Here is a 144,179-nt window from a genome sequence, read left to right on the forward strand (position 1 = left end):
TGATTTAATGGTGGAGGAATTAATTAATAATGGCTGATAATTATTTATTTGTGAAATAAATAATTAATTGGCAAATTTAATAATTGATTAAATGAGATTTAATTGATTATAAATTAATTAAGAAAAGTTCTTAATATTATTAATTAAAGGATTTAATTTTTGGAAATTAAATCAAGAGAGAGAATTATTTCTAAAGTGTTTAGAAAAAGGATTAATGATTAAAAGGTGTTTTAATTATTAATGACAATAATAAATGGGATACTAATAATAATATTTATGGGAAAATTTCAGCTGAAAATTTTGCCTATAAATACAATATTATAGACCCTAATTTTATTCTAACCTTGGAACCCGAAAACCCAAAAAGTTTGGAAAACCCAATTCTCTCCACCTCCTTCCTCCTCCTTAACATCGTTTTCTTGGTGGATACCGGTGGAGTGCTTCACACTTGAGGAGCAACTGCTAAGGATCTCTGATCGTTGTCTCCGAATTATTTTTAAAGGTTAGATTCGATCTCTCGAATTTGTATTCATGATTTATATGCTTTTATTTGGATTTTGTATGTGTAAAAGTGTTTTTCCATGACCCCGCTGCGTTAAAAATCCAACAATGGTATCAGAGCATAGGTTGTATGCATATAGATCTGTGGTAAAAATTTCAGAATTTTATGTGCTTGTATGAATTAATTATGATTTTTACAAGTTATATCATGGATTAATTTTGTCTGATGAGAAATCATTTCTCATAATAATTTTGGATGTTGATCTGGGTTCTACAAGTGTTGTAGATCGTGTGGGTATTTTTTTCATAATTTTAGGATGTATAGATTTTTTATTATGAATTTTTGAAGTTGTTTCAATTAAAATTCGTAATAAATAATTATATATATATATATGAATTGTATGTATGTATATATCTGTATATGTTGTCATCTGCTGTGTTTGTACTGTGCTGTTGTCTGCTGTTATACGGCTATCAGTAAAGCAAGGTACAGGTCTGACATGCACGGCAACCGAGGAGAGAAAAGAGTGGCTGCTCCGAAAATGAAAAAAAAAATAGGAGTGTAACGCATTCCGGGAATGTGTTACACACCTGTGGCGCATTCACGGAATGCGTTACACCCTTTAATGGCTTAAAAGGGGTGTAACGCATCACCGGAATGCGTTACAGGGCTAGTAACGCGTTCCTGTAATGCGTTACAGCCCGACTGTCCATATTAAAATTGATTTTCTGGGAGTTTCGTAACTCTGTTTTGGGCGTGCAATATACCGTTGGATTCGTTTTTCCGAGACGGATCTAATGGAGTGATCAATTTGAGTTTATATAAAAGTTTTGAACTGTTTATATTTCCATGAAGTGTTTTAAAGCTGTTTTTGACTGTTTTTATTTGCTTTTAAATGCTTCATGTGATACATAGAGATGTATAATGCTTAGACTAATGTGCTAGATGATGTAACATGCCTACCTTGATGTTTATTCATGTTGATATATGTGATATATGCTTAGTTTATCATGCGATGATAGATTTAGGTGAACTTAAATGAACATAAGGCGTTTGTTAGACAACCTAGTATAGTGAAATTGTTTCATAACCTTAAGAATAATATTATGAATACAATCATGAGATTCTTGTGTTTGTGAAACACGTAATTGAATATGAATTTTCGATATGAGAGAAAGGATGATTCTGTCAACAACAGATTTCTATCTGTAAGAAAGGGTTATTAAGTGACGCCTCTTGACAATGCTCCACCCGATCTGGGAATCATCTGATTATTGATTATTGATTTGAAATATTTAATTTAAAAGGAAGAATCTCTTTATAATATGATTATGATTGTAACGTAATATAATCCCTCTAAAATTAAATAATATCAAGTAGTAATTGGCCAATGATACAACGGGCTTGTGTCGGTCATAGCCTTCCAACATGATAGAAAAGTAGTTCTTATTTTTGAATCATTGTCGTTTCGTGCCACAGCCGAGGGATTTGATTTCGAAATAAGAAATACTTGTCTATTACATAGAGATGTGTACATTGAATAAGAATCTAAAGGTCGGTACGTGCTACAGCCGTGGGCCTTTGCGGACTGATTCAACTGTACAGAATGTTGGGTTAGACTTGACTTAGAATATTGAGTTTGTCGTGCTACAGTCGAGACTCAATTATTCAAGAGGCTAAAGTTTGATTAGGGAATAACATGAGATGTAATTGACAAGAGTTGTCTGCCTATTGAACATTACATGGCGGTTCGTGCTACAGCCGGGGTCGTGTAATCGAATGTAGGATCCCTATTCCCACTAGCATTATGAATGCTTAATTTTTCACGTAGGGGGTTGAATAAATTAGGAAAACTAGTGGGAGCCACTTATGAATAAAGACCCGATTCATATAGTATTTTGAAATGAAATCGAATGTTTGCTAAGTGTTGTTATGTGTTCATCATTTACAGATTTACAATATACATTATGTCTTCTGCACTATCACTCAGGAGCATACTAGATGCTCACAAATTGACTGGTCCTAATTATGCTGACTGGCTTCGAAACTTGAGAATTGTTCTCAGGATTGAGAAGCTGGAATACGTGATTGACTCACCTAAGCCTACTGAACCTGCTAGTGATGCACATAATGATGAACACGTTGTGTATCGTAAGTGGATAGATGATGCAAATGTTGCTTAATGCATCATGCTAGCTTCCATGAATATTGAGCTACAGAAGCAACATGAGCATATGGATGCTCACACTATCCTCATGCATCTACAAGAGTTGTATGATGTGGCGGGGAGGACAGCTCGATATGAGATATCGAAGGAGCTGTTCGGGTGTAGGATGTCTGAGGGATCATCTGTGAATGACCATGTACTTAAGATGATCAATTTGATTGAACGTCTTGGACAACTTGGTTTTTCCATGGATGGGGAGCTGAGCCAAGACTTGGTCTTGCAATCGCTTCCGAGTTCGTTCTCGCAGTTTGTTGTGAACTTTCACATGAATAAGTTGGATGTCAGCCATCCTGAACTCCACAACATGTTGAAGACTGCGGAATCGAATTTTCCCCCTAAGAAGAGTTCTGTTCTTCTAATTGGTGAAGGTTCCAATCCTAAGAAAAGGAAGAGGAACTCTTCCAAGAAGAAGAAAGTATGTGAGAAAACGCCGGTTCCACCAAAAGCTGAAGACCCCAAGAGCAAAGTTGTTTGCTTTCACTGTAACAAGGTGGGGCACTGGAAGAGGAACTGCAAGGTTTACCTTGCAGAATTGAAGAAGAAGAAGGGTAGTGAGACTACCGCTTCTGATTCAGGTATGTTCATGATAGAAGTGAATATGTCATTTCTACTTGGGTATTAGATACCGCCTGTGGTTCTCATATCTACAATTTGTTACAGGGACCAAGGAGAAGTAGGACTCTTGAGGAAGAAGAGGTGATTCTACTGAGGGAAATGGAGCAAGAGTTGCTGCTGAAGATGTAGAATCATTTCATTTACATAAGCCTACGGGCAAGACTATTGTTTTAAATAATTGTTATTTTGTTCCCTCGATTGTGAGGAATATTATTTCCAAGTTAGACTTGGCTGGATTTTTATTTATTATTGAGAATAATGAATGTTCTATTCTTAGAGATAATATTCTTTATGGACGTGGTACTTTAAATAATGGTCTGTATAAGTGTGACATAATTTACTTCAGATTGAACAAACTAATAAAAGAAAATGGATGATGAAAATCTCACTTTATAGTGGCACTGCAGTCTCCATTTAATAGACATGGAGAGAGGACTGCAAATTTGCTAGGAATGGTACACACAGATGTATGTGGACCAATGTCTAAGCAAGCCATGTGTGGATTTTCATACTTCATTACTTTCATAGATGATAGATCTAGATTCGGATATGTGTTTGATGAAACACAAGTCTGAGGCCTTTGAAAAGTTCAAAGAGTATAAGTATGAAGTGGAGAAACAAACCAAATATAGTATTATAATTCTTCGATTAGATCGAGGTGGTGAATACTTTAATGGAGTGTTTCTAGATCATCTCAAAGTAAATGGTATAGTCTCCCAGTGGACTCCTCCAGATTGGTATCTGAAAGGAGAAATCGAACTTTGTTAGACATAGTTCGGTCCAAGATGAGCTATGCAAATCTTCCAGTATTCCTATGGGGTTATGCATTGGAAACCTCAGCATATTTACTGAATAAGGTGCCTTCCAAATCTGTTCCTCAAACTCCGTATGAGATATGGAAAGTAAGGAAACCGAGTCTTAAACACGTTAAGATTTGGGGATGTCTAGCTTATGTCAAGAAAGTTGACCCAGATAAGCTAGAATATCGATCCGTAAAATGTAGTTTTGTGGGATATCCTAAAGAGACTTTAGGGTATTACTTTTACACCGATCATCGGGTGTTTATCTCCAGACATGCTACCTTCTTGGAAAAGGAGTTAATCCTTGAAGGAAACAGTGGGAGCAAAATTGAACTTGATGAAGTTCAAGAAGCACAAACTACTACGGATCAAGTGGAAACACATGTTCTGACTGAACAACCTTTTGTGGAACAGCCCATTTATAGATCAGGGAGAGTGTCTCGCCAACCTGAGAGGTATTATGGCCTTGTCATTGAGAATGACAATGAGTTGTCGATCATTGATGATGACGACCCTGTGACCTATAATGAGGCTATGAGTAGTATTGACTCAGAGAAATGGCATAGTGCCATGAAATCCGGAATGGAATCTATGTATACGGTATACAAAAGATAGATTATAGCAGATGGTCAGGTGGAGACCTATAAGGCCAGGCTTTTGGAAAAATGATTCAAACAAAGGCAATGGATTGACTTTGATGAAACTTTTTGCCTGTAGCCCTGTTAAAATCAGTTCGGATTTTGCTTGCGATTGCTGCTTACTACGACTATGTGATCTGGCATATAGCCAGATGGTTTAATTTCCAAGAGAAATGAAAACCTAGTGTGTAAGCTGCTGCGAACCAAATGTGGTTTAAAGCAAACTTCTCGTAGATGGAACATTCGTTTTGATGAGACAATCAAAGAGTTTGATTTTATCAAAAACGTAGATGAACCATGCGTCTATAAAAGGGTTAGTGGGAGCGCGGTAACATTTCTTGTATTGTATTGAAATAGAGTTGACACACATAACAACATAGCAGACCCACTCACAAAGCTACTTTATGAAAGTCACTTTGATCGTCATAATGACAGGATATGTATTAGATACCAGAGTGATTGGCTTTAGTACAAGTGGGAGATTGAAAGGAATATGTCCTAAGTCCAATCATGTATGAGGATTTAGGAATAACTTTTATGTAATCTGTTTTAATTTCATTGATATTAATAAAAGACTTGTTTTGTTTTTATTACGGGCTTTATCTATTTAAGTGTTTAAATAAGATATACCATAGTTTAGAGTAAAGCTTTTTATGGATTATGATGAGATCATATTAGTGAGACCTAAAAAGATGATAACTCTAAATTTAAATAGTTCCTGGTCGTAGGATTACTAACTGGTAATTAATAATCCGCAAAGATCGGTACATACTATGCTTGCTTCATTATGAAGGATGTCTGTTCTCATAGACATTTGTGTGGTGACACTATAGCTAGTATGTAGGTGCTTATTATAGAATAAGTTCACTGAACATGACTCGCCCAGCTGAACAACTGATGGAGTTCACTCACGTGTCAGCAGTTGTTCGCTTAGTGATAGTTGTACAAGTATCCTTAGACTTGAGGTCATCATAGTCATCTTGTGTACACTGAATTATGCTTTGGTTTAGTTCTTAGTCTCCAGGGACAATTATTAGGGCTCTTTTGGGTATAGGAATTTGTACACGAAGATAGTGTATGATCAATAAAAGATCTACCCCTTCCAGTGAAGGAAGCGAATGTTCAAGGCTGATCCATTTATGCTAGTTCAGGAATCTCTGGCCAGAGTGAATGAAATTAGAAAGGAGTTTCTAATTTGCATAGAACTACGCATAGTAAATGGTAAGCAAGTGATTGAATTAGATAGGCTTGACATGAGATCCATGCCTTGTATTTAATCGGAACATTGTAGGGTAGAAGGAGTTTATTGTATGGTAACTATTCACTGACAGGTTCTTGGTATTCTAAGCAGTGAATTCATATTATCCGGATAGTCGCGATATGTTGAGAAGCATCACTCACGATGTAGAATAAATGTGATTAATTAATCATATTTAATAAATTAGAGAATTTATATAAATAATGATAAAATAGTTGAGAAGCATCACTCACGATGTAGAATAAATGTGATTAATTAATCATATTTAATAAATTAGAGAATTTATATAAATAATGATAAAATAGTTTTATTATTATTTATTTCTACTACCGGCTTAATATTGAACCTACAGGGTCACACCATAAAAAGAGAATGATTTAATGGTGGAGGAATTAATTAATAATGGCTGATAATTATTTATTTGTGAAATAAATAATTAATTGGAAAATTTAATAATTGATTAAATGAGATTTAATTGATTATAAATTAATTAAGAAAAGTTCTTAATATTATTAATTAAAGGATTTAATTTTTGGAAATTAAATCAAGAGAGAGAATTATTTCTAAAGTGTTTAGAAAAAGGATTAATGATTAAAAGGTGTTTTAATTATTAATGAGAATAATAAATGGGATACTAATACTAATATTTATGGGAAAATTTCAGCTAAAAATTTTGCCTATAAATACAATATTATAGACCCTAATTTTATTCTAACCTTGGAACCCGAAAACCCAAAAAGTTTGGAAAACCCAATTCTCTCCACCTCCTTCCTCCTCCTTAACATCGTTTTCTTGGTGGATACCGGTGGAGTGCTTCACACTTGAGGAGCAACTGCTAAGGATCTCTGATCGTTGTCTCCGAATTATTTTTAAAGGTTAGATTCGATCCCTCGAATTTTTATTCACGATTTATATGCTTTTATTTAGATTTTGTATGTGTAAAAGTGTTTTGCCATGACCCCGCTGCGTTAAAAATCCAACAGTTTGAAGTCAGGAAATGTCGTGAAATGTTTGCCAATCCAGAAATCTGCTCAACTAGTAGATCATCTACAGATGTGGGTTGAGAGCCAGATTCATGTAGCCAGTGAGAGAGAATGTGTGGTTGTTGGAGTTGTGAAGTTGAGGATTTAGAAACACCTGTGACTGAAATCACAGTTTTACTCACAGATTGCTATGTGGTTATGGCTAATTATTGTTCCACACTAGTTGTGGGAACCTCCAATTGAATTGAAGGGGATTTGACTGGGTTACTACCATGTGCACCAGTCTCAAACCCTTGTGTGTCTTGCACCACACTGTCACCTGAATGTGCTATTCTTGCCTCCCCTAAGACAGGATCATTGGCAATTGTACTCCTAGCATCAACTGTCAAAGTAATTTCTGCTAGGGTTTTGAGAGGAGTTGTTCCTACATGAGGAACCTCCAATTGAATTGGAGAGGATTTATATAGCTCCCCCTAAGGAGTACTACCCTAAAACCTTACAGTCTGTGAAGACTGATTTGTACATGAAGGTGCATTTGATACATCCATGGGGTCTTCAGTGAAAACTGATGAATCCCCCATATTTTTTATGGTGTCATCAGGGTCTATCCCAGCTAGTAGCCTCTCACCATCTAAATGAAGTGTCTGGGTGGTGAGCAAGGTTTCTTGAACCAAGTCATTTGATTTAGCTTGCACTTGAGAATCAGATTCAAGTGCAGTTGGTAGAGAAGAAATTTGAGATATGAGAGATTGTTTCTCAGATGTGAGTGTTGGAAGCTCCCCCTGAATGGATGAGGGAGCTTCAAAAGATGTGCCCTCACTGTGTGTGCCATACTTATTCCTCCTACCATACACTTGAATTGCTTCAGGTGCAGGCTGTGCAGACTCAGTACAAGGTGCATTGGGGTGAATACTCTTTTTAATAGATACACCCTGTTGAGAGGATATATTTAGATTCTGTTTAGTCCCCATTTTTACAACTGCATCCTGTTGGGAGGATACAGAGGTGGCTTGAGTGGTCAGCTCAGTTTGCTTACTCTTCTTTGATTGACCAAAGGTGACTCAGTTTCATGTTGATCCTCACCACTCTTAGTTATAACAGTTAAAGTGACCCCATTTCTTTTCTTTTTACTCACCTCATCCTTTTGAGAAGATGAGATGGTTGGTTTCCTAGCTTATACAGGTTTTGAAGGAATATGCTCAACATGGGTAGGTTCCTGTGGGTGTGCCTGTGTTTGTGCTACCACAGGCTAAAGAACCATTGTTGCACTAGGTTGATTTGCATCACTTCTCATGTCTGGCATAGAATAAGGGTAAGAGGTGTTAACTTAAGAGGTGTCCTAATAAAATTTTGGATACTTGCTTACAATTGCCAATTAGTGTCCTGTTTATACCTTCTAGCATATGTATGTCTTTAACTTTATAATTTAAAGTTGACATAATAAATCTAGGCATAAAGATCTCCTTACCTCTTGACTCCAATGGCATTGCGAGTCTGATGCTCAGCTCCTCCAATATGTAGTGCCCTACATTTATGTGTTTGTTGAGGGCCATTGAGTCGACCAGCTTTTGGATAACATTTGAAATGTTGTCAAATCATGACTTTCTGCAAGTGAATGCACTTATCACAGAATTAAACAGGAATGAACATTCCCTCCTCAGATACTTCTTGTTCATGATGTCCAGAATGATCCTCTCAGAGTAATTGATGAAGTCCATGAATTCATACAGCTCATCCTGAGTTGGAGCCTCCACCAGCTTGTCAGTAGGAATGCCCAAAGCTTTATTAACATCATCCTCAAGAATCTTCACATGTTGTCCCTTAATTGTGCAGTTTATCACTATGGTTGCAGCTTGATTCTCATGCACAACTGTCCTTGTTGTTGTTGTGTTCCAGAAATCCCCTAACACATCCAAATACAATACATGATTAGCAGTAAGAGCACCTACAAAGTAGGTCTCAGAAAGGAACTTGACAAAACACTAAAAAGTTTCAGGTGCTTGGTTTACTTAAAGAAATGCAAGAAAGTTGGTCTCCTTGGGGATGAAGGGTGCAATATTATTGGTTGTCATTGATATAAGTATGAATTTTAGTGGGTAAAAGACACTATGCCATAGATTCGATTCTGCAACCCCCATAAACCGTTACTAAAGGCCAAAAAAACATTGCTAAAGGCAAAAAAAGGCTATTACGACTCTTTTCGGGATTACAATTTTAGGCGTTGCAATAGAGTTTTTTGCAACCCCGGGGACACCCTATTGCAACCCTTGGTAATCTGTTATAGAAATATGCTATTGCAACACCAATGTGGTTGCAGTAGGACTTGAAAAGTGTTACAACAGGGTTTGGGCTATCAGTACAATATTTATGAGCCCCGCATAGGAGCCCACATGTTTACATCAACGCCTTTTAGTGTTTTTTGCAACATTTTTTTAGTGTTTTTGTAACATTTTACACTGATTATTAGCAACACTATAAAGACCTATTGCAACGCTTTTACAAAAAAAATGCTAGAAACTGTTTGTAAATTAGCATGCCCATAAATAAGACCATTGTCTTAAAACCAACACAATCCACAAACCATAACATCAGTTACCCCATACTACCACTACCTTCACCATCACCGTACTACCATCCTTATACCACTAATTGTCTACCAACCATAAAAAAGGGGAAGTTTTAACAAGTTAAAGTTACAGTTCGAAATCAAAAATAGTAGTACTGAGAAAAACAAAGTAGAACGAGAATGCTGCTAGAACGCTTCTGACTAGGTAGATACAACTCCAGTAATAGGAGTGACCATCGTAACAAGGGTGCCATCATCATGGTCACTTGAAAATGTGGTGCATAGCTCTGCCATACCATCCACAACTATTCTTCTACTTCATGTTCTGCTCTTTAGTCATAATTAGGAGTTGTTCCAGGCTTGCTTTGCTCGAAAAGATAAATGACTTTCTTGCCTGCTTTTTTTGTCATGCAGTCTCTAAAATCAATATTAGATATATATATAACTTAAAAGAAAAATATGCAAAGAATCAAAATTTTATATAATGGCGGCGGAGTTTAAAAAATAGCAGTAGTAGACTGAAAAAATAGCAGCAACAACAGAATGCAATATGTACTATAAAATAGAGGAAGCTTATATGACCTGCAAAGAACAGTTTGGCCTTCCACCTTCTTAGCTACACCTTCCAGGTTGGCAGCTTTAGGAATCATAATCATTGATTTATTTGAACCTGTAGGAAATAACATATTAATACAGCCATTCTAAAGCAGAGATTGTAAATATAAAATAAATTGATCTAACAATAGGGTTTAGCAATTAAATCACAGTACTGCATGAAGGATTAACTAAACATGTGCCATGCTTGTTCTTATGAAGGTACTCAACTGAAGTCAAGTGAGTTATAAGTATTTGTGAAGATAAAATTACAGAAAACAGTAGTATGCTAAAGTAAACATATCAAGGAAAAATTCATACCAATGCCATAAATATATCATATTAAGTTAGTTACGGATCTAACAACATAAATATAATAACCTGGGATTTTCTTATCCTAAGGCCCTGCTCATTACATGCCCATGTAAACCTGTACAGCAGTCACACATAAGATAACAAACACATTAATAACATAAAGGATGTAAATGCTTATACTGCAATTAGTCAAAGAAGACAAGCTTACAGCAGGTAGTAGTGTTTCTGCCTGATCAGAATTATAGAATAGAGTACTTATATCAAGATTTTCATCGTCATACCCTATTTGTTTATCTTCCAATATTATCTCGGTTTATGTACCAGGCTAAACTTCCGATACTATCACAGTTCATGTACCAGAAGGGTGCAATTACAGAAAACAAACACTTAAGTTCATGTTTCCCTTGCACTCCTTTTAGCAGCTTCTCTGGACTTTGCTTTATTCTTTTCTCTAAGATGGAGAACTTGATCAGAGAAGTTGTAGATGATCAGAAGTAAGAGTGTCAACCCAACCTATATCGATCGATAACAGGATTAATTAAAGCATTCCACCTAAAACTTAAACTGAACTTTCTTTGAACAATAAACTTACAGAAACCAAGATGCCATAAGCTGTAGTATACTGATTCTCGGTTTGTGCATCACAGGTGGCCATCTTGAAACAACCTGAAAATTCATCCGTACGTAGTCAATTATTTCTTCAACCTTAATTTGAGTACAAATACTCGATAGCTGAGGCGAAAGATGATAAAGTTAAGGAGCTTTGGGAAAAATTTACATGTTCGACCTCCGCAAGGCACAGAAGTGCATAAATCAAGTATGATTGTTGACAGTCAAGGACCCTAGTCTGCATTTTTTAGGCTCATAAAATTTGATCTTCAATAATTGTTTTAGTACAAATTCTAAATGTAATCAAGGAAAGAGTAAATTTCATGCATGACCTCTGTTGCATACAAAACATATTTCCAGAAGCAAAAGGTGACATAGCAGAATGACATGCTAGCTCGGTTCATATGTATTATCAGGTGGCCTAATTGTCATTTTCCTAAATTCACCTTTTCTGTGAAACACATTTCTGATCAAAAGATGAACAAGAAATAAATTTTTTCATGGACAAAAGAAGACTCATACTTTATTGTTTTGTAGATCCAGTCCTGCAGTAATGTCTGCGTTGTAATAAACACACATCATTAAACTGTTAAGCATATCATATTACGTGATTAAAAAATGGATAACAAAAAACTGAGCTATATCACTATCAAGAAGAGAAAAAAATTAAGTTAGAGATTAGAATGAGTACCCCTTGGTGCAAGTAGTTTTCTTTGTAGGAGTTTGACAATAATATCCTGCAGAACAAAATATCTCTTTGGTAGACATAACATCTCCCCACATGTCTGCTGCTCCACACTTATGGCCTTCATCCCCAGAAGGAGGTTGATAGGTATAGATGGAGATTTTGTTTTGTGCACTTGTGTAAGAAGAAGCACATTTAATGAGATTAAAAAGAAAAAAAGTTAAAGGATGAATTTCAACTGATCCATACACCAGTAGTTTTGTTGAGTTCTGCAACTGGACAATAAGCACCTAGAGGGCAAGCTACAGATACAATAAATTCAATAACACAAATATATTAGAACAGTGAGATTTCTATTTCAAACATACACAGTATACATTATGGTCACTGCATTTGTAAGTTATGATGTCTTTCAAAATATATATACTTACGCATCATGCAGGTAAGCCCGTGTGGGCAAAAAAAAGCTTTCACAACAAGGTAGACAGTCAAGAGTTCGAGAAGGCATTTCCTTTTTATTCTTCATATCGACGTCCTTGCCTTTTCCATCACTACAAGCCCTTCCAGGCTCACATCCAGAAAACCACGAAGTTAGATTACAGTTTTTGTTAGGTTTTACATAGTTATCAGCAGAAAACATACACCTAAGAAAGAACAAGAACTGCTATTATGTGTGAAGTTGCCAACATGAAAGAAAAGATATTTACTAAGAAGTAACATACCTGAATGCAAGAACTTCCGATGCACTACAAGGAGAGTTGGATCATGTACTTCTGATAAGTGTAGATGTTCTAACATAGTGGTTGTCGATGCATCTGCTGAGAAACCACAATCAACCATTTTGTCTACCAGAATGCTTTTGTTTTATTTGGTTTGGGATGAGGTCTTAGTCTGAGTTTTAGGACAACAAGCAGAACATTAGTTTATAAAAATAAGGCAAAAAAAATATCATAAATTTGAGAACCATTAGAGCAAGCTGCTAAGTTCAAGAGATATCACAGATATATCAATGTTATTAATCAAGCAAGCCATCTAGCAATCTCAGAATTAACCATCACGGAATTGTATTGTAAAATTGTATTGTAATGCATAATTTATCAATTTACAAACCCTTTAAATATCACTTAGCAAGGATAATGTAGTGCTTGCACACTATAATCAGACAAGTAGACAAAGTTATTGCCACTAGAATTAATCAACATACTCAATGCATATAATTCTACGCTAATTGAGCACTAATCAAGACATCAACAATATATACATAGCACCCAATCTAAAAAATAACTCGAATAATACACAGACATCGATTTACTTAGAAAAATACAAGGGTTTTGAGAAATTTTCACCTGAGCCATGGCCTTAAGTCTCATGGAACTACCTATATCTATACCTCAAAGTACAGATTATCCAGCAATTGCAGTGAAATTGACTGTAGAAGCCTGACTAGGTTCAAGCCCTTGAGTTGACTCACCGAGTTTCATAATCGAGTTGTCGAGTTTTGATGCGGCCACCATTGATTTGAGCTTGATCTTCGTGAGGAGGGCAATGAATCGTCTTTACTAGCCTGGAATCGTCACCGAGATGTGGAATCGCCATTGATGAACTGAAGAGCTTCGAAATAATGATCGAATAATCAATTTGAAGTTCGAACGAGTGAAATAAGTGTTTTAACATCGTGTTTAACATCATATCACTGAGAAGATACAGAGATTTGACTGAATAATGGGAGAGAGAGAGCATCTACGAAGAACAAATTAGGGTTTGAGAAATTGAGTGATTCAGGATTAGAATTATTGACTTTTGTATATGAATCGAGAGAGAAAAGCAAGGAGAATAAGAATTCATGATCAATTTGTATGAGCAAACAAGGTTTTGGCCTGAATATTGATTAAAAATTAGAGTTTCAGTCGGGTGGAAAATAGGGAAATCAATACCAGTATTATTCTTCTTAAAATCTTTTTTGCGTATAAGTGACAACATCAATTTTTTTTTAAGTAACAACGCGGCAATTTCGCCGCCCCTCTAAAACTTTTTTGGATTTTTTATTTTTTTATAAATATATATTTTGATATTAAAATTATTAATTATTTTTATAAATTTTATCATTTAAAATTTAAATTTTAAATTGTAAAATGCTTTATAAATACTATCATAAATTACTCATTTAACGAATAGTTAAACTTTAGAAATCAAAATTAATTAATTATTTTATATAAATATATATATATATATTAATATTTTAATCCTTTTCAAATAATTAAAAATTTCTCGTGTTATAAAAATATCATAAATATTTGTAATAACACCCTATTAAATCTGTGTTAGACCAGTGTTCGCAATTTAAATCATTAATTTCTCTTTTTTAAATAATATTATTTTTAACATTTAATAATGAGAAATAAATAAATTAAAAAATATATAAATATCGTAAAATGATCAATATATCAACTAATTAATGGCTTGTTGTGTTTTATAAAGCGTTCAATTTATCAATACAATATTGTAAATCACTACACTAATATTATTAACTTCTAAAAATAAATAAAATATATATTTCAATTATTATTTCATTTATATGTAAATAATTATTAATTAGTTAAAATAAAAAATCATCTTTAATCATCTATGTCATTTTGGTAACACATTTTGACTATACCGCAACATCAAAAAATAGGGGTTGCGATGGACATGGGTTTAGAAGGCTATTATTACACTTTTGTTTGCAATGCCAGTGTGAACGGTTGCAGAATCCGATCTATGGCGTAGTGAGAGATTTGTAAGAAAGAAGGAAAAATGAGAGAAAAATCGGTTTTGGATTGAAAGCTAGGTCACTTGAGATCTCGAAAGTTGTAAGTATGTATATGTATCGAGATGTCTGGGTATTTATAGTAAAAACAAATGACTTGTCGAGAACTCAAAAATAGATGTTTGAAATTAGCCTATCGAGAAGTCATTTTAAGAGATGAAAAACATATCGAGAAGTCATTTTAAATTACTGTTATAGAGAACTAAGAAATGACTTATCGAGATGTCAAATAAATACCCAGTTTGTCCAAAAATGGACTGAATGAATTCCAACTTTTATTTGAATAAATTCAAAATAAAATTAGAATAAATTTTCAAAAAGTATTTTACCAAAATAATTTATTAAATTTAATTATTTCAGTTCTAAGTTATTGATAAGTTTAAAAATTGTACTTGTAGAGAACTCTGTGAAATAACACCACTAGAGTACTTAACAAGGACTTATCGATAAGTCATATTTAAGCTTAACGAGAAGTCACTCTAGAAGTCAGTAAATTGACTTATCGAGAACTCACTCGAGAAATCTTAAAATGACTTGTCGAGAAGTCAATTAGACTTATCGAGAACTCAGTTCTCTATATACCTTTGGATCAATATAGTTCTGCTGTAACACCCCCAGATCCGGGGTCGGGGATCCGGGTTGTCACGAGTTCCATTTCCCTTAACAACACCCAATCTTAATAAATAATCAACTACTCTGTACTGTGACCCCACAATAAACACACACACCACAAGTTATAGTCTCAGAGATGAATATCCAAAAATAATCACAAGTCGTTTTATTCCACAACTATATGCCCATACACCTTAAACAGGTTTCTGAATAAATTTACATTTCTTTGCCATTATTACAATTCATAAATATACATAATCTGATACATCAAAAGTTGAAAGCCTAGCCTATTGGTAGTTCCTACCTCAGCTATGGCGGCATCAGTGCTTCTAGAAAACTGCGGAACGTCTCCTAACCTCTTGCGAATCGGTAGCTTGGTCCGGTTCATCTTGTCTATCTGATGTTGTGTGATGAAAGAAGAAAGCAAGGGTGAGCAGCAAGCCCACCAAAATAATATGTATAATGATTAACAATATATGAGCCTTCTCTTAGTACTCATGAAAGTCTTGGTCAAAAGAAATGAACCAAGTTGATATCTTAATGCGATGAAGTCGCAAAATATTCAGTATATATATATATACATATATACTTTTCAAAATATTGGAATTCCTCTTCCATGCATAATATACACAAAGTCCCAGTGTATAACTGTATAAAAAAAATATCGTTGCAAGGTGATCTCATATATCTAACCTTGTCTCAACGTTTTTCTGAAAATCTTTGTCATTCATAAGACAATTATTAATTAGATATAAGTTTAAAAGATGAAGTTACAAGATACCCCAATATACTTATATCTTTCCCAAATACTACTTGAACTACCACCGTTCAAGTTATAATTAGCTTCAAAAGTTCATCACATAGATGAGACTATAAGGCAAGATTTGAATAGATTAAATCTTTAAAATATTATCAAAATAAAATGAAGTTACGAGATACTTCATTTGATGTAAACATCATTTTGAAAACTTGACCCTGCCAACACTCAACAATCGCCCAACCGTAGCCTTTCTATCGAAGTGCTCTGGGTAGTGTTGCAGAAATTATCCAATTGGATGATGAACTCATTACGGGAGTTTGTCGCGCCAGGAAGACCACTTACGATGATCAGTCGTAGTAGTACAACCCCACCATTTTCTACATGTAGAGGAGAACCTGTCGGATTTACTTGTCAACCGAACACTGAACTCCTAAGGAATGGACCGCCTTAGCGGAACTTCCAGGCCATTTGGGCCAATATAATAAGGCTGGGCCGGCGCTACTCGGCCACTTACGCCACTCCTAGTTCAGATGAAATCCATGACTCTGAAACGTAAAGCTCGTCCCCACTTTCCCCAAGTAGAAACTTGTTGATACGGCTCCACCAAGAAGTCGTATCTATTTGGAAAGGAGAACTCACCGATATTTCCCAGGCGATGCCTGTTAATGGATTAACTTGTTCCAAGAATTTTACTTCCCGAGTGTTGGGTAAGTAATCAATTCATTTACCAAAACTGCAACCTTGTTGCGAATATAAAATACACCACAGAGCCGGAACCCTCAGGTTTTGAGCGAGTATTTAAATCCCCTTAAAAAGGAAGATCTTAAATATAAAAATGAGTTTTGGGATCCGCTCTAACTTTTAAAAATCATTTTGAAGACTCGAAAACACTTTAAAGAGTGTTTGGAGTAAAACTGATTTAATGAAGTAAATCAGTCCCCAGTATATTTAGAAAATGTCTGAATATTATTATTTAAATAATATTCCCACAAAGAATAATCTTTATAAAAATAATTGAAGTAGAAGTATTAAAACTTATACTTGAAACGAGTATTAAATAATCAAAGATATACTTATATGAAAGTATTATCTTTATTTGAATAATCGAAAATAAGTTTGATTATTGGCACCTTATTCTTTAATAAAATAAAGAATATACCTCAGCAAATAATCGGAGTCATAGATCCTCAAATGAATATTCAAATAATATTCAGTAAATAATATAAACTGAGTCATAAGCCTTCGAATGAATATTCAAATAATATTCAATAAATAATATAAAAGAGTCATAAGCCCTCGAATGAATATTCAAATAATATTCAATAAATAAATAAAAGGAGTCATACGCCTTCGATAATATTCGAAATAATATTCAATAATAAAATAAAGTTAAAGTTATCGAATAAACCTTATTCGATTAATAGTTTGGAAAACTATAACCATATATATATAAATATATATATATATATATATCCATATCCATATATACAAAATCTACTCGGGATCCTCGAGTCCCGGTTTTAGAAAATATTTTCACCTTTGGGTCCCTATACTAAGGGTATATGCAAGCTACCGCTATTCTCTAGCATAGGTATTATCAACTGAACCAACAGATATATATTTCAAGAATATGAAACAGGCATGCATATATACCATATCACATGCTACAATATATCGCAAGAATTTGCTAAATAACCAATATGCATTTATTGCAAGATCATGCATATACAAATGTATACATCACAACAACAGTATATCGGATAGAATACTTGTCTGAGCGACTTGGGGTGATAAAAGGCTCGGGACGAGTCTGGTAACCTATAAACAACAAGTAAGTTGGAATTAAACCAAAATCACTTGTAAATCTATACTTTAACTAACTTAGACTCTAACGCTTGTTTTGCGCTCACTGATTTGCTTAAGTCACTCGGGTACCCTCGGCTCCACCATTTTTAATAATTTAACCTTTACGAGTTTAAAGCGATTCCTTCGCGAGTCTCTTACCAACTGCCTAACACACTTACCATAAATGTTTCATACATTAATTAACCCTTTTTGGTCTTTAACCTATGTTTCAAAGTAAGGCGAGGGAAAAAGTTTCGTTCGCGAAACGCCGTTACTTGAAACGGTCGTTTCTCCTAAACCGTGCATCGGAATCGAACGAACTACATATCAAAACGAAGCTCGTAACATGAGCTATCTAATCATGGCAGTGGTCATAATCTAGCAGGGGGTTCTCGGGTCCTAATGCTATGCACAAAAACAGTCCAAAGAAAATCGGACGTTACGACGGCTATGTTTACGCGATTTCCCAATTTTAAACCATTCAAAACCAACCACAAACCAACCTCAAATCCAACATACAACCAACATCCATCCTTATCACATCATAACAACCCCAACCAATTCAATTTAATCATTCATACTTATGCCTAAGCTTAACTTTAATCATACTTAAGTTCTTTTAATCAAAACCACAACATTTACCATTCCATTTCGCTACCATTTCAAATCCCAAACTCTAATCACAACAACAAGCTACCATAGCACCCTACTAATCAAAATCATCTTATAATATATAGGAATCTAGGGTTTGGAGATGGTATACCTTCCTTGAAGTGGTGGGAGGAGCTAGGAAGCCTTAAGAAGCTTTGAGAAGTCTTAGGAAAGCTTGGATCTTCAAGAAAAACAAGAAAACTTCAAGTAAAAAAACTTGAAAACACTATTCATAGTCTTCTTCTTTGATTAAATGAAGAATATTGAGAAGGAATTAATGGCTTAAACTCATGATATAGTCCTAACTAAGCATGAAGATGATTAGGGAATTATCTTACCAATTTAGGAGGCTTGGATCTTGAGTTTTGAAATTCTTTGCCTTTAAAATGCTGAAAAGCCGAGAGCTCTTCAAGAACAAGCCTTGGTTGCTTTTTGATTTTTGATGAAAATGATTTTACTTGGCTTGGTTGATTTGTTTTTGTGTTTGCTTTAGTCAATTACCTTCTTGCCCTTGAATTTGTGTGGTTCTCATTCAACCACACCTCCTTCCTTCCCATGTTATGCTTGTGTCATCCTCATGATGTCATCCTCCCTTCCTTGTCCTCTTTCTATTGGTTGGATGACATCATTCCCACTAATCCCTTTGATTAACTTCCTAATCGTTTGCCTAATGACCGCTGATCTGTTATACGGTTCGCTTAACTTCGTTCTCGTTTATCGTTTGAAGGATCATACCCGGGATCTTATTACTTAGGTTCCCTTAACCTTTCTCAATACATTATATTCCTTTTTATGATCCTCTATTATAATCCTTTTTATCCTGTTACCTTATACTCAATTCTCTCCGTATCTTGTGGATTTCCGGGAAAAACCAAAGTGTTCGGAATTGGATTCTGACGATCTTTACATACACTTATATACTTCATAGAGTACTAATAATATCCCAGAATATCCATAACAGAACCCCTACATAGTGTGGCGTGAAAAGTTTCTTCATTCAGCTAAAACACTATTCACAAGGGTTACAAAAAGTTGAAAATTTTGGGGTTATTACATCTGCTTTGTGTTAATTTTACATATTAAAGATGTAAATTAACAACTGGGCAGTTTACTTAGAATTTGAAAAATTCTAAGCTAAATTTTGAGTTTTTGAAAAATAAATATGCAGAAATTTATGAAATATTTATAATTCATATTTCAGTTAATTTCTAATTTAAATCAAATTAATTTTGATTTACTAGAGATTAATCTGCTGCAAAACATTAGCTGAGTTCTTGCCTTAGGATGAAGAATTAAGCATTTCAATTTCACCTACAAGTCTAGTGAAAGTTGCTGCATCCAAAGGTTTAGTAAAAATGTCAGCTAATTGTTTTTCTATTGGAATAAAAATGAGCTCAATGGTACCATTTGTAGTATGCTCTCTAATAAAATGGTACCTTACATCAATGTGCTTTGTTCTAGAATGATTAACTGGATTAGCCACTATATGAAAGAGATATGTCCTAAGTCCAATCATGTATGAGGATTTAGGAATAACTTTTATGTAATCTGTTTTGATTTCATTGATATTAATAAAAGGCTTATTTTGTTTTTATTGCGGACTCTATCTATTTAAATGTTTAAATAAGATATACCACAGTTTAGAGTAAAGTTTTTTATGGATTGTGATGAGATCATAATAATGAGACCTAAAAGATGATAAGTCTAAACTTAAATAGTTCCTGGTCGTAGGATTACTAACTGGTAATTAATAATCCGCAAAGATCGGCACATACTATGTTTGCTTCATTATGAAGGATGTCTGTTCTCATAGACATTTGTGTGGTGACACTATAGCTAGTATGTAGGTGTTTATTATAGAATAAGTTCACTGAACATGACTCACACAGCTGAACAACTGATGGAGTTCACTCACGTGTCAGCAGTTGTTCACATAGTGATAATTGTACAAGTATCCTTAGACTTGAGGTCATCATAGTCATCTTGTGTACACTGAACTATCCTTTGATTTAGTTCTTAGTCTCAAGGGACAATTATAAGGGCTCTACTGAGTATAGAAATTTGTACACGAAAATAGTGTATGATCAATAAAGGATCTACCCCTTCCAGTGTAGGAAGAGAATGTTCAATGCTGATCCACTTATGTTAGTTCAGGAATCTCTGGCCAGAGTGAATGAAATTAGAAAGGAGTTTCTAATTTACATTAAATAGAACTAAACATAGTGAATGGGAAAGCAAGTGATTAAATAAGATAGGCTTGACACAAGTTCCATGCCTTATATTTAATCGTGACATTGCAGGATATAAGAAATTAATTGTATGGTAACTACTCACTGAATAGGTTCTTGGTATTCTAAGCAATGAATTCGTATTATCCGGATAGTCGCGATATGCTGAGAAGTATCCCTCACGATGTAGAATAAATATGATTAATTAATTAATCATATTTAATGAATTAGAGAATTTATATAAATAATGATAAAATAGTTTTATTATTATATATTTCTACTACCGGCTTAATATTGAACCTACAGGGTCACACCATAAAAGAGAATGATTTAATGGTGGAGGAAATAATTAATAATGGCTGATAATTATTTATTTATGAAATAAATAATTAATTGGCAAATTTAATAATTGATTAAATGAGATTTAATTGATTATAAATTAATTAAGAAAAGGTTCTTAATATTATTAATTAAGAATTTAATTTTTGGAAATTAAATCAAGTGAGAGAATTATTTCTAAAGAGTTTAGAAAAAGGATTAATAATTAAAAGATATTTTAATTATTAGTGAGAATAATAAAGGGTTAATAATAATAATATTTTATGGGAAAATTTTCAGCTGAAAATTTTGCCTATAAATATACTATTATAAACCCTATTTTCGCCTCAACCAAAAAGATTTACAAAACCCTAATTCTCTCCATCTCCTCCTCCTTCATTACATCATTTTCTTGGTGGATACCGGTTGAGTGCTTCACACTTGAGGAGCAGCTGCTAAGGATCTCCGTTCATCGTTCTTGGATCGCTATTAAAGACCTCCATCTTTCCATTAATATAAAGCTTCTTAAGGTAAATATACTGAACTACGAATTAAATATTATTTTTCGCATGGATCATGCGGAGGGTTTCGGTTTTTTTTAAGATTAAATTTACGTTTTCGCTGCGTTTATGTGCTAAAAAACCCTTCAATGACATCGGAGCTACTAGCGAAAAGTTTTTAATTTGTTTATGTGTTTAACTGTTTTCGATATATGAGCATGTACGTGATTCTCCGTGATTTGATGTTGATATAATATGCATATATATGTATGGTTTTGAATATATGATATTCATGTGAGTTGTATAATCATAAGATGATTATGTAATCTGTATATATACTTATATATACATGATTTATATTTGTTATAATTATGAGAATCATATTAGATACGGATTCTGAATTGGCTGTTGCAGATTTGCTGAAATCTGGGTCTGATGTCCGATTTACGCAAACGAATACCCTATTCCATAGGTAAACGAGCGTCTGAACAAAACTGATAGCTAAAGCTATCAACGACGCGTCTGTAAGGCGTTTGACGTTGTTTACTGCCCGTAAACAGTGATTCTTGTTTTTCCGATTTGATTGTGATTTTTCTGATTTTTGTCATATTTTCTTTTTATGATTAAATCATGGATAATATGATATGTTAAGATCAGATTATGTGTTTTAACATGCTTTTATGTGTTGTATGAGCATGGTGGATGGTTATGGTCTTTCGACCTTAGTGTAATGGTTTTGGTTTTGGTTTTGGTTTTAAATACGACTTGCATGTCGTCAATCTTTGTAATCATAAATCTCGAATGTAACTCGAGTTATTCTTGTAAGTTCATTAGATTAGTTTTACTTTCAATCATATAATGTAATTGAAAACTCAAGAAGGCTGTCCAATGGAGGTGATACAAAGAAGAAGACGAGGCATACAAGAAGTCTAAACAAAGAAGAAGACTTATGTAATAAGTAGTTGTATTTATTTTCATCACCATATTAGATTGACCTTGATCTTTATCATGAGCTTGATAAAGATCACATAGGATGGGGTCATAACCAAACACATTTACTTTATTGCACTTTATATTTACTTGTTTATTTAATTTTATATATGAGATATATGCCTATGTTTACTATGCGATGATAGATTTAGGTGAACTTAAATCAATATAAGGCGTGCTTTAGAAAATCTAGAATATGAATCGTTTCTTGCCTTAACAATAAATATTATGAATACGATCATGAGATTCTTGTGTTTATGAAACACGTAATTGAATATGAATTTTCAATATTGAGAGAAAGGATGATTCTGTCAACAACAGATTTCTATATGTAAGAAAGGGTTATTAAGTGACACCTCTTGACAATGCTCCACCCGATCTGGGAATCATCTGATTATCGATTATTGATTTGAAATATTTAATTTAAAAGGAAGAATCTCTTTATAATATGATTATGATTGTAGCGTAATATAATCCCTCTAAAATTAAATAATATCAAGTAGTTATTGGCCAATGACACAATGGACTTGTGTCGGTCATAGCCTTCCAACATGGTAGAAAGTGGTTCTTATTTTTAAATCATTGTCGTTTCGTGCTTCAGTCGAGGGCTTTGATTTTGAAATAAGAAATACTTGTCTATTACATAGAGATGTGTACATTGAATTAGAATCTAAAGGTCGGTACGTGCTACAGCCGTGGGCCGTTGTGATTCAATTATACGAAATGTTGGGTTAGACTTGACTTAGAATATTAAGTTTGTCGTGCCACAACTGTGACTCAATTATTCAAGAGGCTAAACTTATATTAGGGAATAATATAAGATGTAATTGACAAGAGTTGTCTGCCTATTGAACATCACATGATGTTTCGTGCCATAGCCGAGGTTGTGTGATGGAATGTAGGATCCCTATTCCCACTAGCATTATGAATGCTTAATTTTCACTTAGGGGTTGAAAAAAAATTAGATAAACTAGTGGGAGACACTTATGAATAAAGACCCGATTCATATAGTGTTTTGAAATGAAATTGAATATTTGCTAAGTGTTGTTATGTGTTTATCATTTACAGATTTACTATATTCGTCATGTCTTCTGCACTATCACTCCGGAGCATACTAGATGCTCACAAGTTGACTGGTCCTAATTTAGCTGCTTGTTTTCACTATAACAAGTTGGGGCACTGGAAGAGGAACTGCAAGTTCTACCTTACAGAATTGAAGAAGAAGAAGGGTAGTAAGACTACCGCTTCTGATTCAGGCATGTTCATGATCGAAGTTAATATGTCACTAGGTCAAATTTCTACTTGGGTACTAGATACCGCCTGTGGTTCTCATATTTGCAATTCGTTACAAGGACTAAAGGGAAGTAGGACTCTTGAAAAAGATGAGGTGATTCTACGTATGGGCAATGGAGCAAGGGTTGCGGCCATATCTGTAGGATCATTTAGTTTACATATGCCTACAGGCAAGACTATTATTTTGAATAATTGTTATTACATTCCCTCTATTGTGAGGAATATTGTTTCTATTCCTATGTTGGATGTGGATGGTTTTTCATTTATTATTAAGAATAATGAATGTTCTATCCTTAGAGAGAATGTTCTTTTTTGGACGTGGCATTTTAAATAATGGTCTATATGTATGTGACGTAGAGCATGATTTACTTCAGATTGAACAAACTAATAAAAGAAAACGGGATGATGAAAATCTGACCTATTTATGGCACTGTAGGCTAGGTCATATTAGTGAAAATAGACTGCGGACATTGTATAAGGAAGGGTTACTTGACCCCTTTGATTTTTAATCATATCCTACATTCGAGTCTTGTCTATTTGGTAAAATGGCCAAATCTCCATTTAGTGGACATGGAGAGAGGGCTGCAGATTTGCTAGGATTGGTACACACAGATGTATGTGGACCAATGTCTACGCAATCCATGGGTGGATTTTCATAATTCATTGCTTTCATAGATGATCGATCTAGATTCAGATATGTGTATTTGATGAAACACAAGTCTGAAGCCTTTGAAAAGTTCAAAGAATATAAGTATGAAGTGGAGAAACAAACCAAACATAGTATTATAACTCTTCGATCAGATCGAGGTGGTGAATACTTGAATGGAGAGTTTCTATCTTATCTCAAAGAAAATGGTATAGTCTCCCAGTGGACTCCTCCATATACTCCACAGTTGAATGGGGTATCTGAAAGGAGAAATCGAACTTTGTTAGACATGGTTCGGTCCATGATGAGCTATGCAAATCTTCCAGTATTCCTATGGGATTATGCATTGGAAACCTCAGCATATTTACTGAATAAGGTGCCTTCCAAATATGTTCCTCAAACACCATATGAGATATGGAAAGAAAAGAAACCGAGTCTTAAACACGTTAAGATTTGGGGATGTCCATCTTATGTCAAGAAAGTTGACCCAGATAAGCTGGAATCTCGATCAGTAAAATGTAATTTTGTGGGATATCTTAAAGAGACTTTGGGGTATTACTTTTACACCGATCATCGGGTGTTTGTCTCCAAACATGCTACCTTCTTGGAAAAGGAGTTTATCCTTGTAGGAAATAGTGGGAGCAAAATTGAACTTGATGAAGTTCAAGAAGCACAAACTACTACGGATCAAGTGGAAACACCTGTTCAGACTGAACAACCTTCTGTGGAACAGCCCATTCGTAGGACAGGGAGAGTGTCTCGCCAACCTGAGAGGTATTATGGCCTTGTCATTGAGAATGACAATGAGTTTTCAGTCATTGATGATCACAACCCTGTGACCTATAATGAGGCTATGAGTAGTGTTAACTCAGAGAAATGGCATAGTGCCATGAAATCCGAAATGGAATCTATGTATATCAACCAAGTATGGACTCTGGTTGAGGCGCCTGAAGGTGTTAAGCCTATTGGGTACAAGTGGGTATACAAAAGAAAGATTGGAACATATGGCCAGGTGGAGACCTATAAGGCCAGGCTCGTGGCAAAATGATTCAAACAAAGGAAAGGGATTGACTTTGATGAAACTTTTTCGCCTGTAGCCCTGTTAAAATCAATTCGGATTTTCCTTGCGATTGCTGGTTACTACGACTATGAGATCTGGCAAATGGACGTGAAACCGGCCTTCCTCAATGGGGAACTTGAAGAGGAAGTGTATATGACACAGCCAGAGGGTTTTCTTTCCAAGGGAAATGAACACCTAGTGTGTAAGCTGCTGTGAACCATATATGGTTTAAGGCAAGCTTCTCGTAGATGGAACATCCGTTTTGATGAGACAATCAAAGAGTTTGGTTTTATCAAAAACATAGATGAACCATGTGTCTACAAGAAGGTTAGTGGGAGCGCGATAACATTTCTTGTATTGTATGTGGATGATATACTTCTTATAGGAAATGATATATCGATGCTACAATCAGTCAAAGTATGGCTATCAAAGAACTTCACCATGAAGGACTTGGGAGAAGCATCCTACATTCTCGATATGAAGATCTATAGAGATAGATCTAGAAGAATGATAGGTCTTACCCAGGGTACATACATCCTGAAAGTGCTTAAAAGGTTTAGCATGGAAAACTCCAAAAGAGGACTCATACCGATGAGCCATGGAGTGTCCCTTTCCGAAAAAATGTCTCCTAAGACACCTGAGGAAAGAGAGTATAACACCCTCCAAATCCGGGGTATAGATTTGGGGCATTATTAATAACAATTACCAACTATACCTGCACAAGCGGAATATTAATATAATAATTACCCCGAACTATCACTACTCAGGATCTTTTAAGGGTTGAGGTTGGAAACAAGAATCATGCACTACACTTTATTACAAACCCAACTAAATAAAACCTGTTTCAAGAACTCTCTTTATTACAAAACTTTATTCTATCTACAGTTTCACTACGCGATCTTTTATTCAACTACACAAAACTCTTATTCAACCCAACATCACTACTTATCCTGCTACACCTGATCTGGCAATTCAAAGCTCTCTTCGGGAATAGGAAGGAACACTCTTGGTATAAGAGGGTCCCGCTGCTTGATTCGCTTCTTGACTATGCGGGTCCTGATGGGTTTCATTCTCTACCTTAACTGTAAAACAATAGGAGTGACAATAAAAGAAATGAGCCAAAATTGCTCAACAAGCCTGCAACAATTTATATATATATATATATTATAAAGAAAGAGAAATAAAGAGAAATAAATAAACCAATAAGCTGCTGGTTTGAACAACCATCAGTATCTGTATATGATAATAATTTGCCAATGATGGCGAGTGCCAAATGAACAAGACTGGAAACAAGAACCAATATATGCACTATAATCTGCTGATCAGTCAGAATATAGTACGGATCTATACCCAACTGCATAGACCCAACCAACATAAGGAGTACTCAGGCAACTATGGCCTATTAATTAATGGTCTGGGAAAAACCCAACCTTTATAGTAACCATCCAGTCCAAGGCTGAGCATCCGGAACAATCGGTATGCTATTGATATATCCCAACACCAGGATATACCAGAATATATGTAACAAGGGTAAAGGAATTGAAATATGAACAGGGAATTCAATAAATTGGGTAAATCAAGAATTGAAATGAAATGGAACAAGTGATAATAAATGGGTAACAGTGTATATGAATAATAATTATCAAAGAGAATTGATACGATAGAAAGGAAATATAAATCACTATTCTGAATTTAGAATAGGGGAAAAACTTGCCTTGCGCGTACTTAACCTGGTTTAACTTACTGCCTTCTGACCCTAGCTTGCTCTGCCTTGCTAACACTGAACAAATCATGGAAAGATAGGTGTTTAGATAATTTACTATATACGTGTATCTTGAATTGATATCACACAACCTTATCAGTCTACCCATGCGTTTCTATCTGACTCGCATATATATACATATATTTACACAACATATTTATGCACATAATCACATATAACACGTAACACATAAAGCACATAATTAATTTCTATATTTATAATTATTTTTAGAATCAATTCCGGGCTTATACCTGCATTACTAGTCGTATCTGATTTTATTATAATTTTTCGGGATTTATTCGGCTCAATTATATCCCTACTAGGACCTACGAACTATCAATTATCACCAAACCACTCTTTTTCAGAAGAAATTATAACTTACAACCATTTTTATTGGATTTGTCTCATTTTTCTGAGTCTAGGGGTCTTCGTTTCACTTAAATCGGACTAACGGTTGAATTGTTATGAATTAAACAAGATTTAATTAATTAGTAATTAATTATAAATAATTAATTATAATTAAACAATCCTTAATTATATTTTTAAATAATTATTTAAGAAAAATCAAAGTCAAAAATAATTTTTTTATAATTTTTGGAGTTAAAATGAAGAAGTTACGATTTATTGAAAATTATGTGATTAATTATTGAAATAATTAATCACTTAATAAATAAATAACTAATAAATAATTAATAGATAATTATTTACTAATTTAAAATAATTAATCTCTAATTATTAGGATTAATCACAATTTATTATAATATTTATAACTTATCGATATTTATTCGATTAGATCGATTATTTACAAATAATCAATCGATTTTATTAACGGATACGCTATTTATCGAATATCTACTATGTGCTCGAATTATAATCTAACTCAACGATTAATTACTCGTATAAATACGAGCTACTCGCAATCCTCATATAATTATCGAACTTATTACATTATTACTGAAACTTATACGATTCGTTAATCCATTAATTATCGGTATTTAATTATACGATACAAATAATCACTACAATATTATTCGAATAACTATCGCTCGAATAATAATTCTCATTATCGAATCATTACTCATAATAATAACTAATTATCGAATTATTAATCATATTATTTAATTATTTTTAATCCTTATTATTATTAATTACCTAATTATTAATTAATTACCTAATTATTAATTAATTACCTAATTATTAATTAATTAGATAACTAATAAATAATTAGATAAATAATTAAATAATTAATTAAATAATTAAATTTGAATTTATAAATCAATAAAATAATTTAGAAATTAATAATACTATTTTTCAGAATATAAAATTAATTTTTAATTAATTATTAGAATTTTTAAAATGATTTTCTGATTTATAAAATATAAATTAAATAATAGAAAATCCAGAAACAAAAATCTGGAAATGGTTTCAGGGTTGAGGGGATCAAACCCGGGTCGAAACCGGGTTGCAACCTGGTCGTCCCCAACCCAAACGGGTCGGGAAGAACACCGGCCAAGAACCCAGAACCCGACGCCGGTGTTTGATTCCGGCGGCCTTGAATCGAACAAACGAACCATGAAGGGACCTCGTTTCCTTGCGTTTTCGACCAAGAACAACACCAAAGCAACGTACCGTCCTTCCTCCTTCTCCCTTCATCGTTCTACAGCCGGAAACACAAAGAAGACCGCCGCGGCGGCGGTTCTCCGGCGACGTCAAAGACAACACCAAATCGCATGAAACCTGTGCCGTTCGACTCCCTATCCGACGATCTAAACGTCTATTGTAATAACCCCAATTTTTGGAAATTTTTGAAACCCTTATGAATAGTGTTTTTGCTGAATGAGAAAACTGTTCATGCCACACTATGTAGGGGTTCTGATATGGATATTCTGAGATTTTATTAGTACTTTATATGGGATATAAGTGTATGTAAAGATCGTCAGAATCCAAATCCGAACACTTTGATTTTTCCCGGAAATACACTAGATACGGAAAGATTTGAGAAAAAGGTAACAGGATAAAAAGGATTTAAATAAAAGGATTATAGGAGAGGATCATAAAAGGAATATAATATATTGAGAAAGGTTAAGGGAACCTAAGTAATTAGATCCCGGGTATGATCCCTCAAACGATAAATGAAAACGAAAGTTAAGCGAACCGTATAACAGATCAGCGGTCATTAGGCAAACGATTAGGAAGTTAATCAAAGGGATTAGTGGGAATGATGTCATCCAACCAATAGAAAGAGGACAAGGAAGGGAGGATGACATCATGAGGATGACATAGGCATGACAAGAAAGGAAGGAGATGTGGTGACTTTTTAACCACACAAAACCAAGGGCAACTAGGTAATTCACTAAAGCAAACAACAAAAATCAACCAACCAAAAGCAAATCAAGCCAAAACACAAAAATCTCTCTTCTTCTTCTTCATGCTCTCGGGTTTTTTCTTAAGAAATGGGAAGTCCAAGCTCCTCCACTTACTATTTAGCAAGGTAATTATCTAAGCTTCCCCATGGATAGTTACATACTTCCTATAAGTTTAAGCTTCTAATTCCAAGCCAATCTTTTTCTATAAATCATGAAAGAAGATGGTGAATAGTGTTTTCAAGAACTAAAATTTGTGTTCTTGAAGTTTTGTTTAGATTAAGCTTGGATAAGGGCTTTAAAGGTGATTCCAAGCCATTCTCTTGATTCTCCACTCTCCAAGGAAGGTATAAACTACAAACCCTAGCTTTAGTTTTGAGTAATTAGGATTGAATGTGTTTGATATAGCATATGTGAAGCATGATGCTTGATTGGTTGAGGTTTGGTTGAGTTTGTAGAGATTAGTTGGTTTTATTGCATTGTTGGAGTTGTAAATCTTGGTAATTAGTTAAAGAACCTAAGTAAAGCCTTTAGTTCATGTGAGGAATAAGTATAAATGGTTAATGTGGATTTGTTGGGGCTGTTATGATGTGGTTTGGAGGGATATTGGTTGTATGATTGATTTGGGGTTGATTTGTGGTTGGTATTGAATGGTTTAAAGTTTGGGAAATCGCGTAAACATAGCCGTCGTAACGTCCGATTTCCTGTAGACTGTTTTTGTGCATAACATTAGGACCCGAGAACCCCCTGCTAGATTATGACCACTGCCATGTTTAGATAGCTCATGTTACGAGCTTCGTTTTGATATGTAGTTCGTTCGATTCCGATGCACGGTTTAGGAGAAACGACCGTTTCAAGTAACGGTGTTTCGCGAACGAAACTTTTCCCCTCGCCTTACTTTGAAACATAGATTATAGACCAAAAAGGGTTAATTAATGTATGAAACATTTATGGTAAGTGTGTTAGGCAGTTGGTAAGACACTCGCGAAGGAATCGCTTTAAAACTCGTAAAGGTTAAATTATTAAAAATGGTGGAGCCGAGGGTACCCGAGTGGCTTAAGCGAATCAGTGAGCGCAAAACAAGCGTTAGAGTCTAAGTTAGTTAAAGTATAGATTTACAAGTGACTTTGGTTTAATTCCAACTTACTTGTTGTTTATAGGTTACCAGACTCGTCCCGAGCCATTCGTAACCCCAGTCGCTCAGGCAAGTTTTCTACCCGTTATACTGTTGTTGTGATGTAAATATATGTATATGCATTATCTTGTGATATTGCATGATTGTTATTAGCAAATTTTGCGATATATTGGAGCATGCTAATATGGTATATATGCATGTCTGTTTCGTAATCTGGTTATCTATCTGTTGATTTCAATGCTTATAGTTGCATAATACCTATGCTAGAAATAAGCAAGTAGTTGCGTATACCCTTAGTATAGGGGATAAAAGGTGAACATATTTCTAAACCGGGAGTCGATGTTCCCGAGTATATATATATATATTTATTTATTTATTTATTTATATATATATATGGATATAGTTTTTAAAACTATTAATCGAATAAGGTTTATTCGATAACTTTAACTTTATTTTATTATTGAATATTATTTCGAATATTATTCGAAGGCGTATGACTCCTTTACATTATTTATTGAATATTATTTGAATATTCATTTGAGGATGTATGACTCCTTTATTTTATTTAATGAATATTATTTATAATATTCATTCGAGGTATTATGACTCAGCTTATTTTATTTATTGAATATTATTTGAATATTCATTTGAGGATCTATGACTCCGATTATTTGCTGAGATATATTCTTTATTTTATTAAAGAATAAGGTGTCGATAATCAAACTTATTTTTGATTATTCAAATAAAGATATTACTTTCGTATAAGTATATCTTTGATTATTTGCTATTCATTTCAAGTATAAGTTTTAATACTTCTACTTCAATTATTTTATAAAGATTATTTTTTTATGGGAATATTATTTAAATAATAATATTCAGACATTTTCTAAATATTCTGGGGACTGATTTACTTCATTAAATCAGTTTTACTCCAAACACTCTTTAAAGTGTTTTCGAGTCTTTAAAATGATTTTCAAAAGTTAGAGCGGATCCCAAAACTATTTTTATATTTAAGATCTTCCTTTTAAAAAGGGGATTTAAATACTCGCTCAAAACCTGGGGGATCCGGCTCGGTGGTGTGTTTTATATTCGCAACAAGGTTGCTGTCTTGGTAAAAGAGTTTTTGATTACTTACCCAATATTCGGGAAGTAAAATTCTTGGAACAAGTTAATCCATTAACAGGCATCGCCTGGGAAATATCGGTGAGTTTTCCTTTCCAACTAGGTACGACTTCTTGGTGGAGCCGTATCAACAAGTTTCTACTTGGGGAAAGGGGGAAACGAGCTCTACGTTTCAGAGTCATGGATTTCATCTGAACTAGGAGTGGCGTAAGTGGTCGAGTAGCGCCGGCCCAGCCTTATTATATTGGCCCAAATGGCCTGGAAGTTCCGCTAAGGCGGTCCATTCCTTAGGAGTTCAGTGTTCGGTTGACAAGTAAATCCGACAGGTTCTCCTCTACATGTAGAAAATGGTGGGGTTGTACTACTACGACTGATCATCGTAAGTGGTCTTCCTGGCGCGGCAAACTCCCGTAATGAGTTCATCATCCAATTGGATAATTTCTGCAACACTACCCAGAGCACTTCGATAGAAAGGCTACGGTTGGGCGATTGTTGAGTGTTGGCATGGTCAAGTTTTCAAAATGATGTTTACATCAAATGAAGTATCTCATAACTTCATTTTATTTTGATTATATTTTAAAGGTTGAATCTATTCAAGTATTATCTTGTAGTCTCATCTATGTGATGAACTTTTGAACTAATTATAACTTGAACGATGGTAGTTCAAGTAGTATTTGGAAAAGATATAAGTATATTGGAGTATCTGGTAACTTCATCTTTTAAACTTATATCTAGTAAATGATTATCTTATGCATGATAAAGATTTTCAGAATAATGTTGAGACAAGGTTAGATATATGAGATCACCTTGCAACGATATTTTTATACAGTTATACACTGGAACTCTGTGTGTATTATGCATGTAAGAGGACTTCCAATATTTTGAAAAGTATATATGAATATATATATATACACTGAATATTTTGCGACTTCATCGCATTAAGATATCAACTTGGTTCATTTCTTTTGACCAAGACTTTCATGAGTACTATGAGAAGACCCATATATTGTTAATCATTATACATATTATTTTGGTGGGCTTGCTGCTCACCCTTGCTTTATTTCTTCATCACACAACAACAGTTAGGAAAGATGGCCAGACTCCAGCAGACCCAGCGCAAGCGCGTGGGAAGCGTCCTGCGTCTTCCCGTTGATGTTGTAGCTGCTATAGCTGCAGAGGTAGATCTATTGTAGATCAGACCATCTACTTTCGAGAATCAATTATGTATAATTATAACTTGTGGCAGATAATGGCAATTAACTGTAAATTTATCAAGTAATCATTTTGGGTTGTAATAACTTTTAAATTGTGGATTCAAAGACTTGTACTTATTGAAATTTCATCTCTGAGACTATAACGGGTTGTGGTGTGTGTTAGTGTGGGGTCACAGCATAAGGTTATTTATTAATTAAGTGAAGTGATATTGTGGAAAGAAAGACCGTGACGACCCGGATCCCCGACCCCGGATCTGGGGGTGTTACAGAAATGGTATCAGAGCTAAGCGTTATAAACCTCAGAGATGATGGGACGTTAAGATAATAAGATTCACTAAGATAATAAGAACTCTTGCCGAGTTCATAGTCGGGCTACCTAACGTAGTACTGACGGTTAAAACCCTTATGGGAACCCTTATAAATATCGTGATAGGAGCGTAGTTCGTTATCGTATATGGTAGCGGGACTCCGAACCCTGAAGTTGAGGAACATCAACGCGATGATGTTTTATTAGTTATTGGAGATCATATTGTGGATCCGATAGAGTGTCCTAATACAGGACCGGATGATGTTGATATTAAGGATGTTGTCCTAGTAGGGATAGTTGTTGAGAAGGACCCCATGGAGGATCCTGACAGGATTGGATAAAGGACCACTGATGAATTGATGATCATGGTTTGGTCGACTACCAGAGGTAGGATTGGCCGGTCACTACCGGAGGTTCGTTCAAGTTGTAAAGATAGTAGCCCCTTTAACGCGGCTTACTCGTAAGACTGAGAAGTTCGAATGGACAGAGAAATGCGAGAACAGCTTTCAAGAACTGAAGCAGAGGTTGGTGATGGCCCCTATGCTGGCATTGCCGGATGGAAAAAGGAGATTTTATGATTTGTAAGTGACGCTTCGCATAAGGAATTAGGGTGCTTCTTAGCACAGCAAGATAATCGCGTCTGCGTCAAGACAATTAAGGTAATATGAAATTTGATATCACCGCCCATGAGCTTAGGCTCGTGGCAATAGTTTTACCCTAAAGATTGGAGGCACTACTTGTATGGAGAGAAGTGCGAGAATTACCTAAGCCATAAGTGCTCTAGTACATTCTTACGTAGAAAGAGCTCAACATACGCCAGAGGAGGCGGTTAGAGCTAATCAAGAATTATGATTGGCAGATTCTTTATCATTCGGGGAAAGCCAATGTGGTGGCTGATGCCCTTAGTAAAAAAAAAGGAGAGACTCAAGATGATAATGTCTTTGGGAGAGTTTATAAGAGATTTTGGAAATAGTAGTGAAGGTAACCGGAGCCGGTACCGAAAAGCTGTTTGAGATTGCAATACAGCCCGAATTATTGGAAAAGATCATATTGTGCCAGAAAAAGTTATGAATAAAGGCAGAGAGCCAACAATTAGATAAAAGATTAATATCGAGAAAGATGATAAGGGAATAATGAGGTATTCCTATAGAATTTGGGTTCCGAAAGTTCAAGAGCGTAAGGATGAGAACTTAGATGAGAGCCATGGTTTGAGGAATAAGATTTAGAGCAAACCCTGAACGTGATAATCAGGGAGGTCGCCATCAAGATAGAAGGAACCCATGACATAATGGAGTGGAAAATGAGGATTTTAAATTAAAAGATGACCCCAATTATGGGGAGTAGGATGAAACATTTCATACTAAGGAAACAGAAAGTCGAGTAAGGAAAGGGGACCCGAGACGGTACTCCTATACGGCAATTCATGGACCTGTATAAAAAGAACTTAGACTATTATCCCCAACCACCACCCTGAGGAGACAGTGCGGTGAGAAATTCTTTCATGACCTTTAAGTCGCTAAGCTCTCAGAGTTCCAAGGAACAAGCTGACCCAGTCGAGGCAAGAGCCTGGCTAAAGGAAATAGATGAATCATTTGAGATTCTAAATGATTGACGAACCACAAAAGACTGTTTTGTCACTTACCCTCCTAAGAGAGAGACCACCCGCTGGTGAAAGGCCAAGGAAGGCACGGAGCAAGAGATTATAATAAACTGATTTAAGTTCAGTCAATTGTTTTCAGGAAAGTACTTCCCAAGGTTATGGAGATAGTGTAAAAGCTTAAGAGCCAGAACAAAGGCAGACGAGTATGATGAATTATGAATCTAAGTTGTAAAAGTTATCAAGATTCGTTCTGAAGACACGAATCCAGAATGACGGGATGTTTGAAATCAATGCTTATGTTGTGTTGGTTCATGAAATAACGATAAGAGAAAGGAATATAAAGGCAAGAGAGTTGAGGAATGATAAGGGAGTTGGGTATGAGGAAACCCTAAAGACTCGTAGAAATAGAAATAGAAAAGTATGTAATCGTCCGGATGAGAGTGATTCACCATGAGTTAAATTGATGGTTGAAGGTATAAGAGATACATATATTTTATCCCCTGTAAGTTGGGAAGATTCGAGGAAACCTTGAGATAATTCGAAGGATAAATAATGAGACGCAGATAGACTGAGGAGACAAGGAAGTAAGAAATTAGGAAAATTGGATGAAGGAAGTGACCTTCAAGAATGTGAAGTGTAAGACCGGTGGCTCGATACCCAGAAAGGGAGACGCCAGGTATGAGAGATATCTCAACATTGAGATGACTGTTGAGATAAACAGCAAAAGTAAATAAGGAATTATTAAAAAGAAGTTCACGTTGAACATGACCAATATCTTCCAGAACATCCATGTTATCATTACCAAATCAGGAAAGAAAAGCAGATGACCATTGTTATCTTTTGGAGGCCATATGGATTGACCTCAATTTGAATAAGGATGCTATTATGAAGTTAGGTATAGACTATCGAGGTGGGAATGATGAATAAGATAATCTATCAAGGATATATGACTTGATTTATCCATGGAAGGATGCAGGTACCTTTTAAAGGTGGAATTAAGGATAGAACATTGGTAACTTAAAATGAATCCTAGGGGAATGCATACAGGTTGGCATTTCACCCTTAATAGGGATAGTATGAGTTTTGACAGTATGAATTGGAAAATATTAAGGTAATGATGACCTTTAAGGATCAGTGGAGAAATTTTTCAGAAGTATATAGACAATGGTTCTAGTAATAGTGAATGGTATTTTGATATGCCCTGTATCTAGGGAATACAGGAGGAACGATTCAAGGATAACCTTAGAGGTTTTGCAATGAGAAAGGTAATATTCAAAATTCTCAAGAATGGAAATGTTGATAAAGGAAATATGACGTAATTATAATGATGCCAAGTGAGGCACGTGTTAAACCACGAGAAGGTATGGATCGAACCAATAATGGTCGAAATTGTTCAGGGCAATTAGGACTTAAGATAAAAGATGTTCTAATTATGATTGAGAGTCAGTCATGACAGTGATTAACCTCTAAAGACTGAGGAAATAACTTATGGAAAAATGGTGATTTTTTTTTTACTCATCAGATTTTAAGGAAAACATCTTCACATAAGCTGTGATTGAAATAAGGTGGAAAAATTTATTTGGAGGTGGTTAAAATGACATTGACTGTAAGGAAATTTTACTATCAGGAAAGGCCAAAGAGGTGGCCGACACTTTAAAGGTAAGAGGATAATTATAGGCGCTTGTGCCAAAGGAATACAATGATGATGGTTAGAGCTATGCAGATTGTATTATGGTTTGGAAGATTGACATTCCTTCTGATGACTGTGCAATACCCAACCGTAATAGTAGTTGGCAAAGGTTTAATTCGTGTAATCGCCATGAACGGGCTATGTATCTTAGGAGGTACTATCTTGAGAATAAGCCAGGACCATGTTTCCAAAAAGGACTAGACGAACCTTTGAGTTAAGTCTTCAATCTAAGGCATATGATTAAAAATGGTATTAACCTGCTATCGTTGCTTTGATTGAAACTCTTCTGCAATTTTATCTGCTTCATGTCATGAAAGTACGTCAGAGTTTGGAGTGTTCTTCATGAATTGTGATTGGTGGTTATGTTAACTCCTTAGGAGAATTAGATACGACCTGTATGGACTCCGTATGGTTAGCTATTAAGACTTCATGGAAAATGAATGACGACAGTAGGTCAGTGGTGGACCATAGTAAGGCAGCAATGATTCTGCGAGTATTGAGCTGATTACAACCGTGAGAGTTGTATTGGAATGGGTGTTGAGATTGAGTACCACTAATCGGGTCGTGGTAGTGTATAAGTTATCATTAATAGACTAATTAAGTAGAGTATCTACATAGTGAATTATTATTCTTTCTTATCAATAGAGATTCGTATTATTATACGAGGAAGGTTGCGGTGCAAGCATAGAATTCGAGTAACGATGATGTCTAGAATGAGATCCCAGATTCGATTTTCGATGTCGAGGGAGTTTCAAAGGTAATTGTGTATAAGCTCGAGGATGAGCATGGGTCCATAGAATGATGGACGGGATAACGAAAATATTTAGGCACGTGAAATACGATGCTATAATACTTGATGTTGATATAAATACATATCTGTTTTGTTCTCCTATGACAAACCTCTATAGTTCAGAGGTAGATTCCAAGCCAGATATTTTGTGGCAGTATATTTTTTTCATATATACAATTCTCTTCAGTTCGTTCTTTTCTCTTCTTTTCATTTCATGTAAGCTGAGAAGAACAACCCTTCCAGAAAGGGGAGGTATTGCCGAATGACTATCTATCTGTGTGATAGAAGCCTAGTAGGATACCAGCTATTGTTTAATTGCTTGTCAAGTACTAAAGGCTGGCCACCTTCTGTACTAACTATGCGATATAACAAGTGTTCATGATCTTAGTGATCTCTCAACAAATTCCTTTACTTCTATTTGATTGATCAAATTTTGGAAAATAGAAGCAACTGATAAAGGAGTAATAAAGTGGTGGTAGTATGCGGAATGGGAACACATTCGTGATACTAAGGTTGACGTGGTTATTAAAAGGTTATAGAACGCTAACGAGCAAAAGTATAACCAGTATAATATTAGGAACGGAAGGTAGTAGCGATTACGAACTGGAAAAGAATGGGTATTGAGAAGCAGAAGCTCTAATGTTAAAAGCAATAATGAGAGTCTGTGCAATAGACTTGAAAGAATTTGGAATGATCACTTAATTCGGATTGAGTTATCTTACGACAATAGATCATATGTCATTATCGAGATGTTGCCTTATGAGATCATTGAGGGAAGACAATGTCGATCTCCCTTATGTTAGGATGAAGTTGTAGAGCGCAAGATGCTCGGACCCGCAGTAGTCCAAAGGACCAAGGATATGATAGATCTAATCAGAGGACGGCTGGTAGTAGCCCAAGATGGTCATGATAAGTATGTTGATTTGACACGAAGGAATAAAGAGTATGAAATAGGGGACCTAGTAATGTTATAGGTATCCCTTGGAAAGGATTGATGAGGTTCGAAAAGAAAGGAAAGATAAGTCTACAATTTGTTGGACCCTTGGATATATTAAGACGTTTGGGAAGTTAGCATATGAGCTAGCCCTAACCCCGAACATGTAGCAGGTCGTAACGTGTTTCACGTATCAATGTTAAGGAAGTGTAATTCAGATGCCAGATAAATAGGGGCATATGAGCGCATAGATATGCAACCCGACGTAACCTATATGGAGCAACCAGGAAGGGTTATAGAGTGAAAAGGAACGAGTGCTTAGGAGAAGGGTTATCAAACTAGTAAGAGTTTGATGGTAGAACCACAATGTGGGAAAATTGACTTGAGAGTTAGAAAGTGCAATACTAAGAAAGTATCCCTATTTATTTCTATCCGATTCCGGGACGGAATCCTTTTAAGGAGGAGAGACTGTAATAACCCCAATTTTTGGAAATTTTTGAAACCCTTATGAATAGTGTTTTTGCTGAATGAGAAAACTGTTCATGCCACACTATGTAGGGGTTCTGATATGGATATTCTGAGATTTTATTAGTACTTTATATGGGATATAAGTGTATGTAAAGATCGTCAGAATCCAAATCCGAACACTTTGATTTTTCCCGGAAATACACTAGATACGGAAAGATTTGAGAAAAAGGTAACAGGATAAAAAGGATTTAAATAAAAGGATTATAGGAGAGGATCATAAAAGGAATATAATATATTGAGAAAGGTTAAGGGAACCTAAGTAATAAGATCCCGGGTATGATCCCTCAAACGATAAATGAAAACGAAAGTTAAGCGAACCGTATAACAGATCAGCGGTCATTAGGCAAACGATTAGGAAGTTAATCAAAGGGATTAGTGGGAATGATGTCATCCAACCAATAGAAAGAGGACAAGGAAGGGAGGATGACATCATGAGGATGACATAGGCATGACAAGAAAGGAAGGAGATGTGGTGACTTTTTAACCACACAAAACCAAGGGCAACTAGGTAATTCACTAAAGCAAACAACAAAAATCAACCAACCAAAAGCAAATCAAGCCAAAACACAAAAATCTCTCTTCTTCTTCTTCATGCTCTCGGGTTTTTTCTTAAGAAATGGGAAGTCCAAGCTCCTCCACTTACTATTTAGCAAGGTAATTATCTAAGCTTCCCCATGGATAGTTACATACTTCCTATAAGTTTAAGCTTCTAATTCCAAGCCAATCTTTTTCTATAAATCATGAAAGAAGATGGTGAATAGTGTTTTCAAGAACTAAAATTTGTGTTCTTGAAGTTTTGTTTAGATTAAGCTTGGATAAGGGCTTTAAAGGTGATTCCAAGCCATTCTCTTGATTCTCCACTCTCCAAGGAAGGTATAAACTACAAACCCTAGCTTTAGTTTTGAGTAATTAGGATTGAATGTGTTTGATATAGCATATGTGAAGCATGATGCTTGATTGGTTGAGGTTTGGTTGAGTTTGTAGAGATTAGTTGGTTTTATTGCATTGTTGGAGTTGTAAATCTTGGTAATTAGTTAAAGAACCTAAGTAAAGCCTTTAGTTCATGTGAGGAATAAGTATAAATGGTTAATGTGGATTTGTTGGGGCTGTTATGATGTGGTTTGGAGGGATATTGGTTGTATGATTGATTTGGGGTTGATTTGTGGTTGGTATTGAATGGTTTAAAGTTTGGGAAATCGCGTAAACATAGCCGTCGTAACGTCCGATTTCCTGTAGACTGTTTTTGTGCATAACATTAGGACCCGAGAACCCCCTGCTAGATTATGACCACTGCCATGTTTAGATAGCTCATGTTACGAGCTTCGTTTTGATATGTAGTTCGTTCGATTCCGATGCACGGTTTAGGAGAAACGACCGTTTCAAGTAACGGCGTTTCGCGAACGAAACTTTTCCCCTCGCCTTACTTTGAAACATAGATTAAAGACCAAAAAGGGTTAATTAATGTATGAAACATTTATGGTAAGTGTGTTAGGCAGTTGGTAAGACACTCGCGAAGGAATCGCTTTAAAACTCGTAAAGGTTAAATTATTAAAAATGGTGGAGCCGAGGGTACCCGAGTGGCTTAAGCGAATCAGTGAGCGCAAAACAAGCGTTAGAGTCTAAGTTAGTTAAAGTATAGATTTACAAGTGACTTTGGTTTAATTCCAACTTACTTGTTGTTTATAGGTTACCAGACTCGTCCCGAGCCATTCGTAACCCCAGTCGCTCAGGCAAGTTTTCTACCCGTTATACTGTTGTTGTGATGTAAATATATGTATATGCATTATCTTGTGATATTGCATGATTGTTATTAGCAAATTTTGCGATATATTGGAGCATGCTAATATGGTATATATGCATGTCTGTTTCGTAATCTGGTTATCTATCTGTTGATTTCAATGCTTATAGTTGCATAATACCTATGCTAGAAATAAGCAAGTAGTTGCGTATACCCTTAGTATAGGGGATAAAAGGTGAACATATTTCTAAACCGGGAGTCGATGTTCCCGAGTATATATATATATATATTTATTTATTTATTTATTTATATATATATATGGATATAGTTTTTAAAACTATTAATCGAATAAGGTTTATTCGATAACTTTAACTTTATTTTATTATTGAATATTATTTCGAATATTATTCGAAGGCGTATGACTCCTTTACATTATTTATTGAATATTATTTGAATATTCATTTGAGGATGTATGACTCCTTTATTTTATTTAATGAATATTATTTATAATATTCATTCGAGGTATTATGACTCAGCTTATTTTATTTATTGAATATTATTTGAATATTCATTTGAGGATCTATGACTCCGATTATTTGCTGAGATATATTCTTTATTTTATTAAAGAATAAGGTGTCGATAATCAAACTTATTTTTGATTATTCAAATAAAGATATTACTTTCGTATAAGTATATCTTTGATTATTTGCTATTCATTTCAAGTATAAGTTTTAATACTTCTACTTCAATTATTTTATAAAGATTATTTTTTTATGGGAATATTATTTAAATAATAATATTCAGACATTTTCTAAATATTCTGGGGACTGATTTACTTCATTAAATCAGTTTTACTCCAAACACTCTTTAAAGTGTTTTCGAGTCTTTAAAATGATTTTCAAAAGTTAGAGCGGATCCCAAAACTATTTTTATATTTAAGATCTTCCTTTTAAAAAGGGGATTTAAATACTCGCTCAAAACCTGGGGGATCCGGCTCGGTGGTGTGTTTTATATTCGCAACAAGGTTGCTGTCTTGGTAAAAGAGTTTTTGATTACTTACCCAATATTCGGGAAGTAAAATTCTTGGAACAAGTTAATCCATTAACAGGCATCGCCTGGGAAATATCGGTGAGTTTTCCTTTCCAACTAGGTACGACTTCTTGGTGGAGCCGTATCAACAAGTTTCTACTTGGGGAAAGGGGGAAACGAGCTCTACGTTTCAGAGTCATGGATTTCATCTGAACTAGGAGTGGCGTAAGTGGTCGAGTAGCGCCGGCCCAGCCTTATTATATTGGCCCAAATGGCCTGGAAGTTCCGCTAAGGCGGTCCATTCCTTAGGAGTTCAGTGTTCGGTTGACAAGTAAATCTGACAGGTTCTCCTCTACATGTAGAAAATGGTGGGGTTGTACTACTACGACTGATCATCGTAAGTGGTCTTCCTGGCGCGGCAAACTCCCGTAATGAGTTCATCATCCAATTGGATAATTTCTGCAACACTACCCAGAGCACTTCGATAGAAAGGCTACGGTTGGGCGATTGTTGAGTGTTGGCATGGTCAAGTTTTCAAAATGATGTTTACATCAAATGAAGTATCTCATAACTTCATTTTATTTTGATTATATTTTAAAGGTTGAATCTATTCAAGTATTATCTTGTAGTCTCATCTATGTGATGAACTTTTGAACTAATTATAACTTGAACGATGGTAGTTCAAGTAGTATTTGGAAAAGATATAAGTATATTGGAGTATCTGGTAACTTCATCTTTTAAACTTATATCTAGTAAATGATTATCTTATGCATGATAAAGATTTTCAGAATAATGTTGAGACAAGGTTAGATATATGAGATCACCTTGCAACGATATTTTTATACAGTTATACACTGGAACTCTGTGTGTATTATGCATGTAAGAGGACTTCCAATATTTTGAAAAGTATATATGAATATATATATACACTGAATATTTTGCGACTTCATCGCATTAAGATATCAACTTGGTTCATTTCTTTTGACCAAGACTTTCATGAGTACTATGAGAAGACCCATATATTGTTAATCATTATACATATTATTTTGGTGGGCTTGCTGCTCACCCTTGCTTTATTTCTTCATCACACAACAACAGTTAGGAAAGATGGCCAGACTCCAGCAGACCCAGCGCAAGCGTGTGGGAAGCGTCCTGCGTCTTCCCGTTGATGTTGTAGCTGCTATAGCTGCAGAGGTAGATCTATTGTAGATCAGACCATCTACTTTCGAGAATCAATTATGTATAATTATAACTTGTGGCAGATAATGGCAATTAACTGTAAATTTATCAAGTAATCATTTTGGGTTGTAATAACTTTTAAATTGTGGATTCAAAGACTTGTACTTATTGAAATTTCATCTCTGAGACTATAACGGGTTGTGGTGTGTGTTAGTGTGGGGTCACAACATAAGGTTATTTATTAATTAAGTGAAGTGATATTGTGGAAAGAAAGACCGTGACGACCCGGATCCCCGACCCCGGATCTGGGGGTGTTACATCTATACTAACAGAATCATCAAACAACTACTCAATCACAAAACCCGAATTCAAGAATAAACCCGAAAATAATAAAATTAAATTCAAGTAATCCAACAACAAAATCATGTACATAATCAGAAACTACGATTCTTGGGCTTCAATTTGATTACTTACACTTCGATTTCTGACACCGGAATCACGTTCAAAAGTCTGATTGATTCTGCTGCTGTTCTTCACAAAAAAACCCTAACCCTAATTCCCTTTTTCTTTTTCTTTTTATTTTCTGATTTTTAAGTATAATTAACTGATTTAATTAATAGTAATTCAGGTATTTATATTTATGAAAATAATACCCCTAAGTAAAATTAAGGGTCTAATTACACTCCTAATAAAAATATTTGGCCCCAATTTTTATAATTTTTGGGTATTAATAATGAATTTTTAAATATCCAATAAATACAAAATAAATACTAAAAATTCCCAAAAATTGTGAAAAATACAAAAATACAAAGAAAAATGATATATGATAATTTCATAATCATATAAAAACAAAAATGTGATTTTTGTGGGGTTTTTGGTACCCGAAGGGGTCCGGAAAAGTCGTTTTTTCGCGAAAAAGGTCAATTTGTAAAACGTCTAGGGGTTCAGAATAGCTATACGGTATAGGGCATTTTTGGCAAAATAGGACCAATGATTTTGTTTGAAATACGGGCTTTTAAAACATAGTTTTGAGCTGTACAGGTTTTGATATAATATATATATAACTGACGATAGAACGCTCAATAAATATCCAAAACACGTTTGGATCAAAACAACCAACACATAACACATAGCAGTTAGGGTTCAACGACTTAACACATTTAATCACATAATAATACACATAATTTATTATTATTATAATATAATACAAGCGTAATTCCTCGGTCGTTACATTCTCTCCCCCTTAACAAGATTCTGTCCTCAGAATCTAATTATGCAAATAACTGAGGATACTTTTCTAGCATTTCACTTTCAAGCTCCCAGGTTGATTCTTCAACCACTGGGTTTCTCCATAAAACTCTCACTAATGACACAGACTTATTTCTTAATACCCTCTCTTGCCTATCTAGAATTCTTATTGGCTGTTCTACATATGACAAATCTGCCTGAAGCTCTACTGGTTCATACTCTATTACATGCCTTGTATCAGGATTATACCTCTTAAGCATAGATACATGAAATACGTTGTGAATGTGCTGCATATGGGGTGGTAGAGCTAACTCGTACGCAACCTTCCCAATTTTCTTCAAAATCTCAAATGGTCCAATGTATCGTGGCTTCAATTTCCCTTTATTGCCAAATCTGGTTAATCCTTTCCATGGCGATATTTTGAGCAATACGTGTTCTCCTTCCTGATAGTCCATATCCTTCCTGGCTTGGTTTGCATATCTGCTTTGTCTGTTTTGTGCTGCCTCGATTCGTTTTCGAATAAGATTAATCTTTTCTTTTGTCTGCTGAATTAATTCTGGACCCAAAATCTTGCGTTCTCCAACTTCATCCCAGTGCACGGGTGATCTGCATTTCCTCCCATATAATGCTTCATACGGTGGCATTCCAATACTGGCGTGATAGCTATTATTATAAGAAAATTCCACTAGGGGTAAATGTTCATCCCAACTGCCTTCAAAATCGATCGCACAAACTCGTAGCATGTCTTCAATCGTTTGAATTGTCCTTTCACTTTGGCCGTCAGTTTGCGGATGATAAGCTGTACTCATATTCAACTTCGTTCCTAGACATTCTTGGAATTGTCTCCAAAATCTTGAATTGAAACGAGGATCTCGATCCGATACAATTGATACTGGTACTCCATGACGCATCACAATTTCTTTGAGATATATGTGCACTAATTTGTCGAGCGAAAATCTTTCATTAATTGGTAGAAAATGTGCTGACTTCGTAAGTCTGTCAATGATTACCCATATCGCATCATGATTTGCCCTAGTCCTCGGTAGTCCTACCACAAAATCCATCGCTAGATGTTCCCATTTCCATTCTGGAATGTCTAATGGTTGCAATAACCCACTCGGACGTTGGTGTTCTGCTTTAACTCGCTGGCATGTGTAGCATTTACTCACCCATTCTGCTATCTCCTTCTTCATATTCGGCCACCAAAAGTTTTCCTTCAAATCGCGATACATTTTCGTGCTTCCTGGATGAATGGAATACTTCGAATTGTGCGCATCTTGCATAATTTCTTCTTTTAATTCTGCCACGTTAGGGATCCAGATTCTTGACGCAAAACGTAAAATTCCTTCATTATCTTTCTGAGTTGTAATCTCTTCTCCTGTTAAGTTGTCGTCTTGACTCATCACTTCTTCTTGACAACGGCGAATCTTTTCCAGCAATTCTGGTTGAAAAGTCATAGCGTAGATAGTTTCTACAGATTCATTAGGAGTACGAATTTCGATTTCCAATTTGTCGAATTCCCTGGCCAATTCTTCGCATGAAGTCAACCGATTCAATCTTTCTTTTCTGCTTAGCGCATCTGCTACAACATTTGCTTTTCCTGGATGATAACTGATTGTAACATCGTAATCTTTAATCAATTCCAGCCATCGACGTTGTCGCATGTTTAGTTCCTTTTGCGTGAAGATATACTTCAGACTTTTATGATCCGTGTAGATTTCACATTTTTCACCGTACAGATAATGTCTCCAAAGCTTCAATGCAAAAACAATTGCTGCTAATTCGAGATCATGCGTAGGATATTTCTGTTCATGAGGTTTAAGTTGTCTCGACGCATATGCAATGACGTTACCATGTTGCATTAACACACATCCTAAACCACGATATGAAGCGTCACTGTAGATAACAAAATTTCCTTGCTCGTCTGGCAATACTAATACTGGTGCCGTCACCAACCGATTCTTCAACTCTTGAAAACTTTCTTCACACTTACTATTCCATTCGAACTTTTCACTTTGTCGAGTTAACTTGGTCATCGGTGTAGCTATCTTCGCAAAATCTTTGACAAATCTTCGATAATATCCTGCCAAACCTAAGAAACTTCGAACCTCTGTCGGCGTCTTTGGTCTTTCCCAATTCAACACAGCTTCAATCTTTGCTGGATCAACTTGAATGCCTTCTCTGCTGATGATGTGCCCTAAAAACTGCACTTCTTTCAACCAAAATTCGCATTTGGAAAATTTTGCATAAAGCTGCTCCTTCCGTAATATTTCCAATGTCGTTATTAATTGCGCTGCATGCTCTTCTTCCGTCTTTGAATAGATCAAAATGTCATCAATAAATATAATGATAAACTTATCCAAATACTTCTTGAATATTCGATTCATCAAATCCATAAACGCTGCAGGTGCATTCGTCAATCCAAAAGCCATCACAAGAAATTCATAGTGTCCGTACCTTGTTCTAAACGCTGTCTTTGGAATATCTTCGGCCTTGATCTTTAACTGATGATAGCCTGATCGTAGGTCGATTTTCGAAAACCATGCTGCTCCTTTTAGTTGATCAAATAAATCATCAATGCGAGGTAAAGGATATTTATTCTTGATAGTTAACTTGTTCAGCTCACGATAATCAATACACAGTCGCATACTACCATCCTTCTTTTTCACGAACAATACTGGCGCACCCCATGGGGATACACTTGGCCTTATAATTCCTTTGTCAAGAAGTTCTTGCAACTGCTTTGCTAATTCCCTCATTTCAACAGGTGCCATTCGATATGGAGTTTTTGAAATTGGTTCAGTCCCTGGCGTCAAGTCAATAGTGAATTCGATTTCTCGATCTGGTGGAAGTCCTGGTAATTCGTCCGGAAAAACATCAAGAAATTCACAAACTACAGGAATATCTTCAATCTTCAAATCTCCCTTATCAACATCCCGTACATAGGCTAAATAAGCTTGACATCCTTGACGTAGCAATCTCCTCGTCTGCATTATTGATAGGAATTTCTGCTTTTGCTTCTCACCTTTAAATATTACCGTTTCATTTTCTTCAGTTTGTAATTTCACTCTCTTATTTGCACAGTCAATTTGAGCATTATTACTAGACAGCCAATCCATTCCTAAAATAATATCAAACTCCCCTAACCTAAAAGGTATCAAATCAACTGAAAAATGACATCTTCCTATCTCAATATCACAGCTCGGACATACTCGATCTACTGCAACCTGATCATTATTCGCTAATTTTATAACTAACACTTCATCCAACCACTGAATCTCACAATCTATCTTAGAGATAAAGGCTTCAGAAATAAAAGATCTAGTAGCTCCTGAATCAATCAATACTAAAGCATTTACGGAATTTACAGGAAGTGTACCTGCAACCACATTCGGACTCTGTACCGCTTCTTTCATTGACATGTTGAAAGTCCTTGCTCTGGGCTGATTTTGCTGTGGTAGTGGAGGTGGAGGTAATGCTAAAATTCTTGGAATACTGGCAGCCATTGCAATTCCTCTGCAGTCTTTGGCGATATGTCCTTTTCTCCCACATTGGAAACAAGTAACTTCTGCTTTTCCCATTGGACATTCTCCAGAATAGTGTCCTCTTTGCTTGCACTTGAAACACGTAACATTTAGCTTGTTGCAAACTCCTGTATGCTTTCTACCACACGTTCTGCAATCAGGTATAGGCGGTCGAATAAGCCTTTGCTGAGTTGGGGCAGGTAGTCGATTACCCATCCTCTGGTTGTTTTGCTCTGGCCTTTTAAAATTTACTTTTCCCCGAGCTTGAAATCCCGGCCTTTTGTTGAAACGATTCTGAAATTTCCCTGGTCCTTTCTCTTTCTGAGCTGCTTCGTTTTCTCCTTCAATAATCATAGCCTTCTGAACAACAGCCGTATAAGTTGTCAATTCAAACACAGCTACCCTGCTACGAATCCATGGTTTCAGTCCTTGCTGAAATCTCTTGGCCCGCTTTTCGTCCGTATCCACCTGCTCTGGAACAAACCTTGCCAATTCAGTAAACTTAGTCTCATAATCCGCAACCGATAAGTTGTCTTGTTTCAGCTCCAGGAACTTGATCTCCATCTGGTTCTTCATAAAACGAGGAAAATATTTTTCCAAGAAAAGATCAGTGAATCTGTTCCAGGTCACCACACCTTCTTCCAAAGCTTTCTTCGATTCCCACCAGTAATTAGCTTCACCTTTTAGAAAATAGCTAGCGAAATCTGTCTTCTGCTCTTCCTCAACCTTTACCAACGAAAAAGCCTTTTCCATCTCTTTCAGCCAAGCTCTCGCTTTCGTAGGATCTGTAGAACCCATAAATTCCGGTGGCTTCACCGACTGAAATTGCTTGAAAGTAGTCGTAGGTGCTGCTGGTGGTATTTGATGTCCTGGATGAACGGCTTGCTGTAACATCTGTTGCTGGAACTGCTGTTGCTGCTGCTGCATTTGTTGTTGCATCATCAACATCTGCTGTTGCATGAGATTAAATATCTGATCCATCTGTTTATTATTGTTTTGGCCATCGGTGTTTCCATTCGATGAGTCGGGCTGCGCTTTTCGCTTAGGTGCCATTTTTCTGGTAAATAAATAATAGACCTTATTTAATAACAGTATATTAAACATATATTAAAACAGTCGATTCGAGAAAATAAAATAACTTATTAAATAACTGAATAGATAAAACAGTATGATAGTTTTTTAAAATTTTTTTTTTTTTTTTTTTTTACAACATGATCGTGAATAAAACTACATTTGTAAATATGCAATGGTACTGAAATAAATGTAAATGCTTAAATGACTGGAAATAAAATAAAGAAAATGTGCAAAAGATTATCTCATATATATATATATAGGTAGAACACCAGCTACAGGTGTCAGTGCTTGATACAAAACCCTATGATATAACCGTCGTACTGCTACTACTATCAGTCAGAGTCAGTAGCTACACTCATACAAACTAGTATACAATACTATGCTGCCTCTATCTACAAAATATACATAATGCAACACTCATCGATCTGCTGGTCTCAAAATCCTGGTGGTACGTGGCTCAACTCCTCCTGCACTGCCTCTAGCACTGCCTCGGTAAGTCCCAATGCTCTGCGATATGCTATCTCCGCACTAAGATCCTGCTGTCTCAAATCAGTAAGCTGCTGCGAACTAACCCGGTGAATATGATGTAGTCTCTCTCTCAGTATATAATCCGGTCGTAATGCTCTGACAGGACCATCCGTCTGTGTCTCATACAATCCAAGGATCTCTCTACACTGGTTCTGCCATCTAATCCTCTCCTCCCTCTCTGCCTGAAAGTGCTGGTAAGTCACGGTATGATGCTCATGAAGATCAGTGCTGGAACCTCGAGAAGGTAATGGTCCATCTACCACGATCTCATCCATAAACTCTGGCTGAGGAAACTGATAAACTCCTGGAACAGGTGCATAAATGGCTAATGGGGCAGGAAATAAGACAGGCTGCTCCATAGGCGCATACACAGGCGGCTCTGCCTCTGGCTCCATCGGTGGCATCTCTGGAATCTCAACTGGTGGCATAGGAATCTGAGGCTCTAAATCCTCCCACTGCGGAAGATCAACCATATCAGGAATATCAAACATCGGAAACTCTAATGGTGGAATATCTGGTATCTCTGGCTCAACGTATGGAAAATAATCTGCAAAACCTGGTACCTCCGGGGGAAGTGGTATCTCTGGTGCTGGCTCATGTGGCAATGGAGGTAATATCTGCTCTGACACTGGGGCTACTACCTGTGCATCCACTGGATCAGTCTCGGTCCTCTCCGTAGATGATGATAAAGAAGCCATCTAATATACATAAAAATAATAACACAAAACCATCAAATCACAATCCTATAACTCATAACTTCTAATCACATAAACAACAATCCTAACACTCTTACCCTCATCCTATCTTATTTTCCTATCTTATCTTAACCCTAACATTCTTGTTTTCCAAGGTCAATCCTAAGCTCTGATGCCAACTATAACACCCTCCAAATCCGGGGTATAGATTTGGGGCATTATTAACAACAATTACCAACTATACCTGCACAAGCGGAATATTAATATAATAATTACCCCGAACTATCACTACTCAGGATCTTTTAAGGGTTGAGGTTGGAAACAAGAATCATGCACTACACTTTATTACAAACCCAACTAAATAAAACCTGTTTCAAGAACTCTCTTTATTACAAAACTTTATTCTATCTACAGTTTCACTACGCGATCTTTTATTCAACTACACAAAACTCTTATTCAACCCAACATCACTACTTATCCTGCTACACCTGATCTGGCAATTCAAAGCTCTCTTCGGGAATAGGAAGGAACACTCTTGGTATAAGAGGGTCCCGCTGCTTGACTCGCTTCTTGACTATGCGGGTCCTGATGGGTTTCATTCTCTACCTTAACTGTAAAACAATAGGAGTGACAATAAAAGAAATGAGCCAAAATTGCTCAACAAGCCTGCAACAATTTTTATATATATATATTATAAAGAAAGAGAAATAAAGAGAAATAAATAAACCAATAAGCTGCTGGTTTGAACAACCATCAGTATCTGTATATGATAATAATTTGCCAATGATGGCGAGTGCCAAATGAACAAGACTGGAAACAAGAACCAACATATGCACTATAATCTGCTGATCAGTCAGAATATAGTACGGATCTATACCCAACTGCATAGACCCAATCAACATAAGGAGTACTCAGGCAACTATGGCCTATTAATTAATGGTCTGGGAAAAACCCAACCTTTATAGTAACCATCCAGTCCAAGGCTGAGCATCCAGAACAATCGGTATGCTATTGATATATCCCAACACCAGGATATACCAGAATATATGTAACAAGGGTAAAGGAATTGAAATATGAACAGGGAATTCAATAAATTGGGTAAATCAAGAATTGAAATGAAATGGAACAAGTGATAATAAATGGGTAACAGTGTATATGAACAATAATTATCAAAGAGAATTGATACGATAGAAAGGAAATATAAATCACTATTCTGAATTTAGAATAGGGGAAAAACTTGCCTTGCGCGTACTTAACCTGGTTTAACTTACTGCCTTCTGACCCTAGCTTGCTCTGCCTTGCTAACACTGAACAAATCATGGAAAGATAGGTGTTTAGATAATTTACTATATACGTGTATCTTGAATTGATATCACGCAACCTTATCAGTCTACCCATGCGTTTCTATCTGACTCGCATATATATACATATATTTACACAACATATTTATGCACATAATCACATATAACACGTAACACATAAAGCACATAATTAATTTCTATATTTATAATTATTTTTAGAATCAATTCCGGGCTTATACCTGCATTACTAGTCGTATCTGATTTTATTATAATTTTTCGGGATTTATTCGGCTCAATTATATCCCTACTAGGACCTACGAACTATCAATTATCACCAAACCACTCTTTTTCAGAAGAAATTATAACTTACAACCATTTTTATTGGATTTGTCTCATTTTTCTGAGTCTAGGGGTCTTCGTTTCACTTAAATCGGACTAACGGTTGAATTGTTATGAATTAAACAAGATTTAATTAATTAGTAATTAATTATAAATAATTAATTATAATTAAACAATCCTTAATTATATTTTTAAATAATTATTTAAGAAAAATCAAAGTCAAAAATAATTTTTTTATAATTTTTGGAGTTAAAATGAAGAAGTTACGATTTATTGAAAATTATGTGATTAATTATTGAAATAATTAATCACTTAATAAATAAATAACTAATAAATAATTAATAGATAATTATTTACTAATTTAAAATAATTAATCCCTAATTATTAGGATTAATCACAATTTATTATAATATTTATAACTTATCGATATTTATTCGATTAGATCGATTATTTACAAATAATCAATCGATTTTATTAACGGATACGCTATTTATCGAATATCTACTATGTGCTCGAATTATAATCTAACTCAACGATTAATTACTCGTATAAATACGAGCTACTCGCAATCCTCATATAATTATCGAACTTATTACATTATTACTGAAACTTATACGATTCGTTAATCCATTAATTATCGGTATTTAATTATACGATACAAATAATCACTACAATATTATTCGAATAACTATCGCTCGAATAATAATTCTCATTATCGAATCATTACTCATAATAATAACTAATTATCGAATTATTAATCATATTATTTAATTATTTTTAATCCTTATTTATTAATTAATTACCTAATTATTAATTAATTACCTAATTATTAATTAATTACCTAATTATTAATTAATTAGATAACTAATAAATAATTAGATAAATAATTAAATAATTAATTAAATAATTAAATTTGAATTTATAAATCAATAAAATAATTTAGAAATTAATAATACTATTTTTCAGAATATAAAACTAATTTTTAATTAATTATTAGAATTTTTAAAATGATTTTCTGATTTATAAAATATAAATTAAATAATAGAAAATTCAGAAACAAAAATCTGGAAATGGTTTCAGGGTTGAGGGGATCAAACCCGGGTCGAAACCGGGTTGCAACCGGGTCGTCCCCAACCCAAACGGGTCGGGAAGAACACCGGCCAAGAACCCAGAACCCGACGCCGGTGTTTGATTCCGGCGGCCTTGAATCGAACAAACGAACCATGAAGGGACCTCGTTTCCTTGCGTTTTCGACCAAGAACAACACCAAAGCAACGTACCGTCCTTCCTCCTTCTCCCTTCATCGTTCTACAGCCGGAAACACAAAGAAGACCGCCGCGGCGGCGGTTCTCCGGCGACGTCAAAGACAACACCAAATCGCATGAAACCTGTGCCGTTCGACTCCCTATCCGACGATCTAAACGTCTATACTAACAGAATCATCAAACAACTACTCAATCACAAAACCCGAATTCAAGAATAAACCCGAAAATAATAAAATTAAATTCAAGTAATCCAACAACAAAATCATGTACATAATCAGAAACTACGATTCTTGGGCTTCAATTTGATTACTTACACTTCGATTTCTGACACCGGAATCACGTTCAAAAGTCTGATTGATTCTGCTGCTGTTCTTCACAAAAAAACCCTAACCCTAATTCCCTTTTTCTTTTTCTTTTTATTTTCTGATTTTTAAGTATAATTAACTGATTTAATTAATAGTAATTCAGGTATTTATATTTATGAAAATAATACCCCTAAGTAAAATTAAGGGTCTAATTACACTCCTAATAAAAATATTTGGCCCCAATTTTTATAATTTTTGGGTATTAATAATGAATTTTTAAATATCCAATAAATACAAAATAAATACTAAAAATTCCCAAAGATTGTGAAAAATACAAAAATACAAAGAAAAATGATATATGATAATTTCATAATCATATAAAAACAAAAATGTGATTTTTGTGGGGTTTTTGGTACCCGAAGGGGTCCGGAAAAGTCGTTTTTCGCGAAAAAGGTCAATTTGTAAAACGTCTAGGGGTTCAGAATAGCTATACGGTATAGGGCATTTTTGGCAAAATAGGACCAATGATTTTGTTTGAAATACGGGCTTTTAAAACATAGTTTTGAGCTGTACAGGTTTTGATATAATATATATATAACTGACGATAGAACGCTCAATAAATATCCAAAACACGTTTGGATTAAAACAACCAACACATAACACATAGCAGTTAGGGTTCAACGACTTAACACATTTAATCACATAATAATACACATAATTTATTATTATTATAATATAATACAAGCGTAATTCCTCGGTCGTTACAGAGAGCGTATGAGTAAGATTCCTTATGCTTCAGCAATAGGATCTATCATGTACGCGATGTTGTGTACAAGGCCTGATGTTGCTTATTCAATTAGTGTGACGAGCAGATATCAGTCCAATCCAGGTGAAGACCACTGGAAAACAGTGAAAAATATCCTTAAGTACTTGCGAAGGACTCTGGACATTTTTCTTGTTTTTAGTGGTGAATCTGAGTTGAAAATAGAGGATTATACCGACTCTAGTTTTCAATCAGAAAATGATAGCAAATCCATGTCAGGGTACGTGTTTACTCTGAATGGTGGTGCAATTCAGATTGTTGAAAGAGGAGATGTCAACGTCGAGAGAGTTGACACACATAACAACGTAACAGACCCACTCACAAAGCCACTTTCTCAGAGTCACTTTGATCGTCATAAAGACAAGATGGGTATTAGATACCAGAGTGATTGACTTTAGTACAAGTGGGAGATTGAAAGAGATATGTCCTAAGTCCAATCATGTATGAGGATTTAGGAATAACTTTTATGTAATCTGTTTTGATTTCATTGATATTAATAAAAGGCTTGTTTTGTTTTTATTGCGGGCTCTATCTATTTAAATGTTTAAATAAGATATACCACAGTTTAGAGTAAAGCTTTTTTATGGATTGCGATGAGATCATAATAATGAGACCTAAAAGATGATAACTCTAAACTTAAATAGTTCCTGGTCATAGGATTACTAACTGGTAACTAATAATCCGCAAAGATCGGTACATACTATGTTTGCTTCATTATGAAGGATGTCTGTTCTCATAGATATTTGTGTGGTGACACTATAGCTAGTATGTAGGTGCTTATTATAGAATAAGTTCACCGAACATGACTCACACAGCTGAACAACTGATGGAGTTCACTCACGTGTCAGCAGTTGTTCACATAGTGATAGTTGTACAAGTATCCTTAGACTTGAGGTCATCATAGTCATCTTGTGTACACTGAACTATGCTTTGGTTTAGTTCTTAGTCTCAAAGGACAATTATAAGGGCTCTACTGGGTATAAGAATTTGTACACGAAGATAGTGTATGATCAATAAAGGATCTACCCCTTCCAGTGTAGGAAGAGAATGTTCAATGCTGATCCACTTATGTTAGTTTAGGAATCTCTGGCCAGAGTGAATGAAATTAGAAAGGAATTTCTAATTTACATTAAATAGAACTAAGCATAGTGAATGGGAAAGAAAGTGATTAAATAAGATAGGTTTGACACAAGTTTCATGCCTTGTATTTAATCGTGACATTGCAGGGTAGAAGGAATTAATTGTACGGTAACTACTCATTGAATATGTTCTTGGTATTTTAAGCAGTGAATTCGTATTATCCGGATAGTCGCGATATGCTGAGAAGTATCCCTCACGATGTAGAATAAATATGATTAATTAATTAATCATATTTAATGAATTAGAGAATTTATATAAATAATGATAAAATAGTTTTATTATTATTTATTTCTACTACCGGCTTAATATTGAACCTACAGGGTCACACCATAAAAGAGAATGATTTAATGGTGGAGGAAATAATTAATAATGGCTGATAATTATTTATTTATGAAATAAATAATTAATTGGAAAATTTAAAAATTGATTAAATGAGATTTAATTAATTATAAATTAATTAAGAAAAGGTTCTTAATATTATTAATTAAGAATTTAATTTTTGGAAATTAAATCAAGTGAGAGAATTATTTCTAAAGAGTTTAGAAAAATGATTAATAATTAAAAGGTGTTTTAATTATTAGTGAGAATAATAAAGGGTTAATAATAATAATATTTTATGGGAAAATTTTCAGCTGAAAATTTTGCCTATAAATATACTATTATAAACCATATTTTTGCCTCAACCAAAAAAATTTACAAAATCCTAATTCTCTCCATCTCCTCCTCCTTCATTACATCGTTTTTTTGGTGGATACCGGTGGAGTGCTTCACAGTTGAGGAGCAGCTGCTAAGGATCTCCGTTCATCGTTCTTGGATCGCTATTAAAGACCTCCATCTTTCCATTAACGTAAAGCTTCTTAAGGTAAAGATACTGAACTACGAATTAAATATTATTTTTCGCATGGATCCTGCGGAGGGTTTCGTTTTTTTTTTAAGATTAAATTTACGTTTTCGCTGCATTTATGTGCTAAAAAACCCTTCACTATAGATATAGCACTAGTATTGTCACACATGATAGGAATTTTGTGTAATACTAGGCCATATTCCATTAGCTGATTTCTAATCCAAAGCACTTGAGCACAACAACTTCCTGCAGCTATGTATTCAACCTCTGCTGTAGAAGTTGATACAGATTATTATTTCTTGCTATACCAGGATACAAGTCTTTGTCCAAGAAATTGACAGCTTCCACTAGTACTCTTTCTGTCAACCCTGCATCTAGTAAAATCTGCATCTGTATAGCTAACAACTTCAAAATCAGTTCCCTTTGGATACCGTAATCCAAAGTTTGGAGTCCCCTTCAAATATCTGAAAATCCTCTTCACAGCCATCAAATGTGATTCTTTTGGATTGGTTTGAAATCTTGCAGATAGACATATCGCAAACATGATGTCTGGTCTACTTGCAGTTAAGTAAAGCAATGATCCAATCATTCCTCTATAGCTTAAAATATTTACACTCTTGTCTTTTCTATCTTCATCCAACTTTGTTGCTGTAGACATAGGTGTAGAAGCAGGTGAACAATCAACCATACCAAACTTTTTCAATAGGTCCTTGACATACTTGGTTTGGTTGATGAAGATCCCATCACTTCTTTGACTGACTTGTAGTCCAAGAAAGTAACTTAGTTCCCCCATCATACTCATTTCATATTCACTCTGCATAAGCTTAGAAAATCTTTGGCGAAGATTTTCATTTATAGAACCAAAGATGATATCATCCACATATATCTGAACTAGGATCATATCTTCCCCATATTTCTTGTAGAAGAGAGTCTTGTCTATAGTACCTCTAGTAAAACCATGCTTCAGTATAAATTCTGACAATGTATCATCGAAGCTCTAGGTGTCTGCTTTAGTCCATATAGAGCCTTGAGTAACTTATACAGAAAATTTGGAAATTCTGGATCTTCAAAGCCAGGTGGATGTTGCACATAAACTTCTTCTTCTAGCTCACCATTCAGGAAGGCACTCTTGACATCCATTTGATACACTTTAAAATTTGAGTGTGCAGCAAATGCTAAGAAAATCCTTATTACTTCAAGTCTTGCAACTGGAGAAAAAGTTTCATCATAATCAATTCCTTCTTCTTGTGAGTAGCCTTTTGCAACCAATCTTGCTTTGTTTCTGGTAACTACACCATTTTCATCCATCTTGTTCCTGAACACCCACTTTGTTCCAATAATGCTTCTATTCTTTGGTGCATTAACTAACTCCCAAACTTTGTTCCTTTCAAATTGATTAAGCTCCTCTTGCATAACAGATATCCAATCAAGATCCATTAGAGCTTCTTCAGTCTTCTTGCGTTCTATCTGAGACAGACAATATGCATGTAGGCACTTATTAGCAGTTGCACTTCTAGTTCTCACACCAGCAGTAGGATCACCAATAATTGCTTCTCTAGTGTGACTTCTATCCCACTTCCTTGTATGAGTTTGTTGACTTGTACCTTCATGATTCTCTTCATTATTGGTATGACTGCTAGATCCTTTCTCTTTTTCTCCCCCTAAGTTTGTGCTATCAAATTCTGGTGTTTGAGATGAGCTTCCATTCCCATGATTTTCCTGTTCAGTAATCACTTCATTCAACATCTATTGTGCATTGACTTCATCTTCACCATCAGAATCACTATCAATGTTGAGGTTTTCAAATGCAAGATCTTCAGCTTTATTTTCATCAAGGCATTCTAAGTCTGGACACTTGTTATCATCAAAATCACATCTGTGCTTTCCATAATCTTCTTTTGATCTATCACATAGATCTTGTAGGCAGTTCTCTGCAATGAATATCCCAGAATAATTTATTCAAAGACTTTTGAGTCAAATTTTCCCACATATTCAGAGTTGTCTTTCAAAATGTAACACTTGCTTCCAAACACATGAAGATGCCTTACATTAGGCTTTCTTTTAGACATGATTGAGTAAGGTGATTTGCCATGTGCCTTGTTAATGAGATATCTGTTCTGAGTGTAACATGCAGTGTTAATAGCTTCTTCCCAGAAACTTGTTGGCATCTTGCATCATTGTTCTAGCAGCTTTAACTAATGTTCTGTTCTTTCTTTCAACTACTCTATTTTGTTGAGGTGTTCTAGCAGCTGAGAATTCTTGGACAATGCCCTTACTTTTGCAGAATTCACTCAATATTGCATTTATGAATTCTGTTTCATTATCACTTCTTAATCTTTTTACACAATTATGATCTTCAACCTGTTTTTCCATCTTCTTGATGTGCTAAATTATGATGTGTAGAGTTTCATCTTTAGAGTGCATGAACTCTACCCAAGTGCATCTTGAGAAGTCATCCACCATCACAAGTGCATATTTGTTCCTTGAAATTGATAAGGCATTTACTGGCCCAAATAAGTCCATGTGAATAAGTTGCAATGGTGCACTTATAGAATTCACAGTTTTTGACTTATGACTTGATCTTTTCATTTTTCCTTTCTGACAAGCTTCATAAACTTCAACTTGAGCAAACTCCAGTTTAGGCATGTCTCTCAATATCTTCTTTTTGACTAAGGTGTTAATTGCCTTGAAATTCAAATGAGACAACTTCTTATGCCATAACTTGCTTTGTTCTTCTGATGCCTTGGTGTAGAAGCAGCGAATTTCATCCTTATTTGTTGAGTCCAAGTCTCCAACAAACAAGCTTCCTTTCCTTGCTCCTTTCAGAGCAACTTCACCAGTTTTCTTGTTGATAAAAGTGCATTCTTCTTTATTGAATAAGACTTCAAAACCTTTGTCTGCAAATTGGCTAACACTGAGAAGATTCATTTCAAGACCATCTACCAGTGCTACATCATCAATGACAACATTTTCAGAAACAATCTTGCCATATCCCATTGTGAATCCTTTGATGTTGTCTCCAAAGGTCACCAAAGGGCCAGCCTTCTCCTCAAACTATGATAGCAGGGCCTTATCACCTGTCATATGTCTGGAACACCCAATGTCAATGATCCATATGACTTTCTTCACTTTTCCCTGCACACAATGAGTTTTAAGTGTGTTTAGAAACCCAAACAGTGTTGGGTACTTTCTTCTTGTTAACTGATTTAGCAGAAGTAGTTTCAGATAAAATAGAATTCAATGACTGTTGTGCATTTTCCTTATCTGATGTAGACCCAATTTTTATTTCTTTAAGATCTACTCTCTGTTTGTGGCAACTCTTCATCACTTTTAAGTTGCAAGGGATACAGTCAAACTTGTCACATAATGAGTAGGGATCATTTGCATCTACTTTATTGTACTTGCATGCTCCTTCAGCTGGCTTGCTAACAACCTTTTTACAAAGGTGAGTTAGATGGTTTACAGAGCCACATTTTTCACACTTCTTTCTTGGAGCATCTGCAACATAAGCAAAATTATTGCTTTTGTTTATCCCAATTTTCCCATTTCTATTTTTTTCCTTCTTTCTTGTATCTTAAGTCTTGGTTTCTTTGACAGGTGTCTTGGAGCTTTGTTTATCCATGAGCTTCTCTTCAGCTTTGGAAGATGGAGTTGCTTCTGCATTTTTCTTCTCTTTATCTTCATCAGCAACTCTTCCTCACTGATATTTACTTCACATGCCTTGAACATATGTGAATCAACCTTTTTCAGGATGGTTGGAACATTTTCAGCTTCTGTTGCTTTCCCTTTGTCACCTATATTCCTCTTCTTGCTGTTCAAGGCATCATAATCAAGACCAATGTCAATGTTTGCACATGGCTTATTTTTCTCATGGTACTGTCCAATTAACTTAGATGCATTCTTGAAGGATTTCAATTTAACTTCATTCTTTTCCAGTTTCTCCCTAAGCACTGCTTCAATTTCACTTGCACACTTGAGCTTGTTCTTCAGATATGCATTTTCTTGTCTTACAGTTTCAATCTCTACCAACAATAATTCAGTTTCTTGTTTCTCACTTTCAGGCTTCTCATTTATCTTTGTCAATCTGCTAACTCCTTCATTAGCAGTAACCATACTTGTATGAATGTGAAACATTTTTTTGCTCATTTATTCTACAGTTTCCTTATATTGACTCACATTTAAATCAATGGTAGTGAGAGTTGGTACCTGTGATTTTGATGAGGATGATTCTCCTTGCTCCAAGGCCATTAAAGCATAGTTTCCAACTTCCTCATCTTCATCATTATGATAAGAGCTTCATACTTTGCTTCCAGTTCAAGATAAACTTTATCTTTCTTTGATTTCTTGGGTTTCCTACATTCTGTAGCAAAATGGCCTAGTTCATCTTAGTTGTAGCACCTTATCTTAGACTTGTCAACAGATCCAGTTTTGTAACCATTCTTGCTATCAGGAGTGTACTTCCATTTTCCTTTCCAGCTGCTGTCATTTGTTCTTTGCTCACTTGGCGAGGAAACTGGAGTTTGAGATCTTGGCTCATCATTAGATGTTTGGCTTTCATTTACAATTAAAGCACTTGAGCCATCTACAACACGTCTTTGACCAGATCTCAATGATTTCCTTTGAATTATTTCTAGTTCATATGTTTTAAGAATTCCATATAGAAATTCCGGTGTTATTCTGCTCAAGTCTCTCCCTTCCCTGATTGCTGAGATTTTCTGTTTCAAATGATTAGGGAGACCAAGCAAGAACTTTAAGTTCACTTCTTCAGCTTTATAGTATTTGTCATGGAGCTGCAAGTCATTTATCAGCTTATTAAATCTTTCAAACACATCCGTTATACTTTCTTTTGGCTTGGCCATGAAACCCTTATATTGTGAAATCAGTATCATTCTTTGATTAGATCTAACTTCCTCAGTTCCTTCACATAGTATTTCAATCTTTTACCAGATTTGCTTGGCAGTGTCACTGTTGACAATGTTGTTGTACATCACATTATCAAGTGACTCTATCAATATTATTTGCAAACCACTATCCAGGGAAACTTTCTCTTTTCTAGGCTCAGTATACTCAGAAGGATCTTTTGGAGCATAATGAGCTGGAATGACATTATCACCATCTGTTGATTCTTCAACTCTAACCATAGGAGTGAAGGGCCCATTTTTGAGAATCTGAATATAGAGTGGATTGGCCATCTTGATAAACAGCAACATTTTCTTTTTCCATATAGTGTAGTTAGCTTTATCAAATGTAGGAATTTTGATGCTACTGATCTTCTGTGTATTCATTCTTCCAAGATTTTGAATCAGTTTACTTTCAGATTTTGCTCTGATTCCACTTGTTAGGAAATGAATAACACACAGAGGGGGGGGGGGGGGGTGAATGTGTTTTATTATTTTTATGCTTTTCTTGAGCTTTTTATGGTTGAATAAATTAATTAAATCTTGTGGTGAAATGTGTTACTGCAGAAGTTTAACATGCAATAATAAAGAATACATATCTTTTCAAAACTCACTTAATTTTATATTAAAATTAAGAATGTTTTGCTATAAAATTTCTAGGCTCTTTGTTGATAAAGAGCTTAGGTTCTTCTTGTGAGTGTTACAAGATTTTCTATCTGAATTGTTACAACTAACTAAAGGACCAGTGTTAACTTTAAATTTAGTTAACTGCTGGTTTACACAGTGTACAATAAGACATGCTATTAACTTTAGTAAACTGTCACTTGTCATTTTCATTTTAGGAAATGTGTATCTTCCATTTCTGGCTTAGCATATCTTAGCATCCTGTGTTTACTTTGATCTTCCTTTGTCAGTTAATCTTCACCATTGATCTTGCACATCCATCAAGCTGTTTTTTGTAGATTTGTCAATCCAGCTGTTTGGATTGTTTGTCGATATCTCTGTGAGTTCTCTAGCAGTTTTTCCTGACTTCTCGATAAGTCATTTGGAGTTCTCGAGTGACTTCTCTATAACACTAAATCTGTGACTTGTAGAGATCTTTGACTTAGAATATTTTTATCCAAACAGATTTATTCAACCCCAAGCTTCTTCAAAATTCTTTTGAGGCATGACCTTCTTGATCTTCTTCCAGATAGAATCCTTAGGCTTGATACTGTTTAAACAAAAAGACTACAGTATACTCCTTTTTCATTTTTACAGACTTTAGAAGTTACAAGTACAAATGCAAACTAAGATTACAATACAACTTACTTAGGGTTGTCAATTGGACTTAGTATTGTTAAAGTACAGGCATGTTTGTCACAACAAAAAGTACTCAGGAAAAATATCTCGAGAAAAAATTTCAAAGAAAAGTTTCTCAAGAACAATTCTCGGAAAAAATTCCGGGGAAAAAACCCCAGAGATGTTTCTCGGCAAAAACTTCTTGGGAAAATTTCTCGAGAAAAGTTTTTCCGGAAAATTTTTTACCAAAAAAAGTTCTGGGGAAAAAATTCTCGGGAAAATGTTTCCCGAGAAAATTTTTTCAGGAAAAGTTTCCGAAGAAAAAATTTCGGAGAAAGGTTTCTCAAGAAAAAAATTCTTGACAAAAAATTTTCAGAAATAAATACCGGGAAAAGATTCCCGAGATATGTTTTCTCGGGAAAATTTCCCGAGAAACTTCCTGAGAAAAATTTCTTTGGAAAAAAATTATCGAAAAAAGTTATTGGGAAAAAAATTCCCGAGCAAAAGTTCTTGGGAAAAATTTCCCGAGAAAAAATTCTAGGAAAATTTTTTCAGAGAAAAACTTTTCAGAAAAAAAAATTCCCGAGAAAAAGTTATCGGGATAAAAATTCCTTAAAAAAATATCTCAGAAAATATTTCCCTCTCTATCCCAAAAAAATTCTAGAAAAAAATTTCCGAGAAAAGTTTTTCGGGAAAAAAATTGTAGAAAAATTTTCTTAAAAAAAGTTCCCGAGAAAAATCCTCTGGAAGAATTTCTTGGAAAAAAATTCTCAAAAATTTATTTGCAAAAAAATTGTAAAAGAAATTTCTGAAATTTTTTTATTTGAAATTACATGTATTTTTCTAGCATTTTAAATTCTAATTTTTAAACTTATTCTTTAATTATGTTGATTTGAACAAATTCCAAATCCAAATTCTTGATACTTGCTAAACAAGTTATTCGATCAAATTCATGATTTAAAATAAAATCTATGTATCCAAGAGGGGCAGAAAGTAATTTATCCACCTAAAATAAGCAGAAAAGGGAAAGTCTGGCGAGCAGTACATTCCACTTTCTCAATCTCATAAAATAACCCGGGATGCTATTTGTTATTAAAAGATTTTAATAATTTCACACGTAATATATCTTACTTATTGTTTAAATCTTCTCTTCTAGGCTTTAATCGTTTTATATTTATATTTTGTTTTACATGATTCGACATGTTAATTAACACTTAAATATTGATATAAAATAAATTTCATAGAATTTTAAAAAGAGTACACGCATCTCCCAAAGCATATTTAGAGGATATTTTGGACGAAACATCCCGCCAAATTATATTTTGGACATTTGCCCCTCAAATGATGGATATTATAGTTTTTCACCCGAGACAGACAACACTCGTAGTATAGATTGCAAAATGTGATTAAATTGCCGCTCATATTACATAAAATTTGTAATTTTATTTATTTTTTGTTTTTAGTAATTTTTATTTATTATATTTAATTAATTTTTTTTCTTGTTTTTATATTTATGAATTAATTTATTATATTAAAATTTTGATTTTAAAAAAAATTCGAACTTATAAGTTATATTTTACTAAACTTATTATCAACTTATAATTTATAATTTATATATGTAAAATTATTTAAACACTTAAATAATATATATCACTTTTTAACTTCAAGCAGAAGTTATATTTTAAAAAAAATCTCAAACTGACCCTTTGTTTGAAAATAGACCACGCTGAATTGCCGATATGCTGTGAGCTATAAATGTGGGAACCAGCTCGGGGGGCCAAGGTTACTAGGACATATTGTGAGTAATGACTTTATTTCTTAAGCACATCTTATAAGTTTAATAACCTTTATTAATAAATGAAATCTCCTTTTAAATGTTATTTTTAATTTTGATTTTACTAATTTTTGATTTTATCGATTTTTAATTTCACTTATTCATATATATATATATATATATTATATAATCCTACTTTTGTATAATTTTTAATTCTACTAAATTTTTTATTACATTACATCACATTCGTGTGATACTTTACATGTGTTATATTCTACATATAGTATGATTCAATTAAGTTTGATTTTATTTTTATTATCTTATACTTATACATGTGTATGATTCTATTAAGTTTAGTTTGGCACGTGTGTATTGCTAATTCAATATTTTTACTTGTTTGGTTTCATTAACTTTTGATTTACCTTTTTTGGATTTAATTATAACTCTAAATATATAATTTTTATTCCTTTTTCTTCTAAATTACTTATAATATTATATGTTATTTAACCCGTTTTTTTAACTGCAATTCTTATATTGATTTCAACTCATTAATCTTATTTGCCGTATGAATTAATAACATATTTTAATGAAATAATAATTTTTTTGAAATCATATAATATTTATAATCTTTTTTATTATAATCATAACACGAATATCGTACTCAATAGTTTTTGTTGGATTTTCCGAGCAAAAATTAGAAATTTTGACATGACACTTATATTATTATAATTTTTAATTATTATTTAAATAAATTAAATAGGCCCGCGCTTCTCACAAGTTATCAACTAATTATAAGGTAATAAGAGCATGTATTAAAAACTCAGTTGACATGCCAAAAATTAAAAATATAATAAATTTTTTCAAAAAATCACACTCCAACTATACTTATCCCTTATCTATAATTAGAGCCAACCTCCTATATTATATTTGTCGACTTGTAAAAAATCTATAGGAAAATTACATATCAGTTATTAACATATTAGATTAGAGTGATATATTCTATTTATAACAATCTAAGATATTAATAACATACTATTTTCAATATAGCAAATAACATATTACTAGTTTAACAAATTTTACATAATATTTTATAAGTCCAGTTTAGCCAATTATTATAGTACACCCCATTGAAAATGCTCTAAGTGGTATCCATTCTTAATAAATCTTAGAAAAAGAAAATTTTAAAAAATATTATTTTATATATGCGGTCAAAGAACTTAAAATTGTGTGCAAAAAAGTCAAACGACATATAAAAGAAAACAGAAGGAGTATCATCTTTTTGTTACAAAACAAAACAATAATATACAAATTATAAAAGACCCAAAAACCAGAAATAATTAGAAAAAATAGTTGTGAAAAAGTACACTTTAAAACATAAATTCACATTTATAAATTAATATAATATAGGTATCTTCTAATAGCAATAACTATTAATAGCAGGGATGAAATAAATGACAATTATATACTTATCTCTGCCGTTATATAAAAAACAAAATAATGAATTTTATGTGGATAGTCTGTATCTATTTTATTTACCTAGTTATTTTTATTTAATTATTCATGTAAATTTTGATTAGTAAATAAATCAATTATCCTTTCTAATAAAACATATGTCTCCCATATCAACAATACACAATATATTAATATATCTCAAGCTAAACCACTAAAAAAATCACTTGATATTTAATTTTTGATTGATACGGTTCATTGTTAAATTTATTTATTTAACTCTATTTAATAATTTCTGTTTTATTTCATTACCCTTACCTAATTACTATATAAATCAATTATTTTTTTTGAAACAGAACATGTTATCTTTTTTATTTTCTCCAACTTAAATACTTATTTTTTCAAAAATATTATGAACAACTCTATTCCATAGAACCTTATAATTAATAAGAACTAGCCAATTATCTTTTGACTAAAGCACATCATTATTTTATTTAAAATAACAAAACTTGCCCATCTTATGAAAATAACACCGAAAATAACACTGGACAATTTTATTTAATAAAACAAAAATTAATATTATAATGACTAATAACTAACATGTTACTCTTTCCGGTTTAAACACATTATTTTTTTTATATAATAATTATTATTAAATCATGCCTTTAAAATATTTACATCAACAACTTTTGATTTTTTAAATTTTAATATAAGTTAAGTTAAAAATTTATATAATATTAAAAAAACCCGCGTATCATACAGGATTATAAGGTAATAATATATAAAGTTCAAAATATTTTAAAATTTTTGTAATATAACAATATTGTAACAGAATAATATGACGAGTTCTCTCAGTTGAACTGATGATGTACATTAGTAGTAAATAGAATTTTTTCATATATTTAAAAGAATCTGATTCATTACTATAGTACTAATAGAAAAATGTTATTTCCAGATCCCTAATTTTGTTTTGAGATCAAAGACATGTGAACTTACCAAATTACCAAATTACCATGCCTTGATATTTTTCAAGAGTTTTTTATTGTGAATGTTGGTGCAATTTTGTCTTTTCACTCATTTTTCGCTCTAAAAATATGAAAGTTGCTCTGCAAATAACATTTTCCTACTAATAAGAGTATTAATAAGAAATCTTACGCGTGGCAGAGTTGGATATATATTAAAATTATTTAGAAATATTAGATTTATTACAAAATATAGTAACCGTTAATAACCATTAATAAGATTAGAAACTCTTTTTACAGCAGTAGAATTCATAAAGTTTTTGGGTATTATAGATAAATTTTGTCTTTTAGTATTTTTAATGTGAAAAAATAATACATTATAAAGTCAAAATCATGATTTAATATGAGAAATATATACATGTCAAAATGCAAAAAGATTAAGATATAAATATTATGTATAAATTTCTAATTTTTAATTTTAATGTTTAAATTTTAATATTGGACTGAATAAATTATAATTTTTTTTTTAAAATTTGTACAAACTATAAACACATAAAAAGATATAAAATTAAAATATAAATTAAACTAAAATATGAAGCATGAATAAGTATATAAGACTATTTTTTTAATTTTAGTAGGGGTTAAAAAAATTAATATTAAGTTTATTCTTACTCTAGTTTGGGCTATTAATATTAAAAAAAACAGACGATGTGTGCTCATTAAAGAAGTATAATCAAAACTGATAAACTGTAATTAAACTATTAAATTATAGAATAGATCGCGGAAGCGAAAAAAGGTCAAGAATACTTGCAAATCGAGTGATGCAAAATAACAAACAAATGATGTGCGTTCGTAGAAAACGATAAACTCTATTATGAAGAAGATGAAACTTCAATGGGAAATCAAATAGGAATGAATAGTAATGATGCATCACTAAAAGAAGAAGTTATCAAAGAAATGAAGATATCGAAGATATCAGAACGATCTTCATGCTCTGATACCATCTTAACATTGTTAAATATCAATGTAAAATACAGTAAACAATCAATAATAACATGAAGAAGAAGAAAAAAGAACCATTCATTTATTACTCTCATTATGTAAATTACAAACGTAAAGATTCGGTCTAAACTCCAGATACATATATGATTAAACCAATTCATAAAGAATAATAAATTTTAGGTAGGAAATCGAAGTATTAAAATAAGTTAAAAAGACTATTACGCCCTTAACAATAATAATCCTTGTATCACACTACATAGTCCAATAAAATCAAGTTTGAACACTTACTTGTAAATTGGCGTTTTGTTGAAAATGTTCAATCATCGAAGAAATTACCTTAACCTTCTGCTTGAATTAATTGAATTTAAACAAATCCTTGGTAATATTACCATTTGACAAAATAATAATATCTTGCAACATTCTAGATACTTTATTATTTGCAAGACCGTGTAAAGTATCTCATATTTACACTCATATTTATACTTTATTTACACATTCAATTTCTTACTCGATCCTTTATGCATACAATTTATTAATCTAATACATTTGGAAGGCGTATATGATGTGCAATTGTCCTATTAGTATAATATACAAGTTCTTCTTTCGGATAATAAAATATTATTATTTAAATTTTTGATAAAATATTTTACAAAACCATTATTTTTTATGGTGAAAGATATTGTATTTATTTCGGCAATGACCCAAATTAAAAACTTTAGAAACAAAACTATCCAAAATATCGAGCAAAAAATATAGGCCCAATATACACCACCACGTCACACTGTTTCGTGAAACGTATTAAGGTCACTTCATTGTATTTCACAAGTATCAAGATGTGCTATATCATATCCGCAATACGGATAATACATAACACAGAGTTGCACATCATCATCATCTGATATATTTCACTTCGACTACAATTGGCAAGATGAGCAACCGTATAAGCTGTTTCTTCTAACGCAGAAAGAAAATTCACTGTTTTGCCCAACACAAAGAGCTTATAAGTTTTTTGGTATTTTGCGGATACATCACCAACTGAACACGACAATGGTTTTTATATTTTAGGTGATATGTTACACAGTTTACCAGATCAAGATAACATGTAAGGAAAATAAGAATAGTACATAATGCAGGATTTGGTATTACGTATTGAACAAATACGTTATAATTGAAATTGCGTTACCCGTAGTACTGAAAACAGTCTGACATATAAGCTGTATATTCGTGTAATTCCCTGACATATTAGCATAATACAAAATTTCATATAACGTATATCTAACATACAATTTATGTATTCTATTTGTACATACATTGGTTTTTCAAACTTAAAGAGTCCTAAAGCCTACTTTATGTACAATGTTGAAGATGTTGATCGTCATTGCATAAATCAAGGTAAAGTTCTTAATTTTGAACTCCAATAATTTATGTCTTTGATAGATTCAAATTTATATATATGGACATGGTTATATGTGGATGGAAACATTATATATGATTATGTAATTGGAAATACTTATATATACATGATTACTTTTGTGAAACTGTACTTTATTTGGAGATACAAAGGAGTTTTGAATGTGTTGTATCAAAAGTTTTCTATTGATCCAGAGTTATTTAAGTTGTTATCTATTGAGTACAATGCAGAAGAGGGGGGTGAATGAGTTTTCTGGATTTTTAGCCTTTTTAAAATTGTTTAGATAATTGTGAACAAAACAGTTTATAATTTGCAGATATATTGTGTTTAACTGAAATAAAATAATAAGCACAATATTTCAAAACTAACTTAATTTGTATTAATTAAGTTTGTCTTGCTACAAATTCCGTGTTCTTAAAAATACAAGAACTTGGCTTCCTCCTTGAGAGAATACAAGAAAATATAAATCTGTTTGTTACTCCTAAACTAAGGACTAGTGCATGCTTTATACACTAGCAGCACAAGTTTACAAGACTTGCACTAAAATGTATTAAACTATTTTCTAAAGAGACCTTTTTCTATTTTCATTTCTAGATTAGCAAATCTGTGCAGAATCTAGCAGGTTTGTGACCATCTTTTATCTAGTTAATCTTGACCCTTGATCTTGTATTCTCTCCCGCTACTTTGTAGACTTTTCAATCTAGTTGATAGATCGTTTGTTGACTGATAATCTTGAATCTAGAATTGTTTGAATTCTGTATTTGAGAGGCATATCGAGATCTCCAATTTGTTCTGTAGAGAAGTGACATCTCGATAAGTATAATGACTTATCGAGATCTTTGAGTTCTCTATATGTATATTTGACTTGTTGAGGTCTCTTGATCTTTGCATGTGGAATGACTTCTCGATATGTCTGAGATCTCTACATGTAGAATTGACTTGTCGATATCTCTGAGATCTCTATATATATTTTGACTTGTCGATATCTCTGAGATCTCCAATAATAATTTGACTTGTCGATATCTCTAATTCTTCATATCTTCATTTTAACTTGTTGATATCTCTGAGTTCTCTACACGCAGAAATGACTTGTCGATATCTCCAATATTCACATCTTCATTTGACTTGTCGATATCTCTGAGACTTCTCTATAAGCTATTTTGGACTTCTCGATAAGTCATTCTGAATTTCTCGACAAGTCATTCTGGACTTCTCGACAGTTAATGGTGCATGCTTTCTCTTCTTTTTACTAACTTCACCCTTTTGAGAGGATGAAGTGGTTGGTTTTCTAGATGCTATAGGTAAAGAAGAAAGGGTCTCAGTATGGGAATGCCCCTTTTGGTGTTCCTGTGTTTGTACTTCCACATGGACAGGAGCCATTACTGCACTACATTCAATGTTAGATCTCATGTTAGGCATATGGTAAGGGTAAGTCCTGAATCTCTCCAACATGAATGAAGTGAGTCTAAGACTTACAGTTATCTTATTTTTAGTAGTAAGTGAACCAAATAGAACTTTGGACACTAGCTTATAGTTGCCTATTTGTGTTATATCCAGTGTTTCAAAAATTGGTACTCGGTTCGAGTCGGTGAAGGCATGGAGTAACGAGTACTTAGAGTACTCGGGGAATACTCGGAAAGAATACTCGGAAGTACTCGGAAAGAGTACTCGGCCAAAAACTCGGATAATAAAATATTAATTTTAATTTTAATATTTTTTTAACTTAAAATATTATATAAATAGATGATATACAAAAAATAAATTATGTTTTCGAGTATCTCAAAATAGTACCAATATAAAACTCGAAATTTTAAACAACTGGTAACTTTTAATTTAATATAAATTTAACTTATAATATTTTATAAATGATATGCAATATAATTAATTATAATTTTATTATTTTGTCTAGTCTTTTACAATCATTTTAACATTAAAAGTAGTTAAATATTATATTTATTTGTTATAAACTAGTACCAACTTATAAGTTTTTGTTATGGCCGAGTACACCAAAATCGGATCGGAAATAGGTCCGAGTTCCAGTACTCCCCGAGTACTCGTCCGAGTACTCCCGAGTATTAGAACACTGGTTCTATCTATACCATTTAGAATATGAATGTCATGCACTTTATAATTTAAAGCAGACATTATGAATATAGGAAGAAAAATTTCCTTACCTCTTGATACCAAGGGCATTATGAGCCTGGTGCTCAGCTCCTCCATGATGAGATGACCTACATTGAGGTGTCTGTGGTGGGCCATTGAGAACACCAGCTTCTGGACAACACTTAAGATATTGTCATACCCTGTCATTCTGTAAGTGAAGGCCCTCACAATGAAGTCAAATAGAAAGGACCATTCCCTTCTCACGTTGTTAGATATATTTGATAATGTCATGACTAATATGATTTATGTTTAGATTTCAGATCTTACTTAACAGGACAAATCAGTACTTAACCATTAATCAGTACTTATACTGGAAGTCAGGACTTAAGGATATCAGTACTTATATTATCAGGAGATAATCATCAGAAGTTAGATATCAGAACTTAAGTGCTGAAGGACGTTCAGATAAGGACAATAGCTGATTAAAGGAAAGAAGATCGAGATAAACATAAGAAGAGATATGCATGAAGAAGGAGTTCAGTGAAGAATGGAATACTTGGAAGAAAAGATATCTGATTGATATATTTTAGGAAGCAGAATTATATTCCATATCAATTACCGTTTATCTTGTAACTGTGTAGTATATAAACACAGATATAGGGTTTACACTATAAGTGTTGTAATATTCAAGAAGATTATTCATTGTAACCCTAGCAGCTCTCGTGATATTTGTTCATCACTGATAGGTAACAGTTCCATACTGTAACAGAGTTTATTGTTTCAATAAAGTTTGTTTTCTGTTACTTAAGATATTAAAGTTCGATTTGATTGTATTATACACTGTTTTCACCCCCTCTACAGTGTGTGTGACCTAACAAGTGGTATCAGAGCTAATCTGTTAACACACATACAGTTAAAGATCCAAACACAATCATGTATGACACAGAAACTCCAACTAAGCCTACAAAAACTGAAGAACCTCCAAAGACACATATTCAAAGTCGGTATGAGACTATCAGAGTTCCCATACTGAGACCATCTGAATATCCCATATGGAAGGTAAGAATGACCATGTTCCTGGAAGCAACAGATCCAGAATACCTTGATAGAATCAAGGAAGGGCCTCACAAACCAACCAAGCTCGCTATTGCAGTTGCAGGTGAAGCAGCAAAGACCGTACCAAAGGAGAAGAGTGATTATACTGCTGAAGATATAACATCAATTGCTAAGGATGCTAAGGTACGACACTTACTGCATAGTGCCATTGATAATGTAATGTCAAATAGGGTAATCAACTGCAAGACTGCTAAGGAGATATGGGATGCTCTGGAAACAAGGTGTCAGGGAACTGACACAATTAAGAAGAACAGGAAGACAATACTCACTTAAGAGTATGAACATTTTGACTCAAAGACTAATGAGTCATTGAATGATTTATATGATAATTTGTCAAACTTTTGAATGATTTGTCATTGGTTGATAAAGAGTATGATCTTGAAGATTCAAACCTTAAATTCCTGTTAGCTCTTCCTGAATGCTGGGATTTGAAGGCAACGACAATAAGAGACAACTACAATCTTGATGAAACAACTCTTGATGAAATCTATGGAATGCTCAAGACTCATGAACTTGAGATGGAACAAAGAAGCAAGAGGAAAGGAGGAAAGTCAAGGACAGTTGCTCTTAAGGCTGAAGAAGAATCCCCCAAAGCAGCTTCCTCAAGGAAAGACAAGGGTAAAGCTCTTTTCATAAAGTCTGATACTGAGTCATCAAGTTCTGAAAGTGATGATGACTCAAATTCTGTAAGCTTGCCTGAGACTGATGCTGATGAGGAGATGATGAAGCTGTGTGCTCTTATGGTGAAAGGAATCATAAAGATTGCATACAGGAAGTTCAGGAAGGGAAATAAGTTTTCCAGGAAAGGCATAAGTTCTGATAAGAAGAATTTCAGAAGATCTGAAGGCAGAGGAGGAAAGTCTAACAGAGGAGATTATACCAATGTTAAATGCTATAACTGTGGTGAGAAAGGCCCCATATCTCCTGATTGCAAGAAGGTAAAGGGTGACAAAGGCAAGGCTCTTGTCACAAAGCAGAAAAGCTGGACAGACACCTCAGGCTCTGAAAGTGAGGAGAACTATGCATTGATGGCAAATGCTGATAAAGAAAGTGCTGAGAGCAGTTCTGAAGCTACTGAAACAAAGGTACCTCAGACTACTTATGCTTTTCATACTGATGATATTAATGAGTTGAAAAGATATCTTAAAACCATGTTTGTTAGTTATAGAGATCAAACTTTAACATGTGAAAAATTAACTTCTGAAAATCTTACTTTTAAGAAAAGAAATGATTTCTTAGAAAAAGAGTTAGTCATGTTCCATCAAACTCAGAAGGATAGAGATGATGCTTTTTATGTTAAGGATGAAGTGCTAAAAATGAATGAATCTCTAAAAACTGAGTTAGAAAAGGAAAGAGAGATTATCAAGACTTGGACTAACTCTGGCAAAACAACTCAAAATTTGCTAAGTAGTGGAAACTGGAAAGAGGGCTTAGGTTATGGAGAGGATAAGAATGATAAAGGAACTGAAGAAATTAAGCCTGTTGTTAAGCAAAAGCCAAAGTTAAAACCTGTTAAGTTTGTAACTGTAAAGTCTGAAAATGAGAAATCAGAAGTTAAAGAGGAATTAACTTCTGACAAACTAAAACAGGAAAAGACAGCTGAAGTAAACATAGGCTTAATGACAATGAAGCAGCTTAAGCATAAGCTGAAAGATGTTAAGAATGCAAACAAGGTAAAATCACCTAGAAAAAATAGGAATAGAAAGGAAGGTGTGAATAAAAGCAATGATTATAAACCTGTTCCTCATGCTCCTAGGAAAACATGTCATAACTGTGGAAGTTCTAACCATCTGGCTTCTTTTTGCAGGAAGAATAAGAATATTAACTCCTTACCTTCAAAATCAGGAGTTAAGAGTCAGTCTGTTAGATACAAACCACAAAATCCTTGTTTTCATTGTGGTAGTTTATGGCATTCCATTTATACTTGTAAGGAATATCATAGTTTGTACTATGATTATTATCAAATAAAACCTTCTTTGAAGAAAGTTTCCATTGTTCCTTCTAGTGTAAATTATGATTCAAAGTCTGATAGTGTAAGTTCTGATAAGAAAAATGTTAACATAAACTCTGATGCTAAATCCGCTGCAAATGTTAACAAACTTAATAAGGCCAAAGGATCCAAGCAAGTCTGGGTCCTTAAAACTAATAATTAGTGGTCTTTGTGATTGCAGGGCAACAGGAAAAATATTCTAGTTCTGGACAGTGGATGTTCAGGACATATGACTGGAAATAAGGCCCTGCTATCAGAGTTTGTGGAGAAAGCTGGCCCAAGTGTTTCTTATGGAGATGACAACATTGGAAAAACATTGGGATATTGCAATATCAATCTTGGGAATGTCATAATTAAAGAAGTAGCTCTGGTCTCAGGACTTAAACACAATCTGCTGAGTATAAGTCAAATCTGTGACAGAGGTTATCATGTTGATTTCTTTGAAGAACACTGTGAAATTGTGAGTAAATCTAAAGGCAAAGTTGTTCTGAAAGGATACAGGCGTGGTAACATTTATGAAGCTAAGCTTTCAACAAGTACTGATGGTTCTGCAATTTGTCTGATGAGTAGAGCATCAATTGAAGAAAGCTGGAATTGGCACAAGAAACTCTCTCATTTAAATTTCAACAATATAAATGAACTGGTTAAGAAAGATCTTGTGAGAGGACAGCCAAAGTCAGTATTTGCTCCTGATGGCCTTTGTGATTCTTGTCAGAAAGCCAAACAAAGAAAATCTTCATTTAAGAGCAAGACTGAATCATCAATTCTTGAGCCTTATCATCTACTACATGTTGATCTATTTGGTCCAGTGAATGTCATGTCTATTGCAAAGAAGAAATATGTGTTGGTCATAGTGGATGAGTTCACCAGATACACATGGGTGTATTTCTTGCACACAAAAAGTGAAACTGCATCTATCTTGATTGATCATGTCAAATATCTGGATAAATTGGTCAAAGATTCTGTGAAAATCTTAAGGAGTGATAATGACACTGAGTTCAAGAATTTGATAATGGAAGAGTTCTGCAAAAACCATGGAATAAAGCAGGAATTTTCTGCTCCTCGAACTCCACAGCAAAATGGAGTTGTTGAAAGGAAGAATAGAACTCTCATTGAAGCTGCACGTACAATGCTTGAAGAAGCAAAGCTTCCAACCTATTTTTGGGCTGAAGCTGTGCAGACTGCTTGTTTTACTCAAAATGCAACACTCATTAACAAGCATGGAAAAATACCATATGAGATGGTGAAGAAAAAGAAGCCAAATCTGAAGTACTTTCATGTATTTGGATGCAAGTGTTTTGTTCTCAAGACTCATCCTGAACAGCTATCCAAGTTTGATCTAAAAGCTGATGAAGGAATCTTTGTTGGATATCCACTTTCCACAAAAGCCTTCAGAGTCTATAATTTGAGAACAAAAGTGATCATGGAATCTATCAATGTCTCTTTTGATGACAAGAAGATTACTGGTCTTGAAGATTTCATTGACCATGATCAGCTGAGATTTGAAAATGAAGACTCAAATTCTGATACTGAAAATCCTGACAGTCTATATAACGACTCGTGTATTTTTGGATTATTTAAATATGTAATTGTGGAAGTATTAATTAAATAAAATATGTGTCTTGGTTTTGGCAACAGTGTGTTGATATATACTATTTGTTTGTGATTTAATTGTGTAAAGGATTGGAATGTGTAGATAAAGATTGAGTTATATTGTTCTGTTTTACTCTTAAAGGTGATTTTATTACAGTTTTAAATCCAAAAATATTTGGATTGTCTCTAAATTTAGTTTTATGACTTTATAATTTCAATAATTATTTTTGGGATTTTACAAAATTTAGAAATTAATATTTTATCAATTATTTAACCCTGTATGATTTTCTGATTACATTTAATTATAAAATCTGTATTTAATTCCAGAATTCTTCAAAAATTATGAAACTCATATTTATTCAAGTTTGGAATATTTCGAGAATTTTAAAATTATTTTGGAAATTTTCTGGATTTATTTCACCCGCGTGTCGATTCATTTAATTGTGAAAAACGGTTATAAGTTGCGTTTCAAAAATTATTTTAAAATTACAAAATTTATGTTTTTGTAAACTTCGGGATATTTGTAATATTTTAAGACTATTTTCGTAATTTTCTGAATTTGTTTTAAAGTGCAGCTCGGATCGTTAATTGTTAAATGCGGGTACGAGTTACGTTTCAAATATACTTTGAAAATTATGAAAAAAAATTATTTTTAATAATTATGAATTATTTGTGATATTTTAAAATTATGTTGATAATCTTTCGGGTTTATTTTACCCGCAACTTGGTTCGATAATTCATGAATTTCCGGAAAAACTGAGACAGCAGGACACGTGTAAGCATTTCTTTTACTGATTGTGATACGTGGCACTAACAGAAGGGAGTAGAAAAAGAATATATAACCTCCTATTCTACCCAAATCCCCACCCCTGCCCCCTGTATATCTCGACCTCTGCATCTATTTTGATCTCTCAATTCTCTCAAACTACTTCTGGCTCCCTGTTCGCGAAATCACTTCCGCCTCTTCCTTTCCTGTCTCTGTGCTCCGATCGCCATTTTGGCTTCGGTTACTCCGGCGAGTTGCCGCCAGTTTTGGCTTGGTGACTGTCCTGGTGATTCGTGGGTGTGGGTTCTGCCTTATGTTGCCTGTATGCGTTCTTTCCGGCCTTCTTTTCCGGCCGGCTGCTTGTTTCTTCTCGTTTCTTGCTTCGGTTTTCTATGTTGGTAATACACGCGCGAGCGTGTACTGCTTGTACCTCCTTTGTTGTTGATTTCATTTCTGTTGATATTGTGATTCTGTGGTTTAGTTTCTGCAGAAATTAGATGATTAATGTTGTGAAATAAAATAATTTTCGTGCGGGAAATTAATTAATCGGTGAAATTTATTCGGAAACCCGAATAGTATCGGGTACCAATAAATTTTGCCGCTGTTGACGATGACTTTTAACGAGTCAACAGTGGACTGTGATGATTATTATCTGTGTCCTAAATTTTATAAATAATAAATCGATTCGTATAAAATGTTTTCGAGAATAAATCGTATATGAGAGTGGTACATAAATAATTACGAGATTATGGAATTGATTGTTGTTGGTTTGACATCGATTGATGTTTCGACGGGTAGTCCGATAAACAAAGGAAACGCTGTCCGATTTTCGGAAAACTGAATTACGCAAATACAAAAACGTATCCGATGAATATCGGGACGTCGAGAGACTCTATATATATATGTGTGTGTGTTTTATACGAAACTTGATGGTACGATGTGATGAAATATTTTTTTTTTCTAAATCGATAACCCTGATTTCGTAAAATAAAGAGTATGGGTATTTTTCCAAAAACGAACACTGAACCGATTTTCGAGAATGTGAACCCTAAGTGATACGTGTATTATTATATGAAGTATGTTACAAGTCGGATTTTGTTAACGTTCGGGGTAGATTATTAGCAAAGATATGTCAAGCATAATCGAATGTCTAAGTTAGGATGTTTCGACCTTGTAAGTTCTAGTTGGAATGCCCGAGAATTGGAATTGGACAAAAAATAGTTGGTGGTGAATCAAAAAGCCCTGTAAGGTCCTAATTAAAGGACTTAAGTATTAAGGTCGAATCTAGAGTGATATAGTGGTTGGACGTAAAAGCCTGAGCGGCAGAGTTGGTCCAGAATTGATCAATAATAGTTATACAGCCTTGTAAGGCAAGTACTTCTGAACTTTGCTTCAAGATATATATATTACCAATGTTTTCGAACTATTTTATAATATGTCGCTATTATACAAAATAACTCCTGTTTTATATTGTAAGAGCTTCAAACCATTTAACCTCGAACCCTAATTTTCTTGATCTTGAGCCGTAAGCCTTATTCTTTGTAAACCATCCTTTGTGGATCCTCAAATACCAAATCACACAAATATGATACAACTCCCCAAAAGTATAACTACCAAACACCAAACACTGAAAGAGAATGATTTGAAAACACAGAAACTTTTATACTCCCATCATTCTTAATAATATCAAAGAATCCTATCCTGAAATTATTACTGGTCTGATACCTGACCCTTGTACAAACTGAAAACTGTTTCTTACACATACCCTGATATACCTTGAGATATCCATGAGTTTCCTTACATTTTTATGCAAATGTTTAATCATCAGTTATTATGATCTTGTGTTATCGAATTATATTGTTTATCATATTGAACTGCTTTAGGATTGGATAGTTTTTATATATGTGGACCAGATTCGTGGTCAGACCATACCAATGGTCATGTTAGGCCAATGTGTGCCTTGGATCCAGTAATTTGAGCAGTGCTGTGTGCTTTGCTCGGGGTTAGTGCGTGACTGATCAGCAGCCTAACCTTGGTTTTATAACTTAAAATGAATATCCAATTCTAATGACTAGTTAAAAAGAAACTTGATTCCTCTGAATCATCTCATTTGAGCATTGTTTAACCTCAGATATCGTTATTGTGACTTGCTGAGCTAGTTAGCTCACTCTTGCGAAATGTTTTGGTGTATTTTACAGTTAAAAAGGATATGGATGTTAGTGAAGTTCCTCAGTCCAAAGTGCGGGTTAAGGTTCCAATCGGGTTGAATCGAGCTAGCAGAAGCTTCATGCGGTATAGAGATAGTCAGATTGTAAGAATGATTTTATTATCAATTGTAAGTTAAATTAATTAAGATTTGGTACGTTGTAATAAAGGTTAAGATTGTGGCTTGTTTTCATACTTTAACCTGTTGCGATCCGTGGTTTTATGAAGCAGGGTCATTATAAATAATACTTGGTATACAGGTTAATATAATGTGTTTGTGTTGTGGACCCCAAACTTCTGACCCGGGTTTGGAGGGCGCCACAGGTTGGTATCAGAGCTACATGTTATAGGTCACTGAAACAAGCCTAGATTTTCGGGATTGGGTAGAGGGTTAGGATTAGGAATATGAAATAGAAAGATAAGATGTTGTGAGGTTGAGTGTGATTTCATAGTAGGTCTCCGGCACGGTTCGTGTTGCAATTCGGGATTCTTAACTTGCGAGGTGATTTCCAGACAACGGCAATGGCAGATCCTGATTTCCATGTATCATCCGATCGCTTGAAGCTTTCCGCTCAAGGATCGTCATCCTTTCTAAGATTTGATTTGCACCTTGTTTCTCCATCAGTATTAATGGTACTACCTTCTGTTATGACAGTTGCCCCTCTTCAAGCTATTCTACGCTATTTTACCACCTCTTGATATGAAATTACCTATTTAAGAACCTCCATCTATTTATTCTTGTTTTACTGGACATTCGGCTGTGAGTGTATCTCTTAGGTTACCCTACATCCTGTTCTACACCCCCAGTTTAGAACTTGTCCTATGAAGCAATTGTACCTATGAGGATGGACTCGGGAGTGCAGTAAATGGTGAGTATTGAGATACAAATAAAGGTGAGAAGAAGTTTAGAAAGAAGACTCAAGTGTTCCGGAGGATAGCTGTTGTCAGGTTAAAAGAAGCCATTAGTAAGTAGGCCACCCATGACTAGTTTATGGAATGGATTAGATAAGTACTGAAAGGAGAAAGAGGAGATTATGGATCTAGAGATTTCTTGAAGTTAGGTAATGGTGTTATGATAATGTGACATTAGCCGACTTGTTGACTATTGGATAGTCGGTTTTATTTAACGATTGTATAGTTGATAACGGGAGTATTACCAGTATGGAAGCTTGATGTGAAGCTACGAATAAGATAGCATGCAACGACAACTGAAGTTTTCGTCGATTAAGGAAGGCAAATGGACCCAATAAAGGAGAGAAGGTAGATTAAAGTAAATGGATCTTTATGTGATCGTTTTTTTAATTTGGTACCTTGTTATAAGAAGGATGGACAACAACCAACTCATATAGTAAGGACAACCCGGTTGGTGATTTTCAAAATTTTTAAACAAGCTTTCAAAAAAAGATTTTCCTTATAAAATTTCTAAAAAGTCTTTTTGAATAAAATAAGTTTTAAACACTGGTTGTCAAGAAAAGACCCAAATTACCTGGAAGGATATTTATTTTAGACTTGGTATTGTTAATTCAGAGGATAAAGTAACCCGCGATTATGAAGAAGTTGATTATTCCTAACGGTAAGGTGTAAATATTGTTTAACAAGGTTAATAATAGAATTCGCGTATGGAGTAACTATTCATCCAGTTGCAGTGACCCGTAAAGTTTTTAAAAAAAATTCATTAATTTAAAAGGAGCTCGGGCGTGATTGAAGAAGATTGGGAAGATTTCCAGACTTTTCTAAAGGAAGAATATTATTAACAAAAGGATCGTTATGCTGAATGATTCGCGGTTATTCTAAATTAAAAAGAGGAAACTCGAAGTTATCTGGTAGGAATGCCATTATGATCGAATTATTAGGGTATTATAAGTGTAAGTGCGATGTTAAAGACGCAAAACTTAGCAAGTAAGAATTTATTATAATACTTGGTTTGCGAAGACATTTCAGCGGACTTTCTAGAGTTGTTATATGACGCAATTGGGATATGATCGAACAATCTTGAAAGATGAATACAAATGGAATATGGATGGTGACCAATGGTATCATTCTTGTTTTCAATATTACAGTGTATATTCCTTTTTGATTCTTAAACAAGTATGAACTTCTTTTCTTAAATAAACTCTTTGTTGTGACATCGAAAAGGAGGATATTGCATTCCTTTCAAATTTAATTGTTTCCCTCAAGTTTTGCTTTCTGATTGGGACAAACAGTGTTATGGTGAGACACTTTGTCAGAATAACGAAGAGTCGGGTGGGACGCCACCTAATCATGTGCTGTATGCCATATGGTACGAAAGGCTGGCCATCTTAAGTACCAATGTGGTTGTCTCATTCATATTCAAATCCTTGTTTCTTCTTTCTTTTCAACTCTAATTTTTGTTGACTTGTGAATTCTAGTTGTTTCGTCGTATTATCGTTCTTTGCAAGAGTTTTTCTAACAGAAATCAACGTATTATGGACCAAGCAGGAAAAGTTCCATCTACTTCTCATGCATGGAAAGCAAACAAGGACATATGACGAGAATTGCAAATCACTAGCCCCAGTCAGGGATGCACTAAGAGTCAAAGAAATCCACTCCAATGAGGAATACGTCTCCGAGAACGAGAAATTGTGATTTTACTGTAAAATATGTTATTTAGAGTACGGATGTGGTGATGTGAATGATTATCATGGATACTTTATACGTTAAAGTATTGAAAGATGTGAGAGCAACTTAATTGTTTAGCTCCCAAGGTTTTGTTAAGATAAATTACCCTGTTGAATTGATAAGATGGTGATTAAAGGACTAGCAAGTCAAGAACGTGTAGTTGTTAAATAAGTGAGTACAAATAATGGAATTGAGATTTCTGGCAATAAATTATGAAGAATTGATACTATGGAAAATAAGAGGATTTGACATTATTCCAGGGAATGGATTAACTTTTAAAGCGTGGTGTCCAGACGGACCGTCGTGATGAAAAGATAATTCTGCGGACGCCAAATGAGAAGGTGATGAGGTTTAGAAGATGAAGGAAGGTAAAGAATTTGTTAATGATGATTACGGTGATCAAGATATGAGCATTATGGTGATTATGAGATAAATAAAAGTCAGAAGCAAACAAAATTTGAAGATTTTATAGCAATTAAGGAATTTCAAGATATGTTTCCAGATGAGTTATCGATATTCCTCCAAATAGAGAAATGAAGTTCGTGATTGACTTAGCACTTGAGACGAAGCCAGTGACCAAGGTTTTACATAAAATGGCACCAGTTAAAATGATGAAGCTAGCAAAGCAGATGCAAGAGACGTTCGAAAAAAGAAGCGATTAGACCTAGTGTATCCCATGAGGTGCACTGGTACTAATTACTAATAAAAAAATGGAAGTATGAGATTATGCGTCGACTAAAGAAAGCTCAACAAGTTTACTATCAAGAATAAGTACATGTTACCTCGAACTACTGATTTGTTTGATCTAACAGGACAAGCAAAGTATTTTCTAAAATTGATTTAAGATTTGGGCGTTACCAATTGGAGATTGAACCTATGGATATAATCTTTAAGGAATATCTGGATGAGTTTTAATTATGTTACTTAAAGTCAACGGAGGACCACGCGAAGCATTTAATGACAACTGAGGAGTCGGAGATGAAAGAAGTTGTATATAAAGTTTGCAAGGTGAAAGTTTTGATGATAGAAAGCATAGGTAATCAGTGAGGAGGAGACCAAATGAGATCCAGTAGAAATTAAAGTTACTATGAATAAAGAAAGGCTAAAAGCACCAACAAAAGTAAGAAGTTTTACCATGGACTGGTTATATTACAAATTTGCGCAAGATTTTTTTGAAAGCTGCAATACCTTTGATGAAGCTAATCAAGAAAAGCAAGAAGTTTTGTGAAGTGGAGAAGGGTGAAGGAAAGTTTTGCGAATTTAAATGAAAGAATGGTTACAACACCTGTTTTATCAATCTAAAAGTATCAAGGAGGTTTGGTAGTTATAGTGATGCTTCTCATTAGGAAATAGGATGTGTGTTGATGCAGCACAATAAAGCTATTGTATATACATTCGGACAACCGAAACCTTATGAGCAGAAGTATCATACTCGTAATGTGGGATTAACAGTAATAATATTCGCTTTGAAAGATTGGGAAACATGAGATGTATGGAGAAAGGTGTAAGATCTATACGGGCCATAAGAGGTTAAAGTATATATTCACGAGGAAAAGCAAAGATAGAGGAAAGCGATAAGCAAAAAGGAGAAAACGAACATAGAAACTGTACCAGAAGAATTATCTATGGAATTTTAGAAGTTGGAATTGGAAGTCAGAGTTTATAATCCAAAAAGAGCAAGGATGGATAGTATGACCTTTTAGTCAAATTTGTTAAGGGAAAGATAAGAAGATGTCAAGAGAAGATAATGGATCACGATGTTAGCAGTTAGTAAGAGGAAATTTATGCGGCCAGGAGAACGATCACGATATCTCCAGGTTTTCTTCCAGCACTTGGATGCTACAAGTAGAAGAATTAAGAAATAAGATTTCACAGGGAATTCACAATATAAAATGTTTAATTTATTGAAGAAATGTCAAGATATACGGAAATTTAAAGAAAAATAGTAACAACCGGGTATAAGAAGGAAATTTCGAGATGGATTAGGAAGTGTTTGATATGTCATAAAAATTAAAGCGAAGTATTGGAAGCCTAGTAGATAAGGCAGACCCAGGGAGTGGTTTTATAAGAAGTGAATTGTGAAGGTTATCAGTGATGTTTATGAAGAAAAGGAATAAAATTATGAGATTATGTAATGATTAGCGGGAGTTCAACGAATAAGAAGAAGTGAGACCCTATAAAAGAATTGACTACTTACGAGACTTAATTCAAGAAATATATTATATCTCGAGGAGTAACTTAAGATCCAACCTGAGAAAATATCAGAGATTAAGATTAAGGTGAGTTAAGAGCATTGCAAGCTCTGGTGATATTATGTGAAATGATGAGTGTATCAGGTGGTTATAAGAAATTAATGAACATGTTATATAAGGAGTACTCAGATAAGAAAAAAAAACTGTATTTATTGATAACATCCTTAGCTACTCAAGGAATAAGAAAGTCTGCGTGGGATGCCCAGGGATTTTTTTTTTCTCCAAAGATCAGAAGGAAATCAACTATACGTTGAGTTTTCAAGAATGAAATTTTAACTAAGGTTAACAAAAGATTATGAATTAATCCATTAACAACTACCTAAGCAAAGCGGTATGGTAACAGATGCCTTATGCCGACATAAAGGATTGGATGTAATTAAGACCTCCGAGGAGTTAATAAACGAATTGGAAAGAGTGGAATCTGAAGTTCAAATACTTAAAAATGATAATACGTGAATATATGAGATTACTTTTCAGCCTTAACTAATGGAAAGGAGTAAGAGATGTTTTAATGTTTGGAAACCAAGTTGAAAATGAGCACTGCCTATCATCCTTAAACGGAAAGTCAAATTACAGAAGTGATTCAGGAAATGTAAAATATGTTGAGAGGTTGAGTTTTAAAGAAACACTGGAGTGATCAATTATCATCGATGTTAGCTTTGGAATGCCACTTTATCAAGCTTCATGTGAACGCAAGTGTAGTTCCCCATTTCTATTAAAATAAAGTGGGAGAAAGAAAGTTATCAAATTCTAAGTTAAATCGGCACACCAAGAGCATAGTAATATTGATTAAAGCAGCTCGGAGTAGACAAAGAAAGAAGACGAAATTGTATTGAGAGAAAGTTTGAGTATAGAAATAGGACCAATAGTGTTAGTAAAAGTGTCGTCTAGAAAGAGACTGAATAAGTCTAAGTAGAAGAGACAGGTTAAGTCCTAAAATTAATAAACCATTCTCAAAGTATTGATAAATATAGATAAAGTTGTTCATGAGTTGATGTTACCGTCACAACAGTGTGTACATATAATATGTTTGGCCTGTTAAGGTTAAAGCGATAAGTATCTGAATTGAAGTAAGTGATTGATTAGGAGCCAGTAGGCTCTTGTCCAAGTTTATTTTGCATATAGTGATCGATTTAAATTCTTGACCGTTAAAGGCGAATCCTTGGAAATAAATGTATATCTATGGTGAATACGTTTGAACCCTCGAGTAGAAGAGTCTACTTGGAAAGTAGAGTCATATATGCTTGACAAATATCCTCACTTATTTAGTTAAACCAGATTCTGAGGACAGAATCATTTTAAGGGGGAAGGATATAACGACTCGTGTATTTTTGGATTATTTAAATATGTAATTGTGGAAGTATTAATTAAATAAAATATGTGTCTTAGTTTTGGCAACAGTGTGTTAATATATACTATTTGTTTGTGATTTAATTGTGTAAAGGATTGGAATGTGTAGATAAAGATTGAGTTATATTGTTCTGTTTTACTCTTAAAGGTGATTTTATTACAGTTTTAAATCCAAAAATATTTGGATTATCTCTAAATTTAGTTTTATGACTTTATAATTTCAATAATTATTTTTGGGATTTTACAAAATTTAGAAATTAATATTTTATCAATTATTTAACCCTGTAAGATTTTCTGATTACATTTAATTGTAAAATCTGTATTTAATTCCAGAATTCTTCAAAAATTATGAAACTCATATTTATTCAAGTTTGGAATATTTCGAGAATTTTAAAATTATTTTGGAAATTTTCTGGATTTATTTCACCCGCGTGTCGATTCGTTTAATTGTGAAAAACGGGTATAAGTTGCATTTCAGAAATTATTTTAAAATTACGAAATTTATGTTTTTGTAAACTTCGGGATATTTGTAATATTTTAAGACTATTTTCGTAATTTTCTGAATTTGTTTTAAAGTGCAGCTCGGATCGTTAATTGTTAAATGCGGGTACGAGTTACGTTTCAAATATACTTTGAAAATTATGAAAAAAAATTATTTTTAATAATTATGAATTATTTGTGATATTTTAAAATTATGTTGATAATCTTTCGGGTTTATTTTACCCGCAACTTGGTTCGATAATTCATGAATTTCCGGAAAAACCGAGACAGCAGGACACGTGTAGGCATTTCTTTTACTGATTGTGATACGTGGCACTAACAGAAGGGAGTAGAAAAAGAATATATAACCTGCTATTCTACCCAAACCCCCACCCCTGCCCCCTGTATATCTCGACCTCTGCATCTATTTTGATCTCTCAATTCTCTCAAACTACTTCTGGCTCCCTGTTCGCGAAATCACTTCCGCCTCTTCCTTTCCTGTCTCTGTGCTCCGATTGCCGTTTTGGCTTCGGTTACTCCGGCGAGTTGCCGCCAGTTTTGGCTTGGTGACTGTCCTGGTGATTCGTTGGTGTGGGCTCTGCCTTATGTTGCCTGTATGCGTTCTATTCGGCCTTCTTTTCCGGCCGGCTGCTTGTTTCTTCTCGTTTCTTGCTTCAGTTTTCTATGTTGGTAATACACGCGCGAGCGTGTACTGCTTGTACCTCCTTTGCTGTTGATTTCATTTATGTTGATATTGTGATTCTGTGGTTTAGTTTCTGCAGAAATTAGATGATTAATGTTGTGAAATAAAATAATTTTCGTGCGGGAAATTAATTAATCGGTGAAATTTATTCGGAAACCCGAATAGTATCGGGTACCAATAAATTTTGCCGCTGTTGACGATGACTTTTAACGAGTCAACAGTGGACTGTGATGATTATTATCTGAGTCCTAAATTTTATAAATAATAAATCGATTCGTATAAAATGTTTTCGAGAATAAATCGTATATGAGAGTGGTACGTAAATAATTACGAGATTATGGAATTGATTGTTGTTGGTTTGACGTTGATTGATGTTTCGATGGGTAGTCCGATAAACAAAGGAAACGCTATCCGATTTTCGGAAAACTGAATTACGCAAATACAAAAACGTATCCGATGAATATCGGGATGTCGAGAGACTCTATATATATATGTGTGTGTGTTTTATACAAAACTTGATGGTACGATGTGATGAAATATTTTTTTTTTCTAAATCGATAACCCTGATTTCGTAAAATAAAGATTATGGGTATCTTTCCAAAAACGAACACTGAACCGATTTTCGAGAACGTGAACCCTAAGTGATACGTGTATTATTATATGAAGTATGTTACAAGTCGGATTTTGTTAACGTTCGGGGTAGATTGTTAGCAAAGATATGTCAAGCATAATCGAATGTCTAAGTTAGGATGTTTCGACCTTGTAGGTTCTAGTTGGAATGCCCGAGAATTGGAATTGGACAAAAGATAGTTGGTGGTAAATCAAAAAGCCCTGTAAGGTCCCAATTAAAGGACTTAAGTATTAAGGTCGAATCCAGAGTGATATAGTGGTTGGACGTAAAAGCCTGAGCGACAGATTTGGTCCAGAATTGATCAGTAATAGTTATACAGCCTTGTAAGGCAAGTACTTCTGAACTTTGCTTCAAGATATATATATATATATATATATATTACCAATGTTTTCGAACTGTTTTATAACATGTCGCTATTATACAAAATAACTCCTGTTTTATATTGTAAGAGCTTCAAACCATTTAACCTCGAACCCTAATTTTCTTGATCTTGAGCCGTAAGCCTTATTCTTTGTAAACCATCCTTTGTGGATCCTCAAATACCAAATCACACAAATATGATACAACTCCCCAAAGGTATAACTACCAAACACTGAAAGAGAATGATTTGAAAACACAGAAACTTTTATACTCCCATCATTCTTAATAATATCAAAGAATCCTATCCTGAAAAATCATTACTGGTCTGATACCTGACCCTTGTACAAACTGAAAACTATTTCTTACACATACCCTGATATACCTTGAGATATCCATGCGTTTCCTTACGTTTTTATGCAAATGTTTAATCATCAGTGATTATGATCTTGTGTTATCGAATTATATTGTTTATCATATTGAACTGCTTTAGGATTGGATAGTTTTTATATATGTGGACCAGATTCGTGGTCAGACCATACCAATGGTCAGGTTAGGCCAATGTGTGCCTTGGATCCAGTAATTTGAGCAGTGCTGTGTGCTTTGCTCGGGGTTAGTGCGTGACTGATCAGCAGCCTAACCTTGGTTTTATAACTTAAAATGAATATCCAATTCTAATGACTAGTTAAAAAGAAACTTGATTCCTCTGAATCATCTCATTTGAGCATTGTTTAACCTCAGATATCGTTATTGTGACTTGCTGAGCTAGTTAGCTCACTCTTGCGAAACGTTTTGGTATATTTTACAGTTAAAAAGGATATGGATGTTAGTGAAGTTCCTCAGTCCAAAGTGCGGGTTAAGGTTCCAATCGGGTTGAATCGAGCTAGCAGAAGCTTCATGCGGTATAGAGATAGTCAGATTGTAAGAATGATTTTATTATCAATTGTAAGTTAAATTAATTAAGATTTGGTACGTTGTAATAAAGGTTAAGATTGTGGCTTGTTTTCATACTTTAACCTGTTGCGATCCGTGGTTTTATGAAGCAGGGTCATTATAAATAATACTTGGTATACAGGTTAATATAATGTGTTTGTGTTGTGGACCCCAAACTTCTGACCCGGGTTTGGAGGGCGCCACAGGTTGGTATCAGAGCTACATGTTATAGGTCACTGAAACAAGCCTAGATTTTCGGGATTGGGTAGAGGGTTAGGATTAGGAATATGAAATAGAAAGATAAGATGTTGTGAGGTTGAGTGTGATTTCATAGTAGGTCTCCGGCACGGTTCGTGTTGCAATTCGGGATTCTTAACTTGCGAGGTGATTTCCAGACAACGGCAATGGCAGATCCTGATTTCCATGTATCATCCGATCGCTTGAAGCTTTCCGCTCAAGGATCGTCATCCTTTCTAAGATTTGATTTGCACCTTGTTTCTCCATCAGTATTAATGGTACTACCTTCTGTTATGACAGTTGCCCCTCTTCAAGCTATTCTACGCTATTTTACCACCTCTTGATATGAAATTACCTATTTAAGAACCTCCATCTATTTATTCTTGTTTTACTGGACATTCGGCTGTGAGTGTATCTCTTAGGTTACCCTACATCCTGTTCTACACCCCCAGTTTAGAACTTGTCCTATGAAGCAATTGTACCTATGAGGATGGACTCGGGAGTGCAGTAAATGGTGAGTATTGAGATACAAATAAAGGTGAGAAGAAGTTTAGAAAGAAGACTCAAGTGTTCCGGAGGATAGCTGTTGTCAGGTTAAAAGAAACCATTAGTAAGTAGGCCACCCATGACTAGTTTATGGAATGGATTAGATAAGTACTGAAAGGAGAAAGAGGAGATTATGGATCTAGAGATTTCTTGAAGTTAGGTAATGGTGTTATGATAATGTGACATTAGCCGACTTGTTGACTATTGGATAGTCGGTTTTATTTAACGATTGTATAGTTGATAACGGGAGTATTACCAGTATGGAAGCTTGATGTGAAGCTACGAATAAGATAGCATGCAACGACAACTGAAGTTTTCGTCGATTAAGGAAGGCAAATGGACCCAATAAAGGAGAGAAGGTAGATTAAAGTAAATGGATCTTTATGTGATCGTTTTTTTAATTTGGTACCTTGTTATAAGAAGGATGGACAACAACCAACTCATATAGTAAGGACAACCCGGTTGGTGATTTTCAAAATTTTTAAACAAGCTTTCAAAAAAAAGATTTTCCTTACAAAATTTCTAAAAAGTCTTTTTGAATAAAATAAGTTTTAAACACTGGTTGTCAAGAAAAGACCCAAATTACCTGGAAGGATATTTATTTTAGACTTGGTATTGTTAATTCAGAGGATAAAGTAACCCGCGATTATGAAGAAGTTGATTATTCCTAACGGTAAGGTGTAAATATTGTTTAACAAGGTTAATAATAGAATTCGCGTATGGAGTAACTATTCATCCAGTTGCAGTGACCCGTAAAGTTTTTAAAAAAAATTCATTAATTTAAAAGGAGCTCGGGCGTGATTGAAGAAGATTGGGAAGATTTCCAGACTTTTCTAAAGGAAGAATATTATTAACAAAAGGATCGTTATGCTGAATGATTCGCGGTTATTCTAAATTAAAAAGAGGAAACTCGAAGTTATCTGGTAGGAATGCCATTATGATCGAATTATTAGGGTATTATAAGTGTAAGTGCGATGTTAAAGACGCAAAACTTAGCAAGTAAGAATTTATTATAATACTTGGTTTGCGAAGACATTTCAGCGGACTTTCTAGAGTTGTTATATGACGCAATTGGGATATGATCGAACAATCTTGAAAGATGAATACAAATGGAATATGGATGGTGACCAATGGTATCATTCTTGTTTTCAATATTACAGTGTATATTCCTTTTTTGATTCTTAAACAAGTATGAACTTCTTTTCTTAAATAAACTCTTTGTTGTGACATCGAAAAGGAGGATATTGCATTCCTTTCAAATTTAATTGTTTCCCTCAAGTTTTGCTTTCTGATTGGGACAAACAGTGTTATGGTGAGACACTTTGTCAGAATAACGAAGAGTCGGGTGGGACGCCACCTAATCATGTGCTGTATGCCATATGGTACGAAAGGCTGGCCATCTTAAGTACCAATGTGGTTGTCTCATTCATATTCAAATCCTTGTTTCTTCTTTCTTTTCAACTCTAATTTTTGTTGACTTGTGAATTCTAGTTGTTTCGTCGTATTATCGTTCTTTGCAAGAGTTTTTCTAACAGAAATCAACGTATTATGGACCAAGCAGGAAAAGTTCCATCTACTTCTCATGCATGGAAAGCAAACAAGGACATATGACGAGAATTGCAAATCACTAGCCCCAGTCAGGGATGCACTAAGAGTCAAAGAAATCCACTCCAATGAGGAATACGTCTCCGAGAACGAGAAATTGTGATTTTACTGTAAAATATGTTATTTAGAGTACGGATGTGGTGATGTGAATGATTATCATGGATACTTTATACGTTAAAGTATTGAAAGATGTGAGAGCAACTTAATTGTTTAGCTCCCAAGGTTTTGTTAAGATAAATTACCCTGTTGAATTGATAAGATGGTGATTAAAGGACTAGCAAGTCAAGAACGTGTAGTTGTTAAATAAGTGAGTACAAATAATGGAATTGAGATTTCTGGCAATAAATTATGAAGAATTGATACTATGGAAAATAAGAGGATTTGACATTATTCCAGGGAATGGATTAACTTTTAAAGCGTGGTGTCCAGACGGACCGTCGTGATGAAAAGATAATTCTGCGGACGCCAAATGAGAAGGTGATGAGGTTTAGAAGATGAAGGAAGGTAAAGAATTTGTTAATGATGATTACGGTGATCAAGATATGAGCATTATGGTGATTATGAGATAAATAAAAGTCAGAAGCAAACAAAATTTGAAGATTTTATAGCAATTAAGGAATTTCAAGATATGTTTCCAGATGAGTTATCGATATTCCTCCAAATAGAGAAATGAAGTTCGTGATTGACTTAGCACTTGAGACGAAGCCAGTGACCAAGGTTTTACATAAAATGGCACCAGTTAAAATGATGAAGCTAGCAAAGCAGATGCAAGAGACGTTCGAAAAAAGAAGCGATTAGACCTAGTGTATCCCATGAGGTGCACTGGTACTAATTACTAATAAAAAAATGGAAGTATGAGATTATGCGTCGACTAAAGAAAGCTCAACAAGTTTACTATCAAGAATAAGTACATGTTACCTCGAACTACTGATTTGTTTGATCTAACAGGACAAGCAAAGTATTTTCTAAAATTGATTTAAGATTTGGGCGTTACCAATTGGAGATTGAACCTATGGATATAATCTTTAAGGAATATCTGGATGAGTTTTAATTATGTTACTTAAAGTCAACGGAGGACCACGCGAAGCATTTAATGACAACTGAGGAGTCGGAGATGAAAGAAGTTGTATATAAAGTTTGCAAGGTGAAAGTTTTGATGATAGAAAGCATAGGTAATCAGTGAGGAGGAGACCAAATGAGATCCAGTAGAAATTAAAGTTACTATGAATAAAGAAAGGCTAAAAGCACCAACAAAAGTAAGAAGTTTTACCATGGACTGGTTATATTACAAATTTGCGCAAGATTTTTTTGAAAGCTGCAATACCTTTGATGAAGCTAATCAAGAAAAGCAAGAAGTTTTGTGAAGTGGAGAAGGGTGAAGGAAAGTTTTGCGAATTTAAATGAAAGAATGGTTACAACACCTGTTTTATCAATCTAAAAGTATCAAGGAGGTTTGGTAGTTATAGTGATGCTTCTCATTAGGAAATAGGATGTGTGTTGATGCAGCACAATAAAGCTATTGTATATACATTCGGACAACCGAAACCTTATGAGCAGAAGTATCATACTCGTAATGTGGGATTAACAGTAATAATATTCGCTTTGAAAGATTGGGAAACATGAGATGTATGGAGAAAGGTGTAAGATCTATACGGGCCATAAGAGGTTAAAGTATATATTCACGAGGAAAAGCAAAGATAGAGGAAAGCGATAAGCAAAAAGGAGAAAACGAACATAGAAACTGTACCAGAAGAATTATCTATGGAATTTTAGAAGTTGGAATTGGAAGTCAGAGTTTATAATCCAAAAAGAGCAAGGATGGATAGTATGACCTTTTAGTCAAATTTGTTAAGGGAAAGATAAGAAGATGTCAAGAGAAGATAATGGATCACGATGTTAGCAGTTAGTAAGAGGAAATTTATGCGGCCAGGAGAACGATCACGATATCTCCAGGTTTTCTTCCAGCACTTGGATGCTACAAGTAGAAGAATTAAGAAATAAGATTTCACAGGGAATTCACAATATAAAATGTTTAATTTATTGAAGAAATGTCAAGATATACGGAAATTTAAAGAAAAATAGTAACAACCGGGTATAAGAAGGAAATTTCGAGATGGATTAGGAAGTGTTTGATATGTCATAAAAATTAAAGCGAAGTATTGGAAGCCTAGTAGATAAGGCAGACCCAGGGAGTGGTTTTATAAGAAGTGAATTGTGAAGGTTATCAGTGATGTTTATGAAGAAAAGGAATAAAATTATGAGATTATGTAATGATTAGCGGGAGTTCAACGAATAAGAAGAAGTGAGACCCTATAAAAGAATTGACTACTTACGAGACTTAATTCAAGAAATATATTATATCTCGAGGAGTAACTTAAGATCCAACCTGAGAAAATATCAGAGATTAAGATTAAGGTGAGTTAAGAGCATTGCAAGCTCTGGTGATATTATGTGAAATGATGAGTGTATCAGGTGGTTATAAGAAATTAATGAACATGTTATATAAGGAGTACTCAGATAAGAAAAAAAAACTGTATTTATTGATAACATCCTTAGCTACTCAAGGAATAAGAAAGTCTGCGTGGGATGCCCAGGGATTTTTTTTTTCTCCAAAGATCAGAAGGAAATCAACTATACGTTGAGTTTTCAAGAATGAAATTTTAACTAAGGTTAACAAAAGATTATGAATTAATCCATTAACAACTACCTAAGCAAAGCGGTATGGTAACAGATGCCTTATGCCGACATAAAGGATTGGATGTAATTAAGACCTCCGAGGAGTTAATAAACGAATTGGAAAGAGTGGAATCTGAAGTTCAAATACTTAAAAATGATAATACGTGAATATATGAGATTACTTTTCAGCCTTAACTAATGGAAAGGAGTAAGAGATGTTTTAATGTTTGGAAACCAAGTTGAAAATGAGCACTGCCTATCATCCTTAAACGGAAAGTCAAATTACAGAAGTGATTCAGGAAATGTAAAATATGTTGAGAGGTTGAGTTTTAAAGAAACACTGGAGTGATCAATTATCATCGATATTAGCTTTGGAATGCCACTTTATCAAGCTTCATGTGAACGCAAGTGTAGTTCCCCATTTCTATTAAAATAAAGTGGGAGAAAGAAAGTTATCAAATTCTAAGTTAAATCGGCACACCAAGAGCATAGTAATATTGATTAAAGCAGCTCGGAGTAGACAAAGAAAGAAGACGAAATTGTATTGAGAGAAAGTTTGAGTATAGAAATAGGACCAATAGTGTTAGTAAAAGTGTCGTCTAGAAAGAGACTGAATAAGTCTAAGTAGAAGAGACAGGTTAAGTCCTAAAATTAATAAACCATTCTCAAAGTATTGATAAATATAGATAAAGTTGTTCATGAGTTGATGTTACCGTCACAACAGTGTGTACATATAATATGTTTGGCCTGTTAAGGTTAAAGCGATAAGTATCTGAATTGAAGTAAGTGATTGATTAGGAGCCAGTGGACTCTTGTCCAAGTTTATTTTGCATATAGTGATCGATTTAAATTCTTGACCGTTAAAGGCGAATCCTTGGAAATGAATGTATATCTATGGTGAATACGTTTGAACCCTCGAGTAGAAGAGTCTACTTGGAAAGTAGAGTCATATATGCTTGACAAATATCCTCACTTATTTAGTTAAACCAGATTCTGAGGACAGAATCATTTTAAGGGGGAAGGATATAACGACTCGTGTATTTTTGGATTATTTAAATATGTAATTGTGGAAGTATTAATTAAATAAAATATGTGTCTTAGTTTTGGCAACAGTGTGTTAATATATACTATTTGTTTGTGATTTAATTGTGTAAAGGATTGGAATGTGTAGATAAAGATTGAGTTATATTGTTCTGTTTTACTCTTAAAGGTGATTTTATTACAGTTTTAAATCCAAAAATATTTGGATTATCTCTAAATTTAGTTTTATGACTTTATAATTTCAATAATTATTTTTGGGATTTTACAAAATTTAGAAATTAATATTTTATCAATTATTTAACCCTGTAAGATTTTCTGATTACATTTAATTGTAAAATCTGTATTTAATTCCAGAATTCTTCAAAAATTATGAAACTCATATTTATTCAAGTTTGGAATATTTCGAGAATTTTAAAATTATTTTGGAAATTTTCTGGATTTATTTCACCCGCGTGTCGATTCGTTTAATTGTGAAAAACGGGTATAAGTTGCATTTCAGAAATTATTTTAAAATTACGAAATTTATGTTTTTGTAAATTTCGGGATATTTGTAATATTTTAAGACTATTTTCGTAATTTTCTGAATTTGTTTTAAAGTGCAGCTCGGATCGTTAATTGTTAAATGCGGGTACGAGTTACGTTTCAAATATACTTTGAAAATTATGAAAAAAAATTATTTTTAATAATTATGAATTATTTGTGATATTTTAAAATTATGTTGATAATCTTTCGGGTTTATTTTACCCGCAACTTGGTTCGATAATTCATGAATTTCCGGAAAAACCGAGACAGCAGGACACGTGTAGGCATTTCTTTTACTGATTGTGATACGTGGCACTAACAGAAGGGAGTAGAAAAAGAATATATAACCTCCTATTCTACCCAAACCCCCACCCCTGCCCCCTGTATATCTCGACCTCTGCATCTATTTTGATCTCTCAATTCTCTCAAACTACTTCTGGCTCCCTGTTCGCGAAATCACTTCCGCCTCTTCCTTTCCTGTCTCTGTGCTCCGATCGCCGTTTTGGCTTCGGTTACTCCGGCGAGTTGCCGCCAGTTTTGGCTTGGTGACTGTCCTGGTGATTCGTGGGTGCGGGCTCTGCCTTATGTTGCCTGTATGCGTTCTATTCGGCCTTCTTTTCCGGCCGGCTGCTTGTTTCTTCTCGTTTCTTGCTTCAGTTTTCTATGTTGGTAATACACGCGCGAGCGTGTACTGCTTGTACCTCCTTTGCTGTTGATTTCATTTATGTTGATATTGTGATTCTGTGGTTTAGTTTCTGCAGAAATTAGATGATTAATGTTGTGAAATAAAATAATTTTCGTGCGGGAAATTAATTAATCGGTGAAATTTATACGGAAACCCGAATAGTATCGGGTACCAATAAATTTTGCCGCTGTTGACGATGACTTTTAACGAGTCAACAGTGGACTGTGATGATTATTATCTGAGTCCTAAATTTTATAAATAATAAATCGATTTGTATAAAATGTTTTCGAGAATAAATCGTATATGAGAGTGGTACGTAAATAATTACGAGATTATGGAATTGATTGTTGTTGGTTTGACGTTGATTGATGTTTCGATGGGTAGTCCGATAAACAAAGGAAACGCTATCCGATTTTCGGAAAACTGAATTACGCAAATACAAAAACGTATCCGATGAATATCGGGATGTCGAGAGACTCTATATATATATGTGTGTGTGTTTTATACGAAACTTGATGGTACGATGTGATGAAATATTTTTTTTTTCTAAATCGATAACCCTGATTTCGTAAAATAAAGAGTATGGGTATCTTTCCAAAAACGAACACTGAACCGATTTTCGAGAACGTGAACCCTAAGTGATACGTGTATTATTATATGAAGTATGTTACAAGTCGGATTTTGTTAACGTTCGGGGTAGATTGTTAGCAAAGATATGTCAAGCATAATCGAATGTCTAAGTTAGGATGTTTCGACCTTGTAGGTTCTAGTTGGAATGCCCGAGAATTGGAATTGGACAAAAGATAGTTGGTGGTAAATCAAAAAGCCCTGTAAGGTCCCAATTAAAGGACTTAAGTATTAAGGTCGAATCTAGAGTGATATAGTGGTTGGACGTAAAAGCCTGAGCGACAGATTTGGTCCAGAATTGATCAGTAATAGTTATACAGCCTTGTAAGGCAAGTACTTCTGAACTTTGCTTCAAGATATATATATATATATATATATATTACCAATGTTTTCGAACTGTTTTATAACATGTCGCTATTATACAAAATAACTCCTGTTTTATATTGTAAGAGCTTCAAACCATTTAACCTCGAACCCTAATTTTCTTGATCTTGAGTCGTAAGCCTTATTCTTTGTAAACCATCCTTTGTGGATCCTCAAATACCAAATCACACAAATATGGTACAACTCCCCAAAGGTATAACTACCAAACACCAAACACTGAAAGAGAATGATTTGAAAACACAGAAACTTTTATACTCCCATCATTCTTAATAATATCAAAGAATCCTATCCTGAAAAATCATTACTGGTCTGATACCTGACCCTTGTACAAACTGAAAACTATTTCTTACACATACCCTGATATACCTTGAGATATCCATGCGTTTCCTTACGTTTTTATGCAAATGTTTAATCATCAGTGATTATGATCTTGTGTTATCGAATTATATTGTTTATCATATTGAACTGCTTTAGGATTGGATAGTTTTTATATATGTGGACCAGATTCGTGGTCAGACCATACCAATGGTCAGGTTAGGCCAATGTGTGCCTTGGATCCAGTAATTTGAGCAGTGCTGTGTGCTTTGCTCGGGGTTAGTGCGTGACTGATCAGCAGCCTAACCTTGGTTTTATAACTTAAAATGAATATCCAATTCTAATGACTAGTTAAAAAGAAACTTGATTCCTCTGAATCATCTCATTTGAGCATTGTTTAACCTCAGATATCGTTATTGTGACTTGCTGAGCTAGTTAGCTCACTCTTGCGAAACTTTTTGGTATATTTTACAGTTAAAAAGGATATGGATGTTAGTGAAGTTCCTCAGTCCAAAGTGCGGGTTAAGGTTCCAATCGGGTTGAATCGAGCTAGCAGAAGCTTCATGCGGTATAGAGATAGTCAGATTGTAAGAATGATTTTATTATCAATTATAAGTTAAATTAATTAAGATTTGGTACGTTGTAATAAAGGTTAAGATTGTGGCTTATTTTCATACTTTAACCTGTTGCGATCCGTGGTTTTATGAAGCAGGGTCATTATAAATAATACTTGGTATACAGGTTAATATAACGTGTTTGTGTTATGGACCCCAAACTTCTGACCCGGGTTTGGAGGGCGCCACAGTCTAAGTCCTGATACTGTAAACTCTGATGGATTAAACTCTGATGTTATTGAAACTGTGGTGACTACGTCAAAGGAAGATGCACCTATGCAGGGGGAGCATACTCAAGATCTTACCACATCTCAAGAAAAATCAGAACATACATCTGGCTCTTCAAGTTCTGATTCGTCAAGTTCTGATAAGCCAAGTTCTGATAGTGCTGAAAATCTAAATTCTGAAGAATCCAACTCAGAGAGCATAGTTTCAGGGGGAGCATCCAGTTCTAGAGAAAACCTTCCATCTGCAAGGAAGTGGACAAAATCACATACACCTGATTTGATAATTGGAAATCCTGATGCAGGTGTCAGAACTAGAACAGGTACTTCAAATGAATATCTTTACAATTCTTTTCTCTCTCAGACTGAGCCAAAGAAAGTGGAAGAAGCTCTTCAAGATGCTGATTGGGTGCAAGCAATGCAGGAAGAGTTAAATGAATTTGAAAGAAACAATATCTGGACCCTAGTGCCAAGACCAAAGAATAGATCTGTTGTTGGTACAAAGTGGGTATTCAGAAACAAAACTGACAGTGATGGCATAATTACAAGGAATAAGGCAAAGCTGGTTGCAAAAGGATATTCTCAACATGAGAGAATTGATTATGATGAAACATTTGCACCAGTTGCTAGGTTAGAAGCCATAAGGATATTTTTGGCTTATGCTGCTCACAAAAAGTTTACTGTCTTTCAAATGGATGTGAAAAGTGCTTTTCTCAATGGAGAATTGGAGGAGGAAGTATATGTTGAACAACCTCCAGGCTTTGTAGATTCCAAACATCCAGATTATGTCTACAGGCTTGATAAAGCACTTTATGGACTTAAGCAAGCTCTTAGAGCATGGTATGAGACTTTAGCTCAGTTTCCTCTGGAAAGTGGATTCAACAGAGGAATAATAGACAAAACACTGTTCTACCTCAACCATGGAAAGGACTTACTTCTGGTCCAGATTTATGTTGATGATATCATTTTTGGGTCTACAAATGACAGACTTTGCAAGAAGTTTGCCAAACTAATGCAGTCAAGATATCAGATGAGTATAATGGGGGAACTTAGCTATTTTCTGGGCCTTCAAGTCAAGCAGAATGAAGAAGGCACTTTTATTTGTCAAACTAAGTACACCGGAAACTTGCTGAAGAAATTTGGAATGCAAGATTGTTCAAGTGCATCCACTCCCATGGCCACTGCAACAAAACTAGATAAGGATACTGGTAAATCAGTAGATATTACTGATTACAGAGGTATGATTGGCTCTCTACTCTATCTAACTGCTAGTAGACCTGGTATCATGTACGCTACCTGTCTTTGTGCAAGATTTCAAGCAGATCCAAGAGAACCTCACTTAACAGCTGTGAAAAGAATTTTTAAGTAGCTTAAAGGAACAGCTGATCTGGGATTGTGGTATCCTAGAGAATCATATTTTAAACTAATAGGTTACTCAGATGCAGATTTTGCAGGTTGCAAAATTGACAGGAAAAGCATAAGTGGAAGCTGCCAATTCCTTAGAGGCAGATTGGTTTCTTGGTTCAGCAAGAAACAAAAGTCAATTTCCACATCAACTGCAGAAGCAGAGTATATTGCTGCAGGAAGCTGTTGTGCACAGATTCTTTGGATGAAGAATCAGTTACTGGATTATGGGTTAACATATTTCAAAATCCCTATTTACTGTGATAATCAAAGTGCTATTGCTATGACAGGTAATCCAGTTCAACACTCTATGACAAAGCACATCAGCATCAGGTACCACTTCATAAGGGAACATGTGGATGAAGGTACAGTGGAATTGCACTTTGTTCCAACAGATCAACAACTAGCAGATATCTTCACAAAACCATTGTGTGAAGCCACTTTTATAAGATTGGTAAATGAACTTGGAATGGTTTCAGGTTCTTTTTCTAAATCTACCTAGTTTTGTTCTGATGCATCAGACTTTATGATCAGTATTTACAGAATGTAATCTCTTTGTGTATTCTGTGATTAATTGAAATATGTGTTTAAGTACTGATTGTTGTCTGATATATGTTTCTAAACTCTGATAAGTGATATGTCTGTTTAAGTAACTATTCAATCCTATGAGGATAACTGTGCTAGATACTGACCTAGTAGTCTTCAATAAACAAATGATCCCATGTAAGAAGTAATTATTTCTGTGGAAATCTTATGACACAAGCAAATTCTGATAATTGAGCTTAGTTGAGTTTACTTTGTTTATCTTATTACTAAGTCACAAATTAGAATAATGCTACTCATCTGTTAAGTTCTGATACTAGTAAAACTGCTGAATGTACTAAGTGCTGATAAACCTCACTTATCAAAAGGAAAAGCAAAAGGATCAAAGAATAGAATCAGGTACTCCTTTGAGATCTAGAGTAAAAATGTGGAAGGGATGACCCAAGTGCATTGCTGGTATTAAGTAAATATGCATTAGAAAATCAAAATATTTTCTTGGTGACTTTTCACACTCTATGATTACTGGAAAAATACTCTGATAATAGCATAAATTCTGATAAGCAGTCGTGACTCACTTACACTGAGAAGGCACTGTAAAATAAAATTTAAAAAGATGCATAAAATTAGCACAAAACAGTTGAGGTGGACTCAAGCATGAACTCATTCATTAGTAGGTTTCAGGATAATGACAGCTCTTTAGCAAAATTTTAGTTATGCCTTATTTCTAAGATGTACTGAAGTGAATCAGACTTTACTCTTTGTCTGCTATTTAGCTTGATGCACACACTAATCACTCCATCTGAATGATGAAAATTACTGTGGTGGTCTATATTATTTTAGATAAACAGTCATTGTGTCATTTTGCACTAATTCTGAGGACAAGTTCTGGTTGCATATTCTGAAGATTAAGTTCTGAAGAGTTTAACTCAGAACTTGTATGAGGATTTACTCAGATAGGCATTCCTTTTTCGAGTTAAGAAATTATGTTCTGATGACTGTTAAATTCTGATATAAGTCTAAGTTCTGATATTACAGTCTAAATTCTTTACTTGACTTATCTGTGGATAAAATTTGATAACAGTCTCGGTTCAAACTAGAATATGTTGAAGTGGAAGATTAATAGTCACTATGGTTAGGGTTAATGGTATTCGTACTTGAACAGTCCACTTTTACTTGTTTCTTGTGCGCATTAAACCATGTTTTCTCTTTCCAATGAATGTTATTCTTTTTCCAAGTCTGGGGAGACGAGGTAAAATTAATTCTACCTATCAGCATTAAATTCCTTTGCGTCTCCTGGCATTCACTTGCCTAGATAAGCAACGAATTCACATCAGCCTTCCCATCAAATTCTTTCTCATAAACTTACCTTCATACTTTTTCTTTCAAAAACACAATGGTCAGATACAACATGTTTTTGAATTACCAAACATTTAATATGGAGCTAAGCTGTGCTGGATGGCAGCAGGAATGGCACGTCACGACCATTCCTGAGGAGATATGGGACTCTGTCCCACAGGAGGTACTGACCCACCTCCTATTCTTCTATATGGATTACCATCGCCATCTGGAGCGATTGGAGGAGGAAAGGCTGGAAGCTCTCCGCCAGCAAGAGCGAATCATCCGACTCGCCATTCTGTTTGTCGAGAGTAGGAAGAAGAAATGATTTATTTTCTTCTTCCTGTTTTTCTTCATCATCAGCCTTGCCCTGCTTCTTGAGCTAGGACAAAGGCTGTTGACGTTAGGTTTAGTAGCTTAGGAAAATCTTGTACAAGTGCTGATGTAATTTCAATTTCATGAATGTATTCACTTGATATATTAATGAAATTTTTTTTATTTCAAGATTTTGTCTCTGAGATACTTTGTAATGCATTGATAAATCCTGATAGATATTCATATTCTGATGACCATATAAATTCTGTTTTAATTTAAGTTCTGATTTTCCTTTATCAGTACTTACTCATATGATTTATCTTGGTCATTTTCACTTGATTTCTTTTCAGAATATTAATGTTGTAGTAAAAATTAATTAAATAAGTGGGAACGGTTTCAATTTTGAATTAAAACTATTTCACCTTGATTAATGGAATATCTGGGTAAGTGGATCGGTTTTTTCCTTGAAAAAAGGCAAGTGGGCAAGTAATGATTACTGTTTTCTCGCGCCCAGTAACTATCCGTTATTACTGCATGTCTGACAGGTGTCCAATGGTAACATTTTTTTTCAGAGTATAAGTACGACAGAGAGAGGATTGTTTTAATCTTTTATTTTCTTTCATACTTTTTCTCTCTACTTGCTTTTACTCTCTCTCTCTTCTTCTCACGTTGGTTTTTCATACAGACATTTTATCAAACACCTAACAGGCACTCTTAAATCTCAATTTTTCACATGGCACCTAAGGATTTAATCATTGATGGAGCTAAGTTTGTTCCAAACAACTATGCTGCAATTCTTGATCATGCTGAAGCTCCATCTGAATTGCATTTTGTACAAAATCTTCTTGCACACAGTGAGATTGGGTATGCATTAACCCAGCCTTCAGTCTTTTCGAGCCAACAAGTTCTGACGTTTTGGCGGACTGGGCACTTTGATGATGGTGGTAGACATGGCACTCCTAGTATTGTTTTCGAAGTGGGTGATTCTTCTTATGCAGTCACTCCTGGTACAATACGCAAGGCTCTACATCTCCCAGAAGGTTGTACCTTTTCAATTCCAGAAGAATCAGCTCTTCAGGAGTTAATGGCAAATTTGGGGTATGAAAAGAGTTTGGCAAAACTTGGGCAGTTGAAACGGGCTCATATCAGAAGAGAATGGAGCTTCTTCTTCGACTGCATCACCAAAGCTTTTGGGAACAAATGTTCGAATTTTGATGCTATCCCAATTCTCAGTCAGCACATCGGGTATGCTATCATAAATCAAACTCATTTTGATTTTGCAACTGGTATAATTGGTTTTATTGGGGATAGGATGACAGAGGATAGGAATGTTGTGTACTTTGCTAGATTCTGTCAACTTATATATACTTTTTGTATTGATGAACCTCAATTAGTTAGTTCCTCAACTTCACCTTTTAAAGTTGCAAAACACTACTTTAATGACCTGGTAAATGCTGACATTAAGAAATCAGTGGTTAGACCATTACAGATTCCTCAGTCTGTAAAACAGATCTTAGTAAATGCTGATCCTGATACTTATAGATCTGTTTATTCTGATGTCCAACCAACTGCAACCACCCAAACACCATAACAATCAACACCTACCACTCATTCTACTCAACCTACCCTCAGGAAATATCTCAAATCCTATCTCTCCACTTCACAGACTGTTCAACCCTCATTCTCAGCACCTACTGTGAAGCCTTCATCCTCCAAGCCAAAGAGGACAAAGACTGTTCCTCAAACACCTCAAAAGAGAAGGAGGATTGCCTTGAGAGATGAATCTAATACTGAGGACAAGGTTCCTTCTTCAGAACCTGTTGTAAGTGAAGCTGAGAAAGAGACTTCTCAGAAGGATTCTGGAATTGGGGGATCTAGGCTTCTCAAAAGGCTTAGAAGAATGACAATTCCTGAAACTCCCAAGGAATCCAAATCAACAAAGAGATACAAGAAACAGAGGCAAAAAGGCCAGTTTCAGATGATGAAGAGGAAGCAGCTAAGGAAGGGGATCAGGAATCTCTAATCTCACAAGACAAGGAATTTGCTACAGTCACTTCTTCTCCATCAACTCCATCTAAGGAAGCTGTTTCTGAAAAGGCTAACACACCATCTGTGTCTCCTGTTGATCCAGGAAAAAGTGCTGATATTGATGTTCAAAACTTGGTTGTGCCTGAAGTAATTCTCTTAGAAGCTCCAACATCAACTAATCCTTCAACAACACCTGTTACTGATGCTGTTCAAACTCCAGAGTTATCTACAACACCTTCTCTGCATCAAGATGCTGATGATCAGACTTTAGGTGAGCATCAGGATATGGCTGTTGATCAGAACTTAGAACCAGATCAGCAATTAGAGGATGCTGAAGCCTCCATTGCTACACACACTGTTGTCTTATCAGAAGATACTGATTCTTTAAGTTCTGATGCTGTAAATGCTGGAGATACTGGTGATGCTGCTCCAACTGCAGATGCTGATGAAGCAGGTCCTTCAGGACATGCTCCTCAACAAACTATTCTTAAGTCTGAACTTATTAAGAAGTTTGTTACCCGAGAAGCACCAGTGCCTTGGAGTGAAACTCCTGCAGGACGGGAGTGGACTAAGGAATGGAACTCAGTTTCATGTGTTCCAAATGATATTCATCTTGCTGAGCACTTGACTAAAGCTGATGAAATGTTAAATTCTGATGATTTCAAAACCCAGCTTAGAGTCACTGCATTGAGTACTAAGCATCTACAAGGTCTTCATTCAACTACTCGTGCAGAGCTACACAAGATTCAGGAAGAATTTATTAAGCAAGGAGAAGTTTGGAAAATTGATAAGAAAAAGTTCTTCCAACCTACCTTTGACAGGATTGCTTCTATTGAGAAGACTCAAGATCATCAACAAGCTCAGATTGATGATATTCAGAAAAATCAAGCTTCTCAGCAATCATAACTTAATGAAATCCAATCTTCAGTGGAATTGCTTGTCTCTCTTCTATTACCTGCTGATGCCAAAAAGGGGGAGAAAGTAATTAAGTCCAAATGCAAGACTGACAAGACACTGAAAGGGAAGGATGATGGAAAAGATGATCAAGGAAGCTCTGGAATGGGTAGAGGTCATAGTCAAGGTAGAAGATTCACATCAAGACAAGCTGAAATCACAAGTCACAGGACAAGTTCTGATACTGGGAAAAGAATAAGTTCTGCTACTGGTAAAAGGATAAGTTCTGATGAACTTTTAGATCTTGATGAGGAAATGTCAAGACAGTTATTTCTTCAGGAAAATCCAGGAATGGACTTGGAGAGTTTAATGGAAGAAGAAGCCAGACTTAAATCAGAGAAAGTTGCATCTAAATCTGAAGCTTCTGGTAAAAAGCCACTTCCAAAACTCAAAGGCATTGTGATCAAAGAAAGGACACATACTGAAGCAACATTGGCTAAATCACAACCGCAGATAGATCCAAGATCCAAGGGTAAATAAAAGGTTGGTGAACCTATCAAGGTTTATGTGCCTCCTGAGAATGAAAAAATTAGTGATGAAAAGGATGATCTTGCTCTGACTTCAAGAAAAGTTCTTAAAACAACCTCTGACATGGCTCAAGTTGTTCAGAGTCAAGAAATTGTAAGTTCTGATATTCAGAAGAAGCAAGTAACCTCTGACATAGCTCAAGTTAACTTGATATCAGAAGGTAGACCAAAGACACTCCTACCAGGATTCACTAAAGCAAAACAGACTCAACCTTTGAAGACTACTGCAAGTGGTTTTGAAGATAGAGTAGTTACTGGAAAGGAAGTAAGAGATAAAACTGGATTGGGAAGTGCTAATGAAAGAAGAATACATAACACTACTAATGATCCAACTTCCTTGAGTGAACCAGGTATTGGAGCAACTCCTGAGAGATTGAATCAACTAGAATCTGTACAAATGGTTTACCATACCTACTTGAAAGAATACATCTTGTTGTATTTCATGACAGATGGTAGGGTTTATCATATAAGACAAAATGCCATTCCATTGAAGTATTTTAAAGAATTGGAGCATGTACTATTCTTACTTCAAGTGGATGACAGATTGACAGGGACTGCTGCAAACTATTTAAAGGATCATATTCAGAGACAGAAAAGGCTTTATTCTGTTAAGTCTGACAGCACATACGTTCCAAAGTACAGAGATCACAAGGGTGATATAGTTGAAATGAAGCCCAATTCTGCTCAAATTATAACTACCTTTCTAGGGTACAGGGCTGTGGAATTCAATATTGAGTCTAATAAAGCTTATTTGATCAGACTGGATCAGGATATAAGAAAAGAAAAGATCAATGATCTCAGAGCTACAATCTTTCAAATTGGTGAAGATACTGCAGAGCTTAAAGATGCCAAAAGGAGAATGATTGTTGAACTTAGATATGCTGAGAGATGTTTGTTGAAGAACTATCTCAGAACAACTCCTGACATCAGAGAGATCAGATAATGAAGCCAAGTCAAAGATCTACAACTGCTTAAATTCTGATATTTGTACAGACTGAAGTTGTTATCAGAAGTTAAATATTGGTAAAGCTTTAAGGACTGTAAGTTATAGTTATCTAGTCTAATTCTCATGCATTTGTACTTAATGTTTTTGACATCATCAAATATCTGTTAAACTTGTATATTATGCTAATTTCCAAGTTGGGGGAGATTGTTAGATATATTTGATAATGTCATGGCTAATATGATTTATGTTTAGATTTCAGATCTTACTTAACAGGACAAATCAGTACTTAACCATTAATCAATACTTATACTGGAAGTCAGGACTTAAGGATATCAGTACTTATATTATTAGGAGATAGTCATCAGAAGTTAGATATCAGAACTTAAGTGCTGAAGGACGTTCAGATAAGGACAGTAGCTGATTAAAGGAAAGAAGATCGAGATAAACATAAGAAGAGATATGCATGAAGGAGTTCCGTGAAGAATGGAATACTTGGAAGAAAAGATATCTGATTGATATATTTTAGGAAGCAGAATTATATTCCATATCAATTAGCGTTTATCTTGTAACTGTGTAGTATATAAACACAGATATAGGGTTTACACTATAAGTGTTGTAATATTCAAGAAGATTATTCATTGTAACCCTAGCAGCTCTCGTGATATTTGTTCATCACTGAGAGGTAACAGTTCTATACTGTAACAGAGTTTATTATTTCAATAAAGTTTATTTTCTGTTACTTAAGATATTAAAGTTCGATTTGATTGTATTATACACTGTATTCACCCCCTTTACAGTGTGTGTGACCTAACACACGTTCTTCTTGTTCAGGCTTGATAAGTTGATCTTCTCACTGTAGTTGATGAAGTACATGAACTCATCTAGCTCTTCTTGAGTTGGAACCTCCACCATCTTGTCAGTAGGGATGCCCAAAGCCACATTGACATTATCCTCATAAAATTCCACTTGTTGGCCTTTAATGGAGCAGTTGACCGCAATAGATACAACCTGGTTTTCATGCACCAAAGTCATCACCACAGATGTATTCCAAAAATCCATGAGAACATCCAAGTACAACACTGGATTTGTAGTTAAAGTACATGTAAAATATGTTTCAGAGAGAAACTTCACAAAACTCTTGAAAGTATCAAGAGCTTGATTTGCATCTATAAATTCAAGATAGTTGGTTCCTTCCTTTGGGATAAAGGGTATAACTGTATTTGATGCCATTGTAAGTGTTTGAATTTGAGTGGGTAGGAAAAATTAGAGGGGACAAGTATGAAACGAGAGAGAGCGGTTAGGAATTGGAGAAATTAGGTCAATTGAGATCTCGAAAGCGTAAAGAGTCACTCAATCGAGAAGTCTGGGTATTTATAGGCTTGTGAATATGACTTATCGATAAGTGGATAAAAAATTTGGTATTTTTTTATCGAGAAGTCACGTGAGAGAATAAGTACATATCGATATATTCTTTTCCTGACTCTATCGAGAACTAGAAAATGACTTATCGAGATGTCAAATAAATACTCAGTTTATCCAGAATGGACTGAAATATTCTAAATTTTTATTGATTAAATTAATATAAAATTAGAAAGAATTTATTTGAAAAGTGTCATACTGAAAATAATTTAATAAATAAAATTATTTCAGTATGAGTTAAAGATAAGTTTAAATTGTGCTTGTAGAGAACTTAAAATAATTCACTCGAGATCTCTACAATACTTATCGAGAAGTCATAGAGTGACTTATCGAGATGTCCAATTGAGAAGTCTGGTAATGACCTTATTCGAGAAGTCATAATAACTTATCGAGATGTCCACGAGAAGTCTAACATAGATTTATCGAGAACTCTATCGAGATGTCCACTCGAGAAGTCCAAAACTGACTTATCATGAACTACTTCGAGAAGTCTCAAAATAACTTATCTAGAAGTCATTTGTACTTATCAAAAACTCAGTCTCTATGTACTTTTGCTGCATGCCAATCCTGTCTTTTATTAACTCCATATATTGAAGATATGAATTGACAATGAGACAGTTTACTTAGAATTTGAAAAAATTTAAGTTAACAAAAAAAATGAAAAATAAATATACAGAGAAATATGAAATATTTATAATTCATATTCCAGTTAATTTACAAATAATCAAATGAATTTGGATTCATCAGAAATTAATCTACTGCAAAATATTAGCTGAGTTCTTGCCTTTATGATGAAGAATTTAGCATACCAATTTCACCTACAAGTCTAATGAAAGTATTTTCATCTAAAGGTTTAGTAAAAATGTCAGCTAATCGTTTTTCTGTTGGAACAAAAATTAGCTCAATGGTACCATTTGCATCATGTCCTCTAATAAAATGATACCTTACATCAATGTGCTTTGTTCTAGAATGATTAACTAGATTAACCACAATAGAAATAGCACTAGTATTGTCACACATAATTAGAATTTTATGTAACACTAGGTCATAATCGATCAGCTGATTTCTAATCCAAAGCACTTGAGCACAAAAACTTCCAGAAGCTATGTATTCAACTTCAACTGTGAAAGTTGACACAGATTGTTATTTCTTGCTATACCAGGATACAAGTCTTTGTCCAAAAAACTGACAGCTTCCACTAGTGATCTTTCTGTCAATCTTGCATCCAATAAAATCTATATATGTGTATCCACCAACTTCAAATCCTGTTCCCTTAGGATACCATAATCCCAAGTTAGGAGTCCCCTTCAAATATCTGAAAATTCTCTTTACATCCATTAAATGTGATTCTTTTGGACTAGCTTGAAATCTTGCACACAGACATGTTGCAAACATAATTTCTGGTTTACTAACAGTCAAATATAACAAAGATCCAATCATTCTTTTGTAAGCTGAAATGTCCACACTTTTTCCTTTCTTATCTTCATCCAACTTTATAGTTATAGACATAGGTGTTGATGCAGGTGAACAATCTACCATACTAAACTTCTTCAATAGATCTTTAACATACTTGGTTTGGCTGATGAAGATTCCATCACATCTTTGACTGACTTGAAGTCCAAGAAAGTAACTTAACTCTCCCATCATACTCATTTCATATTCACTCTACATGAGTTTTGAAAATCTTTGACATAGCTTTTCATTTGTAGAACTAAAAATGATATCATCCATATAGATTTGAACTAGGATTATATCACCACTGTACTGCTTGTAGAATAGAGTCTTGTCAATAGTACATCTAGTGAATCCATGTTTGATCAAAAATTCTGACAATGTGTCATACCAAGCTCTAGGCGCTTGCTTTAGTCCATAAAGAGCCTTGAGTAATTTGTATACAAAGTCTGGAAATTATGGATCTTCAAAGCTAGGTGGCTGCTTCACATAAGCTTCTTCTTACAACTCACCATTAAGGAATGCACTCTTTACATCCATTTGATACACCTTAAAATTTGAGTGTGCGGTAAATGCAAGAAAGATCCTTATTGCTTCAAGTCTTTCAACTGGAGCAAAAGTTTTATCATAATCAAATCCTTCTTCCTGTGAGTATTCTTTTACAACCAGCCTTACTTTGTTTCTTGTTATAATTTTGTTCCTGAACACCCACTTTGTTCCAATTACACTTCTGTTCTTTGGTGCAGGAACCAATTCCTAAACTTTGTTTCTTTCAAACTGATTTAGCTCCTCTTGCATAACAGATATCCAATCAAGATCAAGTAGAACTTCCTCAATTTTCTTAGGCTTAACTGGTGAAAGAAAATATACATGAAGACATTCATCTGCAGTTGCACTTGCAGTCCCCACTCCAGCAGTTGGATCACTAATAATTGCTTCTCTTGTATGACTCATATCCCATATCCTGATGTGAGTTTGTTGACTTGAGTTTTCTATATTTTCTTTACCATTGGCATGACTTGCAGAAATTTCTCCTATTTATCCTCATGAGTTTGTGCTATCAAATTCAGGTATTTGACATAAGCTTCCATTCTCATGATTCACTTGTTCAGTTGACTCTTTATCCATTCCGTTGCTTGTGTTGACTTCAACATCATCTTCAGAATCACAATGAATATTGAGATTTTCAAATTTAAGGGCTTCAGCTCCATTTTCATCAATGCATTCCAATCCTGGACACTTGTCATCATCAAAAGTCACATATGTGCTATTCATAATTTTCTTTTGTTCAAGCACATTGACTTTGTAGGCATTTCTCTCTAATGAATATCCCATAAAAATTGCTTCAAAAACCTTGGAGTCAAATTTCCCCACATATTCAAAGTTGTCTTTCAAAATATAACACTTGCTTCCAAACACATGAAGATGCTTCACAATAGGCTTTTTTAGATAAGATTGAGTAGTGTGATTTGCCAAGATTTTTATTAATATGATATCTGTTTTGAGTATAGCATGCAGTGTTCATAGGTTCTTCCCAAAAACTTATTAGCAGTTTGGCATCCTGCAACATTGTTGTAGCAGCTTCTAATAGTGTTCTATTCTTTCTCTCAACTACCTCATTTTGTTGAGGTGTTCTAGCAGCTGAGAATTCTTGAACAATGCCCTTGTCTTTACAAAATTCGGTTAAAGTTGTATTTCTGAATTCTGTGCCATTGTCACTCCTCAATCTTTTCACATAATTCTGATCTTCATCCTGCTTCTCAATCTTCTTAATGTGTTTAATTATGATGTGTGGAGTTTCATCTTTATAATGCATAAATTCTAACCATATGTACCTTGAGTAGTCATCCACCATCACAAGTGCATATTTATTCCTTGAAATTGACAAGACATTAACTGGTTCAAATAAGTCCATGTGGATAAGTTGCAAAGGTGCACTTATGGAATTCACAGTTTTACTCTTTTGACCTGACTTTTTTATTTTGCCTTTTTGACAAGCCTCACAAACTTCATTTTGAGAAAACTCCAGATTTGGCATGTTTGTCACTAACTCCTTTTTAACTAGGATATTGATTGCCTTGTAATTCAGGTGAGAGAGCTTTTTATGCCACAACTTGATTTATTCTTCAGATGCCTTAGTGTAGAAGCAACAAATTCCATCCTCATTTGGTGAGTCCAGGTCTGCAATAAAGAAGCTTCCCTTCCTTGCTCATTTCAAAGAAGTTGCACCAGTCTTTTTGCTGATGATTAGGCATTCTCCTTTGTCAAATAAAATATTGAATCATCTATCTATAAATTGGATGACACTCAGGAGATTCACCACAAGACTAGCTACTAGTGCTACATCTTCAATGACAATATTTCCAGAAATTATCTTGCCATATCTCATTATGAAACATTTGATGTTATCTCCAAAAGTCACTAATGGGCCATCCATCTCCTCAAATTATGATAGCAGGGCAATATCACCTGTCATATGTCTTGAGCATCCACTGTCTATGATCCATATGACTTCTTCTCTTTGCCTTGCACACAATGAGGATTAAGTGTGTTTAGCAACCCAAGCAGTGTTGGGTACTTTCTTCTTGTTAACGGATTTGGTAGAAGTAGAATTTGATGATTTAGAAAGAATAGAATTCATTGATTGATGTGCATTTTCCTTTTTAGCTGAGGACTCAATATTGACTTCCTTAAGATCTACTCTCAGCTTGTGGCAACTTGTCATTACTTTCATGTTGTAAGGTATGCAATCAAACTTATCACAGAATGAGTAAGGATCATCAGGGTTTGCTTCATTATACTTGCATGCTCCCACTCATGGCTTGCTAACAAACTTTTTGTAAAGGTGATTTAGATGATTAACAGAGCCACACTTTTGACACTGTTTCCTGGGAGTATCTGCAACAAATGTAAAGTTATTGCTTTTGTTTATTCCAACCTTCCCATTTTTGTTTTTCTTTTTCTTTCCTGCATTCCCAGTCTTAACTTCCTTGATTGATTTCTTGGGAGTTTGATTCACCATGAGCTTCTTCTCAGCTTTAGGAGTTGGAGTTGTTTCGGTGCATTTCTTCTCATTATACTCATCAGAAAGCTCTTGCTTTATCACCAACTCAACTTCACTAAAATTTGCTTCACATGCTTTGAACATAGGTACATCCACTTTCCTAAGTTAACTGGGACATCTTCATCTATAATTGTTTTACCTCTGTCACGTTCAACCTTTTTGTTGCTTTTCAATGCATCATAATCCAAGCCAATAACTATGTTTGTACATGGATTGTTCTTCTCATGGTACTGACCAACTAGCTGAGATGCACTCCTGAATAACTTCAGTTTCACCTCATTATTCTATATCATTTCTCTTAACACAACTTCAATTTTACTAGCACACTTCAGCTTGTTATTTAGATATTCATTCTCTTGCTTGAATGTCTCAAGCTCCATAAGCAATAACTCAAACTCTTGTTTCTTACTTTCAAGCTTCTCATTAGCTTTTGATAACTACTGACCTTCTCAGTACTTGCTACCATGCTAGTATGGATATGGAACATTTCTATGCCCATCTTTTCAACAGTGTGCGAGTTGGTACCTGTGTTTTTAATAAGGAAGACTCTTCTTGCTCCAATGCCATGAGTGCATAATTTTCTACTTCGTCATCATCATCATCATTATCTGAATCATCCCAACTCTTTCCTTCTGCAATATATGTTTTACCCTGTTGCTTTCTTAGAAGAGCGTCATACTTTTCCTCCAATTCAAGATAGGCCTTGTCCTTTTTCTCCTTCTTAGGCTTCCTGCATTCTGTAGCAAAATGACCTAATTCATCACAATTGAAGCACTTGATCTTTGACCTATCAACATATCCTGTTTTGTAGCCATTTTTACTGCCAGAGTTGTACTGTGCTTTTGCCTTCCAGCTACTGTCCTTGTTGGATGTATGTCCCTTATCTTTTAAGAGCTTTAACTTCTTTACTCTAATGTTAGAGAATTTCCTTGCTAAGTAATCCATGGACTGATCTAACTCATCCAGTTCATCCAAGGTATAAACTTCATCTTCTTCAAGTTCTAGAATAACTTGCTTCCGTGGTTCCTTATTCTTTTGCTCATTACTTGAAACAACTAGAGTCTGGATTTATAGTTCATTAGATGACTGGCTGTCATTAACAATTAGTGCACTTGATCCATCAACAATATGTCCTTGAAAAGCTCTTAAAGATTTTCTTTGGATCATTTCCAGTTCATAGGTTTTTAGAATACCATACAAAATCTCCAGTGTCATTCTGCTCAAGTCTTTCCCTTCTCTTATAGCTGAAATCTTCTGTTCTAGATGGTCAGGAAAGGTGAGCAAAAACTCTAAGTTAACCTCCTCAGCTTCATAGTATTTGTCATAAAGCTGCAAGTCATTAATTAACTTATTGAATCTTTCAAAAACATCAGTTATACTTTCCTTTGGTTTAGCCATAAAACCCTCATATTGCGACACCAATGTTCTTCTTTGGTTGGATCTAACTTCCTCTGTTTCTTCATACAAAATTTCAATTTTCTCCCAGATCTGTTTAGCCGTGTCTTAATTGACAATATTGTTGTATATGACATTGTCAAGTGACTTTTATCAGAATTAATTGCAGGACACTATCTAGAGAGACTTTTTCTTTCTCAGTTTTTGTGTATTTTGAAGGATCTTTAGGACCATAATGAGCTGGGAACAAGAAGGATGAACAGGAACAGGAAGGAGGACGACGAGTTTCTGGCCGTGTTCGTTGAGTTTCTGGCCGTTGTGGACGACGAGGACGAAGGAGGAACAGGAAGGGAGCGTCGTGGTGTTGCTGTGCGTCAAAAACGAAGAAAAACGAGTATGTAATCGAGCGTTTTGGCTCCGGTTGGTTCGCCAGAATTAGTCCGCCGGCGTTGGATTCTGGGGAAGGGGCCGGTGTTCTTCGTGACCCGATTGGGTCGAAGACGACCCGGTTTCCAACCCGGTTTCGATCCAAAAATCCCCAATTTGATTTTCTGATTTCTGTTTCTGAATTCTTATTATTTAATTATATTTTATAAAAACAGAAATTAGATTTATTAATTCTAAAAATTTATTTAAAAATTAGTTTTAAAATCTGAAAAAAATAGTATTATTAATTTCTAGATTATTTTATTAAACTATAAATTCGAATTTATTTATTTAATTATTTATTTAATTATTTATCTAATTATTTATTAATTATCTAATTAATTAATAATTGGGTAATTAATTAATAATTAGGTAATTAATTAGTAAATAAAGATTAGAAATAATTAAGTAATGTGATTAATAATCTAATAATTAGTTAATAGTGCGAGTAATGATTCGATAATTGAATTATTATTCGAGCGTTAGTTATTTGAATAATATTGTAATAATTATTCGTATCGTATAATTAGATATCATTAATTAATTAATTAACGAATCGTACGAGTTTCAATAATAATCCAATAGTTCGATAATTATGCGGGAATTGCGAGTGGCTCGTGCATATACGAGTGATTAATCGTTAAGTGATCTATAATTCGAATAATTCGTAGTTATTCGATAAGTAGCGTATCAGTTAATTAAGTTGATTGATTATTTGTAAATAATCGATCTAATCGAATAAATATCGATAAGTTATAAATATTATAATAAATTGTGATTAATCATAATAATTAGGAATTTATTATTTTAAATTATTAAATAAGTAATTATTAATTATTTATTAGTTATTTATTTATTAAATATTTAAAAAGTGATTAATTATTTCGATAATTAATCACATAATTTTCAATAAATCGTAATTTCTTCGTTTTAACTCCAAAAATTATAAAAAAATTATTTTTGACTTTGATTTTTCTTAAATAATTATTTAAAAATTATTTTAGGATTTAAGAGGTTGTAATAATTATTTATATTGACCAATAAATTGAATTATCAGTGTTTAATTGATAATAATTCAACCGTTAATCCGATTTGAGCGAAACGAAGAGCCCTAGACTCAGAAAAATGAGATGAATCCAATAAAAATAGTTGTAAGTTATAATTTCTTCCGAAAAAGAGTAGTTTGGTGATAATTGATAGTTCGTAAGTCCTAATAGGGGTATAATTGAGCCGAATAAATCCCGAAAAATTATAATAAAATCAGATAGGGCTAGTTAACGCGGGTATAAGCCTAGAATTGTTTCTAAAAATAATTATAAATCTAAAAATTAATTATGTGCTTTATGTGCTACGTGCTTTATGTGATTCCGTGAATAGACGTGTTGTATAAATGTATATGTATATATACGAATCAGATAGAAACGCATGGGTAGACTGATAAGGTTACGTGATATCAATTCAAGATACACGTATATAGTAAATTATCTAAACACCTATCTTTCCATGATTTGTTCAGTGTTAGCAAGGCAGAGCAAACTAGGGTCAGAAGGCAGTGAGTTAAACCAGGTTAAGTACGCACAAGGCAAGTTTTTCCCCTATTCTAAATTCAGAATAGTGATTTATATTTCTTTTCTATCGTATCAATTCTCTTTGATAATCATTGTTCATATACACTGTTACCCATTTATTATTGCTTGTTCCAGTTTCATTTCAATTCTTGATTTACCCAATTTATTGAATTCCTTGTTCATATTTCAATTCCTTTACCCTATATATACTCTGGTATATCCTGGTGTTGGGATATATCACTAGCATACCGATTGTTTCGGATGCTCAGCCTTGGACCGGATGGTTACTATAAAGGCTGGGTTTTACCCAGACCATTAATTAATAGGCCATAGTTGCCTGAGTACTCCTTATGTTAATTGGGTCTATGCAGTTGGGTATAGATCCGCACTATATTCTGACTGATCAACAGGTTATAGTGCATATGTTGGTTCTTGTTTCCAGTCTTGTTCACTTGGTACTCGCCAGCATTGGCAAATTACTATCCTATACAGATTCAGATGGTTGTTCCAACCAGCAGCTTATTGGTTCACTTATTTCTCTCTCTTTATAATATATATACTGTTGCAGGCTTGTTGAGCAATTTTGGCTCATCCCTTTTTATTGTTACTCCTATTGTTTTACAGTTAAGGTAGAGAATGAAACCCATCAGGACCCGCATAGTCAAGAAGCGAGTCAAGCAGCGGGACCCTCTTATACCAAGAGTGTTCCTTCCTATTCCCGAAGAGAGCTTTGAATTGCCAGATCAGGTGTAGCAGGATAAGTAGTAATGTTGGGTTGAATAAAAGTCTTGTGTAGTTTGAATAAAAGTTGTGTAGTGAAACTGTAGATAGAATAAAGTTTTGTATCAAAGATAATTCTTGAGATAGGTTTTATTTAGTTGGGTTTGTAATAAAGTGTAGTGCGTGATTCTTGTTTTCAAACTCAGACCTTAAAAGATCCTGAGTAGTGATAGTTCGGGGTAATTATTATATTTATATTCCGCTTGTGCAGGTTTAGTCGGTAATTGGTGTTAATAATGCCCCAAATCTATACCCCGGATTTGGAGGGTGTTATAGTTGGCATCAGAGCTTAGGTTTGACCTTTGAAAACAAGAACGTTAGGGCTAAGATAAGATAGGAAAATGAGATAGGATGAGAGTAAGAGTGTTAGGATTGTTTGTTTATGTGATTAGAAGTTATGAGTGTAGGAATTGTGATTTGATTGTTTTTGTGTTATTATTTTTATGTATATTAGATGGCTTCTTTATCATCGTCTACGGAGAGGACCGAAACAGATCCAGTGGATGCACCGGTAGTAGCCCCAGTGTCAGAGCAGATCTTACCTCCATTGCCACCTGAGCCAGCACCAGAGATACCACTTCCCCCAGAGGTACCGGGTTTTGCAGATTATTTTCCATACTTTGAGCCAGAGATACCAGATATTCCACCATTAGAGTTTCCGATGTTTGATATTCCTGATATGATTGATCTTCCGCAGTGGGAGGATTTAGAGCCTCAGATTCCTATGCCACCAGTCGAGATTCCAGAGCTGCCACATATGGAGCCAGAGGCAGAGCCGCCAGTGTATGCGCCGATGGAGCAGCCTGTCTTATTTCCTGCCCCATTAGCTATTTATGCACCTATTTCGGGAGTTTATCAGTTTCCTCAACCAGAGTTTATGGATGAGATCGTGGTGGATGGACCATTACCTTCTCGAGGTTCCAGCACTGATCTTCGAGAGCATCATACCGTGACTTACCAGCGCTTTCAGGCAGAGAGGGAGGAGAGGATTAGATGGCAGAACCAGTGTAGGGAGATCTTTGGGTTGTATGAGACACAGACGGATGGTCCTGTCAGAGCATTACGACCGGATTATATACTGAGAGAGAGGCTACATCATATTTACCGGGTTAGTTCGCAGCAGCTTACTGATTTGAGACAGCAGGATCTTAGTGTGGAGACAGCATATCGCAGAGCATTGGGACTTACCGAGGCAGTGCTAGAGGCATTGCAAGAGGAGTTGAGCCATGTACCACCAGGATTTTGAGACCAGCAGATCAATGAGTATTGTATTATGTATATTTTGTAGATAGAGGCAGCATAATATTGTATGACTAGTTTGTATGAGTGTAGTTACTAACTTTGACCGATAGTAGTAGTAGCAGTATGACTATTATATCATAGGTTTCTGTATCAAGCACTGACACCTGTAGCTGGTGTTCTACCTATATATATATATATACGAGATGATCTTTTGCACGTTTTCTTTATTTTATTTCCAGTTATTTAAGCACTTATATTTATTTCTGTACCATTGCATATTTACAAATGTAGTTTTATTTACGATCATGTTGTACCCTTATGTTTAAAAAAAAACATATCATACTGTTTTATCTATTCAGTTATTTAATAAGCTATTTTATTTTCTCAAATCGAATGTTTTAATATATGTTTAATATACTGTTATTAAAGAAGACCCATTATTTATTTACCAGAAAGATGGCACCTAAAAGAAAAGCACAACCCGATTCATCGAATGGGAACACCGAGGGCCAAAATAATAATAAACAGATAGATCAGATGTTTAATCTCATGCAACAACAGATGTTGATGATGCAACAACAAATACAGCAGCAACAGCAGCAGTTCCAGCAACAGATGTTACAGCAAGCCGCTCATCCAGGACATCAAGTACCACCAGCAGCGCCTACGACCACTTTCAAACAATTTCAGTCGGTGAAGCAACCGGAATTTATGGGTTCCACGGATCCTACAAAAGCGAGAGCTTGGCTGAAAGAGATGGAAAAGGCTTTTTCGTTGGTAAAGGTTGAGGAAGAGCAGAAGACGGATTTTGCTAGCTATTTCCTGAAAGGCGAAGCTAATTACTGGTGGGAATCGAAGAAAGCTTTGGAAGAAGAAGGTGTGGTGACCTGGGATAGATTCACTGATCTTTTCTTGGAGAAATATTTTCCTCGTTTTATGAAGAACCAGATGGAGATCAAGTTCCTGGAGCTGAAACAAGACAACTTATCGGTTGCGGATTATGAGACCAAGTTTACTGAATTGGCAAGGTTTGTTCCAGAGCAGGTGGATACGGACGAGAAGCGGGCCAAGAGATTTCAGCAAGGACTAAAACCATGGATTCGTAGCAGGGTAGCTGTGTTTGAATTGACAACTTATACGGCTGTTGTTTAGAAGGCTATGATTATTGAAGGAGAAAGCGAAGCAGCTCAGAAAGAGAAAGGACCAGGGAATTTTCAGAATCGTTTCAACAAAAGGCCGGGATTTCAAGCTCGAGGAAAAGTAAACTTTAGAAGGCCAGAACAAAACAACCAGAGGATGGGTAATCGACTACCTGCCCCAACTCAGCAAAGGCTTATTCGACCGCCTGTACCTGATTGCAGAACGTGTGGTAGAAAGCATACGGGAATTTGTAACAAGCCAAATGTCACGTGTTTTAAGTGCAAGAAAAGGGGACACTATTCTGGAGAATGTCCGATGGGAAAAGCAGAAGTTACTTGTTTTTAATGTGGGAAAAAAGGACATATTTCCAGAGACTGCAAAGGAATTGCAATGGCCGCTAGTATTCCAAGAGTTTTAGCATTACCTCCACCTCCACTACCACAACAACATCAGCCCAAAGCAAGGACTTTCAACATGTCAATGAAGGAAGTGGTATAGAGTCCGAATGTGGTTGCAGGTACACTCCCTGTAAATTCCGTAAATGCTTTGGTATTGATTGATTCAGGAGCTACTAGATCTTTTATTTCTGAAGCTTTTATCTCTAAAATAAATTGTGAGGTACAGTGGTTAGATGAAGTGTTAGTCATAAAATTAGCAAATAATGATCAGGTTGCAGTAGATCGAGTATGCCCGAGTTGTGATATTGAGATAAGAAGATGTCATTTTTCAGTTGATTTGATACCTTTTAGGTTAGGGGAGTTTGATCTTATTCTAGGAATGGATTGGCTATCTAGTAATAATGTTCAAATTGACTGTGCGAATAAGAGAGTGAAATTGCAAACTGAAGAAAATGAAATGGTAATATTTAAAGGTGTGAAGCAAAAGCAGAAATTCCTATCAATAATGCAGACGAGAAGATTGCTACGCCAAGGATGTCAAGCTTATTTAGCCTATGTACATGATGCTGATAAGGGAAATCCAAAGATTGAAGATATTTCAGTAGTTTGTGAATTTCTTGATGTTTTTCCAGACGAATTACCAGGACTTCCACCAGATCGAGAAATCGAGTTCACTATTGACTTAATGCCAGGGACCGAACCAATTTCGAAAGCTCCATATCGAATGGCACCTGTTGAAATAAGGGAACTAGCAAAGCAGTTGCAAGAACTTCTTGACAAAGGAATTATAAGGCCAAGTGTATCCCCATGGGGCGCACCAGTATTGTTCGTGAAAAAGAAGGATGACAGTATGCGACTGTGTATTGATTATCGTGAGTTGAACAAGTTAACTATCAAGAATAAATATCCTTTACCTCGCATCGATCATTTATTTGATCAATTAAAAGGAGCAGCATGGTTTTCGAAAATCGACTTACGATCAGGCTATCATCAGTTAAAGATCAAGGCCGAAGATATTCCAAAGACAGCATTTAGAACGAGGTACGGACACTATGAATTTCTTGTGATGGCTTTTGGATTGACGAATGCACCTGCAGCATTTATGGATTTGATGAATCGAATATTCAAGAAGTATTTGGATAAGTTTATCATTGTATTTATTGATGACATCTTGATCTACTCAAAGACGGAAGAAGAGCATGCAGCGCATTTAAGAACGACATTGGAGATATTACGAAAGGAGCAGCTTTATGCAAAATTTTCAAAATGTGAATTTTGGTTGAAAGAAGTGCAGTTTCTAGGGCATATCATCAGCAGAGAAGGCATTCAAGTTGATCCAGCAAAGATTGAAGCTGTGTTGAATTGGGAAAGACCAAAAACGCCGACAGAGGTTCGAAGTTTCTTAGGTTTGGCAGGATATTATCGAAGATTTGTCAAAGATTTTGCGAAGATAGCAACACCGTTGACCAAGTTAACTCGACAAAGTGAAAAGTTCGAATGGAATAGTAAGTGTGAAGAAAGTTTTCAAGAGTTGAAGAATCGGTTGGTGACTGCACCAGTATTAGTACTACCAGACAAGCAAGGAAATTTTGTTATTTACAGTGACGCTTCATATCGTGGTTTAGGATGTGTGTTGATGCAACATGGTAACGTCATTGCATATGCATCGAGACAACTTAAACCTCATGAGCAGAAATATCCTACACATGATCTGGAATTGGCAGCAATTGTATTTGCATTGAAGCTTTGGAGACATTATCTGTACGGTGAAAAATGCGAAATCTACACGGATCATAAAAGTCTGAAGTATATCTTCACGTAAAAGGAACTGAACATGCGACAACGTCGATGGCTGGAATTGATTAAAGATTATGATGTTACAATCAGTTATCATCCAGGAAAAGCAAATGTTGTAGCAGATGCATTAAGCAGAAAAGAAAGATTGAATCGGTTAACTTCATGTGAAGAATTGGTTAAAGAATTCGACAAATTGGAATTTGAGATTCGTATTCCTCATGAATCTGCAGGAACTATTTACGCTATGACTTTTCAACCAGGGTTGCTAGAAAAGATTCGCCATTGTCAAGATAAAGTGATGAGTCAAGACGACAACTTAACAGGAGAAGAGATTACAACTCAGAAAGATAAAGAAGGAATTTTATGTTTTGTGTCAAGAATCTGGATCCCTAACGTGGCAGAATTAAAAGAAGAAATTATGCGAGATGCGCACAATTCGAAGTATTCCATTCATCCAGGAAGCACGAAAATGTATCGCGATTTGAAGGAAAATTTTTGGTGGCCGAATATGAAGAAGGAGATAGCAGAATGGGTGAGTAAATGTTACACATGCCAGCGAATTAAAACAGAGCATCAACGTCCGAGTGGGTTATTGCAACCATTAGACATTCCAGAATGGAAATGGGAACATCTAGCGATGGATTTCGTAGTGGGACTTCCAAGGACGAAAGCCAATCACGATGCAATTTGGGTTATTATTGATCGATTGACGAAATCAACACATTTTCTTCCAATTAATGAGATATTTTCATTGGACAAGCTAGTGCATTTATATCTTAAAGAAATTGTGATGCGTCATGGAGTACCAGTATCAATTGTATCGGATCGAGATCCTCGTTTCAATTCAAGATTTTGGAGACAATTCCAAGAATGTCTAGGAACGAAGTTGAATATGAGTACAGCCTATCATCCGTAAACTGACGGTCAAAGTGAAAGGACAATTCAAACGATTGAAGACATGCTACGAGTTTGTGCGATCGATTTTGAAGGAAGTTGGGATGAACATTTACCCCTAGTGGAATTTTCTTATAATAACAGCTATCACGCCAGTATTGAAATGCCACCGTATGAAGCATTATATGGGAGGAAATGCAGATCACCAGTGCATTGGGATGAAGTTGGAGAACGCAAGATTTTGGGTCCAGAATTAATTCAGCAGATAAAAGAAAAGATTGATCTTATTTGAAAACGAATCGAGACATCACAAAACAGGCAAAACAGATATGCAGACCAAACAAGGAAGGATGTGGACTATCAGGAAGGAGAACACGTATTGCTCAAAATATCACCATGGAAAGGATTAACCAGATTTGGCAATAAAGGGAAATTGTAGCCACGATACGTTGGACCATTTGAGATTTTGAAGAAAATTGGGAAGCTTGCGTACGAGTTAGCTCTACCACCCCATATGCAGCATATTCACAACGTATTTTATGTATCTATGCTTAAGAAGTATAATCCTGATACAAGGCATGTAATAGAATATGAACCAGTAGAACTTCAGGCAGATTTGTCATATGTAGAGCAGCCAATAAGAATTCTAGATAGGCAAGAGAGGGTATTAAGAAATAAGTCTGTGTCATTAGTGAGAGTTTTGTGGAGAAACCCAGTGGTTGAAGAATCAACCTGGGAGCTTGAGAGTGAAATGTTAGAAAAGTATCCTCAGTTATTTGCATAGTGAGATTCTGAGGACAGAATCTTGTTAAGGGGGGGGGGGAGAATGTAACGACCGAGGAATTACGCTTGTATTATATTATAATAATGATAAATTATGTGTATTATTATGTGATTAAATGTGTTAAGTCATTGAACCCTAACTGCTATGTGTTATGTGTTGGTTGTTTTGATCCAAACGTGTTTTGGATATTTATTGAGCGTTTTATCGTCAGTTATATATATATATATATATTATATCAAAACCTGTACAGCTCAAAACTATGTTCTAAAAGCCCTTATTTCACACAAAATCATTGGCCCAATTTTTCCAAAAATGCCCTATCCCATATCGCTATTCTAAACCCCTAGACGTTTTACAAATTGACCTTTTTCGCGAAAAATGACTTTTCCGGACCCCTTCGGGTACCAAAAACCCCACAAAAATCACATTTTTATTTTTTTATGATCATGAAATTATCATATATCATTTTTCTTTGTATTTTTGTAATATTCACAATTTTTGGGAATTTTTAGCATTTATTTAGTATTTATTGGATATTTAAAAATTCAATATTAATACCCAAAAATTGGGGTCAAATATTTTTATTAGGAGTATAATTAGACCCTTAATTTTACTTAGGGGTATTATTTTCATAAATATAAAAACCTGATTTACTATTAATTTTCAGTTAATTACAATTAAAAATCAGAAAAAAAAATAAAAAGAAAAAGAAAGGGAATTAGGGTTAGGGTTTGGTGAAGAACAGGGCAGCAGAATCAATCGGACTTTTGAACGTGATTTCGGTGTCAGAAATCGAAGTGTAAGTAGCCGTTTTGAAGCTTATAATCTCTACTTTTCGATTATGTAACTGTTTTTGTTGTTCGATTAATCGATTTTAAAGTTGTTATTTTCGGGTTTATTTTTTTAATTCGGGTTTTGTGATTGAGTAGTTGTTTGATGATTCTGTTAGCATAGTTGTTTAGATCGTTGAAATTACAGTCGAACGGTACCGGTTTCGTTGAGTTTGGTGTTGATTTCGAGCTCGCCGGATTTTAACGCCGCCGCCGTGTTCGTTGAGTTTCTGGCCGTTGTGGACGACGAGGACGAAGGAGGAACAGGAAGGGAGCGTCGTGGTGTTGCTATGCGTTGAAAACGAAGAAAAACGAGTATGAAATCGAGCGTTTTGGCTCCGGTTGGTTCGCCGGAATTAGTCCGCCGGCGTCGGATTCTGGGGAAGGGGCCGGTGTTCTTCGTGACCCGATTGGGTCGAAGACGACCCGGTTTCCAACCTGGTTTCGATCCAAAAATCCCCAATTTGATTTTCTGATTTCTGTTTCTGAATTCTTATTATTTAATTATATTTTATAAAAACAGAAATTAGATTTATTAATTCTAAAAATTTATTTAAAAATTAGTTTTAAAATCTGAAAAAAAAATAGTATTATTAATTTCTAGATTATTTTATTAAATTATAAATTCGAATTTATTTATTTAATTAATTATTTAATTATTTATCTAATTATTTATTAATTATCTAATTAATTAATAATTAGGTAATTAATTAATAATTAGGTAATTAATTAGTAAATAAAGATTAGAAATAATTAAGTAATGTGATTAATAATCTAATAATTAGTTAATAGTGCAAGTAATGATTCGATAATTGAATTATTATTCGAGCGTTAGTTATTTGAATAATATTGTAATAATTATTCGTATCGTATAATTAGATATCAGTAATTAATTAATTAACGAATCGTACGAGTTTCAATAATAATCCAATAGTTCGATAATTATGCGGGAATTGCGAGTGGCTCGTGCATATACGAGTGATTAATCGTTAAGTGATCTATAATTCGAATAATTCGTAGTTATTCGATAAGTAGCGTATCAGTTAATTAAGTTGATTGATTATTTGTAAATAATCGATCTAATCGAATAAATATCGATAAGTTATAAATATTATAATAAATTGTGATTAATCATAATAATTAGGAATTTATTATTTTAAATTATTAAATAAGTAATTATTAATTATTTATTAGTTATTTATTTATTAAATATTTAAAAAGTGATTAATTATTTCGATAATTAATCACATAATTTTCAATAAATCGTAATTTCTTCGTTTTAACTCCAAAAATTATAAAAAAATTATTTTTGACTTTGATTTTTCTTAAATAATTATTTAAAAATTATTTTAGGATTTAAGAGGTTGTAATAATTATTTATATTGACCAATAAATTGAATTATCAGTGTTTAATTGATAATAATTCAACCGTTAATCCGATTTGAGCGAAACGAAGAGCCCTAGACTCAGAAAAATGAGATGAATCCAATAAAAATAGTTGTAAGTTATAATTTCTTCCGAAAAAGAGTAGTTTGGTGATAATTGATAGTTCGTAAGTCCTAATAGGGGTATAATTGAGCCGAATAAATCCCGAAAAATTATAATAAAATCAGATAGGGCTAGTTAACGCGGGTATAAGCCTAGAATTGATTCTAAAAATAATTATAAATCTAAAAATTAATTATGTGCTTTATGTGCTACGTGCTTTATGTGATTCCGTGAATAGACGTGTTGTATAAATGTATATGTATATATACGAGTCAGATAGAAACGCATGGGTAGACTGATAAGGTTATGTGATATCAATTCAAGATACACATATATAGTAAATTATCTAAACACCTATCTTTCCATGATTTATTCAGTGTTAGCAAGGCAGAGCAAGCTAGGGTCAGAAGGCAGTGAGTTAAACCAGGTTAAGTACGCGCAAGACAAGTTTTTCCCCTATTCTAAATTCAGAATAGTGATTTATATTTCTTTTCTATCATATCAATTCTCTTTGATAATCATTGTTCATATACACTGTTACCCATTTATTATTGCTTGTTCCAGTTTCATTTCAATTCTTGATTTACCCAATTTATTGAATTCCTTGTTCATATTTCAATTCCTTTACCCTACATATACTCTGGTATATCCTAGTGTTGGGATATATCACTAGCATACCGATTGTTCCGGATGCTCAGCCTTGGACTGTATGGTTACTATAAAGGCTGGGTTTTACCCAGACCATTAATTAATAGGCCATAGTTGCCTGAGTACTCCTTATGTTGGTTGGGTCTATGCTGTTGGGTATAGATCCACACTATATTCTGACTGATCAGCAGGTTATAGTGCATATGTTGGTTCTTGTTTCCAGTCTTGTTCACTTGGTACTCGCCAGCATTGGCAAATTACTATCCTATACAGATTCAGATGGTTGTTCCAACCAACAGCTTATTGGTTCACTTATTTCTCTCTCTTTATAATATATATACTGTTGCAGGCTTGTTGAGCAATTTTGGCTCATCCCTTTTTATTGTTACTCCTATTGTTTTACAGTTAAGGTAGAGAATGAAACCCATCAGGACCCGCATAGTCAAGAAGCGAGTCAAGTAGCGGGACCCTCTTATACCAAGAGTGTTCCTTCCTATTCCCGAAGAGAGCTTTGAATTGCCAGATCAGGTGTAGCAGGATAAGTAGTAATGTTGGGTTGAATAAAAGTCTTGTGTAGTTTGAATAAAAGTTGTGTAGTGAAACTGTAGATAGAATAAAGTTTTGTATCAAAGATAATTCTTGAGATAGGTTTTATTTAGTTGGGTTTGTAATAAAGTGTAGTGCGTGATTCTTGTTTTCAAACTCAGACCTTAAAAGATCCTGAGTAGTGATAGTTCGGGGTAATTATTATATTTATATTCCGCTTGTGCAGGTTTAGTCGGTAATTGGTGTTAATAATGCCCCAAATCTATACCCCGGATTTGGAGGGTGTTATATTAAAGGTCCATTGTTCAGAATTTGGATGTACAAGAGATTGGCCATCTTTAGAAATAACATCATCTTCTTCTTCCATATTGTGTAGTTAGTCTTATCAAAGGCTGGTATCTTGATACTGCTAATCTTTTATGAATTCATTCTTCCAAGATCTTTAATCTGTTTACTTTCATATTTTGCTATGATACCGCTTGTTAGGTAATGAATACGATACAGGGGGTGGACGTGTTTTGGATATTTTTAAAACTTTTTGAATGTTTGTTTCTTGGTTAACAAAGCAGATTAGAAATGCAGTAATATTATGTTAGCTGAAATAAAATAGTGCACATAATATTTCAAGACTCACTTAATTTTGTTTTAAAATCAAGCTAGTATTTTGCTACAAATCCTGGGTTTTTTGTAATAATATAACTCAGATTCTTTCTTGAGAGAGTTACAAGAAAAAATAGATTTGTTTGATACTTCTAAAAATAAAGGACCGGTGTTTACTTTATAGATTAGTAAACACGGGTTTACACAACATGCAATAAGATGTACTAAACCCTATTTTAAGTTATCTCTAAAGCTTTCCATTTTTGGTTAGTGTATCTTTGCAATTCGTGTAGATCTGTTGTGACGCCCTCCAAACCCGGGTCAGAAGTTTGGGGTTCGCAACACACACACACACACACAATATATACCTATTTATGACAATAATAATATACAGTGACCCTACTTACCTTCATCCATGGATCACAACAGGTTAAAGTATGCACACAAGCCACAACTTACTTATATTATAAACGTACCAAATCTCAACTATTTTGACTTACATCTGAATATTAAACATTCTTACAAACTTTCTGTTAGGTCACACACTGTAGAAGGGGGTTGAATACAGTGTATAGCACAATCAAATCGAATTCAAAGAACACAAGTAATAGAAAACAAACTTTATTAAACTGTGTTATAATGTAGAACTGTCCTCTCTCAGTGATGAACAAATATCACGAGAGCTGCTAGGGTTACAATGAATAATATTCTCGATAATGATAACACATATAGTGTAAACCCTATGTCTGTGTTTAGACACTACACAGTTACAAGATAATCTCTAATTGATATGGAATATAATTCTGCTTCCTAAAATATATCAATCAGTTATCTTTTCTTCCAAGTATTCCATTCTTCACAGAATTCCTTCTTCATGCATATCTCTTCTTACATTTGTCTTGATCTTCTTTCCTTTCCAATCAGCCGCCTTCCTTATCTGAAAGTTTCTTTTAAGTCCTGATATTATCTTCTGATAAATATCTCCTGAACCTTAAGTACTGATAACTTAAGTTCTGACTTTAGTATAAGTGCTGATTTCAGTTAAGTACTGATTTGTCCTGTTTAAGTAAGATCTGAAAACTAAACATAAATCATATTAGACATGACATTATCAAATATATCTAACAATCTCCCCCAATATGTAAATTAGCATAATATGCAAGTTTAATAGATATTTGATGATGTCAAAAACATTAAGTACAAATGCATGAGAATTTGACTAGATAACTATAACTTACAGTCCTTAAAGCTTTACCAACTTAAACTTCTGATAACAACTTCAGTCTGTATACACATCAGAATTTGAGCAGTTGTAGATCTTGACTTGGCTTCACTTTCTGATCTCTTCGATGTCAGGAGTTATTCTGAGATAGTTCTTTAACAAACATCTCTCAGCATATCTGAGTTCATCAATCATCCTCCTTTTAGCATCTTTAAGTTCTGCAGTATGTTCACCAGTTTGGAAGATAGCATATCTGGGATCATTAATTTTTGCTTTTCTCAACTCCTGATCTAGTCTTATGACATAGGCTTTGTCACACTCTAGATTGAATTTAAGTCCCTTAATACCAAGATATGTTTTGATCTTTGCAGTATTAGGCTTCATATCAACAATATCACCCTTGTGATCTCTGTACTTGGGACAGTATGTGCTGTCAGACTTTACAGAATAAAGCCTTTTCTGTCTCTGAATTTGAGTCTTCAAATAATTTGCAGCACTTTCTGTTATTATGTCATTCACTTGAAGTAAGAATAAAACATGTTCTAGTTCCTCAAAATACTTCAGTGGTATATCATTTTCCCTTATATGGTAAACCCTTCCATCTGTCATGAAATATAACAAGATGTGTTCTTTCAAGAACGTATGGTAGACCATCTGTACAGATTCTAGTTGATTTAATCTTTCAGGAGTTGCTCCAATACCTGGTTCACTTAAGGAAGTTGGATCATTGGTTGTGTTTTGCACTCTTCTTTCATCAGCACTACCCAATCCAGATTTATCTCTTGCTTCCTTTTCAATAACCACTCTTGCTTCAAAACCACTTGCTGCAGTCTTCAAAGGTTGAGTCTGTTTGGCTTTAGTGAATCCTGGTAGGAGTAACTTTGAAGATTTAATATGAGCAATGTCAGAGGTTTCTTTTGACTTATCTTCTGATATCAAGCCAACTTGAGCTATGTTAGAGGTTGCTTGCTTCATTGTTATATCAAAACTAACTATATCTTGACTCCGAACAACTTGAGCCATGTCAGAGGTTGTTTTAGAAATCTTCCTTGAAGTCAGAGTAAGATCAATATCTTCAACAGAAATTTCTTCATCCATAGGAGGCACATAAACCTTTACAGGTTCACCAACTTTTTCTTTGCCCTTGGACCTTGGATCTATATGCAATTGTGATTTGGCCTTGGTTGCCATATGATTTGTCCTTTCTTTTATCACAATGCCTTTAGCCGTAGGAAGTTTCTTTTTAACAACAGAAGCTTCAGATTTGGAGTTGACCTTTTCTAACTTAAGTCTAGCTTCTTCTTCCATTAGACTCTCAAAGTCCATTCCTGGATTTTCCTTCAGAAATAACCGTCTTGAAATTTCTTCATCAAGTTCTAAAAATTCATCAGAACTTATCCTTTTACCAGTATCAGAAGTTATTCTTCTCCCAGTATCAGAACTTGTCCTATGACTTGTAGTTCCAGCTTTACTTGATGAATGATATTTACCTTGACCATGACCTCCACCCATTCCAGAGTTTCCCGGGTCATTTCCATCATCCTTTTTCTTCAGTGTCTTAACTGGTGGTTTGCATTTGGACTTAATTACTTTCTCCCCCTTTTTGGCATCAGCAGGTAAAAGAAGAGAGACAGGCAATTCCACTAAGAATTGGATCTCATTGAGTTGATTTTGTTGAGAAGCTTGATTTTTAAGAATATCAGCAATCTGAGCCTGTTGCTTCTCTTGTGTTTTCTCAATGTAGGCAATTCTGTCAAAGGCAGGTTTGAAAAAAAATTTCTTTTCAAGTTTCATAGTCATTTCTTGCTTGAGTAAAGCTTCTTGAATTTTATGCACCCCGGCATGAGTTGTTGAGTGTTGACCTTGAAGGTGTCTAATACTCAATGCAGTAACTCTTAGCTGTGTCTTGAAATCATCATTAACGAGCATCTCATCAGCTTTTGCCAAGTGCTCAGCAAGAATTCTTTCAGTTGGAACAAAGGTAACTGTGTTCCAATCCTTAGTCCACTCCTGTCCTCTAGGAGTTTCACTCCAAGGTACTGGTGCTTCCCCTGTAACAAACTTCTTGACTATCTCAGCTTTATGAACAGTTTGTTGAGGTGCATGTCTTGATGGACCAGCTGCATTAGCATCTACATTTGTAGCAGTAGCTTCACCAGTAACTTCATCATTAGCAGCATCAGAACTTACAGAGTCAACAGCTTCAACATCTTCTGATACAAGAACAGTATGAGAAGCTATGGATGCTTCAACATCATCCTCTATGGACTGATCTCCAACTAAGTTCTGATCAACATCCATATTATGATGCTCACTTAAAATCTAATCTTCAGTATCTAGATGCAGAGAAGGTGTTGTAGGCAATTCTGGATTAAAATCAACATTAGGAATTGGTGTTGTTGGTGGAGTGATTGGAACTGGTGGAGCTTCTAGATGCAAAACTTGAGGCACTTCCAAGTTATGAATGTCAATTTCATCACTTGGCCCCTGGGTATCAGCATTTACTGGAGATACTGGAGGTGTAGGAATGTGAGTAGATTCTGGCTCATGTAGTGGTGAGTGATGAGTGGCATGAGGGCCTGAATCAGCACTAGGAGAATTGTGAGCTTCAATAGGGTCTTATGAGATCAGAGATTCATGATCTCCTTCCTTAGCTGCTATTTCCATTCCTTTACCAGAATCTTCAGGCCTTTTTGCCAATGTTTTGAATCTTTTAGCTTTTAAGGTGACTTTAGGAGCTGTATCATCAGTATTATATTTTTTAAGCCTTTTTAGAGGCCCAGAACTCCCAATATTATCATCCTTCTGAGAAAAGACCTTCTCATCTTCTTTAACAACAGGTTCTAATTCAGGAACCTATTCCTCAACATCTGATTCATCCCGCAAAATGAATCTCCTTCTCTTCTGTTGTGTCTGAGGTACTTTTTTAGTCCTCTTAGGTTTGGAAGATGAAGGCTGCACTGTAGGTTCTGATGGTTGAGGTTGAGAAGTTTGTGGTGGTTGAGTAGAGGTGGTAGGTGCTGATGGATGAGGTTCAGATGGTTGAACATCAGGATATAATGCGGTTTACTTAACAGGATCATAGGTTATTAAGGCTTGTTTGACAGATAAAGGAATTAAGAGGGGTCTTAACACAGCCTTCTTATTATCAGTAGATAATAAGTCAGTAAAAGCTCTTTTAGCTATTCTGAATGATGAAATTAATTCACCATAACCTTGGGGCTTATTATCACAACAGAAACTATAAATAATCTGACAGAATCTAGCAAAATAAACAGTATATCTATCTTCATTCATTCTGTCCCCAATAAAACCTAAAATAGCACGTGCATAGACAAAATCAGTTCGATTTATAAGAGCATACCCGATTTGTTGGCTGAATATGGGAATTGCATCAAAATTGGAACATTTGTTTGCAAAAGCTTTAGTTATGCAATCAAAGAAGAAACTCCATTCCCTCCTTATGAAAGATCTCTTCAACTGGCCCAGCTTTGCCAATGTTCTTTCATATCCCAGACTGGCCATCATGTTTTGAAGAACTGGCTCGTCAACAGTAGAATATACACAGTTCTCAGGTAGTTGCAGTGCTTGTCAAACCGTAGACAATGTCACAATATACTCAACCTCCCCAGATGAAAAAATAATACTTGGGGACCCTTGAGCACCACCATCATCATACACACCGGTTCTCCAGAACTCCAGTACTTGAGTACCAGAAACTGCTTCGGGTTCAGTCAGAGCATACCCAATATCAGAACTAGCAAGAAAGTCCTGAATGAAGTGAAGTTTAGAGGGTGCTTCTGACTTGCTAAGAATAGAAGAGAAGTTATTATGAACAAACATTGCTCCATCGAAGATTATGTCCTTGGGTGCCATGAAAATTCGTGAGAAAGAAAATTGCCTGTAAGGTGTTTGAGAAAATGTCTGTATAAAAAATCGTCAGTAGTTGAGAGAGAATAGAAGTAAAGAGAGTGAGATAAAATATGAAAGTAAATAAAAGATTTTACAATCTTTTCTCTCTTTTACTTATACACGGTAGAAAAAGTAACCGTTGAGACACCTGTCAGACATGCAGCAGTAAAAGATATTTAATGCTTACTTATCACATGCAGTTTTTCAAGGAAAAAACCGTTCCACTTATCAAGTAATCCCATTGATCAAGGTAGTTCAGTTTTATTTTAAAATTTAAAACTGTTCCCACTTAATAATTTTTTATCACTGCGTGACCAATATTCTGTAAAAATAACCAATGAGAGAATGACCATTAATAAACCAAGTAAACAAAAACTTCCACGTCAGAATTAGAACTTGATTTGTATCGGAGCTAAAAAGGTCATCAGAATATGGTTAGTATCAGGATTTAAAATGTTATCAGAATATCAAACGACTGAAAGACAAAATCTTGCATAAATATAAAATTTCATTAATATATTGAGCAAATACATTTCATGAAATTTAAATTACATTCTTAAAAGTACAAGATTGTCCTAAGCTACAAATCCTAACATCAACAGCTTTTGTCCTAAGCTAAGAAGCCAGACAAAGCTGACGGTGAAGAGAAATAGGGAGCAGAAATTATTTTTTCTTCCTACTCTCAATAAAAAGAACAGCAAGACGAATAATACGCTCCTGCTATCGGAGAGCTTCCAACCGTTCCTCTTCCAGTCGCTCAAGATGGCGATGGTAGTCCATGTAGAAGAACAAAAGGTCTGTGAGGACCTCTTAGGGAACTGAGTCCCAAATTTCATCAGGAATGGCAGTGACATGCCATTCATGCTGCCATTTTGTACACCTCATATTGATAGTGAAGGTGTCATAGTTCAGAACTAAGTTGTAATGAACCATGGTTGTGATGAGTGAAAAAGAAATGAGTTTGAGAGTTTAAGAGAAAATGAGAGATGTGTTGGCTGGAATGAGGTGTTGGTTTATATAGCCAATAGAATGCCAAGAGACGCAAGGAAAATTGAATGGTTATAGGTAGAAATAATTCTACCTCGTCTCCCTAGACTGATGAGAATAAAAACAGCCATTGGAAGTTTAAAACATGATTTAATGCGCATATGAAACAAGTAAAAATTACTGTGTATAGACGTGTACCACTAACCCAAATTATATTGACCGTTAATATCTCACCCAAACATATTCAGATTTTAAATAAGACTGTTTCAGATTTTAACCACAAATAAGTCAAGTAAAGAATCAGAGTTTAATATCAGAACTTAGACTTATATCAGAACTTAGCAGTCATCAAAACATGATTTCTTAACTCGAAAAGAGAATGACTATTTCTGTAATTCTTCACACAAATTCTGATTTCGTTTTTTCAGAACTTAATCATCAGAACTTTCATCATAACTTGTCCTCAGAATTTATGCAACTGACACTTAAACTGTTCATCTAAAAGAACATTGATCACCATAATAATTTTCATCATTCATATGGAGTATATGTGTGTGCAGTAAGTTAAATATCAGATAAAGATTAAAGTCTGATTCACTCCAGTACATCTTAGAAATAAGGCATAACTAAGAACTTTGCTCAAAATCTGTCATGATTCTGAAGTCTACTTTAGAATGAGTTCATGCATGAGTCCACCTCAATTGTTTTGTGCTCATTTTATGCATCTTTTAAAATTCCATTTTACAGTGGCTTCTCAGTGTAAGTGAGTCACGACTGCTTATCAGAATTTATGCAATTATCAGAGTATTTCTCCAATAATCAAAGAGTGTGAAAAGTCACCAAGAAAATATTTATTTTTGCTTTTCTGATGCATATACCTTAATACCAGCAATGCACTTGGGTCTTCCCTTCCACATTTTTACTCTAGATCTCAAAGGAGTACCTGATTTTTATTCCCTTTTCTTTTCCTTTTTCTTTTGATAAGTGAGGTTTATCAGCACTTAGTACATCCATCAGATTTACTAACATCAGAACTTAACAGATAAGAAGCACTATTCTAGGTTGTGACTTAGTAATAAGATACACAAAGTAAACTTAACTAAGCTCAATATCAGAATTTACTTGTGTTAAGAGATTTCCACATAAATAATTACTTCATACATGGGACCTTTAGTATTTTAAAGACTACTAGGTCAGCATCTAGCACAGTTATCCTCATTGGGTTGAATAGTCACAGAAACATTCATATCACTATCAGAGTTTAGAATTTCACATCAGATAACAATCAGCACTTAAACAATTTCCAATTTAAGCATAGAATACACAAAAATAATAATATCTGAAAATACTGATCATAAAATCTGATGTATCAGAACATAAACTAAGCAGATTTAGAGAAAGAACCTGAAACCATTCCAAGTTCATTTACCAATCTTGTAAAAGTAGCTTCACACAGTGGTTTTGTGAAGATATCTGCTAGTTGTTGATCTGTTGGAACAAAGTGCAATTCCACTGTACCTTCATCCACATGTTCCCTTATGACGTGGTACCTAATGCTGATGTGCTTTGTCATTGAGTGTTGAACTGGATTACCTGTCATAGCAATAACACTTTGATTATCACAGTAAATAGGGATTTTAAAATATGTTAACCCATAATCCAGTAACTGATTCTTCATCCAAAGAATCTGTGCACAACAGCTTCCTGCAGCAATGTACTCTACTTCTGCAGTTGATGTGGAAATTGACTTTTGTTTCTTGCTGAACCAAGAAACCAATCTGCCTCCAAGAAATTGGCAGCTTCACTTGTGCTTTTCCTGTCAATTTTGCAACCTGCTAAATCTGCATCTGAGTAACCTATTAGCTTAAAGTCTGATTCTCTGGGATACCACAATCCTAGATCAGTTGTTCCCTTAAGATACTTGAAAATTCTTTTCACGGCTGTTAAGTGAGGTTCTCTTGGATCTGCTTGAAATCTTGCACAAAGACAAGTAGCATACATGATATCAGGTCTACTAGCAGTTAGATAGAGTAGTGAGCCAATCATACCTCTGTAATCAGTAATATCTACTGATTTACCAGTATCCTTATCCAATTTTGTTGCAGTGGCCATGGGAGTGGATGCACTTGAACAATCTTGCATTCCAAATTTCTTCAGCAAATTTCTGGTGTACTTGGTTTGACAAATAAAATTGCCTTCTTTATTCTGCTTAACTTGAAGGCCCAGAAAATAGCTAAGTTCCCCCATCATACTCATTTGATATCTTGACTACATCAGTTTGACAAACTTCTTGCAAAGTCTGTCATTTGTAGAACCAAAAATGATATCATCAACATATATCTGCACCAAAAGTAAGTCCTTTCCATGGTTGAGGTAGAACAGTGTTTTGTCAATAGTTCCTCTGTTAAATCCACTTTCCAGAAGAAACTGAGCTAAAGTCTCATACCATGCTCTTGGAGCTTGCTTAAGGCCATAAAGTGCTTTATCAAGCCTGTAGACATAATTTGGAAGTTTTGAATCTACAAAGCCCGGAGGTTGTTCAACATATACTTCCTCTTCCAAATCTCCATTGAGAAAAACACTTTTCACATCCGTTTGAAAGACAGTAAACTTTTTGTGAGCAGCATAAGCCAAAAATATCCTTATGGCTTCCAATCTAGCAACTGGTGCAAATGTTTCATCATAATCAATTCCCTCCTGTTAAGAATATCCTTTTGCAACCAGCCTTGCTTTATTCCTTGTAATTATGCCATCACTGTCAGTTTTGTTTCTGAATACCCACTTTGTACCAACAACAAATCTGTTCTTTGGTCTTGGCACTAGGGTCCAGACTTTGTTTCTTTCAAATTCATTTAACTCTTCCTGCATTGCTTGCACCCAATCAGCATCTTGAAGAGCTTTTTCCACTTTCTTTGGTTTAGTCTGAGAAAGAAAAGAATTATAGAGACATTCACTTGAAGTAGTTGTTCTAGTTCTGACACCTGCATCAAGATTTCCAATAATTAAGTCAGGTGTATGTGATTTAGTCCACTTCCTTGCAGATGGAAGGTTTTCTCTAGAACTGGATGCTCCCCCATGATCCATGCTATCTTCATCAACATTTTCTGATGCTCCCCCTGAAACTATGCTCTCTGAGTTGGATCCTTCAAAAATTGAGTTTTCAGAATTATCAGAACTTGGCTTATCAGAACTTGATAAATCAGAACTTGAAGAGCCAGTTGTATGTTCTGATGCTTCTTGAGATGTGGTTGTATCTTCAGTATGCTCCCCCTGCACAGGTGCATCTTCCTTTGGCGTAGTCACCATAGTTTCAATAATATCAGAGTTTAATCCATCAGAGTTTGCAGTATCATGATTTAGATTGTCAAGATTTTCAGTATCAGAATTTAAGTCTTCATTTTCAAATCTCAGCTGATCATGATTAATGAAATCTTCAAATCCAGTTATCTTCTTATCATCAAAGGAGACATTGATAGATTCCATGACAACCCTTGTTCTTAAATTATAGACTCTGAAGGCTTTTGTGGAAAGTGGATATCCAACAAAAATTCCTTCATCAGCTTTTAAATCAAATTTGGATAGCTGTTCAGGATGAGTCTTAAGAACAAAACACTTGCATCCAAATACATGAAAATACTTCAGATTTGGCTTCTTTTTTTCACCATCTCATATGGTGTCTTTCCATGCTTGTTAATGAGTGTGCATTTTGAGTAAAATAAGGAGTCTGCACAGCTTCAACCCAAAAATAGGTTGGTAGCTTTGCTTCATCAAGCATAGTTCATGCATCTTCAATAAGAGTTATATTCTTTCTTTCAACAACTCCATTTTGCTGTGAAGTTCCAGGAGCAGAAAATTCCTGCTTAATTCCATGGTCTTTGCAGAACTCTTCCATGATCAAATTCTTGAGCTCAGTGCCATTATTACTTCTTATGATCTTCACAGAATCTTTGACCAATTTATCCAGTTGCTTGACATGATCAATCAAGATAAATGCAGTTTCCCTTTTTGTGTGTAAGAAATACACCAATGTTATCTGATGAACACATCTACTATGACCATATTATATTTCTTCTTTGCAATAGACATGACATTCACTGGACCAAATAGATCTACATGTAGTAGGTGATAAGGCTCAAGAATTGATGATTCAGTCTTGCTCTTGAATGAAGATTTTCTTTGTTTAGCCTTCTGACATGAATCACATAGGCCATCAGAAGCAAATACTGATTTTGGCAGTCCTCTCACAAGATCTTTCTTGACTAGTTCATTTATGTTGTTGAAATTTAAATGAGAGAGTTTCTTGTGCCAATTCCAACTTTCTTCAATTGATGCTCTACTCAACAGAAAGATTGCAAAACCATCAGTACTTGCTGAAAGCTTGGCTTCATAAATGTTACCATGCCTGTATCCTTTCAGAACAACTTTGCCTGTAGATTTGCTTACAACTTCACAGTGTTCTTCAAAGAAATCCACATGATAACCTCTATCACAGATTTGACTAACACTCAGCAGATTGTGTTTAAGTCCTGAGACCAGAGCTACTTCTTTAATGATGACATTCCCAAGATTGATATTACCATATCCCAGTGTCTTTCCAATGTTGCCATCTCCATAAGAAACACTTGGGCCAGCTTTCTCCACAAAGTCTGGTAGCAGGGTTTTATTTCCAGTCATATGTCCTGAGCATCCACTGTCCAGAACTAGGATGTTTTTCCTGTTGCCCTGCAGTCACAAAGACAACTAATGATTAGTTTTAAGGACCCAGACTAGCTTGGATCCTTTGGCCTTATTAGGTTTGTTAACATTTGCAGCAGATTTAGCATCAGAGTTTATGTTAACATTTTTTTATCAGCATTTACACTATCAGACTTTGTATCAGAACTTACACTAGAAGGAACAATGCTAATTTTCTTTAAAGAAGGTTTTATTTGATAATAATCATAGTACAAACTATGATATTCCTTACAAGTATAAATGGAATGCCATAATCTACCACAATGAAAACAAGGATTCTGTGGCCTATATCTAACAGACTGACTCTTAACTCCTGACTTTGAAGATAAGGAGTTTATGTTCTTATTCTTCCTGCAAAAAAAAGCCAGATGGTTAGAACTTTCACAGTTATGACATGTTTTTCTATGAGCATTAGGAACAGGCTTCTAATCATTGCTTTTATTCACACCTTCCTTTCCATTCCTATTTTTCCTAGATGACTTTACCTTGTTTATGTTTTTAACATCTTTCAGCTTATGCTTAAGCTACTTTTTTATCATTAAGCCTACGTTAACTTCAGTTTTCTTTTCCTGTTTTAGTTTGTCAGAAATTAATTCCTCTTTAACTTCTGATTTCTCAGTATCAGACTTTACAGCTACAAACTTAACAAGTTTTAGCTTTGGCTTTTGTTTAACAACTATAGGCTTAATTTCTACAGTTCCTTTATCATTCTTATCATCTCCATAACCTAAGCTCTCTTTCCAGTTTCCACAACTTAACAAATTCTGAGTTGTTCTGCCAGAGTTAGTCCAAGTCCTGATAATCTCTCTTTCCTTTTCTAACTCAGTTTTTAGAGATTCATTCATTTTAAGTACTTCATCCCTAACATAGAAAGCATCATCTCTATCTTTCTGAGTTTGATGGAACATGACTAACTCTTTTTCTAAATAATCATTCCTCTTTTTACAGGCAAGATTTTCAGAAGTTAATCTTTCATATGTTAAAGTTTGATCTCTATAACTAATGAACATGGTTTTAAGATATCTTCTTAACTCATTAATATCATCAATATGAAAGGCATAAGTAGTTTGAGGTACCTTTAACTCAGCAGCTTCAGAACTGCTATCAGCATTTGCCATCAAGGCATAGTTCACCTCACTTTCAGAATCTGAAGTGTCTGTCCAGCTTTTCTTCTTTGTGACAAGAGCCTTGCCTTTGTCACTCTTAACTTTCTTGCAATCAGTAGATATATGGCCTTTCTCACCACAGTTGTAGCATTTGACATTTGTATAATCTCTTCTGTCAGACTTCCCTCATTTGCCTTCAGATTTTCTGAAATTCTTCTTATCAGAACTTGCACCTTTCCTGGAAAACTTCTTTCCCTTCCTGAACTTTCTGTATGCAATCCTTGTGATTTCTTTCACCATAAGAGCACACAGCTTTATCATCTCTTCATCAGCATCCATCTCAGGCAAGCTTTCAGTTTCTGAATCATCATCACTATCAGAACTTGATGACTCAGTATCAGACTTTGTGGTGAGCGCTTTTCCCTTGCCTTTCCTTGAGGTAGCTTCCTTGGGGGATTCTTCTTCAACCTTAAGAGCAACTGTCCTTGACTTTCCTCCTTTCCTCTTGCTTCTTTGTTTCATCTCAAGGTCATGAGTCTTGAGAATCCCATAAATTTTATCAAGAGTTGTTTCTTCAAGATTATAGTTGTCTCTTATAATTATTGCCTACAAATCCCAACTTTCAGGAAGTGCTAACAGGAATTTAAGGTTCTGATCTTCAAGATCATACTCCTTATCAACTAGTGACAAATCATTCAAGAGTTTGACAAATCTGTTATATAATTCAGTCAATGACTCATTATGCTTTGAGTCAAAGTGTTTATACTCTTGAGTGAGTATTGTCTTCTTGTTCTTCTTAATCGAATCAGTTCCCTGGCACCTTATTTCCAAGGCATCCCATATCTCCTTTGCAGTCTTGTAGTTAATTACCCTGTTTGACATTACATTATCAATGGCACTGTGCAACAAGTGTTGTACCTTAGCATCTTTAGCAATTGATGCGATATCTTCAGCAGTGTAATCATTCTTCTCCTTTGGTTCAGACTTTGCTGCTTCACCTGCAACTACAACATCGAGTTTTGTTGGCTTGTGAGGCCCTTCATTGATTCTGTCAAGATATTCTGGATCTGTAGCTTCCAGAAACATAGTCATCCTCACCTTCCATATGGGATATTCAGATGGTTTCAGTATGGGAACTCTAATAGCCTCATATCGACTATGGATTTGAGTCTGTGGGGGTTCTTCAGTTTTGGTGGGCTTGGTTGGAGTTTCTGCTTCAGACATGATTGTTTTTGGATCTTAAATTGTTTGTGTGTTAACAGATAGGCTCTAATACCACTTGTTAGGTCACACACACTGTAGAAGGGGGCTGGATACAATGTATAACACAATCAAATCTAATTCAATGAACACAAGTAACAGAAAACAAACTTTATTAAACTCTGTTACAATGTAGAACTGTCCTCTCTCAGTGATGAACAAATATCACGAGAGCTGCTAGGGTTACAATGGATAATATTCTCGATAATGATAACACATATAGTGTAAACCCTATGTCAGTGTTTATATACTACACAGTTACAAGATAATCGCTAATTGATATGGAATATAATCCTGTTTCCTAAAATATATCAATCAGTTATCTTTTCTTCCAAGTATTCCACTCTTCACAGAATTCCTTCTTCATGCATATCTCTTCTTACGTTTGTCTTGATCTTCTTTCCTTTCCAATCAGCCGCCTTCCTTATCTGAAAGTTTCCCTTAAGTCCTGATATTATCTTCTGATAAATATCTCCTGAACCTTAAGTACTGATAACTTAAGTTCCGACTTCAGTATAAGTGCTGATTTTAGTTAAGTACTGATTTGTCCTGTTTAAGTAAGATCTGAAAACTAAACACAAATCATATTAGACATGCCATTATCAAATATATCTAACACTTTCAACTTAAACTATTACAAAAGTGTTCAACTAGCTTATTTCATCTCAACCTGGAATCCTAGATCGCACACTTGATCGGGGATCCTCGCTACCAACTGGTTCCTTCTAAACTGGAAAAGATCATAAACAGAATCGCACAAATGAGCTAACTAGCTCAGCATGTCACAGTGACAATATTGAGATTAAACAATGATCAAATGAAATGATTTAGGATATCAAGTTTCTTTATAAGCAATGAATAGAATTGGATATTTAATTTTTATTTTAAAAACCAAGGTTAGGCTGTTGATCAATCACGCACTAACCCTGAGCAAGGCACACAGCTCTACTCTAATTACTGGATCCAAGGCAGACATTGGCCTTAATATGACCATGAATCTGGTCTGACCACAAATATGGTCTACAATTATAAAATAATCCAATTCTATAATAATAACAGAATAAACAATGTAAAACAATAAAGAGAATCATAATCAACATTGGTCTTCAAGCATAAGGTGATTTGCAATCATTACAAGGGTACAACAAGGTAAGTACAAAGATCGGCTATCAGCCGGTAAAAGAATCAGATAACAGAGAAATCAAGGTCTCGTATTTATAAGGATTAGTTTTCTGATGTATAAGGTATGAAGGTTTATATTTTAAAAAATTCCGGTTCAGTGATTGGTATTTAGGTTGTATGTATTTGTGGAGTAGTATCGTATATCTATGGTTCATATCTGGGTATTCAACAATCACTGGTTCACAAAGAATAAGGTTTACGGTTCAAAGATCAATATATAGAATCAGGGTTTAGGGTTTAACACTTCAAAGCACTTGCAATATATAACATAACATATCTTGAGAAGGTTCAGAACACTTGCAATATATCACAAGAAGGTTCGAGAATACTTGTCTTATATCGATTCGCTAACGCTTCTCTTGCTTTCGTTCACCGTCTCCTAATCACTGACTATCTGCTTCCCCTTTCTACGACTCGCTTCCTCTGCTAAACATAATAAGTATCTATCAATACTCTTTTTCACTTTATTTTATTCATTACAAGCTTCTATCTACCCTTCATTTCACCCAAATCCGACTTATGGATTGAAAATTACAATTAAAACAGTCAAATAATACACACATATGCATATTGTACACCAATCAGATCACATATAACACATAGCATTTAAGATATTCGATAAAATTACTTTTTTCAAAGAAGATTCGGGGTTAAAATGATTTTTCAGATATTTAATACAAATTTTCAAACATTTTTCGGAGTAAATATGGGCCGTTCAATCATTTATAAACAATTAACAGGGTTCGAATACCCGAATCTGATTTTAAAATCATTTTATAATAATTATCGAGCTTGAAAATAATTTAAAATAATTTTCTAAAGCTCGAAACTATTTTTTCAGAATTTTTAAATCAAAATAAATAATTAAATCTAATTAAATAATCAATTAATAATCAATTAATAATTAATTAAATCAATTAATCAATTAATATTCAAATTAATTGACCAATTAACTAATTAATTAATAACTAAAATTAATTAAATAAATAATTCAGATTTATTTTTGAATTAAAAATAATTTTTGGAATTAAAATATAGTTTTTGGAATTTTTTATAATTAAAATCGAATTTTTGAAATTAAAATAAATAGAAAATATGATTTTTATAAATTTTTAAAATCAGGAATCCAAAATTTGCAAGTTTTTGAAACTACAGGGACCTAACTTTTTCGTTTTCAAAACTTCAGGGACTAAAGTGCAATTTATTCACCCCATCACCGGAAAATGTCATGTCTCGCCGGAGAAGACGTTCCTGGAATCCTCACACCACCATATCTTCCAGATTCACTCTACTCAACACCAGGAATCTAACCATGCAATTACTTTTAACAAATAACGCCTAAGTTGGCCGGAATAACTCGAAGAAAACTCGTTGGACGGCGAGTTCTTCTTTTCTCCGACCAGCACGATTCCGGTATCGTCTGTAGATGAGACCACCACCAATCGATTCCTCTTTTCAAGCTCTACACATCCATACCAACCAATCAATCTAATAACCCCTAGATCAAAAAGCCCTGATTTCAATTGAAAATATTTATACAAATTAAGAACCCTAATTTTGAAATTCGTAGATTAAACTCAATTTTGAACATGTTATTATGACAAACCAAAATGATTAGAATCAAATTATCTACACATGCAATCATCAAATCATACAAACAACAACAAACTCAAAAAATCATAATTAAATCAAAAATCATTCAAAAATAAATAAAAATATAGAAAATTATCGGATGATTCTGCTGTATTATTGAATTATAGGACTTGATTGTACTCTTCAATACCTTCAATTTGGTTACTTGAACTTGAAAATCGGATATCGCTAACGTCTTCAAATTTAGGTTTGATTACGAAGAACTATTATGAATATATGGATTTTCTTTGAAAAAATATATTTAACTGTTTGCAAATGATTATATGTACAAAATAAAATACTGTTAGGTCACACACACTATAGAAGGGGGTTGAATACAGTGTTTATCACAATCAAATCGAATTAAAGAACTCAAGTAACATAAAATAGACTTTATTCAATATAATAAACTCTGTTACAATATGGAATTGTCCTCTCTCAGTGATGAAACAATATCACGAGAGCTGCTAGGGTTACAATGAATATTATTCTCGATAATGATAACACTTATAGTTACAATATTATCTCTAATTGATATGGAATATAATTCTGCTTCCTAAAATATATCAATCAGATCTCTTTTCTTCCAAGTATTCTATTCTTCATAGAATTCCTTCTTCATGCATATCTCTTCTTGCATTTGTCTTAATCTTCTTTCCTTTCAATCAGTCGCCTTCCTTATCTGAAAGTCTCCTTTAAGTCCTGATATTATCTCCTGATAAATATCTCCTGATAACTTAAGTTCTGGTCAGAACTTAAGTTATCAGGAGATATTTATCAGGAGATAATATCAGGACTTAAAGGAGACTTTCAGATAAGGAAGGCGACTGATTGAAAGGAAAGAAGATCAAGACAAATTCAAGAAGAGATATGCATGAAGAAGGAATTCTATGAAGAATAGAATACTTGGAAGAAAAGATATCTGAGCTGCTAGGGTTACAATGAATATTATTCTCGATAATGATAACACTTATAGTTACAATATTATCTATAATTGATATGGAATATAATTCTGCTTCCTAAAATATATCAATCAGATATCTTTTCTTCCAAGTATTCTATTCTTCATAGAATTCCTTCTTCATGCATATCTCTTCTTGCATTTGTCTTGATCTTCTTTCCTTTTAATCAGTCGCCTTCCTTATCTGAAAGTCTCTTGTAAGTCCTGATATTATCTCCTGATAAATATCTCCTAATAACTTAAGTTCTGACCACTTAAGTTCTGACTTCAGTATAAGTGCTGATTTCCAGTTAAGTACTGATTTGTCCTGTTTAGGTAAGATCTGAAAACTAAACACAAATCACATTAGACAGGACATTATCAAATATATCTAACAATCTCCCCCAACTTGTAAATTAGCATAATATACAAGTTTAACAAATATTTGATGATGTCAAAAACATTAAGTACAAATGCATGAGAATTTGACTAGATAGCTACAACTTACAGTCCTTAAAGCTTTACTAACTTTAACTTGTGATAACAGCTTCAGTCTGTATACACATCAGAATTTGAGCAGTTGTAGATCTTGACTTCGCTTCAATTACTGATCTCTTTAATATCATGAGTTGTTCTGAGATAGTTCTTTAACAAACATCTCTCAGCATATTTAAGTTCATCAATCATCCTCCTTTTAGCATTCTTCAATTCAACTGTATCTTCACCAATTTGAAAGATAGCAGCCCTGAGATCATTTATTTTAGCTTTCCTTATGTCCTGATCCAGTCTGATCAAATATGCCTTGTCATACTCAAGATTGAATTCTACAGCCTTATAACCCAGAAAGGTAGTTATAATCTTAGCAGAGTTAGGCTTCATCTCGACAATATCACCCTTGTAATCTCTGTACTTGGGACAGTATGTGCTGTCAGACTTCACAGAATAAAGCTTCTTCTGTCTCTGAATTTGAGTCTTCAAATAATTTACAGCACTTTCTGTTAATCTGTTCTTCACTTGAAGTAGAAATAAAACATGTTCTAGTTCCTCAAAATACTTCAGTGATATAGCATTTTCCCTTATGTGGTAAACCCTTCCATCTGTCATGAAATATAACAAGATGTGTTCTTTCAAGAAGGTATGATAAACCATCTGTACAAATTCAAGCTGATTCAATCTTTCAGGAGTTTCTCCAACACCTGGTTCACTTAAGGAAGTTGGATCATTGGTTGTGTTCTGCACTCTTCTTTCATCAGCACTACCCTATCCAGATTTATCTCTTGCTTCCTTTCCTGTAACAACTCTTGCTTCAAAACCACTTGCTGCAGTCTTTA

General features: G+C 34.5%; 1 protein-coding gene across 10 annotated transcripts; it reads right to left on the reverse strand.

Annotated features, from left to right (window-relative positions):
- Positions 1 to 9,531: 9,531 nt before the first annotated feature.
- LOC141689501 (putative white-brown complex homolog protein 30) lies at positions 9,532 to 13,755 on the reverse strand. 10 transcript variants are annotated; one of them, XM_074493814.1, is made up of 12 exons: positions 13,139 to 13,755; positions 12,224 to 12,683; positions 12,042 to 12,094; positions 11,799 to 11,966; positions 11,630 to 11,664; positions 11,440 to 11,558; positions 11,277 to 11,345; positions 11,091 to 11,164; positions 10,780 to 11,011; positions 10,565 to 10,613; positions 10,172 to 10,259; positions 9,532 to 9,983 (listed from the first exon to the last, which is right to left on the reverse strand). In XM_074493814.1, exons 2-6 carry the CDS (start codon positions 12,430 to 12,432, stop codon positions 11,550 to 11,552), a joined length of 474 nt encoding a protein of 157 aa, XP_074349915.1. In that variant the 5' UTR covers positions 12,433 to 12,683; positions 13,139 to 13,755; the 3' UTR covers positions 9,532 to 9,983; positions 10,172 to 10,259; positions 10,565 to 10,613; positions 10,780 to 11,011; positions 11,091 to 11,164; positions 11,277 to 11,345; positions 11,440 to 11,549. The 10 variants fall into 10 exon arrangements, with proteins under 10 accessions (XP_074349915.1, XP_074349914.1, XP_074349913.1 ...); XM_074493813.1 differs by having other exon boundaries at positions 11,277 to 11,558; XM_074493812.1 differs by lacking the exons at positions 11,277 to 11,345; positions 11,440 to 11,558; positions 11,630 to 11,664 and having other exon boundaries at positions 12,224 to 12,352; positions 12,515 to 12,683.
- Positions 13,756 to 144,179: the final 130,424 nt, after the last annotated feature.

This window comes from Apium graveolens, chromosome 10 (assembly GCF_009905375.1).
Source record: "Apium graveolens cultivar Ventura chromosome 10, ASM990537v1, whole genome shotgun sequence".
NCBI classification, from domain to species: Eukaryota; Viridiplantae; Streptophyta; class Magnoliopsida; order Apiales; family Apiaceae; genus Apium; species Apium graveolens.

Bases quoted from the DNA above. Each gene is read 5' to 3' on its own strand.
- LOC141689501 (XM_074493806.1), bottom strand. From the start codon at position 12,432: ATGTTTTCTGCTGATAACTATGTAAAACCTAACAAAAACTGTAATCTA. The intron at 11,967-12,041 runs GTATGGATCAGT...TTCTTACACAAG, and splicing joins AACTCAACAAAACTACTGGT to TGCACAAAACAAAATCTCCA. The intron at 11,165-11,798 runs GTACTCATTCTA...ATGAATTTTCAG, and splicing joins AAAACTACTTGCACCAAGGG to GTTGTTTCAAGATGGCCACC.